This window comes from Globicephala melas, chromosome 11 (genome assembly GCF_963455315.2).
Source record: "Globicephala melas chromosome 11, mGloMel1.2, whole genome shotgun sequence".
NCBI classification, from domain to species: domain Eukaryota; kingdom Metazoa; phylum Chordata; class Mammalia; order Artiodactyla; family Delphinidae; genus Globicephala; species Globicephala melas.
The window spans coordinates 17,793,575-17,915,728 of NC_083324.2; the positions used below are offsets into that span (position 1 = coordinate 17,793,575).

The following is a 122,154-nucleotide window of genomic DNA, read 5'->3' on the forward strand; positions in this document are numbered from 1 at the left end:
TTGAGAGCTGAATTCTGAGAGGAAGGAAGCCAAGTGAAGTGGAGAGGAGACGCTTTCAAAGAGAAGAACTAAGTGCACGGGCGCTGAAATGAGACAGAAGAGCCAGGTAGGTTCAGTCTGGCTTAAGCTGAGAGTGCAAGGGCAGAAGAAGCAAGGGATGACGCTGAAGAAATATTTTCTTTGGTTCATTTCTTCCTTCTTCCTTGGAATTCTTCTCTAGCCAGCATGCTTCCCAATGTCTGCAATTTCTAGAGCCTCCTATTGGTACTAACTCCCTTAGAGCAAAACAGAATAAAATGTGACGTCCAGCCTCCACGAATGACCCTGAAGATCCTAGCCTCCTGGGGTTCATGCCCCAGTGTAGTCTTCTCCCAGGTGAATCAGGGAGAGCGGGTCCCTGTGAACAATAGCGTGGCAGAAGGGATGGTACTTGACTTCTGAGGCTAGGTCATAAAACGTGCTGAGGCTTCTGCTCTGGGCACTTGGATTGCTCTTTCTAGAGGAAGCCAGCTGCCATGTCACAAGAACATCAGAGCAGCCCTGTGAAAACGCCCAAATGGAAAGGATTGATGGCTTTAACGTGGGTCCTCCAGTCCCAGGAAATCCTTCCGATGACTGCAGCCCCAGCTGGCATCTGGACTGCAACCTTATAAGGGATCCCAAGTCAGAACCACCCATCTAAGCTGTACCTCAAGTCCTGACCCACAGAAACTACGAAAGATGACAAATGTTTATAATTGTTCTCAGCTTCTAAATTCTGAGGTAATTTGTTACACAGCACTAGATAAACAATGCACAAAGGAGAATATTAATAGTAACAGCTAATATTAAGTATTCTCTATGTGTCTAGCATTCTTCTAAGCACTGTATAAAAGTATTTAATTTAATCCTTGCAAAAATCCTATAAGTGATATATTTTTTAAAATATTTATTTATTTATTTTTGGCTACATTGGATCTTCCTTGCTGCACGCAGGCTTTCTCCTTTCTCTAGTTGCGGCGAGAGCGGGGGCTACTCTTCGTTGTGAAGCACGGGCTTCTCAGGGCGGTGGCTTCTCTTCTTGCGGAGCACGGGCTCTAGGCATGTGGGCTTCAGTAGTTGTGGCACCAGGGCTCAAACCCATGTCCCCTGCATTGGCAGGCGGATTCTTAACCACTGCGCCACCAGGGAAGTCCCCCTATACGTGATATTATTATCGCCACTTAACATAAGAGCAAACTAAGGTATAAAGAAGTGAACTAACGTGTCCAAGGTCACACAACTACACAGGCAAGGGACTGACCCATGATTCAAAGCCAGACTGGTTTCAGAGGCCCAGACTCTTTCTGGTCCTCAAGAAGTTTACAAATGACCAGGAAAGAAAAAAACATAATTATAGACTCTGATGCAAAGTAGAAGGCAAGTATGCAAATCAGGTGGTCAGAGGCCTGCGACATCTCTTTCAGGCAGAGATAGAAGTTTTACTATTTGGAAGGGCCTCACTTAAAGACTGGAAAGGATTTGCACCAAAAGAGAAGAGGCTTCCAAGGCAGAGGGAACGGTATTAACCAGGCAAGCTGTCCGTGAGGGCCTCCTAGGTACTGCAGAGAACGCGTGCTTGGAATCTGTTCCCCCGCAGAGTCAGGGTGTAATAGAAGAGATGTCCCTTAAATGCAAACATGCAAGAAGACTGGCCCGTTCCTCTGAGGGTACACAAGAGGGGAAAAGCCTGATGACACAGAGGAGAAGGTAGAAGGTAGAGACAGGAGAACGGGAAAGAGAAAACAGCTGGGACTGTGTCCGAAAAAAATGTGCAAGGATCTTCAAATAACCCCAGGGAGAAAGACTGGAGTTGGGCCATCCCTCTGAGATGAGCCTGTGGGGAGGGACAAGAATGGGAGATTGAGGAAAAGTCTAGAAAAATCCACACACCGTCTACAAGGGCTGAAGGGCACAGAACAGGCTGTGTTAAAATACGAATAGAAAGACTTGGAGGCTCTTTGATTCTCATGGCCTTTTATCCATGCTTTCTAGTCCTTATTTGTATATCGCAACAAGTGCCAGGATGAAGCTGAGGTTGGAAGGTGGACAAATTAGAGTGAATCCAGGTTTCTAAACAAATAAGAGAATAGCTTCACCTATCCGCAAGGTTCACTTTTTCCCAGAGACTTTCAAAAGCTAACTGTTTCTTTATTGGAAATAAGGGCAACAAAGGGTGTGCTCCGAAAGACCCAGCGTTGTGTTCTGCGGTACCACGACAGTGTGGTGGCCACTGGCAGCCACTCTGGGCTGAAGACCAGTGTTAAGAGAGGAGGCTGGCAGACAGTAGTTAGTACTGCCTGGGTGGATGCCTGCATGAAGTCTGACTGCAGTAATGGGGGTGCACTTCAAACTGTGTGAACGAAATGGGAATTTATGAGGAGGGAAGGGCAGGCCATAGGATCAGGGACTCTCCGTTCTGGAGGCCAGGAGTCTGAGATCAGGATGTAAGGCAGCCCACATCCCCTCTGGAGGGTCTAGGGAAGAGTCTGTTCTTTCCCTCTCCCAGCTCCTGCTGACTGCCGGCATTCCTTGACGTGTGGCTGCATGCATCCCTCCCATCTCTGCCCCTGTGATCACGTTGCCTCTTCTGTCTATCACTTCTCCCTTGACCTTACTCTTAAAAGGACACTAGTTATTGGATTAAGAGCCCGTCTGGTTATCCAGGCTGATCTCCTCAGCTCAAGATTCTTAAATTACATGTACAAACACCCTTTTTCCCAGGAAGATAACGGTCACAGGTTCCAGAGATTAGAATGCAGACATAATCATTTTGGGGCTACCATTCAGCCCACTATAGTAATTAAACGATTTTTGTGGGAAGGTCCTTTGAAACTTTGTAAATATCCCATTTCTCATCAAATGTTCACTCCTGAGTTCTCGCCTCCATTGACGTTTCTTGGCTGAATTAATTATGATTATGATGGTTGCCAAATGGTGGTTTTCTAATTCCATCGTTCCTTTTACATTTATTAGTTGGCATCCTACCAAAAGGAAAGTGTCATCTCCTGTCATTGATTCATGTTTTATTTATAATAATTTAGACTCACTGATTCCTATTTTATTCAATGGGTTATGATTCATTGCTATCATTATTTATTTTGATACCTAAATTGTCCTATACTTGGCCAGTGGGACCTTCTTCAAGCTGGCTTCTGCATCCTTTTGACATGTCCCCATCAGTCTTGGAACACTTCTTTATTGTCGGGTACAAAAAGGTATTCCAGGCTCATCTTGCATCTTCCTTCCCCGGCCCTGGAGTTAGCCATTTCTCCAAGAAGCCCCAATTCCTTTTCGTGGAGAATGCTATTTAGAAACCTAGATGAGGCTGCTAGGGTGTCCATGACCATTGGGATGTCATTGCTTCTAGGCCCTCCACATATATATTTATTTCTATATCTAGCTATATCCATCTATCTATCTATCTGTCTGTCTATCTATACACAGATAGATAGTGAAAACTATGAGTTCTCAGCTTCCAATTCCAATCCAACACAGGAGGATTCATTCTAGTTTTCTCCCTTTCCATATACATAACTCTCCAACATTGAACCTTGTGTGTGTTGCCATTCTCCTCAACATATTCTTTTATTCTATCAATCTCCCTGTTATGCAAGCGACCTATCACCAATTCCTTTAACAGTGGCCTTTCTCACCTGTCTTGGGCTCTGACACCCTGCACCAGGCTACTTCCCCCCACCCCCTTGCAAATTCCTACTTTTCTTGGCCACACTTAACTGGTTTGAGACTGAATTATTCCAGAAGGAAGGGTAAATATTATTAGTATTTATAATGATAATAATAGTAATTTTAAACTTTTCAAATAACTGATAAAGAATGTTTTATAAAGCAATTCAAAGACTACAGAGCAAGCAAACATCTCTTAAGATGGTCTCCCTCACCCAATACCCACCACAGCTAGACGGAGCTTTATGAGTTTGTAGTAAATCTTTCCAGATGTTTCTTAGGTGTTTACGTGTCTCATCTGTAGTATTACAACAGCCTCCAAATGTTCTCCTGCCTTCTGTCCTCGCCTTCCTACAATTTATTTTCAACACAGCAGCCAGGGTTTTTAATAAGAGGATCCGATCATGTGCCAATCCCCTCATTCCACTCAGAGGAAAAGCCACAGTCCTTGCCCTGGGGCCTCTATGCACAGTTTGCCCCTCCCTCCCCCAACCTCGTCCCCTGCCCCCAGCCCTTCTTCAAGCACTCGGGCCTCTGTGACCTCCATGATGTACTTTTAACCTGCGAGTACACTCCCCACTTAGGATGGTGCCCTAGCTCTTCCTTCTGCCTGGATCCCTCTTCCCTGGGATATCCACGTGACCCTCTCATCCCCTTGAGTACCACCTTCTCAACAGAGGCCTACTCAGGCCACACTAAGTGCCATGGCGCCCTCCATCTTCCCCTGCACCCTTCAACCAGCTCCTCTCTCCCCAGCCCCTATTTCTTTTGCTCCTAGCCCTTCTCATCTCATATTATGTAATTTCCTTTTAAAATTTTGTTTATTGCATGTCTCTGCATCACTAGAACATAAACACCCTGAGGACAGAAAACTCTTTTGTTCCCTGGTTTGTCCCAAGTGTCTCGAAGCTTTGTGCAGTGTCTGTAACACCACAGGGGCTCAGTAAATATTTGGTGCAGAGCTTCCCTGGTGGCGCAGTGGTTGAGAGTCCGCCTGCCAATGCAGGGGACACGGGTTCGTGCCCCGGTCCGGCAAGATCCCACATGCCGCGGAGCGGCTGGGCCCGTGAGCCATGGCCGCTGAGCCTGTGTGTCCGGAGCCTGTGCTCCGCAACAGGAGAGGCCACAACAGTGAGAGGCCCGCGTACCGCAAAAAAAAATAAAATAATAAATAAATAAATAAATAAATATTTGGTGCATAAACATTTATTGAAGTAGTTCTTCTTGGCTTAAATTTATCTCAAAAGGTAACGCATTCTTCTGCAGTTTGAGTTTTGGTTTTTTACTTAACAATATGTCTTGGGATCTTTCTGTTTTATTTTAGATATACTAATTAAAATCTTATTTTGTGTAGTACTTTGAAGTATAGATGGAGTATTGTTATTCAACCAGTCGTCTATGAATCACACATACAACTACTCCAGTTTTTCTCTATTAAAAACCAGGCCTTGTATAATTCAAATCTCAGTGTCCTCCTTTATAAAATAGACAGTATTCACCTCATAAAAGACTGAGGATTAAAAGAGATCCTGGGGTAGGACTTGGCAAATTTTTTTTTTTTTTTTGACTGCGTTGGGTCTTCATTGCTGCGCGCCAGTTTTTCTCTAGTTCCAGCGAGCGGGGGCTACTCTGTTGTGGTGCACAAGCTTCTCGTGGCAGTGGCTTCTCTTGTTGCGGAGCACGGGCTCTAGGCACGTGGGCTTCAGTAGTTGTGGCATGCAGGCTCAGTAGTTCTGGCTCACGGGCTCTAGAGCGCAGCCTCTGTAGTTGTGGCACACGAGCTTAGTTGCTCCGCGGCAGGTGGGATCTTCCTGGACCAGGGCTCGAACCTGTGTCCCCCGCATTGGCAGGCGGATTCTTCACCACTGCACCACCAGGGAAGCACAGGACTTGGCAAATCTTTTATTGCATTTTTATGCTGTTATTATTACCTGTGCTACTGCAAGCCTCCTCATGGCCATTTCTCCAGGACACTAATTGTTGGAGAGGCACGTTTTTAATCAGCAGTGCCTATGAACTTCCTCAAACAGAGCTGTCATCTTCCGAAAGTATGTCACTGTACACCCACTTGTGGACTCAGTAATTTTTGTCAATCTGATGAGTACGAAAAATAATACCTCTGTGTTGTTTTTTGTTTCCAAGATGTACCTGTTAGTTGGAATATTTTTTCCTTTTTTTTTTTTTTTTCCTGCCAAGAGTGTAATTTCATCTTTTATTCCACCTCAGTCCCTAAAGACTTTCCAGACAACCACAAATCACATTGATGGGATCTATCTTCTGGGTTGTCACAAGCTATGCCACTTCTGCAATGGCCTAACTATATGTAGATTTTGTTAGTGTCACCACCCAGAAGTGTGGAGTAGGAAAGCGGGGAAGGAGTCAGCCTCGATCAGCAAAGTCGCAGACTTAGAACATAAAGCTGAGCCCAGGAAATTCTGAGAGTGTGTATTTTATGCCAGACGCTGGTCTGTGGAGACTGTGGTGAGTAAGGCACAGTCTCCTGGATCTTACAGTCTAGTGGGACAGAGTAACGTAAAGGAAGTAGACAACTAAGTAATGGCCCAGGATTTATAGATTGTAGCAAGTTCTAAGAAGGAAATAGGGCTTCCCTGGTGGCGCAGTGGTTGGGAGTCCGCCTGCCGATGCGGGGGACGCGGGTTCGTGCCCCGGTCCGGGAGGATCCCGCATGCCGCGGAGCGGCTGGGCCCGTGAGCCATGGCCGCTGAGCCTGTGTGTCCGGAGCCTGTGCTCCGCAACGGGAGAGGCCACAACAGTGAGAGGCCCACGTACCGCAAAAAAAAAAAAAAAAAAAAGAAGAAGGAAATATACAGGATAATATGGTATGAAAGCCATGTGGGGGAAGCCGTTTCGGGTGGGGTGGTCAGAGGAGATCTCTCTGAAAAGGTGATGTTTGGGTTGAGACTTGAAAATGATTCATGTTGGGAAAGAGCTGAGGAAATTAAAGATGCAGAGGCTTCAGACAGCAGGGGGAAAGATGTGTTCAGGGAAACTGGAGGAGGGTGGGAGGATGGTGGGTGAGGGAGAGCAGAGCAAGGATAAGGAAGCCGGAAGCTGGAAACTGTGATTCCTTCTAAGCCATGTTAACGAGACTGGTTCTCATCTTTAGGGTGATAAAAAGTAGGATGTTTTAAGCAAGGAAATGGCATGCTCCAATGTGTGTTTGTCAAAATCACCATAGTTTCTTGTCTCATCTTCCTTTCTAGGAGTGCCCAGTGCCTTCTCTTCTTTCAGGAATTTCCAGTTCCTGTCATCTCCTCTAGCATCCTAAAATCTATTACTGATGACACACCACCTAGACTGTCATTCTCATGGTTTGGAGTGAGTTAGCATTACTCGGGGAGCTTGATAAAAATGGGCATTCTAGGCCCTTACCCCAGAGATCCTGACTTAGTAGGCTGGAGGTAGGAGCCAGAAATATCCATTTCATCAAACTCCCAGGTCAGTGGTTCTCAAATCAGTCTGCATCAAAACTACCTGGAGGGCTTATGAAAACACAGATTACTGGGCCCCACTTCTAAAGTTTCTGATTCAGTAGGCCTGGGGTGGAGCCCCAGAATCTTTGACACTTCTTTGTTTAATTTTTTTTAATATAAATTTATTTATTTATTTTGGGCTGTGTGGGGTCTTCGTTACTGTGTGAGGGCTTTCTCTAGTTGTAAGCAGGGGCCACTCTTCATCGTGGTGCACAGGCCTCTCCCATTGCGGAGCACAGGCTCCAGACACGCAGGCTTAGTAGTTGTGGCTCACGGGCCCAGTTGCTCCGCGGCATGTGGGATCTTCTCAGACCAGGGCTCGAACCCGTCTCCCCTGCACTGGCAGGCAGATTCTCAACCACTGCACCACCAGGGAAGCCCTGTTTGTTTAATTTTTATTTTTGTCTGCATTGGGTCTTCGGTGCTGCGTGTGGGCTTTCTCTAGCTGCGGCGAGCGCGGGCTACTCTTCATTGCGGTGCGCGGGCTTCTCATTGCGATGGCTTCTCTTGTTGCAGAGCATGGGCTCTAGGCACGCAGGCTTCAGTAGTTGCAGCATGTGGGCTCAGTAGTTGCAGCATGTGGGCCCTAGAGCGCAGGCTCAGTAGTTGTGGCACGTGGGCTTCGTTGCACCGTGGCACGCGGGCTCTTCCTGGACCAGGGATCAAACCCATGTCCCCTGCATTGGCAGGTGAATTCTTAACCACTGCGCACCAAGGAAGCACCCCCCCCAGAATCTTCATTTCTAACAAGTTCCCAAGTAATATTGATGCTACTGGTCCAGGGACCATGTTTTAAGAACCACGGTCCAGGGTGATTCTAATAAAGGTGATCCCTGGGACCACCCTTTGAGAAACACAGGCCCAGGGACTAAAGCTAATCTTGCTAGTATTCCATAAGTGTTCTTCCTAATATCTCCCAGACTCTCTGGCCTCATCTTGGCCCACCCACTCTCTGCACTAGGCCAACCCCTAGCATTCTTTGCTCTTGGCACAGAAAAGTTCTCATCATTGCTAGAACTCGTCATGACTCTGCACTTGCTGGCCTTTGCACATGCTGTTCCTTCTCCTTGTAATGCCCTTCCCCCAAGCATTCCCTTTAGACCCTGCTCAAATGTTATCCCTTCTGTGTGGAGTGTTCCTCATCTCTCTGCTAGACATTTGTTGCTCCTTTCATTGGATTGCCTGACACTTTGCACATATCTCTAACATAAGAGCATGAAAACTTTTTTGACCAAAACCAGTAGAAAAAATTCATTTTATATTGCAACCCAATAAACATATACTGATATATTACATAAAATTAACATACGATTTTATAAAATAATACTTACCTTAACATGCACGCTTCTATTCTACTTTTTTTTAAAGCTGGCTGTAACTTTTTAAATTGATTGTGGTATGAAACACACAGCTTTGGGGGCTTCCCTGGCTCAGTGGTTAAGAATCCGCCTGCCAATGCAGGGGACACGGGTTCGATCCTTGGTCCGGGAAGATCCCACATGCCACAGAGCAACTAAGCCCGTGTGCCACAACTACTGAAGCCCACGTGCCTAGAGCCCGTGCTCCACAACAAGAGAAGCCACTGCAATGAGAAGCCCGCGCACCGCAACAGAGTAGCCCCTGCTCAAGGCAACTGGAGAAAGCCCACGCACAGCAACAAAGACCCAACGCAGCCATACATAAAAAAATAAATAATAAAAATGTAAAATGGACAAAAGGTTTGAACAGACTTTTTACCAGTGAAAACATATGAGTGTCAAATAAACACATGAAAGGATGCTAAACATCATTAGTCACTAGGAAAATGAAACTGAAAACCACAATGAGATACCACTTCATACTCACTAGACTGGTGAAAATTAAAAAGATTGTCCACATAATCTTGGCAAGCACGTGGAGAAACAGGAACGGCTAGTGAAAATGTAAGTGGTACAACTAACTTGGAAAACAGTTTAGCAGTTTCTTGAAAAGTTAAACATACATTTACCATAGAGCTCAGACATTTCAATCCTATATTTTACCCAACAGAAATGGAAAAATATGTCGAAAGACATGTTCAAGAATGTCCATAACAGCTTTACTTGTAATAGCCAAAAACTGGAGACAAGAAAATCCATCAATAGGAGGATGAAATAAAAAGGAATGAACTATGGATACATGCAATAATATGGATGAATCTCAATGATGTTGAGTGAAAAAAGCCAAGCAAAAAGAGTACATGATGCATGATTCCTTTTATGTAAAATCCTAGAACATGCAAACTCATGTATAGTAACAAGAATTAGATCAACAGTTAGCTGGGAACAGGGGTGGAGGAACGGATGGATTGAAAGGGGTATGAAAAGACTATTAGGGGTGATGGAACTATTTGTTATCTTGATTGTGAAGATGGTTTCAAGGGAGCATACATAAGTTACAATCAATCAAGTTGTACCTTTTAAATATAAGTATTTTATTGCATTTCAATTATACCCTAACAAAGTTGTAGAAAAATATTAATGACTAGCTAAACACAAGTCATAAATGCAAAAACAAAACAAAAATCCTAGTCTAAAATACGATGCATTTAAAATGCATATCTTAAAAAGGAAAATAATGGATAATAGAATTCAAAGCATTTGGGGATCTAAGCTGGGGGAGAGGGAGGAGGACAAGGAAGAAGAAGAATTCTCATAATAAGTAAAATAAGATCATAAGTATTGAAATTCAGTTACTTTACTCATATAAAATAATTATCAGTTGCAGATGATGAAACACAGATTTCAGTACAGTGGGGCCCAAATCCAAGGAAAGGCTGGTAGAAGAGTGGGGAAGTGAGACAGAGAAGAGAAGGAAGCCAGTGAAGACTATATTATCAAGGAAGTTACTAGTGCAGGCAGTCTGAGCTTGCTCCCAGTGTAGAATTCTGGGATGGAACTCCAGAACAGACAGCTAAGAGTTGAGAGGCAAAGGAGCTGGGGTATTTATCCACCAATTCCCGCCAGTCAAGGGTTGAGAGCTACTTCCAGATGTGTTAATTTCCCAACACTTCCAGCCTGCCCAAAGGCAAGTAGAGCAGGCTGCAGTGGAAAAGGAGAGTCTTCAGGCAGAGAGTCACAGGGGCTGGAAATGAGATTCTAAGCTGGCATGCATGGAAATAATGCGTGTTAAGGAAATAAGGCAGGGCATGCTGTGCTGGTCAACCATTACACGCCACATACTGTGGTATTTAAATAGACAGCAACCTTAAGAAGCTTACATTTCAACATGTAATACACCAACTATTTTCCTAATTAGTTCTTGACTTTATCTAAATTTCATCTCAACTGAACACAACCTCTTAATTTTATGTTGACTTTCTCCTAAATCACCATGCACATGCAAAGAACAGCAGAATATCAGGGGAACCATGATAAATAGCTATCAAGTTTTAAACTTGATTTTTAAAAATATTTATTTATGTATTTATTTTATTTATTTTGGCTGCACCGGGTCTTAGTTGCAGCACTCAAGATCTTCGTTGCAGCATGCGGGATCTTTTTAGATGTGGCATGCGGGTGACATGCAGACTTCTTAGCTGCAACATGCAAACTCTTAGTTGAAGCACGCATGCGGGATTTAGTTCCCCGACCGGGTGTATAACCTGGGGCTCTGCACTGGGACTGGAGTCTTACCCACTGGACCACCAGGAAAGTCCCCTTGATGTTTTGACCCAAGTTGACGATGCCATTTTTTGGCTGCACTCAGAGACAATGTATTTTTCCAAAGATGGAATGATTCTATTGAAATGACATGAAAATTTTATGGCTGGAATCCTAGAAGGATGTGTGGTTTTCAGTAAAATATTAATGAAAAAAAGCATTGTTAGAGTAACACATTTCCCTTGACATCAATTAAGCTTCTGAATCCAGAGCTATTTCTGAATTTTTCACTTACATGAGCCAATACATTCTCTCTCCCTCTCTCCCTCTATATCAATTTGAGTTGTATTTGCTGTCACTTGCAATTTAAAAAATTTTTAACTAATACAGAAATTGGCACCAGGTGTGGGGTTGTTTCCAGGCAGCCAAAATCCCACAAATGTCCACAACAGAGACATAAAAGACAGATTACGTGAACACAGAGCATTCAGGTAGAAAGGAACTTGAGCACTGTCTGATCCAACCGTCATTTTATGGGCAAGTAAATAAATCTCCAAGAAATTAAATAAATCAATACACTTTTAGTTAATGATACTTTAGAGAATGGGTTATCATAACCCAGCACCCTGAACATTTGTAGGAGAAATAGGTTTTGGAAACAACACGCAAAGTAAGTATAGCGTGTTACGAAGCTTCACTGACAGGAACTGGTCCCAGTTCATGGTGCAGCAGAATCACTTTACTTCTTTTCAGTAAATACTTCTGGAGCACCAGAAATGTATTAGCCATTGAGTTAGGTGATGCACATTGAGCAGGGGAAAAGAACAGGAACTGTACCCTCAAAGAACTTTGTATCTAGGGGGAAAGGCAGTCAATTAACTCAGAGTTTCACGCAAATAAGTATTGTTGCTGTGATAATACATACCGCAAAGAAAAAGTCCAGGATTATATGAGGGAATATAAGAGGCAGAACTGCCTTTATGTAGGGGATCCAAGGAGCCTTCCACAAGGAAAGGATATTTAAATCGATACCTGAAGGATAGTAGAATTTGCCAGGTGAATTTCTAGGGTAACTGATTCCAAGCATGTGCAAAGCCCCTGATGGGAAAGAGCTCGGCTTCCTAAAGGAACAGAAAAACAAACTAGCATAAGTGAACATTAGCGGAGTGAGGAAGAAGAACTCAAATGAAGCCAGGGAGATGGGTAGCAGGTAGATACGCAGGGACTTCCTGAGAACTTTGGACGCTATTCTAGGAGCAAAGGGGAAACACTGAGGAGCTTTACACAGGGTGGGGATGGGTTAGGGTTTGGAGGGGACCAGACTGAATGCAGAGAAATAAGAAAGGCATTAGAACAACAATCCAGGTCAGAGAGGAGAGGAATCCAGGGAGTAATGGTTTGAGTGGAGACAACAGTGAAAATAGAGGAATTTCTGACTGACTCAGTGAATATTCTGGAGGTAGAAGCAATACACTTTTTTCTTTTTTTTTGGTACTAGTTTGAGTTGTTTGTGCTGTCACTTGCAACTTGAAGAGATGTACAGAAATCGGTATCAGGAGTGGGGTGCGTCAATGGGGATGTGATGATTTAGTGATGAGGGTGATGTGAAATGTGACAGAGGGCGAAACAAGTAATGAGCAGGTTTCTAGGATAAGGCAGGGGGTGGACTGGTGACACTGACTGACTTAGGGAACCACGAAGGAGGAGAAGAAGGGGGAACATTATGAGATCATGATCAAGGACAGGAGGGCTACTTATAAGCTATGAAGAGCTAAAGGGTGTGATAGGAACCAAACAGAAACAGGATAGCTTTGGGAATCGTAAAACTACTGAAGCCAGAGATTTTCAAACTTTTCCACCTATGTTCCTCTAAAAAGACAAGGAAGGCAGAACTTCAGCATGTGGACCCTCTGGTAAGTAAACATCTGACCCCATGGCAGACTAATAAATAAAAATGCCAATTTTTCAATATGATACTCTTTAAGAAATCCATCAGCCATTTATTTACTGGAGGTAAGGGGGCCACAAACAAGGAATTTTTAGAATCTTGGAATTCCATGTTTTTGTGTTTATTCCTCACAACAATCTATGAGGAATCCTTGTCCTGTTCTAGTAAGTGGGAAGTCTGAAGCACAAAGATGGTCAAAACAGTTGCCTAGGTCACATGTAGGCAGAAAATGGTGGAACTAGGATTTAAAGTTAATGTTGTCTAAATATAGTACCTGACTCATATCTCACAAAATAATTTGATGTGGGTTCCCAGTTATTCCAGAAAACCATATCCAAATACCTTAGCATTTTAAAAAGTTTTAAAATATGAGGAGGAAACTCAGTAGATGAACAGAATACCTTGTGCTGATTTTTAAGAGTCTAGGTATTGGGGGGAAAAAACCTTTACGTAGACTCAAAACCCTTGGTATGTTATTTTTGATTATGTTAGTAGCTAACAAGTCAGGTTCAATTTTGCTAAATAAAATATAAGAACGCAAGAACTAATTTCACATTTTCCAAATTTTCTTCACTGTATGTCAAACACCAGACACCTTTACAACCAAATAACATAATGTATAGTGTGGTATTTTATAAACAAAGAAGATTTTTAATGATTTTTTTAAAACAGGCTAAACTACTTGCTAAACCAAATATCTCTTTTAATAGCTGGAAGGACTTAAATATTACTATTTCATATTATAAAATCTTAAACTTGAAATCTTCCAAAAGAAAAGGAACACACTTCCAAAATAACACCAAAAGACAAGATTTTTTAAAAGCTTTTAATTAAAAAAAAGTAAAACAGGAGATGGCATTTATAAAGACAAGATAGTAATTAAATCATAATACTTATGTTCCTTTTAATTTGCTGTAATAATTCCTTTTCTTTGGAGTGTTCTTTCATACGCTCATTTCGTCCCAAAGAAAAATCACTAAAAAATAAGTTTTCCAACATAAAAAATGCATTCAGCTTCTCCTTGGGAGCTATAACAATGGGTGCACTTTGCAGTGACAACACAAACATGTAAAACTGATGAAGCAGAAATTGCACCTGATTCTTATATGTTCATGCATATGGTGATACAAACAAAGTGCTTTATCTTGAAGACACAAGAGAATATTTCCAGTTCTGACCTGTGAAAAGTTCTCTGTTTGCCAGAGAAATCTCATCAGCTTTTTAAACGCCAGCATGGCAATTGTGAAATGATATCACCTAAGGTGTCACCATCTATGATTCTTCAGTTCACAGGGCACAATAGATGCTGGGTCTTTCTTTAAAAACATATGAGGGTGTGTGTGTGTGTGTGTGTGTGTCTGTCTGTCTGTCTGTACGTATTGTGTACATTTTTTTTTTAATTTTTGGAAAATTCTCATCATAAAGATCTGATTTCAGGATTAGAAGTTAGTTCTGCCTGCACAGGGATCCCCAAGTGCTCTGGCTCTGCCACTAATGCAAAGCATCTTGGTACCACTGAGAAGCTAACATCAAAGACAGGAAGGGAAAGGAAAAAATGAAAAAGAGGAAGACGAAAAAGTAGGAGAGAAACAGAAAGACATAAAAAAGCTTGCTTACCATACTAATAAATGAGGATATAATGATTTGTACTCTCATGGCATTCAACATATTTCTGAATTCAGTCATGAAATCATATTCATTTTGGTTTATCCAATACATGCGATTTATCTTTTTTGTATAAGTATCAGGCAATATTTATACATAACCCTAAATCTGTACGTATGTTGCGGCATATTCAGGGTGGGTTGGAGTGATTATTCCATTATTGGATCACTATTTTGTGACTGTGAGTAAGGTTTTGTACAGTTTGCTTGTTTTATAAACACCATAACTGCAATGAAATAAATACTCACAAACTTCTATAAGTCTGTATAAATATCCATTTCAATAATAAATTCAGTAAAAGTCACAACAATTTGCAGTGGAAACACTTAATATGGAATAAACGTTTCAAATAAATAGTTAAGCTTGGAGCAATATATCCTAAATGCTAAATTGTCTTGGAAGTTGAAAGAAAACTTAGATTTTCTAGCCAGTTAATATTTCAAATACTGGAATTTCTGATGTAAGTCACAATTTCAGAGATTTATATTGGGAAAAGAAAAACTCAGCAAGAAAAACATGGTCAGCATTTCTAGTGACCCTGCTATTGAAAGTTCTAATATCCATGCACACAAAAATACTACACTTTGGGCTTCCCTGGTGGTGCAGTGGTTGGGAGTCCGCCTGCCGATGCAGGGGACACGGGTTCGTGCCCCGGTCCGGGAAGATCCCACATGCCGCGGAGTGGCTGGGCCCGTGAGCCATGGCCGCTGAGCCTGCGCTTCCGGAGCCTGTGCTCCGCAGCGGGAGAGGCCACAACAGTGAGAGGCTCGCGTACCGCAAAAAAAAAAACAAAAAAAAACCCCCCAAAAAACTACACTTTGCTATTAGAAAGTGTTCTTTCATTCTCCAGTGGAACTCTGTAGTCATGCCTTAAACAGAATTTTAAAGGAAACAAGGAGAGGACAGGAGAAGATAGGAGGACAGAAGAGACCCCGTCTCATGGTCATCCCACAGATTCGATGTGCCAAAGGGGGCAATGTAACCTTTGGCAAACTTCAGACCACGGACTGCATGTTTCAGGAGTCCACTGAATTCAAATTGTGGTTATCATATTTCAAAGGCGCTAATGTCGTAGCTTTCTGGAAATTATCACAGGCAGAGAAAATACTGCCTCATGGCAACGTCCTAACTATAAGAAATAATTAGCACTTTGTGGCATGGGGATTAGAAGATCAGAGTTTTTCTAAATTCTCCACCGAACTCACCTAACATTTCAGGATACAGCAAAGGAATTCCCAGGCAGAAAACCACACCAAATTCTAAGGCTTCACAGTCTCATAATGCATCATTCTAGAATGTTCTAGAGTTCTATCACTGACCTTTGCTGGAAATCCTATTTGCATCTTCAGACTAGAACCCACAATTGAGAGTTGTGGGTAAACCTGACTCTCATAAAAGAAAAGGAATTGCTGTATGCCATGTCTTTATCTGCAGATTTTTTGTGGGACTTGCCAAAGGAGGAAAGGAACTTCTTTAGGTCTGTGAGCCGCCAGCAAATCTGAGTGACATCTGTGGGGTTTGCTGGCTGTGCTGAACAAGGAGAAAGAAAACTGGAATGGAAGTCAGGGAATCATCTCCACATCCTGGCTCTTTCACCAAAATCCTATTTTTGGGATACAGAATGCATTTTCCCCGTCCAAAACACAATCCCGAAATTCCCCCCACATGCTTTAGAAATCAAATAATGAATGATGTCACCTTCAGTGGTAAAATGAGGAAACATAAAATACAACAGCAAAGATAAGAGTTTCACATCATAATGGTAATTTCCCTTAACAAAAATAACAAACCACAGGTCACCCAACTTATCAAAAGGAAAGTATGGGTTATTACTCAACCATTTTAGATTTAAATTTGTTACTACCATAATGGTGCTGCATACTAATATTGACTGATACCTATATATTCTTCGGTAGTGCTGAGACTTGCATATATTTTTTTCAGGGTAAGACCTTTTCTGCTATTATAGAACCTATGATATCCTACGGGATTCCAATATATCGGATACCATATTTGCATTACCAAAACAAAAATTTTCATTTTATACTTTCAGATCATTGTCTATATGTGATGAAAAATATTTAATATTTTTGTTTTCAAAAATTTCTCTGTGAAACGGGATGTATCCTATACACATCTGTGTGCCTTACAGAACAGTAATTATATGGAATATATTTGTTTCTTTGTATTACAATTTCCTTATTTGCCCAGTGGAGATGATACAGGCCCCTACTAAGTTCACTAAGTTGTTGCAAACATCAAGGAGATCATTTAAGCACACGTTTTTTGAGATAAATAAAGCATTATGCAAAATGCCCTTATGCTAATAGCAGCTACAGGAGCAACTAGGGATTAACTTTGATTCCTTTGGGGAAAGAATACCGAACTTCCTCTACTGTAGCTAGGTGATAAGACACACCTTGGCTAACAGCTAGAATACCCTCGAGAAGAAAAAAAAAATTTGAGAGACCTTTCTAAGGCTGGTGGGAAGATGAATTTTCTGGTCAGTGGAATCCACTGAACTATGTATATGTACACATTACATTCCAAGTCGGCCTTTAATTTCCACCTATTTTCCAAGAGTTTAAAGAGAGAAGGCCACACCTACCAAAGTAAGAGATAAAATGCTTTTGTCTCTGGGTCAGCACAAAATCACATCTCTGCTAAATAGACCGTTTAGGTTTAACACAATTACTGAATTTCCTTTCAGAAGCTGTGGCTGCATAGACATGTCTTACGATTTGGAAAAATCTGAACAATTTTTCTTAAAAAACAGCCCCAGATATGCTTCATCCTTTATCACTGCCCAATTAGCTAAAATCCGAATGCTTCTCCCCGATGTATTTTTTTGAAGTAGAAAAGGATAGCTTTATTGCTTTGCCAGGCAAAGGGGGGATACAGCAGACTCCTGCCTTGAAAAACTATGTGTCCCCACCCCAGAGGATTTGATGAGGGGTTTTATAACAATGGTGAGGTGGGACCTCTGACAAGATTAGGGTGTGAGCAGGGCTTGTGCTCCCTTAATCTCGTCTCAGGTGGTCGGTCTCCTAACCCTGATCTCTGTCCCAGACGTGTTTTAAATAAAGGGTTGCAGGCATCATCCTTTTGTCTAAATTTTTAGTCTCCTACATAAAAATCTCAGCATAGGGTCCCACTTTCACTTAGACTACCTGTTTTAGATACATGTTTATACGATGGAAAAGACAACCGCAAGTAAATATAAAAGTAGGGAAAAAAAGTCTAGAAGGGACTACACTAAAATAAAAATCTTTTTCCCTGGTTAATAGGATTATGGCTAATCTCATCTTGATTTTGGTCCAATGACCTATATATTCTCTATAAGTTTTAAAAATTTGTTTTACAACAAGCATGTATTACTTTTATAACAAGGGGTGGGGCGAACCCATTGCATAGAGAGAGTCTCAAGAGAAGTGGATAAAATGTGCCACATTAGATGCCACTGACATTGCCTCAGACACTTGGGAATCAGAAGGCTCACAAGAGTTCCTTTTCACAGCTAGCTCGACCTACTTCAACAGTGTTAAGTGAGCAAAAATACCATTTTTTCAAAAAAACAGAGAGATAAATAGCACTTTAGAAAAAAATTAAAGCATATTTCCATTTAGGGGCAACTGATTTAGCAACATTTAACAAGTCTTTTTAAACTTAGTTGTCATAGAGCACCATGAAATATTCACATAAAAGAGATCCAGGCAGCTTGCAGATGAGTATTTCCTCGTTCATGAGATGCCTAATTGACTCGAGACAATGGGAAATACTCAGCGCCTCTGGTTCGGGCCAACATGGATGATGACATGTTTCTCATAAGCCCTTTTCATGGTTTTCTCAATTTGCTTCAGAAAAACTTGTGGGATTCGTCCACATAAAGTGTGCACAGTCTCCAAAAACTTCAGCTGAAGAGGGTAATACATGGATTGAAAGAGATTGTCTTGAAAGGGAAACTGAAAGATGAGTTAAAAATAAAAAAAAAAGAAAAGTGTATTTTAGTTACTGAAATGCCATTTAACACGCAAATAACTTACTGAGAAATGACACAGGGAATTAATATAAACATGCAGGCACAGCTTGGTACGTTTTTAGATACAGAGGAAGGGACCTCCGAGGACCGAGGTTCAAATCCTGATTCAGTCCTGTGCAACCCCAGGCAATCACTTACCCTTTTGGGGCCTGTTTCTTTACCTCTTAAAAAAAAAAAAAAAAAAAAAAAAAAAGATGATTTATTTGGGTTTTAAAAGCTCTTAAAATCTGAGTGAAGTATATTTCCCAGGACAGGATATTCTATAGCATGCTCTTGCTGAGTAGAAGCAAGACTCAGGTATAAACAAAAAGGTCCTACTGTATAGCGCGGGAAACTATGTTCAATATCCTGTGACAAACCCCATAATGGAAAAGAATATGAAAAAGAATACATATATGTATAACTGAGTTACTTTGGTGTACAGAAGAAATTAACACAACATTATAAATCAACTATACTTCAATAAAATTTTTAAAAAAGACTCAAGTAGATACTTGAAATCTACTACAATAAAACACTGAATTGGGGCTTCCCTGGTGGCGCAGTGGTTGAGAGTCCGCCTGCCGATGCAGAGGACACGGGTTCGTGCCCCGGTCCGGGAAGATCCCACATGCCGCAGAGCGGCTGGGCCCGTGAGCCATGGCCGCTGAGCCTGCGCGTCCGGAGCCTGTGCTCCACAACGGGAGAGGCCACAGCGGTGACAGGGCCGCGTACCGCAAAAAAAAAAAAACCAACCAACACTGAATTGTTCATATATCTTGCCTTTGTAGCAATCTTAACGGAGGAACTATGGTAATCTCACGAAGTTCAGAGTTTAACAACTACTAGTGAAATGTATCATCAGTGAACTTTATTTTAGTAATTCAGGTACCAAATATTGGTTGTCGGTTTTTTCCCACTTAATATTGGACTTTAAAAAGAAATTATCTTGTTTTCCTATGGAATGTGTCTGTATTTCCCAAAATAAATCTTTCAGACCACCTAATTATGAACAAGAGTCAAAGTTTTACTACAGTCTTGTCGAAAGGGAAAAGGCCTCTAGTAGGTCAAGTCAAAGATTCATTGTTGGCAAGGACATTCTAAACAAAAAGACTAGAGAAGAAAGCAAAAGGGAAATAAGAATGATGAAAAGTCAGATACTATTGCCTGACAGCAGAGTGGGTGGGTGTCTAGCTTCCTAGAACAAGTCTTAATCCCTTAAAGTTCATCAGAAATATTGCTTAAGCATGTTTATCAGAAATGTGAATTTCTTCCCAGAAGGAGATTACACATTATGTAATGCAAAAAAAGGGTTCTGTCCGAGACCATGCTTGGAACGCTTTTTCTTTCACAGCACAATTTAGACCACTGATAAACTCCTTTTCATCACTGTATCCCCAGTGACAGGAACAGAATAGGTCAAAACTGTGGAGCCCTGCTTGATTCCTCTCTTTCCCCCACATCCTTCACCTGGTGCAACAGCAAGTACCGTAAACTCTACCTCTACAGCACATCCCGAGTCTGGCCTCTCATCTTCCCGACACCACCCAAGTGCACGCCAGCCCATCTCTCACCTGGAAGGCTGCAGTAAGTCTCATAGATAGCCTTTTTGTTTTCACTCTTGCACCCCCTGCACCAAGTTACCACGGAGATATTTTTAAAGCATAAATCAGAGCACGTTTTCCTGCAGGGGCTTCCCGCTGCAATTAGAGTAAGATTCCAACCCCTCTCCTGTCCCCAAAGGTTCAATGTGACCCGGAACTCTCCCTGCTCATCTCCTCCTCGCTTCCCTTTTCTGTTCATTCTGGTTACTGTGGCCTCTTCCCTGTCGGTGGGCACACAAACTTACTCCTGACTCAGGGACTTTTCCCAGGTTATTTCTTCTACTTGGCAGGATCTCTCCCCAGATTGTCCCAGGGATCAAGGCTCAGGCTGGCAGAAGCCTCCCTGAGGACCCGAGCTTGTGAACCTTCCTCTCCATCCTGGCTGCCCATCCTGGATGCCCAGCACCTGCTTTAACCTTCCACTATCTGGTAAGAGTTTTATTGATTTCTTCGTTTATGTGAGTACTGTCTGGCTTCCTCACCCAAAATATACGTTTCATGAGGAGCGGGCTTTGTCAGTCTTGTTGACTTCTGAGTTCCCAGAACCTAGAATTGTTCCTGCATAAAATAGGCTCTTCAGAGATGATTGTTGAAAGAATTACTGGCAGAATGTCTGCCTCGTATATAATTTTCCTTGGGTCATGATGGGGGGAGATCACACTTACCATTCACACAAACATACACACAGAGTTAGGGTATGTGAGTATGTGTGTTTGTGTGTGTGTGTGAGAGGGAGAGAGAGAGAGAGAGAGAAGGGGAGGGAAGAGAAGGAAGAGGGAGGGACAGGAGGAATATTTTCAGAGAGAGATGAAGGAAGAAAGAGACATACAGCGAAAGAGAGAGAGAGGAAAATTATTTATAGAGGGGAAGGGAGAGAGCAAGTGAGAAAATGTGGACAAGATAAGAAAAGAAAAGAGTGTGAAACTTCTAATTATTGAGAACAACTCTATGTCGGGTGCTGTACTAAAAGTGTAAAAACAATCATTTTGTTGAATTCTCACAACACGTTTTATGAGGTAGATAATATTATTATCCCCATTTCACAGATGAGGAAACTGAGGCTCAGTAAGTCAAGAGCACAGAGTTAATGACTAATCACCAGAAAGGGACAAAATTGGGACCTGAACCCAGGTGTGTCGATGCCTAAAGCCAAGCCCTGACTCCACTGCACTGGGGTGCACAGTGGCAAGTGGAGAAATAGGTCTTTTATGATGAAGTCTGTCTATATTTACTTGAATTTCAGGATGGGGTTAGTGACTGTCCTGATTGAAATGCGTGAACGAAAATTGTCTTTTTAGTCCCAACTGAGGAAAATCAGTGAGTGTATTATGCAGAATCATTTATGAAACAGTTATTTGGCCCTCTTTCTGATCCACCCAGAAAACAAACAAGACCGATTGTAACTCTAGAACCATAGTTGCTCAATCCCAGGCCAGGGCTGACAGAGTACAGAACAACCTGGGGCATGGCTCTGATGTCCATGTCTGCTGCATTCTTATTTGCCTTCCATTTGTACTCCTGAATGGATTTGCACCTGGAGTCAGTGTTTGAATATCTAAATGTGATATCACTAAGTACAGAACAAATTTTCTATGTAATTAAATCACCTGGCTTTGGAGAAACAACAGCAGGAATCCCAGGAGAAAAAAGAGGTGTTAGTTTATTGGCACGTGAAATTCTTTCCCTCCACAGAAGACAATTCTGGGGATTCCAGAATTGGAATTCTCTGGGATTCTCCTTAGCAAAATGCATACTTTCATACGTGCAAAAATGCATTACTGTGTTGCAGGATTCACCCTCACCTCAGTCCTGCCCAATCCTTTTCATGAATCATGAGGGTTCCCAGATCCCCAAGGAAAAAACCCTCTAATAAAATCTACATGCCTTCTGTCAGGGGTTGGCAAATTTTTTCGGTAAAGGGCTAGATAGTAAATATTTCAGACTCTGTGGGCCGTACAGTCTGTCACAGCTACTCATCTTTGCCTTTGTAGCATATCGGTGACCACAGACAATACGTAACATGAACAGTTGTTGCTGTGTCCCGATAAGACTATATGAACAGAGAAATTTGAATTTCATAAAACTTTGTTACACAGTTCATAAAACTGTGTTACGAAATATTCTTCTGTTCATTTTTTTCCCAACTATTTAAGAAACCATTCTTACTCCACATGTCTTACAAAAACGGGCCAGATTTGGCCCAATATTTGGCCCAAGTTGGCCAACCCCTACACTCTACGTTTTGGAATGGCCCCACCAACTTCAAGGTGAAAGGCAATGTGGAAAGCAGTGTTTCCCAAAGTGAGGGATGCAGGTACCAGCAGGCAGTACTTGACGTGATATTAGGTGGTGAACCACAAAGCAAGGTCCTTTCGACCTTCCCAGTTACTGCAAGAAGATAGTTCACATAGGTCTTAACTGCTCCTGCTAAAATCAACCTCTTCAAGGGAGTAAGAGGGGGCCTCAGCTCCAGGCCAGAATAGTTGGTGTGATCTTCACACTCAGCCAGAGGCAATTACAAGGCTGTCTGGCATGTCTCGGGGGAAAGCTGTCCTCCCAGACTTGGTGCATGGCAGCGAGCTGCAGTTTTCTTTGTGTGTATGAGCCACCCTGGCTTATACGCACGTTTGCATCCCTGCCCCAAGCACCTCCATGTGGAGGCCTCCTTTGGGAGGTGTGTGGGGGGGTACCTTTCTCCTCCTCCCCTCTTCCTTCCCTCTCCTCTTCCCCAAGATTCCTGGGCCCGTAAAGATGCAAAAGCCTTTTATTCAGGAGATATTCCTGCCTCCGTGCTGCAGCCACTTGACCCTCAGCCAGCATCCTTTGGTGGATAAAAATGGACCACCGAGAGCTGGTGCCTCTTCTTGCCTCTTGCTCGCACTGTGGCAGTCCATAAATAAAGACTTGATTGTCACTTTGGTTTGGCTCCTGGTCCTAACTCAGGAGTCCCCAACTCCTGGTCCTTGGACTGGTACCGGTCCGCGGCCTGTTAGGAGCCGGGCTGCACAGCAGGAGGTGAGCGGTGGGCAAGCAAGCGAAGCTTCGTGTGCCGCTCCCCGTCGCTGGCATTACCGCCTGAACCATCCCCCACGCCCTCCCAGCCTCCCACCCAATCCGTGGAAAAATCATCTTCCTTGTAATGCGTCCCTGGTGCCAAAAAGGTTGGGGACCGCTGTCCTAAATGACCACCTCGACACCTGCTTGGTCAATAGGGTGGAGCTGGCAACCAGGCAACACTTAGCTTGAGCTGCATAATATTTTATTTTTATTGTATTACCTATATCCTAACCTCTGACCCTTTATTACGGCAAATAGCACAGAGTTTCTCTTTCTTTTTTTTTTTTTTTTTTTGCTTACTGTTCTCTTCTTTTTTGGGGGGGATTTTTTTTTAATTCAAACAGAAAGTCACAAAAATTATAATCATCCTCATCAGTTCACTCAGTCCCATGTAATTAATTTTTGTTTTCATCTTGATCTTTTGTTAGCACTTTTATGAATTCATGAGTTTTCCATTAGAGTTCTGAAAATGCTTATTCGTTCAGTTCAGCAGTATAGTCAGTTACCAAGGGTTTCTCTGTCTGATAGGACACTTCTTCCTTCAGCGAATTTATTTCAGAGAAAAAGAAATGAGTGACTTTCTTGGAAATATTAAGTCAAGAGTGGACAAAGTATAGTACCAGGTGGCAAGTGGATGGAGTGACGTAGCATGAGTGAGGTTGGGGAAAAGCGGTAGAACTCAATGCTTCTGGGAATTATTTGGCCTTCAAAGGGACGGGTGACCACAGCACCTGCACTGCTTCATGCTGATAAGTACATGTCTGCTGAATGGGGGGTGAGAACACACTTACATCTCGGATTGCTTCATAGAGCGCTTTGAAAGTTGGCTGCTTCTCATCATGGTAGACGCCTCGGTTCCCATGCAGGACAGACACGCCTTCCCGCTCGGCCGCTCTGCAATTGCTTCCGTACATGCAGTGATCAGGACGGTAGTTCCACTGGCAGGGGAACACGTACAGACACTCTGGTGGTGACAAGAGAAAGATATGTGTGTACAATCAGTGTCAGCGACGAAACCAACGTTTCCATAAACTGCACACCACACAGGATTTCAAAGTGCGTGACTGTGATTGTGACTTGTAGGTCAGATTTTACCACGTTTGTCGATATTCTGAGATCAGGAACTGAAGGAGCACACATTAGTGATGTTGGAGGTTTCACCCCAAAGGGGAGGGCAATATAGCATCTTAGACAAGAAGGCAAATGAGGGCAGCAGACGGCCTGGATCAGAATCCGAACTCTGTCACTCAAAATCAGTGCAACCTGGGTCCAGTGACTTAACCGGCCTGTGTTTCAATTTCCTCATCCGCAAGATGGATGTAACAGGATTGCCCTGTTATTTTGATGATTCAATTTTTAAAAAGCTCATGTAAAATGCATAGCAGACTGACAAGCACACGGCGGTGGTCCATAGCATTAGCAGTTACAATCAACTCTTTGAAAAGGTTTTGTGAAATGGACCAACTTGAAAAATTAGAGTCAAGATTGAAGCAAAGGTTCTTCTTCAGATTAAAAAGCAACCAACCAGGGCTTCCCTGGTGGCGCAGTGGTTGGGAGTCTGCCTGCTGATGCAGGGGACACAGGTTCGTGACCCGGTCCGGGAGGATCCCACATGCCGCGGAGCTGCTGGGCCCGTGAGCCGTGGCCGCTGGGCCTGTGCGTCCGGAGCCTGTGCTCTGCAACGGGAGAGGGCACAACGGTGAGAGGCCCGCGTACCGCAAAAAAAAAAAAAAAAAAAAAAAGCAACCAACCAACAGAAACAAAGTGAAGGAAAAAAACAACAAACAAAATATTACAATAGGAAAACAACAACAAAAAGCAACACAAAAAGAAGTCCCCCTGTCAAGGTGACTATATACACTGTGGGTGAGCACGTGCACATGTGTCCTTGTGTGTGTTTGCATCTCTAAGCCTGTGGTTCTTAGCCAGGGGTGATGCTACCCTGCAGTCTCCCGGGACCACCTGGCAGTGTTTGGAGGGAGACATTGTTCGTCATACATGACGAGGCTGCTACTGGCATCTAGTGGGTAGAGGCCAGGATGCTATAAATACCCTCAGTGAACAGCAAGCCCCACCACTGTAGTCGTGCCAAGGTCGAGAAACTCTGCTCTAATCCTGATGGACTCAGTAAATTTCTTCTTGGTGACGAGGGATTATAAAATCAGCAGTAAGCTCATAACCCCTGAGCTTCCTGGCTTCTCCTTCCTGGTGCCTTTAAGGGCCGGGGCTAGAGGAGGATGGATCAAAGTTCTCTGCAAACGTGTGCCACTGACCATAAGAAAGGCCCCGAGTGACAGCAGAGAAGGCTTAGAGCAAATCAATTACCAGTGTCAGAAGAGCGTCATAAAGATGTGCTTGTTGGTTGGGTTGATGTCATTCCCTTCTCATGGAAAGGACCCCTGCTTAGAGGTTATTTACAGAAACCTTCGAGATGGAAAGCAACGAATGAAGACGTCATTGCACATCCCCTCTGGCAGATGGCGTGTAATATTTCTACCATTCAGAAATCACATGCCACTGGGGAATTCCCCGGCAGTCCAGGGGTTAGGACTTGGAGCTTTCACTGCCGAGGGCGCAGGTTCAATCCCTGGTTGTGGAACTAAGATCCCGCAAGCCGCGTGGCGCGGCCACAAAACAAAACAAAACATAAAACTCACAGACTGCTGTGACATCCAAGCACCCTCTAATTCCTAACTGTTCACAACACACTATGAGATTTTCCTTTTCTTGGGAGAACTCCATTCCACCAGGATGTTTCCCTTACCTGCATTCACCTCCACGCTTGCGCATACATAATCCACAGCTGGGACAGAGCGGTGCTCATCATGAAGTTATACTATCAAGGTCTGAATCCCAACTCCTCTATTAGTTGTGTGACTTTGCTGCACTTCCGTGAAGAGGGTGGATGTGAGGATAGTGGGAGTGAAAATATCTAAACATGCTTTTGTGCTTCTGAACTGTGACCTGACCCCAGCCCAATAGCTGCCTTTTTTTTAATCCCATGAGTCACCTCACTCCTTTCTGATACCTGCCCGGCCATTTGGATTTGCAGTCCCTGCTTAAGCACCTGCCAGTATTCTCTCCTGAATGAATTGCCCTAGACACTACCTCTGTTTTTGTAAACGCACGGATTGATGGAATGAACAAATATTTATCAAATGCCTGCTATGTGTATAGGTCCTGCCTTCATGGAGTTTAAGATTGGTGATGAAGGTTTTTTGCCTCTTCCTAAGTAGTTTAAGGACTCTAATACAAAAAGAAAACTTTTCCTCTCTTTGCAGCCTCCTTAGAGGACCGAGCCCAATGAGGGCATCACTCAAAGGCAAAGCACAAAGACATAGAGTCTAAACAATATGTTACTAAATAACTGATGGATCCCTGAAGAAATCAAATAGGAAATCAAAAAATACCTAGAGACAAATAACAACGAAAATATGACAATCCAAAACCTATGGGATGCAGCAAAAGCAGTTCTAAGAGGGAAGTTTATAGCAATACAATTTTACCTCAAGAAACAAGAAAAATCTCAAATAAACGATATAACCTTACACCTAAAGGAACTAGAGAAAGAAGAACAAACAAAACCCAAAGGTAGTAGAAGGAAAGAAGCCATAAAGATCAGAGCAGAAATAAATGAAATAGAGATGAAGAAAACAAGAGCAAAGATCACTGAAACTAAAAGCTGGTTCTTTGAGAAAATAAACAAAATCGATAAACCCTGAGCCAGACTCATCAAGAAAAAAAGGGAGAGGACTCAAATCAATAAAATTAGAAATGAAAAAGGAGAAGGTACAATGGACACCACAGAAATACAAAGGATCATAAGAGACTACTGCAAGCAACTACATGCCAATTAATGGATAACCTGGAAGAAATGGACAAATTCTTAGAAAGGACAAATTCTTCCAAGACTGAACCAGGAAGAAACAGAGACTATGAACAGACCAATCACAAGTACTGAAATTGAAACTGTGATTAAAAAATCTTCCAACAAACAGAAGTCCAGGACCGGATGGCTTCATAGGCGAATTCTGTCCAACATTTAGTGAAGAGTTAACACCTACTTTACTGAAATTCTTCCGAAAGGCTTTGTAATAAGACAGGTAGGTTCAAAGTTGGCTTCTACCACCTCCTAGTTCTAAAAACTTGGGTGAGTTGCTGAAACCCTTGGCCTCAGTTTAGAAGCACTGAAGAGAAGTTAAATGATGCAGATTTGAATCCCAGCTCTACTACGTGTTAGCTGTGACCTAACAGCAGAGTGGCTAAGAAGGAAGCTTTCGAGTCAAGCTGTTGGGTTTCAGTACAAAACTCTGCCATTAGTTGCATGAACTCAAGCAAATGGCATGATTTTTCTGGGCCTCAGTTTCATTATCTGTAAAAGGGGAAGAATTGTAAATATCACTCGTAGGATTTGGGGAAGTATTAAATGAGTTCATATATAGAAGTACTTGGAACAGTGCTCACTGCACACAGAAGATACACCTCGTAAATGTAAGCTGTGATCATTACTATTATCATTGCTATTGCCATAACAAGAACTATTGCATTAGGCTACTAGAAGGATAAAACAAGGTAACTTAAATGGAATGAGCCTGGCATCCTTCTAGACACATAGCACATTGGTGGTAAATGTTTTACACCAATTGCCTCTAGACATGCAGGCGGCCAGACTTTCTTAACCTTTTATGAGTCACAGATCTCTCTGAGAATCTAATGAAAGCTTTAGACTCTGTCTTTGGAAAAATATATGAAGAATATCTGCTTACAAATTTAGGGGTTTGTAGATTTCCCGAAGATCAGCTAGGAACCACAGCTACTGAACATCACATGTGAAATTCGGTCCCAGACAGAATTCAATTCACGTGTTTACCTTCCCTTCAGAATTTTCCAGAGGAAGAAACGTGAAATACCGTGAGAATAGAACTGAAACAAGTATTTGTTCACCACAATGCAAGGCATTGGTGTCACTGGGTGATAAGGCACTGCCCCTGCCCTTCGGGAATTTATATCTTCTAAGGGAGATAGTATAGAAATGAACATTTTTTATCAGAGTTTATAAAAGGAAGGCATTTTGGTAAAGCTTTACTTAAACTTAGACTTATATAGTAAGGATAGGATTCTGACAGTTAGAAATAGAAGCCTGGAAGAGCATTTGAGGAGGAGAAAATGGCCTGATCATGGCGAAGAGTTTGGAAATCAGAGTGTGTTTTAGAAAAGATAAAGCATTTAATTTTGGGGGGGGCAAACTCAATTTCTTCAAAGAGGTAAGATAATGGTAGGAAAGTTGTTATATAAATAGACTGCTTTGCCCTAAAATATTCAAGATATATAAATCTTTATTAGGTTGCAAGTAATCAACTTTGATTCTAGCATGTGAGGCAAAAAATATTTTTTTTCCTTTGGAAAGAGAGGAGGTAGCTCAAAAAATCAGAGGGAAAGCTGAATTGGGGCAGGAAGTGGGGTGGCTCCTGGGATCTGGGTGTGGGGACTAATTAATGTCAGCTTCTCGGCATTGCTGCCAGGATGGACCAGCCTTGCCTACTTTCTGCTCTTGGATTCCCAGACTCAGGTTCCCAGGAGATGGTCTGACTAGTTAAGTGCGAGTCAGGGGCGGGCAGGGCTCTAAGACTGCATGCAATGGGGGAAGAGTAATTCCCCTGAGAGAACTGCGTGCTGTTACTAAAAGAAAGGGCAATCAAGAGTGCACAGGTGGACATTTACATGAACCTATTTGCAGGGCAGGAATAGAGCCACAGACGTAGACAATGGACGTGTAGACACAGAGGGGAAGGGTTAGGGTGGGATGAAGTGGGAGATAAAGTTTGACATAAATACACTACCATGTGTAAAACAGATAGCTAGTGGGAACCTGCTGTGTAGCACAGGGAGCTCAGCTCCGTGCTCTGTAATGACCTAGATGGGTGGGATGGGCGGGGGAGGGAGGCCCAAGGCTGGGGGATGTCTGTATACATATAGCCGATTCACTTCACTGTACAGCAGAAACTAACACGACATTGTAAAGCAATTATACTCCAATTAAAAAAAAAAAGAGTGCATAGGTAAAAATAACAGATGTGCCTTTTTATTCACAGATACATTTGGCGTGGGTTACACTGCGAAATCTCCTTCTCCATGGGGGCAAGGAGGAGGAGAGGGGCTACACCAGCACCCTGGGCTGGGCTGAAGATGGAAAACCTCTGTAGAGCAGCTGATGAACACGGAGCGTGGATTAATGATGGTTATTTGGCACACGATGAATAACTATACCGAAACGAATCGAGTTTAAGCAAGATTATCATGGCTGTCAAAATCTAATGTTTAAAAATGACAGCATGGTGAAATGTGCGGGTTATTTTTTTCTGCTGCTGAGGAAATAATACAGTGAACGGTTTTTAAATTCCAAAGCCTCAAAACACTGCAATTTATTAAAAACATTTTTTTCAAGCCAACCTCTCTTCAAACCCTGGGTCTTTGCTATTTTTCCTCTCCATTTTATGTAGATAAAGGAGCTCAGTAATTGATTATTTATGAGTCTGAAATCCCTTAGCGATCCTTTTCCGGAGTCTACGTTTATGTCCAGAGCCTCCTAACTACTTGCAAAGTACTGTGTGAATTGATTGCTCCTTACATTTCTGATCATTTCCTACTCTTGGGGTCTCTAAGATTATGGAATAGTTTATGTCTGATCATTTTAACTTCCTGGTGGAATAGGCTTGCTACTTACTTACTACACTATATCAACAGAACGGAGGCTGTTTGCACGACCCACAGCGTGTTGTTTGTTCTGCTTTGTGTTTTAATGTCTCATTCTGCAACTGAGCTTTCCCAGCCTCCTCTTCTTCCTTCTTCCAGAATGTACCTTGTTCCAGAAAAGGGCAATTCATTCCTCCAAGAAGATGTCTCTGATCACACAATTTAAAGATGGAACCCTCTCTCCCCAGCCTTGACAGTGGCTCTCTCAACCTCTCGTTTGTTTCCTTCATAGCACTGATCACAGTTTGTGATTTTGAATGACTCATTGTTACTCTTTGGAAGCTGACCTCTCCCAAAACAAGGTAGGTTTTGTAAAAGTAGAGACGCTGTCTCCTCTGCGTGCCGCCGCATCCCCTCTGCCTAGCCCTGTGGCTGGCACCTAGTAGGTAGGTGCTCAAAAGATATCCACTGAATGAATGGGAGAATCAAAGCATATACGTTCCTTTACCCTCTGTATCTTTCCGCTTTCTCTGCTTTCTCCCTCTCCTTTCTCTCCCCAACATCCCTTCCTCTCACTTTCCTGGCTGTGCTCTTTCTCTTCCATTTCCTTCCTTCTTCCATTCCAGTCTCTTAATCCCATTCCTCCAACCAGCCAACACCTCTGAAGATCAACTCCAGTTAAGGCACTAACCCTCCCACTGGAATCACTCAATGAAGACAAAGTAGACGTAACCCCTTCTCACAAGGACCCTACGATCTTCATTCTTGAGCTTCGTATCAGAGCTTGAACTTCTCAGACTCCCAAAACAACGATCTGTTTCCAGTTTTCCAGGACAGTCCTAAAACCAAATAATTGGGCCTGTCCACCCCAAAACACATTCACAACTACCAGCTGCTGGAAGCTTTTGGTGAGGTGGGTATATAGTGTGGTTGCACACCCAGGCAGGATGAGAGCAAGGCCTGACAGGGCCTCTGAAGAGGCCTGTTCCATGTGACTGTGTGTCCTGCTCTCTGTGGCCCCAGCAAACCCTCCCGACTCTCTAGTATCACATTCAACTCATGGACGATCTATGTACATTCCATGCGCGTTTCAGCTCTTCTCTCTTTTCGTGGACAGAGCCCTAGCGCTTCTCATCTGGCTGGATGCCCTGCCTTGTCATCTATACTGGGCTGGTTTCATTTCTTCCCCTGGCCACCCCCACTTTTCTAGAAATTGCTTTGAAAGAAGGGACAGACCTCGGTGTTCATGTTTGAGAGAGGAAAATGCCATGTGATCTTGCTCTCCTGGTCCCTGATGACCGGATCAAGGGTGGTCTCCCCATCGAAAGAGAACCAGTTCATAGCTGGGCTGGGAATCAGTTAATAGGCTGGGACAGGCCAACCCCCCAACCCCTCTCTCTCTTACCTTCAAGAATCCGAATTAAGAAACCTAGACAACCCATCATCACTGGCATGGGCTTGTAAGGTTGTGCTGGCTTGGGGTTGGGCCATGTACAAGCAGACATTATTGCCGGACAGATGGAATGGAATCAGATGGGCATGAAGACAAGCGACACAACATACACCGTGAGGACTCTGAGGGATGAAGAAATGAGCTTTGATCCTGAGCAGCCGCCCAGAGATGGTTCTCATGAGGCCTGGCACGATCTGACCCATGTGTTCATGGGACTGGCACCTGGACCTTTACTTAGCTGGTCTGAGTTAAGTTGTATTCCCTGCAACCTAAGCGCATGAATCCAAGCATATCTTTCTACATAGGCTTCTCTTTTAGCCCTTGTCAAATCTACCCTTTCTACAGAAGTCTGCTCTTGACTCAAATTCACCTGTAAATATGTGAGTTCAGTCTTTCACCCCTTGAAGAAGCTGCCTTGGCTCACCTGCCAGGAAATGTCCCGTGGGATGAGCTACCTGCATGTCCCCCATGGGCTTCAGCTGTCTTCTTGTGAGTCAGTCTAGTACCCAGCACGGCAATTACACACCCACAGGCATTTACTATCTAATTATATAGCAAGAGTTTTAAAACATTTTTAAGCGAATGGCTTTTAAACACATTTTAAAAGCGATGGGATTGGCTACGAGAGGCTCTAATAGTAAAAACATTCTAGATACGGGCTTGGGTTTTGTGTGTACTGCTTCGCCAATGGCAACCCAAAGAATCATAACAATAAGCATGTTTATCTCCTGAGTCATGGCCAATTCTCTCTCTCTCCTTTCCAGGGATAAAAGTGACACACTTTTTTTTTTTTTTCAAATATAGTTAGTTCTGGTTTATAGAAAATGATCCCAATGAATATAAACAAAGAAAAACCTTTCAATGTGATGGATATCACTGGATTTCAGGTCAAAGAGCTCATGTTTGATAAAGTACCTGGATAAAGTATGCAAGATCAAAGGCAGACCATACAAAGAACAATCCAGGAGTTCCCTAATACTCACTGATCCAAAGTTAGGAAGCTCCGTTATTTACTTGCTACTGCTCAGACCCAAGATTCAGAACAACTTCCTAATTATTTTATAATATCCTTGTACTCAGTGGACCTGAGACGGGCAATGTGACGCCATTAAACTCAGCTGGTTTTCAGCTCTGATTAAAGACAAGGGGCTCGCATCTAAGGGCAGAGCTGCTTGCGACCGTCTTTGAGTGTTATTTACTCACTGATCACGTCCTCAAATAATCTGCAACAGGCTAAGAGGATTTCTGCGGAGGCAACTATGCAAATGTTTTGAATTCCTCAGTTTGGGAATATGGACAGATAGGCTCATGGAAGAGAGTTTAAGCCACACAACACAGAGGAAAAAATGCCATATTTAAAGGGCAGAAATAATGCGGGAGAGAGAGACGCATTTGGGGAAACCTGCCCAGCTCTCTAGAATCCACCCTCCTCTGGGACCTTCCCCTCACCCCCAAATACACGGGGCCGGAGTTGGAGTGGCCTGGGTTTGTGCTCCTGCTCTGGCACTCATTAGCTACACCACAAATTATTTAACTCTCTTTCCCTTGGTACCTTTGTCTATAATACGGGGATTCTATTCTCAGGGTTGTTGCAAGGATTAAATAAGAAAATGCTCAGAAGAGCACCTGACACTCAGTAAATAATCAATGTCAGCCATGATTCCTTAGCTCCACGCTCCTGGCCTAGGGGACCTACACTGCCAACATGTGATTTCTCCCCCAGGAATTTGGAACTGGGATGAAGTTAGTCTTTCCATAAGGCTGGACGTGGAGCATGAAACCTTGGTACTTTGCTTTGAGCACAGAATGAGAACCTTCAAAGAGAGGAATACACAGTCTCACCAGGAGAAGGAAAGTCCAACCTGGGTTCCTCTTCCTTTTGCCTCTCCTGCTTTAGGTCCTGGGCCCAGCCTGCTGGCCTTTCTGCCCTAGGTTTCTACAGGACACCAGTTTGCTTATTAAAAAAAAAGTATCCTTTGTGCTTAGACTAGCTCCAGGGACCTTTTATTTGTAGCCAAGAGTCCTACTCAGTATAACTACACCTAGAAAAAAAGATGAAATCCACTTTAGAAGAAAAAGGAGGGGCAGACTTTCAAATCCCCGTTGATCCCTGTTGCTATCAAAGTGAAATGGATTAAAACATGCCACAAACGAACAGCCAACACATCCCCTTCATCAAATGAATTAGTATTGGGACTCTTTGCCAGAAATGCACCCCATTCCACATCAATCTGCTCGCTTTCTTTTCCAGGATTTGCTACTTTTTGATCCAAGGGCATGTGAGATTAGGTTCCATTTCAGAATTTTGTTAAAAAACAAAAAAAAGGTACATACACAGAAGTCTTTATAAACAGGAGTCTCTAGTTCAGGATTTTTAAAGACACAGGAGAGGCCTGAGGAGGTTGGGGTGAAGAGTGCTTTTTTCCCCTAGAGATCTTTCTCAAAGAGAAAACATGCTTTTGGTTTTAATACCATTAAATAAGGTTGTAGCAAAGATGAAAGAAAAGAAGGAAAAGTTTTAGCTTTAGGTGTCCATACAAAAACACAGACCAGAAATTTACATCTCCTTTCCTTCCCCAACTACCCAAACACTGACTTAACAATATAAGAGGAATTTCTTTAGCCCTAGGTGAAAAGAAAGAGGGATGTGGGAATCCAAGTCCTTCTTCTAGACCCTTTTAACCCTGAACAAGTCACTGTATGGTAAGGACCCCAAGAATCAATTCCCTTCAATCTAGCAATTGTTCAGGCCACGGCGGGCCTTGTGCCTAGATTATAATGTTTTCATTTAGTTCTGTGCCACCCACTGATTTTGCCTGTACTTCTTGCAAGAATGGCGTGGCAAAACCTAAAAGATATTCTTGAAGAACGGAGCCCAGTGTTGGGGGTTTCAACATTTGGCCTTTTGTGTCAGCAGCGCAAGGACCGCCCGCGTGAGACCCCGGGGAGGGGGTGGGGTGGGCGATGAAAAGGCACCCTTTGCAGGGGACACAGGCACAATTCAGGCTTCGCCAATACAGCCCAGGCTGGAATGTGCTCTGTGGGGCGAGGTGGGCGGAATCCTCCGAGAACTGCATTCTTGAAAGAGAACCTACCTGGGTTGAAATAAAAAATAATATTTAATAAGTCCTGGTCTCCCCACGTGATGGCGTTCTTGTACTTCTGGTACAGAGGGTATAGCATGTCCTCCCAAGCCAAGCCTGTTGGAATCATGCTGTTCTGGAAAAGAGAAAACCATCAGAGTGGCTAAAGCACGGCAAATATATCTCACCCGCTGAGAATCAGTGTACAGGGACGGGTTCTCCCCTTCACCGCCCCGCTCCCTAGAATGAAAATGAAATCAGCAGAGGAGGGGACCTGTTGGCCTCAAGGCATAGGACAAAGCAGAACTAGGGCTGACGATTACAGGTGTACACATGGATGGTAGATGGACCAGAAACTGGCAGTTGGGCCTATGGCTTCTGCTCAGAAAATCACGCCCCATGTGGTGGAGGCATAAATCAGGAGCTTGGGATGAACATACACACACTAGTGTATATAAGATAGATAACCAACAAAGACCTACTGCAGACCACAGGGAACTCTACTCAGTATTCTGTTAATGGCCTATATGGGAAAAGAATCTGAAAAAGAGTGAATATACATATATGTATAACTGATTCACTTTGCTGTACATCTGAAACTAACACAACAGAGTAAATCAGCTACACTCCAATAGAAATTTTTTAAAAAAATTATTTACTTTTAAGACAAAAGCAACATATTCAGACTAAATATTCAACCAGCACACAAAGATGTAAAAAGTAAAAATATTTTTCCTCCTGCCTCCTGCAATTCCCATTCCCACTTTCCCTAGATGTATCCACAATTAATGAACAGTCTCTTAGATATTCTTTTGGAAGTTTCTAAGGCATAAAAGGGATCACCTCTATGGCATCATGCTCTGTTGCATTTTAATTTTTTCACTTAATATTTTTTACAGCTCTTATCTCACTTATAGATTTGATCTAATTCTTTTCAATAGGAGGATGATTTTTTTGACTTGTTCTCTACTGATGTTCACTTAGGTTCTTCCAGTTTTTTGCTAGGATAAAAGACAAGGCCATGAACAGCCTTGTATGTTTATCTCTGTACATTTACATAAATATATCCCTAGGGTAACTCCAAAAAGTTTTCCAGGGTTTTTGAAGCCTGGGATACACAGAGTGTTTAAACATGGAATTCAGAAATGCAACGTAATATTCCCCAATAGTAAGTCTGCTGAACAGTTTAAATTCCATAATCACCTGGAATTCTCCTAAGCCAACAAATATTCCATAACTCTCCAAATACTTTTCTCTTCCCTGGCTTCTTCCATTCTCACCTGCAAGCCAGCTACTTCCAAAATCAATACACTGACACTCCTGGAACGCCACCGTTGAGGAGACAAAATCCCGATATTTAAACAAGGATATATAACATACTTCCTTACCTTGAACTGGGCACTTCTTATTCGAGTTAAGTTCATCAGCATGACTCCTGAGTTAACTCCCGCAGAGCCATAGAAAGGGTGCCGAGCAAAGCGGCTGTACCAGCCGATCTTGGGGATTTCATGCTCGGGGGCCATGGCCGCAAGCTGCGTGGAATTAAATTGCCTCAGAAGCTTCCAGATGTCATCAACAGGTCTCAGAAAGAGAACATCGGTGTCCACGTAGAGAAGGGAGTCCACATCCTTTAAAATCACCTTTGTGTGTATTGGGTGAGGAGGGAGAAAACAAGAAACAAAGGAAGCGGCCTGATAAGTCAACACTGCCAATGATTTTGTTGATTAATGTTAATGCTAGAAAGGGTCCCACTCTTAGCTTCCATTCCTCCCTTCTCCTTGGACTTCAGGGATAAGGGTCAGTCAAAGGGTAGAGACTCAAAGGAAGATCCATCTTGATCCAGATTGGTCCAGTTCCAGGATCCTGGATTACATCTGGTAAGGGTTGAACGTCACAAGGAATGAAAACATTAGCAAATGACTGTGGCTTTCTTCTCCTCCATCCTCCAATAAGGCCATCTGTCTTTCTCAGTTTTTTCCTGGAAAAGCTAGGGCTAGCATTAGACTACTTGAAGTGGACAATCCGTAGATTAGCTCATGCCAAGCTTTAGGGTAAATACTCTGTTTCTGGATCCATTTCTTTTAGTGTTGATGGACATGGCTCTGCATCTTTTTGAAATAGTATTTTCAGCTAAGATTTAGACTTGGAAACAGGCAAAACAAGTCATTGGCCAGCTTTGTCTGCAAGGATTGGCCGAACGTCTTTTTCTAAAGGGCCAGAGAGTAAATATTTTAGGCTCTGTTGTAGCTACTAAACTGCTGTTAGCATAAAAGCAGCCAAGGACAATATATAAACAAATAAGCATGGGTGTTTCCAATAGAACTATTTAGAGACAATAAAATTGGAATTTCGTTTAATCTTCAGATGTCACAAAGCCTTCTTCTTTTGATTTTTTTCAACCATCTGAAATGTAAAAGCCATTCTTGACTCAAAGGCTGTGGTCTGTCAACCTCTGTTGTAGATCGTTCAAGTCAGCCACCTTAAGTAAATAAGTTTTGCTATGCTAGATGCTTAGTTTACCAGAATTTTGCCCTGGGGTTTGAGACTTTAAAGTCATAGTTAGTAATAGAGTTCTTTGCCTTGTTTTGCCATTGTTTCCCCAATTGAGAGGTAGCTTAACCAAAGAAGGATCATCATCCTAAAACTACAACAACACTTGTTATGGACTGAATGTGTCTTTACAAAATGCGTATGTTGAAGCCCTAACTCCCCAATGTGAGGGTATTTGGAGATGGGGTCTTTGGGAAGTAATTAGGGTTAGATGAGGTCCTGACGGTGGAACCCTCAAGATGGGATTCATGTCCTCATTAAAAGAGACACCAGACAGCTTGCTCTCTTTCTCTCTCTCTCTCTGCTACATTAGAACATAGTGAGAAGGCAGCAGTCTGCATGCCAGGAAGAGTGTCCTCACCAGAACCCAACCATGTCAGCACCAATCTCAGACTTCTAGCCTCCAGAACTATAAGAAAATAAATTTCTGTGGTTTAAGCCATCCAGTTACGGTATTTCGTTATGGCAAGTTAAGACACCACTCCACTGAGATCCTAATATTTGAAACTGATGAACACGGGCACTGTATGGTACAGGCATCATGGAGATTTCAGTCTTGAATAATTTCAAAACTTACATGATTAACTGCAGGATTTATCTTTCCTTCCTCATCTACTAGAGGAATAGAATTTACAAATCAATAAAATGAAATAAAAAAAATAATGATCATCTACCATGTCATAAAAGAAGACATCCGTCTTAACAGTTTAAAGATCCTAATTCCAGAATTAGGATGAATTCTTTAAAATGAATACACAAACTTAAACAAACATCTACCACACTATACTTATTTTTTCTTATTTAACCATGGACAGGTAAAAACTTTGCCACAGATTAGCACGAGCCTGCTGAGTTTTTTTTTTTTTTTTTAAATCACAACTCCAGAGTACTGTGGAAGAAGGGCAAACTCTCTACAAAAGTAATAATATGGGCTTCCCTGGTGGCGCAGTGGTTGAGAGTCCGCCTGCCGATGCAGGGGACACGGGTTCGTGCCCCGGTTCGGGAAGATCCCACATGCTGCGGAGTGGCTGGGCCCGTGAGCCATGGCCGCTGAGCCTGAGCGTCCGGAGCCTGTGCTCCACAACGGGAGAGGCCACAACAGTGAGAGGCCCGCGTACCGCAAAAAAAAAAAAAGTAATAATAAATTATACAATCATGATACAAGTTACTTATCACATGTAAATACAATTTTGATGTTCAAGACCACCCAAAGAACTCAACATCCTGCCAATCCTATTTTACTGGGAAGGAAAACTAATGCACAGAAAAGTGTTCTGTCCAAGTTAATGTGTCAAATAATGCTAACAATTGCTGGATTTGGAGCTAATAGAGTTGCAACACGGTAAAGTCACTTTCTAGAATGTGTTTAAGGAAATGAGAGACTGCACAGTGTTTCACTAAAAAGCTAATTTAGAATTAGAGAATCAGAGGACGAGAAAGCTATTTCAACCCATGTGAAAGAGAACAGATTTCTCTTTATGGCTGATTATCTAATAAGGCCTAAATAAAACTGTATTAATATTAATGTTTTAATCAATTAAGGGTTATGCAGACATCTAGTCCCTAAATTCAAGCTCACTGACTTGATTAGTTTTTTTCTCAGTCTTAAATCAATACTATTGTTAAAGTTATCATCACTTTCTTCAATAAAATAAAAGTGTTACCATCTTTCATCAAAACAAAAAAGAAAACAAAAAGACTTGAAAAAAGGTTTGGAAAAGGAAAACTAAAAAACCCTTCAGGATGGAGGCATTCCATCGTGAAATAATAAGCAAGATAAATATATTGATTATACAGTATAGAAGCTGGTTAAAAATAAAGCAGGGAGAGGGGCGGGGGTCCCAGGTAGGAAGGGGCTTGCAATTTTAATTAGGGACATTGGGAAGGACTCACTGAGAAGAAAGAGGGCAAGTACAAATAGCGGAGGCTGGACCACTCTTAGAACAGCAGGGAGCCAGGGCGGCTGGACCACAGTGGGCAACGAAGAGCCAGGGATGAGGATGGAGCAGAGCGGGGGCTGAGCGGGGGCCGGTCACTTCACTTAGGGCTTTGTTTGCCTTTGAAAGAACTTGTTCTTTCACTGTCAGTGAGATGGAAGCCATTGAAGGGCTTTTACCAGAAGAGTGCCATGGTCTGACTTAGATTAAGGATCACTTTGGATGCTACACGGAGAAAAGACAATTAGGGCACACAGGGGAAGCGGGGAGACCAGTTAGGATGCTATTTTAATAATTCAAGTGAGATGCGATGGCGGCTTGGCTCAGGTGGTAACAACTCAGGGAGTGAGAAGTGGCTGAATCCATAACACAGTTTGAAATGGAGCCAACAGGATTTCCGCAACAGATTGGATGTGGAATGTGAGACTAAGAGAAAAGTCAAGGGCAACTCCATGGATTTTAACCTGAGCAACAGGTATGATGGAATCGTCTTTAACTGAGATTGCACCTGATGTGTGTCACTCCCGAAGTACCTGCCTGGCCCTGGCACATATGTACTGGAGTTGGCAGATGCTAAAGCCTCGCTCCCTCCCTCCTCCTCTGCATTTACCCTTCCTGAAATATAAAGAAAATTGTAGTGGTCCTAGGAAGGGATGCATTGATGGCGGATTTCTGGGGTGATGGTCGTTTCTCTAGTTCTTGACCACAGTAGTGGTTACAGAGGTGTGAGTGTGGTAAACTAAGGATAAAGTGTTTTGGTGGGCTCTTTGTGGTAGGTAGATCATATTTCAAAACTGACACACAAAAGTAGCCCTAATGGTACATCTCAGAGACGGAACGGAAGATAGTCCTTAGGAATACTGAGTCTGACATTCCTGAGTTCAAATCCTGGCATCATGTGCCCTGTGACTCTGGACAAGTTCCTCAGTTCCCCATGCATAAAAAGTGGAAAGCAAGACCTCCACCACGTGCCCTGTCTTTGGGTTGTCACTAACATCCAGTGAAATAAAACACACACAGGGAACTCGGTACAGTGGCTGGTACGTAGTAAGTACTCAGTAAATAGCGGTGTTGCTACTATAAGAAGTCTCCGTGTTTTTTCTTTTAAAACTCACGTGTAATTAGTTACCATGCACATCAATGTTCACAGCACTTCAAAGCATGTGTCGACCACAAAGTGTCTTTTATATAAACAAAGTTAAGCTGAGAAAAGTTGAAGTTTTCGAACATCTCTAATATCATAATCCACATATTACCTCGACTGAAAACAAGAGCACCAGGGCTTTTTACTCTTTATCTGAAAAAATAAAAGACCAGGAGAAAAACTCCACTCTTCTTATAACATTGCGTCTCTGGAGGCTAATTCTGCAGCAATTATTGGTGGTATTAATTTGAAGAGGATCACTGTGGCCACTTTATAATGGGCAGAGGAATATTTACCGAAAGGATATAAAATTAGCCATTCTAATTCCCTTATGGAAATTAGCACTAGAAATGAGGCCTCTGTTTTCTTAGAGAAGAGCAAATAGAGAACAGACAATAGCTATTTGTATACAATGCTGCTCTGGCTCCACTCACCACCCCAACCTGGGCAGCTGCCTCTGGCCACCGGCAACAAGATTATCAGGGGCCACCGGCACTCCTTCAAGTTCATTTTGCTGCAACCTTGTTCTGACTTTGACAGTACAACTTTGTGGCTGAAAGTTCGGGGTTTGAAATCTAACCATTTGTGTTTGGATTCTGTTTCTACTACAAACTGCGGTCTTGGGCAAGCTGCTTTAAGCCTTCTAAGCCTTAGTTTCCTGATCTTTTTTTTGGCCGTGCTGTGCGGCATGCAGAATCTTAGTTCCCCGACCAGGGATCGAACGCGTGCCACCTGCAGTGGAAGCACGGAGTCTTAACCACTGGACCACCAGGGAACTCCCTGTTTCCTCATCTTGTAGATGGGATTGGTCACTCACTTCAGAGTGCTTCCGGGATGATTAAAAGAGGTAATGCATGTGAAGCCCCTGACATACACACAGTAAGGACTCAATAAATGCTATGTGACATTCTTATGGGCTCACTCTCAGGACGGCTAGTTCCTTCATCCATAGCCCGGTAACTGGCTGCAGTAGTGGTGGTAGTAAAAGAATGAGGCATGTGCTCTGTTCTCAAAGAGCTTTAGTGGGGGAGACAGATAAGAGGCAAAGCAAAACAAGATGTGGCTAATGGTAGGAGTAGCACAGAAGCACTTGGCAGGGCTACTAAACCATTCTGGATTGAAAAAAAGGACAGAAGTGACAACTAAGCTGAGAGATAGGCAAGTGAAGAGCAGGGCAAAGAGTACTGAAGATAGGGCTTCCCTGGTGGCGCAGTGGTTGAGAGTCCACCTGCCGATGCGGGGGACGCAGGTTCGTGCCCCGGTCCGGGAAGATCCCGCATGCTGCGGAGCGGCTGGGCCCGTGAGCCATGGCCGCTGAGCCTGCGCGTCCGGAGCCTGTGCTCCGCAACGGGAGAGGCCACAACAGTGAGAGGCCCGCGTACCGCTAAAAAAAACAAACAAACAAAAAAAACAAAACACAGTACTGAAGATAAATAGAACAGCATGTGAAAAGGCCCAGAGACCAGGAGGGAGCAACACACCAGGGAGGATAGCAAATTGGTTGGTGGGGCTGGAGCTTACAGTGTGAGAGCCAGGAGCCAGGGGTGGGGAGAGATTAGGCTAAGTGGGTGGGGGCCCAATCAGGAGCTATGCTGACAAATTTGGACGTGATCCTAAGAGCCATGGGGAGATGTGAAATGACATGAACCAGAAACCTTGAGGTCTGATGTTTCCTCTCCTATCCCCATTGCCCACATCCAATCCTCAGCAAGTCCCGTATGCTCTTCCTCCAAAATACATCTGAATCTGCCCATTTCTCTCCCTTTCCACTTACCCTGAGTTCAAGGCACCATTACAGCTCCCCTAGAATTCTGGAAGGGTCCATTCACTGGCCTCCCTGTGTATACACTTTCCCCTTCAATCTATTCCTCACAGAGCGGCCAGAGGGATTTTTAATCTCCAGTGGCATTTCTTCTTTGACCCATGGGTTATTTACAAGGGTGGTTGTTTAATTTCCAAATATTTGGGATTTTCCAGATATCTTTTTATTATTCATTTCTAATCTAATTTCCTTGTAGTCAGGGAGCACACTCTGCATGATTTCAATCCTCTCAAATTCACTGAGACTTGTTTTATGGCCCACATATGGTGTATCTTGGTGAATGCTATAGGTTTATTATTCTGCAATTGTTGGGTGGAGCATTCTGTAAATTCTGTAGCTGCCAATTAGGTCAGTTGGTTGATAGTGTTGTCAAGGATTTCTAGGTGCTAACTGATTTTCTGTTTGCTTATTATAACCCCAGGAGCTCTATGGAGTTTTATCTTCAGACACAAAGAAAGAGGGGAGAAATATGAAGTTACTGCAAATTCATTAACATCAACAGATATGATTTGGGAGAGTTCCCTGGTGGCCTAGTGTTTAGGATTCCGGGCTTTCACTGCCATGGCCTGGGTTCAATCCCTGGGTGGGGAACTGAGATCCCACAAGCCATGTGGCACAGCCAAAAACAAACACACAAAAAACAGATATGATTTGCGAGCCATCATTTATTTTCACACTAACAGACAATTATCAAAAAAGGAGTGTTGAAGTCTCTCGCTCTGATTGTGGATTTGTCTATTTCTCTAAGCATGGTTTTGCTTTGTAGATCTGGAAGCTCTGTTGTTAGGTGCATACTCGTTTAGGGTAGATACACCTTCCTGATGGACTGAGCCTGATTGTTATGAAAGATCCAGAGGGCTTTTTTAAAAACCTTACATTAGAGGATGCCACTTTCATCTTTAAACCCCTTCAAGACTTTTCACTGTGCTTTCATTACACATGAACCATGGTCCCTAAAAGGCTCTGCAGGATGGACACACTCTGTCCCTACAGGGGACCGAGTTCCTATCAGTGGTGATCTTTCACCTCCTAGCACAACTTTTCATTATGGCTCAGTTACTGTCAAAATCAACAGAGGGTGAGGAGGAAAATGGACTTAATGGGAAGTTAACGAGCTCCTACTTCTCTTCTTGCCTACAGCCAGGGTTTCCTCTGTGGGAGATGCTCTTAAGTCTTTCTTTAGATAGAAAGTAACACAGTTAGTTTCCCCCTTTCGGAAAGAAAACATAAAGTAGAAACTATCTCATTTAACAATGGAATCATCTTTTGGAATGTTCCTTCTCACTTCATTCCGGAAATTCAATGCACCCAAGGTAAAGAAGATACTGTACTCAAATTTGCTGAAAAACACTATCAATTATGAAATACTTGTGCAGCCCTGATGCTTTATTCAGTTTCATTGTTTGTGAGTTCTCCTCTTAGATAATTGCCTAAAGTATCAAAACTGTGATTAGGGTGAAAATTAATGATGTCCCCAAATTGTATCTGTTGATGTAAATCAATTAGCAGTAACTTCACATTTCTCCCCCTTTCCTTGGGTCTGAGATTAAGCTCTAGGGAGCTCCTGTGATCTAGGATAAGCATCTTCCCCAGCCTCTGCCTCCCGGATGTGAGGCAGAGCTTTCCAGTTACCATTCTCGAATGGCCAGCTCTAACTCACGCTGTAGGTCTGAGCTCAGGTGTGACCTCCTCAGAAAGGCTTACCCAAGAGCCTCCTTCCTCTCTGCCTCCAGGCTCCCCATCACACCACTCTACGTACCTCTGTCTGCAACCAGTGGCCTTTTGTTAAATTATTTTCTCGTCTGTTGCTTGCCTCCTCCAATAACAATAGAAGTTCCATGAAGACAGGGACCTTCTGGGTCTAGTTAACTCCTAAAAGTTTATGTGCCTAACGCAATGCCTAATAGATATATTAGGCATCCAATAAATATTTACACAAAGTAAGGAATTCAACTGCTGAACTGTCTCAGAAACATTGTAACTTTAAGTATGTTTCAAGGCTGATTGCAGAAGGAAGGACAGGTCCTGAGAAATAAGAAGGTCTGTGAATAGTTGAAGAATAGAAGACCTAAGTTCCTGAAGAGAAAACTAACGTAACACCTACCATGCTGAATATCATTCTTTTGCGGGTGTGGTCCAGTGCGTCACCCTTCAGGCCCCTGTTGATGGTACAGCTAAGTCACTTCGTATGTATATCATCCCATTTCCTTACCTCGCTAGCATTTTTTTTTTAACATCTTTATTGGAGTATAATTCCTTTACAATGGTGTGTTAATTTCTGCTTTATAACAAAGTGAATCAGTTATACCTATGTTCCCATATCTCTTCCCTCTTGCGTCTCATTCCACCCCTTTAGGTGGTCACAAACCACCGAGCTGATCTCCCTGTGCTATGCGGCTGCTTCCCACTAGCCATCTCTTTTACGTTTGGTAGTGTATATATGTTCACGCCACTCTCTCACTTTGTCACGGCTTTACCCTTCCCCCTCCCTGTATCCTCAAGTCCATGCTTTAGTAGGTCTGTGTCTTTATTCCCATCTTACCCCTAGATTCTTCATGACCTTTTTTTTTTTTCTTAGATTCCATATATATGTGTTAGCATACGGTATTTGTTTTTCTCTTTCTGACTTACTTCACTCTGTATGACAGTCTCTAGGTCCATCCACCTCACTACAAATAACTCAATAACGTTTCTTTTTATGGTTGAGTAATATTCCATTGTGTATATGTGCCACATCTTCTTTATCCCTTCATCTGCCGATGAACACTCAGGTTCCTCACTAGCATTTTTAAAAGACCCTAAAAGCTAAAGGAATGGAAAGGGAGCTGCAGGAGGCAAAGGACAGAACAGAAGCAAAGACAAAAACGCCATTTAGATTCAAGTAGGACTGAATTCCAGAGGAGGGAATCTTTGTTAAATGATGTTAGTGATAATTAGGAGAAGGAAAAAATATTCAAAGAGGGTTAAAGCAGGAAGTGGAAACAGAGAGGAGGAAAGGACAAGTTTCAAGAGGAAGTAACAAAGAAACACGTATTTTTTTGTTTGTTTTCTTACCAAGGGGAAACATCTCCTACATTTATGACAAATAGAGAGTTGAATATAACTAAAATAGCAACAATTTATCCGTACGGTCTGAAAGCCACAGTCTCCATATACACTAAGTCAGGTCATGACTAAAGAAACGAAGGTCTCCATGGAAAGGCCCAAGAAATGCAGCCACTGTTTCAGTCTGGGAAGACGAAGAAGCTCTGGAGATGGATGGCGGTAGTGGTTTGCCCAACAATGTACTGAATGCCACTGACCTGTACACTTAAAAATGATTAATTAAAAAATTTTATGTTATGCATATCTTACCACAATAAAAATGGGAAAAAACGAAATACAGATACCACTCTTAACCTTTTTTCAATTCAAATAAAGTTGGCTTTAAACAATGTACTCAATGGTGTTTACTCACCTATTTCTACCTTTGTGAATTCTAATTTCCCTAAACAAAATGTATTCTAGGAGTTATTCTTTTTAGGAGTTATTCTTTTTTTTTTTTTTTTTTTACGGTACGTGGGCCTCTCACTGTTGCGGCCTCTCCCGTTGCGGAGCACAGGCTCCGGACGCGCAGGCTCAGTGGCCATGGCTCACGGGCCCAGCCGCTCCACGGCATGTGGGATCCTCCCGGACCGGGGCACGAACCCGTATCCCCTGCATCGGCAGGCGGACTCTCAACCACTGCGCCACCAGGGAAGCCCTCCAGGAGTTATTCTAAGATGATCTTTAATTTCCACAATTCTATCAGGTTCCTGTCCTTTATATTTTCTTCTTTTCCTGTTTTGAAGAGTAATTCGTTCCTAGAGCACACACCTCTCCAGGTGAGATGTCCTTCAAAGCTGACCGAGAGCCCACCTTTGCCAATGAAGGAGCCTGGGCAACGTCCCCTGCCACCTGCCTCCTCTCTCTAACAGAGAACTTTCCCCTAAGGGGGTAGATTCCGGGGAAAATTTTTGGGGTCCCGTACCCCTTCTCATTCTACAGAAAGATAAATTGAATGGGATAGAATTTCTCAAGCTTCTTAGACTTTCTCCTCTGGGACCAAAATTCCCAAGTCTCCAAATCAAAATCAGAACAAAAAGGAAATTCTACGTTTCAATACATATTTGCAAATTGATCAAAATAAATTCCCTTTTCCTCTACCATCATGTCACATTCCTTTTCAAAAAACGCACACTGGACCTATCTTGAAGCTATTACAGAGAAAATAATTATTGAGGAAAGGGAGAAGGTCAGGTAATGACAGACATGTCCACTGATGGCTGGGTAACCTCTCAGAGATCCTCTAGTAAACAGAGTGGAAATCTGAAAGATGCAAAAATCATGGTAATTTAATCCTCATTTCATCCTCACGACAACCTAATGGGGTAGTACTATTATGACCCCCATTTTATAGATGAGGAGACTGAGACAGAGAGAGGTTAAGTTCCTTTCCCAAGGTCACACAGCTATAGAAAATATTCAACCGGTAGATATTTTTGTCAATAAAGTAACTTACAAACATAAAGGAATAATGATCCCTCTGTTTTTTTTAGCACGTGTTATGTGCTAAGCATCATTCCAGCCATTTCCTATACATAGTACATTGTTTCCAGTGCCTCAACAACCCTGCCAGTGTGGTATTATTACTCTCATTTAATAGATGAGCTTAAATAACTTACCTAAGGTTAGCACTAGTAAATGGCAGCACCTGGATGAATCCAGGGCTCTCTGACACCAAAGCTCACACTCCTTGTGCTCCACCATGTTGTTTTTCATCCACCACAAAGCAGTAATTGTGCTTGTTCACAACGGGAATGATGGATGTGACTAGTGCTAGAGCAATTGTTCTTAAACCTCAGCGTACATGAGATTCATTTAAGAAGCTGGGTTGAAATGCAGATTCCTAGGCCCTACCTCCAGATTCTGAATTATTAGGTCTGACCTGGACCCCTAGAATGTGCCTGTATGTATGTATGTGTGTGTTTTTTTAAATTTTGAGATCATTTCAGACTTACGGAAGAGTTGCAAAAACTCCAGAGAGCTCCCATGTACTCTTCACTGAGCTTCTCCTGTGTTAATATCTCACATAAGCGCCCAACATTTGTTAAGACTAAGAAATTAACCTTGGTACAATTCTATTAACCACAGAGTTACTATGATTTTACCAGTTTTTCCACTAATGTCTTCTTTCTGTTCCAAAATCCAATTGGTATCTCACAGTGCCTTGAGCTGTTCGGAGTACTTTCTCTTCTCCAGTCTGTGACAGTTCTTCAGTCTTTCCTTGTCTATTCGTGAGCTTGACAGCTTTGAAGAATACTGGTCAGCTATTTTGTACAAAGTCTCTCAATTTGGGTGTTTTCTCAGGATTAGACTGAGGGTATGCACTGTCAGGAAAAATACTACAGAGGTGAAGTGTCCTTTCTCTGTGTGTGCCCGTCTCTGGGTGTACATGATGTTGATATATCAATATGTTACTGGTGACGTGAGCCTTGATCCCTTGGCTGGCTAAGGTTCTGTCTATCAGTATTCTTCACAGTAAACTTACTATTTCTCCTTGGTAATTACTAAATATTGTAAAGGAGACACTTTGAAACCATGAAAATATCCTGTTTCTGGTTAAACTTACACCCCCTAATTTTAGTATTCACTGGCAGATCTTACCTGCAGTAATTAGTACTGTAGTATTCTAATGGTGATTTTCTATTTCCCTCATTTCTTTCTACATTAATTGAATTCTTCTGTAAGAAAGAGTTGTCATTTCTCCCCATCCAGTTATTTGTTCAGTTATTTATTTGTATTAGTATGGACTTATGAAAATTATTTTATTGGGGGGTTAAAATTTGATATATATTCTTTTTTTTTTTTTTGCGGTACGCGGGCCTCTCACTGTTGTGGCCTCTCCCGTTGCGGAGTTGGATCTTGGCTCACGGGCCCAGCCGCTCCGCGGCATGTGGGATCTTCCCGGACCAGGGCACGAACCCGTGTCCCCTGCATCGGCAGGCGGACCCTCAACCACTGCGCCACCAGAGAAGCCCAGATATATATTCTTAAATAAATAATTATTTATTTTGTTGCTCAAGCTGTTTCAACTTTGGTCATTTGGAGCTCTTTCAGATTGGCTCCTGTGCGCTTTCAATATGCACGCCCTTCCTTTTTTTCCACATCCTTACCTTCTAGCACCACAAGACACTCCAGGCTCGTCTTGCACTTTCCCTGCCCTCTGTTCTAGAATCAACAAGTTCTACAAGCAGCCCTGGTTCCTATTATTGGAGGACGGAATTTAGAAACCAAGATTTGGGTGCAAGGTGTGCTCATTGCTACTGGGGTGTCACTGCTTCTAGCCTCTCTTAGTGGATCTCTAGGAAGTACATGTATGTATACTACCCAAGGTATACATACATATCTCTATCTATCTAGTTAACTACCTATCTATCTATTAAAAAAAACATGAATTCACATTGATACCTGATCTCACGAGCCTGTATGTGCCTTTGAAAAATAATCTGTTAAAGAAACAGAAAATTTTGAGCTTAGATTATCAGGGTATTGGGCTGAGTTTTGAATTACTGGGCATGATTTTAATAAGTGAGGCTGGAGGTGGAAGAGTGGAGAGGCGTGGTCCCCAAGCAACAGTATGGAGGGGGGTAATACACACAGCGTCTCGGAAAGACAATGGCAGAGCAGCCTGGCTGGAATGGGAATTCATGATTTGGAATAATGCTGAAAAGTTAATAGGTGCACTCGGTCAGAATTCAAAGGGCCCTGAACACCGGGCTGAGGGGGTGCGAATTGATCCTACAGAGACTCTGGGAAGGCTCTGGGCTGAGAATCCACATGAGAATATCATTCAGAAACCAAAAATCCAGGAGTGGCATGCAGGAGGGAAGGGACTCGGATGGCAGGGAGACAAATATATCAGTACCATCATCATTTTCTCTGTTATCATTGCCACATTTACTGTTTGTATTAATGTAAATATACCCAGAACCAGAACACCTGGCCAGAAAGAGGCCAGCACCTTCTGTAATTCTGGCATGCCTGTATGTATTTGCAAACGTGAACAAAAAGTTTCTATACATTACGAAAAGCTTTGATGCTCTTTTTTTTTTTTCTGACTGGTTTGCCATTTTAAAAAATTGTCTAAATTATACAATATACAAATTCATGCTTGTGTGTTATAAAAGTATGGACAATTTAGCAATCCACAGAATAAGAAATTCAAATTTTTCTTTTTCTGCCTATCCCCACCACACCATCACTCCATGCCCCTGCAACCCTCTCTCCTCTTTCTGCATTAACTAACCATAACGGTTCAGTGAATATCACCCCAGACAGTTTCTGCACATTTATCTATATATGTGACCTTTGCAAGGCCAGGAATTCAGATCTCAACTCAACTGTTACCTCCTCAGAGAGCCCCACTCCCCATCACTCTCTAAACACTTTAATTTTCCCCCATTATTCTTATTACTACCTGAAATGAACTTTAATTGTTTTTGTCATTCTTCCCTGACTAGGATGTAAGCTCCGTGAAAGCAGGACACTTGGATAACTTGCTCACAGTCATATTTCTAGGGCCAGTCACATAGTTGGGGCTGAATAAGTATTACTGAATGAATGTTTGTGTATATGAATGTTTGTGTGTATATATACACACACACAAATGCACATACTTTTGGATTTTTTTAACTTGAGGTACAGTTGATTTACAATGTTGTGTTTTATTGGTGTACAGCACAGTGATTCAAATATATACATATATATTCTTTTTCATATTCTTTACAAAATATTGAATATAGTTTCCAGTGCTATATATAGTAGGATGTTGTTGTTTACCTATTTTACATATAGTAGTTTGTATCCGCTAATTCCAAACTCCTAATTTATCCCTCCCCACCCTTTTCTCCTTTGGTAACCATAAGTTTGTTTTCTATGTCTGTGAGTCTGTCTCTGTTTTGTAAATAAGTTCATCTGTATCATTTTTTAGATTCCACATATAAGTGCTATCATATATTTGTCTTTCTCTGACTTACTTCATTTAGTATGATAATCTCTAGGTCTATCCATGTTGCTGCAAATGGCATTATTTCATTCTTTTTTTATGGCTGAGTAATATTCCATTGTATACATGTATCACATTTTCTTTATCCATTCATCTGGCAATGGACACTGAGGTTGCTTCCACGTCTTGGCTATTATAAATAGTGCTGCTATGAACATTGGGGTGCATGTATCTTTTTGAATTAGACTTTTCTCCAGTATATGCCCAGGACTGGGATTCCTGGATCATATGGTAACTGAATTTTTAGTTTTTAAGGAACCTCCCTACTGTTTTCCATAGTGGCTGCACCAATTTATGTTCCCACCAACACATACTTTTGGATTTTTAAAAATATCAATGGATTCACTCTATACATACTTTCTAATTTTCTCTTTTCAGATATTTCCCTTTTGTTTTGGATGTGCAGAGAACAAAGAACTTTCTGTTTGATTCTACATATTCTCAAACATCCTTTATAATGTGCAAATAGTTTAAGGTAGGGGAGAGAATTATGAACACTTGAAATGTATCATTCCCATATAGTGTTTTCTTCCCTGTTCCATTGGGAACTTGTACAAAAATAAATATCCACTCTTGATTAAATAGTGACGCACCACTTAAACTGTTTTGAGATTTTTCAGGGTCACTAAATGGCTAGCTTAAAATGCAGTGGGGGCTTCCCTGGTGGTGCAGTGGTTGAGAATCCGCCTGCCAATGCAGGGGACATGAGTTCAATCCCTGGTCCGGGAAGATCCCACATGCTGCGGAGCAACTAAGCCCGTGCGCCACAACTACTGAAGCCCGCGCGCCTAGAGCCTGTGCTCTGCAACAAGGGAAGCCACCGCAATGAGAAGTCCACACACTGCAACGAAGAGCAGCCCCCCACTCACTGCAGCTAGAGAAAGCCCGTGCGCAGCAATGAAGACCCAACACGGCCAAAAATAAATTAATTAAATAAATAATTTTAAAAAAAATGCAGTGGCCCAGGAGAAAAATTACATCCATTTTTATTTTTGCCTCTATTGTGCCCTCTTGTGGAATGATATATAACTTACATACTCATTTTTGTGAAGTTTTAACAAAGAGCAGATTGTACCCATGTCCTGGCTACTACATTCACACATGTTCCCATCAACGCAGTAGACTCTTCTGATCAGTTTAATCTCTGATCTCCATGCAAACAAGATTCAGATTGCCTCTGAGTTGGGCAAATCAATGATGGCTTTGTTCAGGACGCTTCTCCTAAAAGTCTGGCTCGTCAAGCTTGTGTTTGGTCTTTGATTTCATCATCTCAGCTGTTGGGTCAGCTGTTTTAACTGCATGCAGGACGTTTTCCACAGGCCTTGCGTTACTGAAGGTGTCTGGTTTCTCTGGCATGCTCTGAGATAATGGCTCTCTCAGATCTTCCATCTGCTTCCATCCCTTTGGCTTGCTTCCTCCTCTTATCAGGTGTTGCAATCCCGGCCAGCAAGTACACACTATCTTCTCCTGCAGGCTGTAGACATCCTGTTAGCCCTGGCAACTGTCATTTAAAGCAGAGACCAGTTTCTTAGTCAGATGATGCTGTCCCAGAGAATATGCTGTCTGCTAGGGAGTTGCTGGAAACAGGATCACTGGGTCACAAGGAACTGTAGCTCTTCCCTCGAATTGGACTGGTTTTCGACAAATGTTTTCATTTTCCTTGTATTTGAAATCAAATCCAACTAACGTGTACTGAATATATACTGGGTTCAAGTCTAGCAAGTTATAAGTGTTAAATCTTCAAATCCTCTCTACGACCCTTTGATGAACTTGGTAAAGCCCTTATTGTAAGTCCATTCATTCATGCATCCGATGTCCATCCTCCCTCCCTCTTTCCCACCCTTCCATCCTTCCTTCCCTTCCTTCTTTCTCATCCAAACATCCCAATAGTTTTACTGAGTGCCTTCTGCTAATATGTGCAGTGCACTACTCTACTTGTTGGAGACCAAAAACCTTTCCCATGATAGAGCTTACATGTTAGTGAGAGAAACCCAAAAATAAAACGAATAAGTAAAGTATGTAGTATTCTAACTTTAAAGATAGTAGCATAGAGGAAAAAATAAAGTGAGGGAGGGGAGCAATTTTAAATACAATAGCTTCACTGAACAAGTGAGTGTGAACAAAGACGTGTACTATTTTTATACCCATTTAACAGATAAGGATGGAAGGTTCCAGGGAATCTTCCAAAGGAGGTATTTTGGAAATTTTTGGGAATCTTTTCTACAAATACAGGAGAAAATTCTGGCATTTAGAAACTACAAGAAGCAGGGCAGAAAGACTATACTATGGGAGAAACTTGGGCTCCAATCCAGGCTCTAAGATTTACTCCAGGAAAATGATTAACTTCCCTCAACTTCAGTTTCCTTGTTAGAAAAAAATGGTACCAATCAGTACATTCCTCAAAAAGTGAAGAGTTGATGAAATCATGAACCTGAGGATCCCAGAATGTACTAGTGTGACAGTCACTGCCTGGCCATTGACCACCAACCATTCAGATCTCCCCTTTCAGTTGTATGTCTTGAAGTCCTGTCTTAAAGCCTCATTTCTCATGCTGTTTTCAACTGCACCCCACAGTAAGACATGCATTTATATCATGATACTAGTAGTACATGCACACATAAATATATAAAACAGAAACATTTTCAAATATATATTTGTCCTTACTATAGTAACGCATATCCCTTATTTGATACTACTTTAGTTATTTAATTTTTTAAAGAACTGATCATTAGCCACTAAACTGATTTCAAGAGTGACCAGTGAGTAATTTTCTAGTATTTGAGAAACACAAGGGTCGAACCGTTAACAAAGGCTTGGTAAATAATTTAATGTAGATAGACAGACAAACAGACATATGAACAAATACATAAAAAATGTCCTCAACATCTCCCACCACATTTCCCTCTCTCACCAAAAACAACCAATTCCAATCCTTTAAAACTGATTCTTTGGGTAGGTACCTCCACGTCTCTAAATAACACGCTAAAAGAAAAACAATTCTCTGAACTCACAACTTCTGGCACCAAATGTGTGGGGCTTTCCCCCACACCAACCAATTCGCCAACACTCCAGACACCAACTGGCTGTCCTACAATTCAGTTATGACACTGACTACGTAGGGTGAGGTCCAGAAGGGTCCTGAGCCCAGGAGCTTCTGTCTCCATAACGTTTGCACCACCCTCCCAGCACATGGATGCGTTCACCAATCCAAAATCTCTCTGGACCTCATCGTTTACAGATTTTAATGGAGGCTTCATCACGTAGGCATGATCAGTCATTAACTCAATCTCCAATCTCCCTCTCCCCTCCTAGAGGATGGGGAGTAGGGCTGAAAGTTCCAATCATGGCTTGGTCTTTCTAGTGACCGGCCCCCATCCAGAAGCCCACCAAGAGTCACCTCATTAGAAAAAAAAGACATACCTATTAACCAGGAAATCCCAAGGGACTAAGAAGCTCTATGTAAGATGCCTCTATCACACCCATTATTCAAGAAATTACAAGGGTTTTAGGAACTCTGTGTCAGGAACCGGGACCAGAGACCAAATGTATATTTCTCATTATGTCACATATGCCTCATCTACTGACTTCTTACCCTGGAAGAGAATTTAGCTGCAGTACTCGGGATCTTCATCGCAGCCTGCAGGCTTCTTAGTTGTGGCATGCATGCAGGATCTAGTTCCCTGACTAGGGATCGAACCCAGGTGTCCTGCACTGGAAGTGTGGCATCTTACCCACTGGACCACCAGGGAAGTCCCGAAATTTTCTTGAATTAGTTTCACTGTTGATTTCCTATCCTTTGTGTTCTATGTTCTCTTTCCAGGGCTCCTGTCCTTTAGATGTTTGATCTATCCTCTAATTTTCTAAACATTGTATTGCTATCCTCCATATCATTGGTTTTTATTGTTTTTTTATTCTACTTTCTGAATAAAAACCTTTTTCTCCCAATTCTTCTATTGATTTGTTCATTTCTACTACCACAGTTTGAATTTATGAGGTTTTTAAAATCCTCTAAATGTTTTTTTTTAATAAATTTATTTATTTTATTTATATTTGGCTGTGTTGGGTCTTTGTTACTGTGTGCAGGCTTTCTCTACTTGTGGCTCGCGGGCTCTAGAGCACAGGCTCAGCAGTTGTGGCGCACGGGCTCAGCTGCTCCGTGGCATGTGGGATCCTCCCGGACCAGGGCTCGAACCCATGCCCCCTGCATTGGCAGGCGGATTCTTAACCACTGCGCCACCAGGGAAGTCCCTAAATGTTTCATTTTTAAAATAGAATCCTATGCTTCTTCATGTAATACCTTCTTTTATTTCTCTGAGAATACTGATGATAATTTTTTTAGAAGTTTCATTCATCCTTCGTATTGATGTTTTCCTCTATATTGATGTTTTTCTCTTTATTTGTCTTGACCTCTGTCTTTCCTAGTAGAGGGTTTCTCCAAATATCTAGTGATTTCTGGATTTCCATTGAGATTTAAGAGGAGTTTGGAAGTATGTGGAGGGAACTTGTCAGCTGTATGCTTCAGTGTAGGAAGCTCTGGTTGGGCCACCTTAATGGGGAAACTCCTGATGTCAGTGTCCTTAAATCCCCAAAGATATTTCTTTCAAATCCCTGTTTGGAAGACATAATTTTCCTTGCAAGGTTCTGAGAGCTATATGGGAGGAAAGGTCTGTGGTCTCAGCATTCATATTTAAATTTTAGACTGAACCTCATGTTTCAACATGATGCCCACTACTGTGCCTGGATTCCTATAGTCCAGAAATAATCTATTTTATCTTCTCTAGAAATGGAACCGCCAATCTTTTGCCCAGGGAAAGAGAGAGGCGGAATCCCAGTTACATGATGTAAAATTGGCAATCTGGGGGTCTAAGTGTTTCTCAAAGAATCTTGCAATGAAACCACTGATTTTAGGCATATTTTCACTGCCAATTCCGGCTGATGCCACCAGTTCACTGGCCTTTTGGGATTGTGTCATGTGAGTTATTTGCTCCTGGGCTTTCTCCATTGCTGGTTAATGATACAGATGTCTCAAGCAGACTAAGTTGGTTACCACCAACTTAGTGGTAAAATCTACTTCAAGCTTTAATTGCCTCCTCTTCTGTACTTTCTATCCTAGAATAGAAGGTTTATGCTACTTAAAAAATTAATTATCCATTTTAGTATAGTTTGGGGAAAGAACGAATATAAATCAGATGTTTTGCTTGCAGTCTCTAATCAGACACAAGCCTAGTGTGCTAAACTTCTTTTCCATTCTGAGAGTCCCTAACATCCTTCCAATCAAGTCCTCTTCTGATTAACTCAGGCTAAGTCAATTATAATTGCTTGCAATCAAAGAATTATGTAACAGTAAGTAATCAACAAATATTAGTCACGATTCTTGTACTATGCTTCATAACAAACATGGTAATTCCAGAATTACTAAGATGGTAATCATGTTGGTCAAAAAGACTACGATGTGTCTGATATCAAAATAGGAGCATCCTCTGCTGGGGCATGTTGTAATTGTTCTGTGCTGGTTATGGCTTGGACAACTAGACGGAAAAAACTTTTGCTGCTGTTAAGCAAGATAAGGTCCTTTGGGGAAAACAGTTAATGATCTCAGTAGTTTGATGCTACTTATCAGTACTCATAATAACAGCAATAATAATAAGAATTACAGATAACACTTATTATGTACTGTGCATTATTCCTAAGGGTGTTACATTTATTAACTAATTTAAGTGTTCACCACACTATGAGTTAGTAAAATTCTTATTCCCATTTTACAGATAAGTAAATTGAGGCAAAGAAAAGTTACTTCTCTCTCTCTCTCTCTCTATATATATATATATAAAAACATTATATCTACCCTCTCTCCTGTGGAAAAACTGAATCCATATGGTTCCGATGCAATTGGTCCCTGTCGTCCAAAGGAGAGAATGTGACTTAAGTTGGGCTAATCAGAGTATCCTATTTTCCTGGCCACAGTAATTGTTCAGGGACAAGAACATGAACCATGAGGGGCCAGTCAAAATATACACCACGATTTTTATGATAGAGTTATTAGAGACCATGCTTTTATCCTCTCTTAATAGCTTTATTGAAACATAATTTACACATCAGAGAATTCACCCATTCATAGTAAACAATTCAGTGGTTTTTAGTATATTCACAGAGGTGTGCAACCACCATCAGAATCTAAATTTAGAGCATCTTCAGCACCTCAAACAGAAATTCTGTACCCACTAGCAGTCACTCCCCATTTCGCCCAACCTGTAGCCCTAGGCAAGTACTAATCTACTTTCTTTTTTTCTTTTCTTTTTTTTAACATCTTTATTGGAGTATAATTGCTTTACAATGGTGTGTTAGTTTCTGCTTTATAACAAAGTGAATCAGCTATAGTATTCATATATCCCCATAGCTCCTCCCTCTTGTGTCTCCCTCCCACTCTCCCTATCCCACCCCTCTAGGTGGTCACAAAGCACGAAGCTGATCTCCCTGTGCTATGCAGCTGTTTCCCACTAGCTATCTATTTTACATTTGGTAGTGTATATATGTCCATGCCACTCTCTCACTTCGTCCCAGCTTACGCTTCCCCCTCCCTGTGTCCTCAGGTCCGTTCTCTACATCTGCGTCTTTATTCCTGTCCTGCTCCTAGGTTCTTCAGAATGTTTTTTTTTTTTTTTTAGATTCCATATATATGTGTTAGCACACGGTATTTATTTTTCTCTTTCTGACTTACTTCACTCTATGACAGTCTCTAGGTCCATCCACCTCACTACAAATAACTCAGTTTCATTTCTTTTTATGGCTGGGTAATATTCCACTGTATATATGTGCCACATCTTCTTTATCCATTCATCTGTCGATGGACACTTAGGTTGCTTCCATGTCCTGGCTATTGTAAATAGAACTGCAATGAACATTGTGGTACATGACTCTTTTTGAGTTATGGTTTTCTCAGGGTATACGCCCAGTAGTGGGATTGCTGGGCCGTATGATAGTTTTTTTTTTTAGTTTTTTAAGGAACCTCCATACTGTTTTCCATAGTGGCTGTACCAATTTACATTCCCACCAACAGTGCAAGAGAGTTCCCCTTTCTCTACACCCTCTTCAGCATTTATTGTTTGTAGATTTTTTGATGATAGCCATTCTGACCGTTGTGAGGTGATACCTCATTGTATATTTGATTTGCATTTCTCTAATGATTAGTGATGTTGAGCATCCTTTCTTGTGTTTGTTGGCTATCTGTACATCTTCTTTGGAGAAATGTCTGTTTAGGTCTTCCACCCATTTTTGGATTGAGTTGTTTGTTTTTTTTGATACTGAGCTGCATGAGCTGCTTGTAAATTTTGGAGATTAATCCTTTGTCAGTTGCTTTGTTTGCAAATATTTTCTCCCATTCTGAGGGTTGTCTTTTCGTCTTGTTTATGGTTTCCTTTGCTACGCAAAAGCTTTTAAGTTTCATTAGGTCCCATTTGTTTATTTCTGTTTTTATTTCCATGTCTCTAGGAGGTGGGTCAAAAAGGATCTTGCTGTGATGTATGTCATACAGTGTTCTCCCTATGTTTTCCTCTAAGAGTTTGATAGTGTCTGGCCTTACATTTAGGTCATTAATCCATTTTGAGTTTATTTTTGTGTATGGTGTTGGGGAGTGTTCAAATTTCATTCTTTTACATGTAGCTGTCCAGTTTTCCCAGCACCACTTATTGAAGAGGCTGTCTTTTCTCCGTTGTTAATCTACTTTCTATCTCTATAAATAGATTTGCCTACTTAGGAGATTTCATATAAATAAGATCATAGAATATATGTCCTTTTTTGAATGGCTCCTTTCACTTTGCGTAGTGTTTTCAAAGCACACCCAGTGTTGTAGCTTGTATCAGTACTTCATTCCTATTTACAGCAACATATTACTCCATTGTATGAATATACTACATTTTATTCATCCAGTCAACAGTTGATGGATGTTTGGGTTGCTTCCATCTTTTATCTTTTGGCTCTTATGAATCATGTTGCTATGAATATTTGTGTACATGTGTTTTCATTTCTCTCCATTATCTAGGAGTAGACTTGCTGGGTCATATGGTAACTCTATGTTTAATCTTTTGGGGAAGTGGCAGACTGTTTTCCAAAGCAGCCACACCATTTTACATTCCTACGAGTAGTGCATGAGGGTTCCAATTTTTCTACATCCTTGCTAACACTTGTTACTATGTCTTTTTGTTTAAAGCCATCCTAGTAGTGTGAAGTGGCATCTCAATGCATTTTTTAAAAATTAATTAACTTATTTTTTAATTTATTTTTGGCTGCGTTGGGTCTTCGTTGCTGCGCATGGGTTTTCTCTAGTTGCGGCGAGCAGGGCTACTCTTTGTTGCGGTGCGCGGGCTTCTCACTGCGGTGGCTTCTCTTGTCGCGGAGCACGGGTTCTAGGCGTGTGGGCTTCAGTAGTTGTGGCACGCGGGCTCAGTAGTTTTGGCTCATGGGCTTTAGAGAGCAGGCTCAGTAGTTGTGGCTCGCGGGCTTAGTTGCTCCGTGGCATGTGGGGTCTTCCCGGACCAGGGCTTGAACCCGTGTCCCCTGCATTGGCAGGCAGACTCTCAACCACTGCGCCACCAGGGAAGCCCCTCAATGTGGTTTTGATTGCATTTCCCTGATGACTAATGATATTGAGCATCTTTTCACACGTGTATTGCCCATTTTTGAATCTTCTTTGGAGACCTGTCTATTCAGATCCGTTGCCCATTTCTAGTTGGGTCATTTGTCTTTGATTACTGAGTTGTAAGAGTTCTTTGTATATTCTAGAGAAAAGTACTTTATCAGATATATGATATGCGAATATTTTCTCCTATTTTGTAGATATCTTTTTGCTTTCTTGATGGTGCTCTCTGAAGCACAAAAGTTTTCAATTTTGATGTAGTCCAAGTTATCTAGTTTTTCTTTTGTTGCTTGTGCTTTTGGTATCACATCTAAGAAACCACTGTCTAATCCAAGGTCTTGAAGATTTACTCCTATATTTTCTTCTAAGACTTTTATAGTTTCAGCTCTTACATTAGGTCTTTGATCCATTTGAATTAAATTTTACGTATAGTATAAGGTACAGAATATAACTTCATTCTTTTGAATGTGGATATCCAGTTCTTCCAACACCATCTGTTGAAAAGATTACTCTTTCCCCAACTGAATTGCCTGGGAACCTTCGTCTAAAATAAATGGACTGTGAATATGAGGGTTTATTTCTGGACTCTCAAATCTCTTCCACTGATCTATACCTCTACCTTTATGCCAGTACTACACTGGCATAGTTACTGTACTTTTGTTGTAAATTTTGAAATCAGGAAGTGAGAGTCTTCCAAGGTTGTTCTTCTTTTTCAAGATTGTTTTGGATATTTTGGGTGTCTTGAATTTTTAAAAAAACTTTATATATATATATATTTAGCAGTTTTAGGTTCACAACAAAATTGAGAGGAAGGTACAGAGATTTCCCATACATGCCCTGCCTCCACACAAGCATAGGCTCCCCTATTATCAACGTCACTCACCAGAGTGGTATATTTGTTACTAGGGATGAACCTATAGTGACTCATCATAATCACCCAAAGTCCATAGTTTACATTAGGGTTCACTCTTGGTGTTATACGTTTTATGGGTTTGGACAAAGGTATAATGACATATATTCATCATTATAATATCATACAGCATATTATCACTGCCTTAAAAATCTTCTGGGCACCACATATTCATCCATTCCCCCTCTCCAAACCCCAGGCAAACACTGTTTACTGTCTCCATAGGTTTGCCTTTTCCACAATGTCATATAGTTGGAATCATATAGTATTTGGCCTTTTCAAATTGGCTTCTTTCACTTAGTAACATGCATTTAAGATTCCTCCGTGACTTTTTATGGTTTGCCGGCTCATTTCATTTTAGCACTGAATAATATTCCACTGTCTGCATGCACCACAGTTTATTTATCCATTTACCTCATGAGGGATATCTTGGTTGCTTCCAAGTTTTTACAATTATAAATAAAGCTGCTATAAAGATCCAAGTGCAGGTAGACATAAGTTTTCAGCTCCTTTGGGTAAATACCAGTGAGCACTACTGCTGGCTCATATGGTAAGCATAGATTTAGTTTTGTTAGAAACTGCCACGCTGTCTTCCAAAGAGGCTGTACCATTTTGCATTGCCACCAGCAATGTATGACAATGCCTGTTGGTCCACATCCTTGATAGCATTTGGTGTTGTCAGTATTCCAGATTTGGGTCATTCTGATAAGTATGCAGTGGTATCTCACTGTTGTTTTACTTTGCATTTCTCTGATGACATATGATGCAGAGCACATTTTCATATACTTATCTGCCACCTGTATATCTTCTTTGATGAGGCGTCTGTTAAGGTCTTCCACCCATTTTAAAATCAGGTTATTTATACTCTTGTTGTTGAGTTTTAAGACTTCTTTGTGTACTTTAGGTAACAGTCCTTTATCAGGTGTGTCTTTTGCAAATATTTTGACCCAGTCTGTAGCTTGTCTTCTCATTCTCTTGATATTGTCTTTCACACAGAGCAGAAGTTTTGAATTGTAATGAAGTCTAGTTTATCAATTTTTTCCTTCATGGATTGTGTCCTTACTGTTGTCAAAAAGACATCACCATACCCAAGGTCATTTAGGTTTTCTCCTATGCTATCTTGTAAGAGTTTTATAGTTTTGCATTTTACATTTACATGATCCATTTTGAATTAATTTTTGTAGTGTGTAAGGTGTGTGTCTATATTCATTATTTTGTATGTGGTCGTCCAGTTGTTCCAGCACCATTTGTTGAAGAGACTATCTTTGCTCTATTGTATTGCCTTTGCACCTTTGTCAAAGATCAATTGACTGTATTTATGGGGGTCTATTTCTGGACTCTCTATCCTGTTCCATTGATCTATTTAAGGTTCTATTTCTATGAACTGGTATAACATCTTTCTTAAATGTTTGGTAGAATTCACCAGCAAACCCATCTGGGCATGGTGCTTTCTATTCGGAAGGTTATTAATTATGGATTCAATTTCTTTAATAGATATAGGCCTATTAAGAACATCTGTTTCCTCTTGGGTGAGTTTTGACAGATTGCGTCTTTCAAGGAATTGGTCCATTTCATTTAGGTTATTAAATTTGTGGTCATAAGAGTTGTTCATAGTATTTTTTTAATTGTACTTTTAATGTCCATTAGAAAGAATCTGTAGTAATGCCCCTTTTTCATTTCTGATATGAGTAATTTGTGTCATTTCTTTTATTTATAACTTCGCTAGAGGCTTATTGACTTCAAAGATCCTTGAATTTCCATATAAATTTTAGGATTAGCTTGTCAGTTTCTGCAAGTTTACTGAGGCTTTTATATGGCCTAACATATGGTCTATCTTGGAGAACGCTCCATATGCACTCAGATGGATGTGTGTTCTGCTGGTGTTGGGTGGACTGTTCTAGAGATGTCTGTTGGTCCAGCTGGTTTATAATGTTGTTCAAGTCTTCTATTCTCTTGTCAATGTTCTGACTACTGCTTAATCCATTATTGAACGTGAGGCACTGAAATCTCCTACTCTTACTGGTGGATTACCTATTTCTCCCTCTAATTCTGTCAGCTTTTGCTTCAAGTATTTTGGGGGCTCTGTTGTTAGGTGCATGAATGTTTACAACCGTTATATTTTCTTTGTGGACTAACACATTCATCATTATAAAATGTTTCTGGTTTTCTCTAATAATGTTACATATTATATTCGATTTTATCTGATACTAGTATAGCCACTACAGCTTTCTTGTGGTTGCTGTTTGATTGACATATCTTTTTCCATCCTTTTGCTTCCAACCTATTTGTATTTTGAATCTAAGGTGTGTCTCCTGTAAACAGCGCACAGTTGGATTGTATTCTTTACCATCTATCTCTGGCAATTTCTTTCTTTTGATTGGAATTTTACCCATTCTTATTTAATGTTATTATAGATACAGTTGAGCTTATGTCTGCTATTTTAATTTTTGTTTTCAATATCGCATGTCTTTTTTATTCCTGTAGTCTTCTTTTAACTGCTTTCTTCTGCACTGAGTATTTTCTAACATAGCATTTTAATACATTTTTTCACCATATTTTTTGAGATATTTCCTTGGCGGTTGCCCTAGAGATTAACATATATATCTTATCAGAATACACTTCAGATTTATACTAACTTCATTCCAGTGAGATATACAAATGTTAGTCATATATAATTCTATTCTCTCTTCTCCATTTTATGACATTGCTGTACATATTACATCTATACTGATACAAACCCAACAGTATAATTGCTACTTCTTACAATTTTATGTGTTTAAAGAAGCTGAGAGAGGAAGAAGAGCAAGTATATATTTATGGAGTTTGTTATATTAACTTTTTCATATGCCATTTTTAATTTTCTTCATTTGTTCCTGTGGATTCAAGTTACTATCTGGTGTCATTTTCTTATTCCATACAATTTTTCCTCCATTCCAACCTCCTTTGTGCTATTTTATATATATATATATATATATATATATATTTATATTTATATTACATTTCTATGGTACAGGCTCAACACATGATTATTATATACATAATGTTTTATACAATTGTTTTTAAAATCAATCCAGAGAATAAAGGGTAAAAAATACTCACTTATATTGTCTTTTGCATTAATGCCTTTATTGGTGCTCTTTTTTTTTTTTTTTTTATTGTGAGTTTTGAATCACTGCCTGGAGTCACTTGCTTTCAGCCTGAAGAACTTCCTTTATTCTTGTGGTTCTGCTGTAAATGAATTATCTCAGATTTTGTTTATCTGGGAGCGACTTTATTTCACCTTCATTTTAAAAATCATTTTGCTGGATATAAGGTTTTTGGTTGACAGTTCCCCCTACTTTTTGGCACTTCAGATAATGTTATCTCATTGCCTTATGGCATCCATAGTTTCTAATGAGAAGTCAGCATATAATCTCATTGGAGTTCCCTTACATGTGACAAGTTATTTTTCTCTTGCTGCTTATAAGATTTTGTCTTTGCCTTTCAGGACGTTTACTATGATTTATCTGTGTGTGGATCTCTTTGAGTTTATCTTACTTGAAGTTAATTGATTTCTGATGTGTAGATTGTTTTTCATCAAATTTGCAAGTTTTCAACCATTATTTCTTCAAAAAAAATTTTTTTCTCTATTCCTTTCTCTCTCTCCTCCTTCTGGTGCTCTCATCATACATGTCCTGGTGGATCTGATGGTGTTTCACATCTCTGAGTCTCTGTTCAATTTTATTTGTTATTTTTCTCTGTTCTTCAGATTGTATAATGTTTACTGGTTATCTTCAAGTTTACTGATTCTTTCTCCTTTAAGTTCAAATCAATAGTGAGCCCCTCTAATGATTTTTTTCACTTCAGTTATTTCACCTTTCAACTCCACAACTTCCATGTGGCTCTTTTTTTAAAAAAATAATTTAAATTTCTTTATTGATAGTCTCAATTTTATGAAACATTGTCATCACATCTTACTTTACTTCTTTAAGCACAGGTTCCTTTTGGTGCCTGAATATATTTACAATGGCTGTTTTGAAGTCTTTTCCTACTAAATCTGACAGCTGGGTCCTCTCACCAGGCAGCTTCTGCTGCCTGCATTTTTCCCTGTGAATGAATCACACTTTCCTGTTTATTTGCCTGCCTCATATTTTTTTGCTGAAAAAAAGTTAGAGCATATTTTTAGCATGTTAATATATTTTAGCATGATAATGCATTTTAGGATGTTTTAGCAATTCTGGATAACTCTCCCCTGCCCACCGCACGCCCCAACTCAACATACAGGGCTTGTTCATGTTGTTTGCTTGTTTATTTGTCTAGTATCTTGACTGGGCTATTTCAGTGAAGCCCACTTTATCCACTGTGTGAAACCTATGATGATTTTCCTCAGTGGGTGCAGCCTTGTGCATGTCCACAGTCACCCAGGATGACAGTGGTTTTATCAGGGCTCTCTCTGATGGACACTTCTTCTAATCATCCTCTTAGGCTGTGCATCCCTGCTGGTATTACACCCAGCTATCAGCCTTCACTAACTGCCAGCCGATTGCTCTACTGTTTTTTTTGTTTTTTTGCGGTACGCGGGCCTCTCACTGCCGCGGCCTCTCCTGTTGCGGAGCACAGCCTCCGGACACGCAGGCCCAGAAGCCATGGCTCACGGGCCCAGCCGCTCCGCGGCATGTGGGATCCTCCCGGACCGGGGCACGAACCCGTGTCCCCTGCATCGGCAGGCGGACTCTCAACCACTGTGCCACCAGGGAGGGAAGCCCTGCTCCACTGTTTTTGACAACGGCCTGAGCACAAGTTGATCCTGCAGTATGATCCATTAAATTCTGGCCCATTTGCAGGGATAGTTTTTGAAGTTGGTATTTAAACTTTGTTCTGACACCAGGAGTGCAGTTTTTATTTGTCTCTTTCCCTGGGTCTCCCTTGTAAACTAACTAGCCTATCGTTTAGCTTGTTGCTCTCATGAAGCTTTCTCTTAATGAACAGAGCCTCTGAACCCTTGGACATACTTACCTGAAATTTAAGTTCTGTAAGATATAGCTGGTAGAGAGGAGAAATGCTGATGACCTGCCCCTCCCAAGGAAATACCATAGCCCTCAACTGGGAGCTGGGAGGATCCCTGTGTTCTTGACTGAATTGTCTAGAGTTGGGTTTCCACCACGCAGAGCTAGAAGGGGAGAGGGAGGGAGTGGGTCATGATTCAAGTGTCACAGACTCTTGCTCTTCCTTATTAAGTTTTAGTAGATTTTCTTGAGTAAGAAATCTGTTTCTTACTGTGCTTAGGTCCTTAGGACAATTTCCAAAGACTCTAGATAGTTGTTTTAAAAACAATGTTCACAGTTATGCTTGTTTCACTGGGGAACAGTTTCCAGAGCTCTCATGCCACCATTTCAGATGTCACCACCCTGCCAGGCTCTTGTTCTGCTGCAGTAGCTAAGCGTTAGAATTTGTCTCTCAGGCTGCTTCAAGCAGTCATCATTCTCACAGAGCGAGCCCTGCAAGGGACGGGGAGAGAGACAGACACAGACCTGGTGACATTATAGGAGCCTTTGGATCTAGCTGTGCTTGAGATGAGCCCTCTGATCTGGACTCCACAGTCAGATAAGTGAATAAATTGCCTTCTTTGCTTAGCTAGTTGCAATGGAGTTCCTCTCACATGTAACCAAGAGTTGTAACTAATACCCTGAATGTCAAACTTTTAATAATGTGTGAGTAAACGATAAGTACTGTGGAAAGCTTGTTCAACAAAATTAGTATCTAGGGTCATTTTCATGTGATATTTAGGTAGTTAATCTCATCCTGATAATTTATGGCCTCTGAGTACTTGAAGAAATAGATAGACATCATTTATGATGATTCTAACTGATGTTCCTCTTAATAAGCATTTTTAATACGTTCCTATTCGCCTGTCAATATTTGTTGCTACCCAAAGGGTTGTTTCCAAGGAAGTCTCAATGTTAATTGCTAATTCTGAGGCATAATATTAATAATAATACAGAAGCCTAACTTTAATTATAGAAAGGTCTAATAAGTCAGGTAAACCTCTCTTTTCCATCGGTCTATGGCAAACTTATTAGAACATTTCTGGTAAGCATACAGTTTTCCAAATATTTGAACCAGATAAAGACCTCTTTAACAAATTAGAAGTAGAAAGAGGGAAGACTTATGTTGTTGCCCTTGATGTGATATAGAAAATCTAGGTAATTAAGATTTTTGTTGATTTGGGATATTACTACTTTGACATATTAAAGCATGGGACAAGTTTGTTGGAAACATAAGAGTTAGAAATTCTCAGGATGTATTTATAGTTCAAGACTGTGAGCAATTTTATCCAATCTCTCTTGATAATATTCTTCCCTAACTCCTTCCTTGAATGTGGATACTTATGACAAGTTTTATGAGCAACGGCATCAGACATTATTATAATCCTGGAACTTACAAAACTTGGTCAAAAAAGTCTTCCTCTGGAGGATGACTGGAAAGTGCCTTAACCTACCTCATATTACCATGTTTGGTACCGCTTGCCAATAAAGTCTCTGTAGATTCTGCAATCCAGTGATTTCTTGTCATATTTTAAATATCTCTAGGATCTCCAGAGGAGCACATTATTGAGAAGACAGGTCTTTATAATCAAACAGGCACAGTGTGTAACAAAATGTAGAGATCCATTATGCAATCTCACCAATTCCTATTAAATGAGGAAAAGGTGATGTGAATTCACAAAACTCAGTTATTCTTATAGAATAAAGGCTTCTGGCCTTCACTAAGGAAAAAGGGAAAAGTCCTCCAAGGTCAGTTTTAATTGACAGGTTTGATTTATTTGTGATTGGCATATTGTTTTAAATACTTTGAGCTTCTGAATTACCTGAAAGCAGAATGCAGTCTAGGGAGCTTAATCAAGTCATCTGCTGTTTACTTTGCACTAATAATGGTCCTTAGATCCACCATTCACGGAAATAGAAAAGTAAGCATCCACTGATTTAGGACTTCATAAATCTTGAATTGGTGGGATCTGAATTCCACTAATTGTACTTGAGAATCTAACAGTCTTGAGTTGCAAAGACACATGCTCTGATTAGTAAAATCTTACCTGAGAAAGGGTTTCATCTACAGGTTTGTGGTAGATGACACTCCCTCAGAAAAGAGGTAAGGGTTTCCCTGGTGCTGCAGTGGTTAAGAATCCGCCTGCCGATGCAGGGGACGTGGGTTTGAGCCCTAGTCCGGGAAGATCCCACATGCCGTGGAGCAACTAAGCCCGTGCGCCACAACTACTGAGCCTGCGCTCTAAAGTCCACGAGCCACAACTACTGAAGCCCGTGCACCTAGAGCCCCTGATCCGCAGCAAGAAAAGCCACCACAATGAGAAGCCTGCATACTGCAACGAAGAGTAGCCCCTGCTCCCTGCAACTAGAGAAAGCCCGTGCAGCAGCAGACTCAATGCAGCCAAAACCAAAAATAAATAAAAATTAAAAATAAAAAAAATTTAAAAATTTTAAAAAAGAAAGAAAAGAGGTAAGACTGTGATTCTCAGTCAACCGACTGACCAGGGCTAGAATGTTTGCATTTTATTTTATTTTATTTATTTGGTTGCACTGGGTCTTAGTTGCAGCTCGCGGACTCCTTAGTTGTGGCATGTGAACTCTTAGTTGCGGCATGCATATGGGATCTAGTTCCCTGACCAGGGATCAGATCTGGGCCCCCTGCGTTGGGAGCATGGAGTCTTCACCACTGTGCCCCCAGGGAAGTCCCTGCATTTTAGAATCTCCATCTCCTCTGCAGTGCCTCAGCAGCACACGGGTCTGGTTTTACAGAGACGAATTTCAAGGAGAACATCACCTAGACTTTATTTCAAATTACCCTGAGGATCAATATATCTCACTGATGTCCAGAAACTCTATGTTTATAATCTTCTGTTATGATATACAACTCAGGGAAGGTAAATGTCCTGTCAACTGCAATCTGTCTTTATTATTTTTAAGGAGGGCTAATTTCCATTATCAAAAGCAGATAAGGAATGTCAGCACTCATTTGTCATTCAGAATAGAATAGACTTGTTTAGCTGGGAATGAATGAAAACCATCATGTGGTGGGTCTGTTTTTTTAGTAGTGGCAATCAAGTCACAATTCAAGGTCAGGGAAGATTCAAATGTGTTCTACTGGGTTGCTACTATTTTTTTGCATACGTTGGGGAGACAATTTTCCAAAAATAACTTGGGATTTCTAATATTTTTTCCCCTAAGACAGAGATAAGAAGCAGAAGCCTGAGATTTTCTCTCGTCTTCTCAAATAGTAGTTACTTTTCATTTCACCAATCTGGAGATGTTGGTTCTGATTTGGGGCAGTCTTTTCTTACTCCCATTTTAATGCAATGAATCCCACCTCACAACCTGTATAAAAGGCTGTGGCATGTGAAAAATAAGTCATTTAGTAGTGAGTGGGCTTGTGCAGCAAATCAGCCCCAAGAGTACAGCCAGGCCTTGTTTTTTTCACAGGTTCTGCTCAGGAAATGCTAAAACTGCCATTTGCCATTTGGGATTTCAGACCAACAGATGGTAAGACCTCCCTGTGTGGGTGTTTCCCAGGCACCTCGAAATCAAAATATGACCCAAATTAAACTCATCTTCTGCCTTACAAATAATGGTCTTTCTTTAGCCTTTTCCATCCCTAAATAGCACTGCCACCCATTTTGTAGGCTGAACTATAAGAAATTGCCTGTTTTGAAGGTCATAAGTAGCTGAATACTGGCAATGTCAAACAGATCAACCTCCATAGCTGTTCAGGTCAGAAACCTGGGTGAGATCTTTATCACCTCCTCTCCCCTTCAACTCCCACAGCCAGCCAGTCACGGGGACTGGTAATTCTATTCCTCAGGCACGGTCTGCATCCATCTCTAAGGCAACTGTCATAGCCGAAGTCAGTATTAATTGGCCTCAGCAATTCCACTGTCCACACTGCAACGAACCGGTGAGTCCTCTGTATTACCCAAGTCAGATCATCTCACTTTCGTGCTAAGAATTGTTCAATGGCGTCTCACTGCCCTTAACGCAAAGACCAGACACTCCAACATGGCTTACAGAGCCTGTAAGCTCCAGCCCCTGCCGACCTCTTCTATCGTACCGTGCTCTATCTTCTGGTTACTGGACCCTCTATCTTCTCAAACGTGTTCCTGTCCACTTTTGCAGTAGGGCCCCTTTGTACCTACTATTCCATTTGCCTGGAACTCTTTTCTCTCATTACCCACCCTAGTCTCTCAGTGACCCCCTACTACTCCTTCTTTCACGTCTCAGCATAAAAGCCATTCCTCGAGAGAACCTTCTAGACATCCCCGAGACCAGAGTGGAACCCCATGTTACATACATCCATGAGACTCTGTTCTCCACCTCAGCATGGATCACATTTCTAATTACCTGTTCAATGCCTTGCTAGACTCAAACTCCAAGGAGGCAAGACCAATAGATAACTAATAAGGACCTACTGTGTAGCACAGGGAACTCTACTCAATATTCTATAATGACCTACATGGGAAAAGAAACTAAAAAAAAAGTGGATATATGTATATGTATAACTGACTCACTTTGCTGTACAGCGGAAAGTAACACAACATTGTAAATCAACTCTACTCCAATAAAAAAAAAAAAAGACCACAACTGTCTTGCTCGCCACCATATCGCCATCACTAAGCCAGGGCTTCGCACCTAATGGGCGCTCAATAAGTGTTTACTGAAGGCATGACCTTCACAAATGTCAAGGTTACAGTTCACAATTCAAAGCTGCCATCTTTGTTCAGTGATATTCTCAGTTTTGGAATATCTTCGGTGATTTTTCTATTTAGAATTTTAAAGGAGGAAACAAAAACATTCAATGTGAAAATTCAAAATGGAAAAGGTGAACCAGAACTCTGGACCTTCTCTGAATTATCCCCTAGCATAGCTACATCTAGAAATAGTTATTATTATAAGAAAAATAATAATAATCTAGAATAACACTTATTGAGCACCAACTAGGTGCCAAGCTTATGGAGGAAAGTGAGGCTTAGAGAAGTTAAGAGGTTTAGTGAGGTCCACACAGTTAGTAACTGGTGCCTCCATAGTCACAAAGACCCATAATCCAAGACATGCTTGGGATGCTCTCAGTCCCTCAATCTTTGGGAAAGACAATTTCTCAACCACAGGGACCCTCTCTCTACACCCGGAAGACTCAGAGCATCAACTACAGAAACCAAGAGGAACATATTTTCCACTGTAATTAAAATGTCTCTAAACACACCCTAGTTAATTCCATGATGTTTCCAAGAGCAATTCTCTCCCAAGCAGCATCTTATTAAAAGCAGGTGTTCCTACCGGAAGAAAGAGTCTCTGGGCAGCACACGGTTTGAATAATTTCTTCCATTCCTGAGGGTTTCCAACCGAAAATGTGATGGGGTAGATTCTGTACTCAAACTTCTTTGTATATGAGTCTGGCCACTGTCGTAGCTGAAAAACATGGAAGGTCAGGGGAGGGTGATTAGACCCCAGAAATATGAAAAACACCTAAGTCTTCTGCATGGCCAGGTGGAAATTATTCAGGTAGCATACGAAGAAAGTCTAATTTTATCACCACAATTTATGCTCACTGAATAAAAAGACCATTGCTAAGATTTTAAAAAATAACACCCAGAGTTGGCAAGGATGATGGGAAACTGGCACCTAAACTGCAAGTGTAAATTTAAACAAACTTCCAGGATGGCAATTTAGAGACTAGTAACAGCAAATCCCAAGACAGACGCACAAGGACTTTCACCGAAACATAGTTTGTAATAAAAACAAACAAACAAGCAAAAAAACCTTGTTCAATACTCAATGCTCAACAATAAGGAATCGGGAAGACGCATTACGATGGAACTATGCGGTGGACTAATGTACAGTTAAAGCAGATCTATATGTGCTGTCATGAGAAAATGGTTACAATATATAGTTAGGTTTTAGTAAAAGCAAAGTACAATACGAAATATATAATATGGTTCTATCTTACAGGGAAAAATATATGCATACGCTTACACGTAGAGAAAAATCTGAACAGATATGCGCCTAATTGTTAAACGTGGGTACCTGTGGAGGAGGTGGTGGTGGTTTCATTTTCTAAGTTTATATTTCTGTGTTCTTTAAGACTTTTAAGGACAGTGTATATTACTTTGTCTGCATAAATTAATTTTATAATAAAATTATTTTAATTTATAGACTTTATTTTTCAGAGCAGTTTTATGGTTACAGAATTGAGCAGGAAGTATAGAGACAGTTCCCATATACCCTCTCTCCTTCCCCTCCCACCCCCCAGTTTCCCCATCATTGACATCTTGCATTAATGTGGTACGTTTGTTACAACCGATGAACCAATATCAATACATTGTTAAGAACCAATATCAATACATAGTTTACATTAGGGTTCATTCTCTGTGTTGTGTAATTTTACAGGTTTTGACAAATGCATGATGTTCTGTGTCTACCATTATAGTATCATACAGCATAGTTCTACTGCCCTAAAAATCCCCTCTGTTCCATCTACTCATCCCTCCTCCCTCCTTTTCATCTCTGAACTACTGGCAACCACTGATCTTTTTACTGTCTCTCAGTTTTGTCTTTTCTAGAATGTGATATGGTTGGAATCACACAGCATACAGTCTTTTCAGATTGGCTTTTCTCCTTGGCAATATGCATTTAAAGTTTCTCCATGTCTTTCTGTAGCCTCACAGCTTATTTTTTTTATCACTGACCACTATTCCATTGTATAAACATATCACAGTTTGCTTGCCTATTCATCTATTGAAGGACATCTTGGCTGCTTCCAGTTTGGGGTGACTAGGAATAAAGCTGCTCTAAACATTCATGTGCAGGTTTCTGTGTGGACAGTTTATCAGTTCATTTGGGTAAATACCAAGGAGTGCGATTACCAGATTGTATGGTCAGCCTACATTTAACTTTCTAAGAAGCTGCCAAACCATCTTCCCAAGTGGCTGTACCATTTTGCATTCCCACCAGCAATGAGTGAGAGTTCCTGTCGTTCCACATCCGCTTCAGCATCTGGTGTTATCAGTGTTATGGATTTTAGCAATTCTAATGGTATGTAGCTGTATCTCATCATTTTAATTTGCAATTCCTTAATGACATGTGATCTTAAGCATCCTTTTCATATGCTTATTTGCATATGTATCTGTGTATCTTCTTAATTCTTTTTAGTTAATGCCTTCCCAGTGCCACAGTAACTCCACTTCTGAGAATTTATCCTATGGAAAAATTCCAAAAGTACATACACACTTATTACAAGGTTGTTTACTGTAGCATTGTTTGTAACAGTGAAAAATAGGAAACAAGGTAAATAAGAAATTGGTGAAATAAGCTCTGGGATAGGCTTACACAACAGAATACTATGCAGCTACTAGTGACAATGTTGCAGAAAAAGGTCAGCAAAACATGGTAGTGGAAGAGCCAAACCCAGCCTGCTACAAATAGCACACAAGCCAAGAATGGGTTAAACATTTTAAAATAGTTGAAAAAAATAAAAACAAGAGGACTTGCCTGGTGGCGCAGTGGTTGAGAGTCAGCCTGCCGATGCAGGGGACACGGGTTCGTGCCCCGGTCTGGGAAGATCCCACATGCCGCGGAGCGGCTGGGCCCATGAGCCATGGCCGCTGGGCCTACGTGTCCGGAGCCTGTGCTCCGCAACGGGAGAGGCCGCGACAGTGAGAGGCCCGCGTACCGCAAAAAAAATAAAAATAAAAACAAGAGTAACACTTTGTGACATGTGAAAATCACATGAAATTTGAATTTCACTGTCCATAAATACAAGTTTTGTTGGAACACAGCCATACCCATTTGTTTAGGTATATCTATGGCTGCTTTTATAAGAAGGAATAGAGGTGAGTAGCTGTGAGACCAGACAGCCTGCAAAGCCTAAAATAGTTACTACCTGGTCTTTCACAGAAAAAGTTGGTCAACCCCTATTTTAGAAGAAATTCAGTAATATAAGTTAACAGTGATAGAAAATATAGAATATAATTCCATTTCTAATGTTGATATGACAAGAAATGTAAATAAATACACAAAAATTGTTCTCCTCAGCATTAATATGATGGTTGATTTTTTTCATTTCTGATTTTATAACTTTTTTTTGATAGTTTACATTTTTACTCTCTGTCCACTAATATAACTTTTTTTTTACAGTGTACATGTATTGCTTATATAGTCGCATAAAATTTTTTGAAAAACCACACCATTGGGAACACTTTAAATTTGCAATTTTGAGATGGATATTTGGGAGAGATATCTTCAGGCATAAACACCCAACACAAGTGCACGAACACATCAGAACTGACACTGGGCATGAACATTCAGTGCAACAGTACCAACCAATCAGAACAGACACTGGGCACAAATACTCAGGACAACTGTGCCACTGCACAACAGCCCAAAATCATCCCTGGAAGGAGAACAGGAAGGTCCCATAGTCTACTGATTTCCTTGACTCTTTGATCTTTAGCATCCTATCTTCTAGAAGGGTTTATCCACCTTTGCCGATCCATGTCTTTTAAGTGGAATATTCAGTCCATTTATATTTGTTCCTATGTCTATATTTGAATAGTATACTGACTCCAGCCACTAGAAATTCCTGTTGACACCTCTTCCTATGTCAGAGCTACACACACACACACACACACACACACGATGTCAATGCCCCATGGGGCCCCACCTATCACCAGAACGGATTGGTGGCCATCCCTGCTTCTGTGTCGCACTATTTCCTGATTCTGAGTCTGGGGCAGGAGCACAAATTAACCAAACTTAAATCATATATTTGATCCTGAACTGTCTGGAGAAGCTACGAAATCAACCAGCTGGCATTTTCAGCTTTTATACTGGGAGATGACAAAAATAAATGAAACTTTCAAATATTAAATACCAACAACGTAGACAGTAAATACCACCAGACAGTGTACTTAAGCAGCTTTAAAAAAATTTCTACTTAAGTATAACAGAACTCATCCACAATGCCATTTCCAGAGGGATAATGATGGCAATTAGCGTTTTGTTTTGTTTTGTTTTGACCCTGAGGTATGTGGCCCTGAGCATCTCCGGAAGTTATCCCAAGACACTCTGGATATTCCCACAATGCCTCAGTGTTGAAACTGACAACCTTCAGAAGGATGGTATAACCTGCGCCTCCACACCAGCATCTCATGTGGCTGAGCAGAAACCAACTGCCGCTGATCTATAGCTTCAGGGCTAACACAGTGCCCAACCCAGGGAGACGTTCCAAGGAATCTTTGTGGAATGAGAGAATAAATAGGTTATCTGATTCAGCCTCACAATTACACTCTGCAATAAGAAGAGCAAGAATCGTGGGTCCCTTTTGTATGTCTATTATAGATTTTTGCTTGATACAGATGAAGAAATTGAGACTGAGAAAAGTTCTGTGACTTACGGAAGAGCCAATATTTAACATCTAAACTTGCACCATGATCCCAGCATGGAAAAGAAAGGGGTGACTCCCTATGCCCTGCGGTGATGTGAACACCCTATTATAATCTCCTTTGCCAATGGAGCTTCACTGGTCTAACAAAGAACTGAGGAAATAAGCCATCAGAGGGATAAAGTCAGCAGGGCAACGTAAAACGTGGCTCAACTTCACAAGTATCTGCAATATTTCCCCAAACTTTAGCTCCTAATTTATAATGTCCCCGGTACTTTGGCTCATAACAAATTACCCCAAAACTCAGCAGTATAAAACGACCATTTATTATGCTCAGATATCCAAGGATCAGGAATTCAGACAAGGCACAGAAGGGACGGCTTGAGTCCGCTCCACAATGTCTGGGGCCTCAGCTAGAAGGCTTGGAGGCTGGGGGCTTGAATCGTCTGAAGGCTCGTTCTCACATGTCCGGTGGTGGAGGTCAATTACCGACTGGGGACCTCAGCTCCTCTCTGTGTGGGCGAGTTTGGACTTCCTCACTGCATGGTGGCCAGGTTCCAGGGCCAGGCATCCCTAGACAGAGCCAGGCACAAGCTGTATGCTTTCAATGATCTAGCTCCAGGACATTTGGCATACTCTATTTTATATACACATACGTATTATGTATGTAGACGTATCTGTGTTAGCCCTCGCCTTATAACAAATTACCCCCAAAGCTAGTAGCTTAAAACCACAAATGTTCATTAACTCATATCATTTTTTAGGGTCAGGGATCTGTGAATTGGGTTGTTCCAGCTCAGGACCTCTCATGAGGGTGAGCCATGTGAAGGCTGGATGGGGCTAGAGGTCCTGTCTCCAAGCTCAAGCACACAAGTGTCGGCAAGAGGCCTTCATTCCTTAACACACGGGCCTCTGCAAGGGCGCTCTGACATAAAAGCTGACCTCCAAGAGAGAAAGAGTGCAACCAAGATGGAAGGTGCAGTGCCTTATTAAACCTAATCTCAAAAGTGACATAGCATCACTTCTTCCCTATGCTACTGGTCACACAGGCCAGGCCTGGGACAGTGCAGGAGGGAAATATACAAAGGTGTGAATAACAGGAGGCCCTTTGGAAAACACAATCTGTTACACATCTATAGTTACACATACACATCTTCCTTCTCTTGTCTTTTTTAAGTTCAAGCCTGTATTATGTTCTGCTCTGTCCTCATGCCCCAACTTCTAGCATGCAGTAGGTACTCAATAAATGCTTGTCCAATGGATATTGTACATGACCTGACTAGTGTTGACCCATAGCCACTTTTCCTCCATTCCTTCATGTAGGATACCTCTCAGCCCCCTTGGAGTTGGGTGGCCCTTGTGACCAACTGCTTCTGGACAGTTAAATAGGAGCAGAAATGTCGCTGTCAAGTTGAGGGAGTGAAAAGCACAGTGGGGATCCGATAGTCCCAATGTTTCCTTTAGTGGCATCTCAAGAACTGCAGAGGCCAAATGTTCCAGCAGGTGCAGCTACGTGCATGAATGGTCTCTGTCAACTGTGGTCCCAGGCTGAGGGGGCCGTGTGGACAGGGACCCTGCTGTGCCTGCATGACACATGCAGCAGGCATGTGGAAAGTCTCTGAGCTTTCTGGAAGCTGTCACTGCAGCCTGAGGTAGCCTATCAAGATTATCGATAAGCATCTCTTGTATCACTTCTGCTGGTCCCGAGCTACAAAGGGGGAAACCGAAGTCCAAAAAGCCCACAAGACTTGCCGGAGATCACACAGCAAGAGTGGAGCTAAATTTTGAATTCAAGACTTCCATCTACTAGTTTGGGAGGTAGTAGGATATAGTGGTTAAGTTCGTGGAGGTCTGAGTCAGTAACCTTGAACTGACACCTGATGAGCTACTCACTAAGACTCTCTGAGTCTCAATGATCTCAGCTAGTAAAATAGGGACATGGTTATTACCATCTTCAAAGGATTCTTGTGAGGATTAAGTAAAAGTAAATCGTAAGTCATAAGCCCTTGATAAAGGCTATTTTATTTTTAAAATTATTATTACTACTATTATTGTTATTATTATTAATTATAATTCCCCTTACACCACAGAGAAGCTACCTATGTGTGTTTCAATGTTTTTCTTTGCCCCTTTCACTGACTCAGACCTTCCTCAAGCCATTTTCCAATCAATTTCAAAGCCCCAAGACTGTTCTGCCCTGACTTCTCTTGGTGAGGATGTCGAGGTGATTTTTTTTCTGGAGAAAACATAACACGTTTTCTAGCTTTCTGTTATTAGTCTTTCTCTGCCCAACAGGCTGCTTTGGCCTTTCTCATCAGCATGGCTACCCCAGTAGCAGGATGCAGCCTGGTGACACAAGTCGGTAGATACAAAACAAAAGAGCTTCTCTCTCTGCCAGTGCACAAGAACTCACCGCAAGAGAAGCCTCTCCAGGAAAACAAAGCTCAGTGTGCTGACGCACACGTACCGAGCCCGGGGAGAAGAGGCATTTCCAAAGCTCTCCTGGACTGGGAGGAAACTGTTACTTATTCCTCAGTACAGGAAGAGTCAAATCAATGATGACCCAGCCACATAATAAAAGACTGTGTCGTCAGCAAAAAGGGATGAGGTGAGAATCTATGAGTCCTCACCTGGAACGATGTTGATGCTATGGCTTTAAGTGAGGAAACGCAAGTTCCAGAATAATACACAGAGAGGGATCTGGATTTTGTAAAAGAAATATGTTTTGATAAATAAATATAATAAGTATATTATATATTTATATATATAAAATAAAAGAATACGTGCATGTGCATGTGTTATACATATATGTGTTTATACTTATACAAATATACGTGTATACACACAAACATACACAATCACACAGATGTGTAAACACACACACACCTGCATATGAAAAAAATATGGGAGAATCACTCACAAGTGTTGACTCTGACAGTTTCTTGTGTGGGAAAGAACCGTAGCAAGGACTTCTGCCTTTTTAATTTATAACATCTATACTGTTGGAATTTATTTTGATGAGCGTATATTATTTGTCATTCAAAAAACACACATACATAGATAAAAATTAGCTACGTGACTCCCACTAAGAACAATGTCAATAACACCAAGAGGGATGGAGCCCTGGGTCAAGTGCTTTAAGTGCATCATCTCATTTAATCCTCACCATGTCTCTCTACAGGGGGTGTAATTATCCCTATATTATAGATGAGAACAGTAAGGCTCGGAGTCAAGGGTTCATGGGCGCACAGCTGAGTATGCAGCAGAATAATTAGGAAACAGGATATGCCTTTCCCGCAATGCAGTCTGTCTGCACTCAGTAAACAGCGTGCCACAATTCCTGCACATTCACCTGCTTGTCAAACTCGGACTTCAGAGATTCTTCGGTGAAGATGTGAAATCGCATCTTCCTGTGGCTGAAGAGCACGGCCGATTTGAGCATGACCAGCGTCTCCTCCAGCCGATTGCCACAGGCCACCACGGCCAGGTGGATCCAGAGCTCGGGGGGCAGCACAGCTTGGAAACTCCGGAGTTCTCCAGGCCTCCTAGAAAGAAGAAAAACAGGTGAACGCTGTTATTAAACTCATAAAAGAAAAACAAAACAGCTAGTGAAGGGTTGGAACGTTTCAAAACATGAACAGGCACAATCTGTTATATTTTATAAAATGATAAGCATTTTGACAATTCTTCCTGCTTAGGGAAAAATACCGTTTATTCCCATATTTATCCTGGCAATAGCAGGATGAGTCACTGTTTGGACTGCTATAGGTGTCTGAGGCTTTTTCCGCCAGCATTCAGCTGTCTAGTGCCTGCTGGCTGCCTACTGGCCCATGTTTGGAAATGGTATTGCTAAACTCTGACAGCTGACACAGGGCTGTGGAGCTCCCACTCACATGGGCCATGGAAATTAGATTTGAACGCAACTTGGACAAGAGGAAGGTGGGCGGTGGCTTTCCCATGTGAAACGAGCAACATGATACTCCCATGATCTGGATGGTTTTAGCTTGCAGTGGAATGCATGACCACCGGACCATAGGAAAATCATGCACACCCGGGAAGTGAGCAAAGAAAACAACGCATGGGCCTCCACTCCATCTTGGGAGAGTCTTAAAGAAACAGGTGTTAATCCTAAATGTCTCGCTCAAGACTGCGGAGCTGGTAGGTACGAAATTCAGCTTCCAGTGTGAAATGCATATTAACGAGAAGCAGACAGGAGAGGGGGCAGGTTAAGCTGAAAATTACCAAGGTATCAAATATCCAGTCAACAGCTGAGAGGGGAATAGGGTCCAAGAAGTCCAGAATCATCATCCAGCTATTTCCTCGTAATAAAACATTTGTTCCAGACAAGGAGACACAGCCAAGCCTCAAACACACCACTGAGAAACATTTGCAGGCAAGCTGGAAGAAGCTGGCCTGGAAAAGGTGCCCTGAGACAAATGAAACTAATTTACTTGCACAAAAGATCTGGAGACCAGGGGAACTTGGACGTGGAATGCTACCTTCCTTCCAAAAACTTCGAGTTCAATCAGCGTGCTGCTCCATTATTCACTGCTTGGTCGAATAAAGGCAGCCTTGCTCCAGATTTCTTTCACCAAGAGGAAAGTTGAAGATGTGGGTGGAGGACTTTTGATAGCTTTCCAGTTTGATTACTTAAGAGCACGCTGAATAGAAGCACAGCCTGCTGGCTTAGTTAAGCTCAGATTCGGGGAGTCACTGAGATTCTAGTTATTTCGGGGATCGGAGGAAAAGACAAGTAGAGCTGTCCTACATATCTCCTGAAATTGTCCACGTCTCTCCATGCCCCTGCTGCTACCTGAGGAGATCACCAACTTCCCTCACCTGATCGCTGTGACAGCCCCCTAGATGGTCCACCTGTCTCCAGTCTGATCCTTAACCCCTATCCTATGATTTCTTCTTGTGGGTGCCAGAGTGACGTTCTTCTAAAAATGCACAAAGGATCGTGTTACTCCCTTGATAAAAATCATGTAAGGCTCCCGACTGCCTTCAAGGTCAAGTCCAAACTGCTGACTGCGGCTCCTACTTATATCTCTTGTAACTGCCTCTAGCACCCTCCGCCTGCATGGGCAGCCATGCAAAATCACGGTCACACTTATATTGCAGCTCTCCAGCTCACTCCTAGTCATGAGACCATGCTGGGTTGCCTTCGGGCCTTGGCACATACACTGTCCCTCAGAAATGCTCTTCTCTGCTCTCTCTGCCTTGCTAACTGCAGCCCATTTATGAGTCCACAAATCTATACTGAGTGCCTACTATGTGCCAGACACCGTTCTAGGTGCCAGGAAGACAGTAGCGAACAAACCGGACCAAGATGCCTGCGCTTGCAGAAGTTACATTCTACAGGTGGTAGGAAAAAGACAAAGAAAGAATAATGGTCAAAGCAAACAATAACTGAGTAACATATAGAAAGTTATCCAGTGGTAAGTGCTAGGAGGAAATAGATAACAGAGCCAGGAGGGATACAGGAGTGGCTGATGGGCTGGAATATATTATACAGTGCAAAGTTAGGGGCGTCCTCACTGAGCAAGTGAGATCCGACGACAGCCTGACGGTGGGGAAGGCAGGAGGGAGTCACGTGCTTTTCTGGGTGAGGAAGATTCCAGGCAGAGGGGACAGTCAGAGCAAAGACACTAAATCAGGAGCATGCCTGGTGAACTCAAGAACCCTTGCCTTCAGGATTCAGACGTCTTCTCTCCCTCAGCTTCATGGATGGGTTTTCATACCTGCTATTAAAGCCAACTCCCAACCAATGTATGTAAAGGGATGGGAAGGATGCGTCACAGATAATGCTAAAATCACAGTCAATGAACAAAAAAGACAGTCAAAATACCAGCCAAAGTATGCTACAAAAGAGATTAAATGCAAACTCACTTGCTTAAAGTTATGTTCAATATTTAAAAACACAGGTATCCAAAGGTACTAAAATGATAAATACAATAGCTTAGATGTCTTAAATACGAACCATTACCCCACCCCCAAATAGAACCACTCGGCCTAGTTTAGCTTTACACCTTGGGCTTTTACATAAATTAAAAGTTTTAACCTCAGTAATCAGGGAAATACTAATTCAAACAATAAAGAGATTCCACGTTATTTTCGCACTGGCAAAACATAAAAAATAAAAGTTGGACCATACACGTCTCAGAGTGGATATGGAGGTGGGGGACAGCTCAGAGGCCGCTAGCGGCAGTGTAAGTTGACCCAAACACTTTGGAAAGCCTTTTGGCAACATCTATCAGGAGTGAAGATATATATATATATATATATATACGCCCTCACTCTTCTGGTTCTACCCTTACATATGTGACCTGAAGAAACTCTTGCACGTTTGCACAGGACCCACACAAGAATGCTCACAGCAGCCCTGTGTATAATAGTGAAAAGCTGGAAAAAACTCTTCTGTCTACGCACAGGAGAATCATGAATATATTTGACAAGTTTAAGTGGAATACTACACAGCAGAGAAAACGAACAACTCAGAAAGTCACGTGTCAACATAAGGATCAAGAGGAGAAACAGCAATTTGTAGCAGGATAGTGATAGAATGAGACCGTTTCGATGAAGCTTGAAAACCAGCAAAACAGCACTGCGTGCCGTTCACAGACATATGGAGCAAAAGTCATCATGCATGAGGATGACAAACATCAAAGGCAAGGCAGTGGTTATTTCCAGGGACTTAAGTTTTTATTTCTTAAGATGAGTGCAGGGTTCACAGAAATTCATGATGTAATTGTCTGTTTTATTCGTACACCCAAACTATTTGACATATACTTTGTTTTTCTTTTTGATTAAAAAAGCTTGCACCTCCCTGCAGCACAGCAGGCCACTTCTTTTCTTTGCAGGCTTCAGTGATACAGGACTGCACGGTACACAGAGCAGGGGCTGGGGCCTGCAATTTTTTGGTGTCTGGTGACAGGTACTAAAAAAGACAAATAAAAGCCTCTCCTGGTGGCAGTTCAAGTATCAGCGGCTGGGGTTTAACGAGACCTTTGCTGCCCCTACTGTGTTACCTCTCACGTTACATTAAAAATCCTGGGCTTCAGGTAATAAGCGTCTGTGCTGTGTGGTCACACGGAATAATCAAGTTTAAGGGTGCTGAAATGGTATGCCTTTCACGAGATCTTACCAACAGCACACTCAGCCCCTCTCAAATGTCACCTGAAGGCTCTGCAAGGATCCAGGGAAGTCCAGTCTGTGAACCTAGGACTTCTTAACCCCTTAAGTCACCAGGTGTTGGTGGCAAATGGGAGATGGGGAACTGTACTTCCCCTGCTCTGACTGGTGGTTAACTATGTTCTTATTTACACTTTATAAAAGAAGACTGGAGTGGACATTTGCTGTCCAGGATTTTTAAAGACCTGTTGCTGAGGCTGGAGCTGATGGCAGGCACCTTGGCCACCACACTGGTGGAGCCTGGAAGGCAGTCAGCAGAGTAGAATGCAGAGCTACAAGATGGTGGGTCAGATCTCGGGTGACATTACTTGAGCACCTGAATCCAGGTGCACTGACCCTAACCCTGGAAGTTCATTGATCAAGCCAATAAATTCTCCTCTACTTAAGTCAGTTTGAAACAAACTTACAACTTAGCAATCAAAAGTGTCTTAAGGGCTTCCCTGGTGGCGCAGTGGATGAGGGTCCGCCTGCCAATGCAGGGGACACGGGTTCGTGCCCCGGTCCGGGAAGATCCCACATGCCGCGGAGCGGCTGGGCCCGTGAGCCATGGCCGCTGAGCCTGCACGTCCGGAGCCTGTGCTCCGCAACGGGAGAGGCCACAACAGTGAGAGGCCCACGTAGCGCAAAAAAAAAAAAAAAAAGGTGTCTTAACGTAGGTCTTAAAAATAGGTTTCCAATCACCTTGGACTCACTCCGCCTCCCTCATATTCTCACCGGGAGTCATCCTTGAAATGCTCCATGAATCCACTCCCTCTCTGTAGCTCACTACTAGGACCTCGATCAAATCTCCATCACTCTACCAGTTTCATAGGTGGAGGAGACACCAGATACCATGTCGCACAGCGGATTCCCGACCCGGCTGCATATCATCATCACGGGAGGTGTTTGTTAGTATTGAAGCCCCATCTCACAGAGATTCTGATTCCGTGGGTCTGGGGTGAGGCCCCAGAGTTCGCACATAAACACACTTGAACTACAACCACTTGCAGTTCATCTCCAGCCAGCAACTCATCATCTGAGCTGACCTCTCACCTCTCCTCTGTCTCCCAAACGCTTCCCCGAGCCCTCAGGAACGCCCATTCTATCCTCTGCCTTTTCTCACGGTCTCCTCTTCACCTCTTGCCTTAATGAAAACATGCTGCCTTGTGAGGACGCCACCTCCCCGGCAGACCCCTCGAGTGGCAGCTGTTCTTCCTGCCCTGTCCTAGGGGCCTCAGGGCAGGAGGAGGGGCTGTTTCCCTCCTTGCTTCTCACTGCCGAGCCCAGACGCGGGCCATGTCTCCATGGCGAAGTCCGTGGATGCGGCTATTTCCACCTTCCGTGTTGCCGTCATCTCTCAGCTGCCGGTTTACTTCTCTTCATTCACTGAGTTGAGCTTCTTGCCCACAATGTTTCTCCTCACCCCCGTTCCTCAATATTCTTCGGGGCTTCATCTGCTCTTTAGAAGATGGTTCCCGATCCTTCAGTTTTGTGAGCTGAACACCCTGCACCTTTTCCTTCTTACTACCTGAAGCACCTAGTGCTGGGCTCATATCCTGGACCTTCACACAAACTGTTCCACCTGGAATGTTCTTCCCTAGCTCTTTGCAAAGCTGCCTCCTTCTCTTTTGGACAGCAGAATGGCCTCCCCTGACACCTCATTGAAGGAGCACCGTCCCTTTTATTTTCCATCATGGTCTTTGTTTATTTCATTCCAAAAATGAACCTCAGCTGGTGATTATATATTCTTTCATTGTAATTTATAGCAAGTACACAATATTATTTACGGTCAATATAAGACAGTGTATCAATAAATTAAAAATATCTTTAGAAAAAAGACTGGAATAAAACACAATGCACATTTTCAATTTAAAAAATGTAAAACGTGTTGAAATAGTAAAGTTGGTACATGAAAAAACTTCTTGCCCCATAAAAAATTTTTGCATGTTACATTCTGGTCTTTACTCTATTGAATACATATTTTTACAGCTGCAGTAATGCTGTACATACAATTTTATATCCTACTTTTTTCATCTGCTTCTTTTATTTTTCTTGTTACTTTTTAAGTCTTCATGACCATCATTTTATTCTATCCGGCTAAAACACCATATGGCTTATCATCATTTCCTTTGTGTTGTTGTTTCCAATTGTTCTCAGTTATATATATTAAAAAATCTTGCACTAAGCATGGGTGGGCCAATAGATTTCTTTCTTTCTTTGCATTATTTCCTTTTACTACATTCCCTGGAATGGATTTACTGGGTTAATAGCTATTATCCTAGCAAGAATGTAGTAATTTTGACAGTTTCTCGCATTTACCCAAGAGTTCTTGGAAAACACCAGACCGTAAGAAGCAAAAACAAAAAAAATGTAATAAACATTAGCCCAGCCACCTCTGAACTCCTTGTATGAGGTAACCGTGTAGCTGACTGCTGAAACAAGATGAAACACACTTGCGTATGGCATCAGTGCCTCCAAATTCCTTGTGTTCTGAAGCGGTGATGCTTAGGTTGCAGTTATCATTTAGACACTGCATCAAATAACATTGAGTCACACAGTGAGAACTTATTCCATTTTCAGTTCTTTTTCAACAATGGCAATAAGAAAGTCTCAGTTGGTGCAAATATGTCTTGAACACCTTTCTTTTTCTCTTTTTTAATATTTATTTATTTTGGGCTGTGCTGGCTCTTAGTTGCAGCACGCGGGATCTTTAGTTGTGGTGTGCAGACTCTTAGCTGTGGCATGTGGACTTCTTAGTTGTAGCATGCAGACTTCCTAGTTGCAGCATTCATGTGGTATCTAGTTCCCCAACCAGGGATCAAACCCAGGCCCCCTGCATTGGGAGCATGGAGTCTTAACCACTGGACCACCAGGGAAGTCCCCTGAACACCTTTCTAATGTTGCCTAATCCTCCCTTTCAACTGAAAAGACAGCAGACTTTAGATACAGAACCTTCAGCAGGAGTATCAAGTTAGAAATGAACAACATTGTTTGGTTTTCTTAGTGTTTGATTTGACAATTACCTTCTGTTTATGTTTTTGCTGACAATTCATGGTGATGTTATAAAATTTCCTTTAAAAACAAATATACTTAGAATGTGGAGAAATTAGCACCCTCAAACATTGCTGGTGGGATTGCAAAATGGTGCCGCCACTTCAGAAAGCAGTTCTACAGTTCCTCAAAATTTTAAATATAGAACTACCACATGACCCAGCAATCCTATTTCTCGGTATCTACCCAAGAGAAATGAAAGCATATGTCCTCACAAAAACGTGTACATTCATAAATGTTCATAGGAGCATTACTCACAATAGCCAAAAATTCCAACCCAAATGTCCATCAACTGATGAATGGATAAACAAAATGTGGTATATCCATACAATGGAATATTATTTGGCAATAAAAAGGAATGAAGTACTGATGCCTGTGACAACATGTATGAACCTTTAAAACTGTGAACTGTGAACCTCGTGAAAATATAAAAGACCGCATGTTTTATGACTCCATATGTATGAAAAGTCCAGGATAGAAAAATCCATAGAGACATAAGGCAGGTTAGTGGTTACCAGGGACTCACAGAAGGGGCAAATGGGGAGTGACTGTTTTTATGGGTATAGGGTTTCTTTTTTGGGTGATGAAACTGTTCTGAAATTGGATAGCAGGGATGGCTGCACAACTCTGTGAGTAAACTAAAAACCTCCACAGTGTACACCTTTTAAGGGTATTTGAATTATATTGCAATAAAGCTGTTTATTAAATACATAAAAGGCACACATTTATAACAAGGATAGATTTAAACTTTTTCCTTTTAAAGTTAGCATATCATAGGGTAGTCATGTTAAAAGAATCATGACACTGACGTGGGAACAACTGAGGCTTGTAAAACGCCGCCCCCATTGTCCTGGCTTAAGCCAGCCCTGTGATCCGATGAGAAATGATGCTCATAATAACACAGAAGGCTCAGAGCAGAAGCAGCCTCACCACCTCCGCGCTGCCCAAGACGAAGCGTCTCCTTAATTGCTTAAAAAGTCTCAAGCGTGTGACTTAATTAAACTTCAATTTCTGGAGTGTATAAATGATGAAATACGGCATTTGTGTGTCTGCTATTTACGTTGGAGCCTATTACCGCAAAACACACTGAATTATTAAAGCGAGTAATTGCTTCTACTCAGACCCTCTTTTCTGCCATCTGCTGCTACCTCTGTTTCCAGGGCTTCTCCTTAACTGACAGGCTAAATTAACTCAGGTAAAGCTGATGCTATGATACGGGCCGGCAGTGTGAGCTGGATGGAAAAAAAATCACAGTTCTTTCAAACACAGCCTGAAACATTTGGTGACTAGTTTTAACAGGGAAGGAAACACAGAAATATGAGGGTGGGGAAGGAAGCAGACACATTTTAAGAGGTTGAATATGCTCACCCTAGGGGAAGACTTGACTAGCAGAATGCCACTCCCCTCTCCCCTAGTGGAATCTCTTACAAGACGAAGCCACGGCTATCTGAATGTAGAAGTTTGCAAATGGGGTCAGAGTGGCAGTTGAAGACGTGGAAATACCTTGATTCAGCCCCTAGTAGGAGCGTCTGGTGATGGGTGGTTATATCTGCCTTAAGTGCTGGCAGCCAGAGGCACTAGTGAAGCTCCTCACAAACCACAGGTCTGGGAACACGGGAGACCCTTGACAAAAAATTTCCGCGCCGAAGCTGTAAGTAGAGCCTTCACTTAGCAACCCAGACGTGACGCTCAGGACTGTGCTAACAGTTAAATCACTTTTAACGACCCATGGTTTGGAGTTAAATCAAGTATCTTTAATCTTCCAAGACAGACAGAAAAGCCTGAAGTCCCAGCATTACATGAACAGTGTTGACACAGTGCCAAAAATATCTGCCATGAGGGGGAGGCTTGATAAAACCGTTCGATAAGGGCATCCAATTACTAATAGTTTGTATTTAGTCTGGATCATGATATTTGAAACATGGCTGTGCTCCTAAACAAAGTCTAGGTCTAACGCACATTAGGTGTTCAATGTCCAAAGCTGGTGGCTTTGTGCGTCTCTAGGTGTGTGTGTCTGCTTTTAGCCATCACTGTACACATATACATGCTTTATGATTAGGAAGTAGCAGAGCAACGATTCAAACTCAGGCAGCTGGACTTAAGAAGCCCTGCTTTTAGTTATGACGCTGTATTTGGGGTCACACACAAGCGAGTCAGAAAAGGAGCCCCTCCAGGCAGATGAAGCCTTTATCTCTACTCAGAGCTCCTGACTCAATGATCCGAAGGTGGACTGGATTTCAGTCCTCACCCACAGTCCCGCCAGGTGTGACTCGCACAGCACACCTGCACCATCTCTACCTCCATAATCCATCCTCTCGCTCTTAGCTGAGGTCACGCACAATTGGGTTTATAATTCTTCTCCTTCCAAAACTCTAGGATGCTGCCTGGACTGATTCTCATTTCATTCTTCCCCCCGTGATTGTTCCTGACACACAGGGGATTCTATTTCTCCATCTCCCTCTTCTTTTCAAATTAAGATGTTATTGAGATTTAAAAAATATGAACCAGCAGCGCTGGTTTGAAATAAATGTCTGGTGACATACGAGGGGGAAGCATGAGGATTACATATTCTGAGAATGGGCACCTCTATCTCATTTCCTGAAAAAGAGCATAAGGGACTTACCAATTTTTTTTTTTCAGTACGCGGGCCTCTCACTGTTGCGGCCTCTCACATTGCCGGAGCACAGGCTCCGGACGGGCAGGCTCAGCGGCCATGGCTCACGGGCCCAGCTGCTCCACGGCATGTGGGATCCTCCCGGACCAGGGCACGAACCCGCATCCCCTGCATCGGCAGGCGGACTCTCAACCACTGCGCCACCAGGGAAGCCCCGGGACTTACCAATTTAAGCAAAGGAAAAGTGGTCTCCCCAGCTAATTTCCATACTCTTATGCCTCAGGCCAATAGGGATTTTAAATTTTTATGATAATTAATATACTTTAAATTGTTTCATAAATATATAAGTAATGCATATACTTATCGCAGAAAAAAGTGTAAAATACAGACAAGCGAAGGCGGGCGAGGGGTAACCAAACCAACTTCATAACCTCTGTTAACGTTTTGGTATACCGTCTTCCAGAGTTATAACCACTATATGTAGGTGTGTGCACATAAATATGTAAATATGTAAAAACCTTTAAAGAATGGGATAATTTTTATAATCTGTTCTTTTCCCTTACAAATACGAACAATTTTCAAATTTAAAAAAAGAAAAGAGATTTTATCAAAGGGATCTTCTTCAAAGGGATTCTGGAAAGCCATCAAATACTTCACATTTCAAGATCTGTTCCCAAGTACAGTATAGTTGTAAGCAATATGGATCTAGATGCACACAGAGCTGGCTTCAAATTCTAGGTTTGCCACTTGGCTGTCCCATCTTGGGCACACACTTTAACTACTTCTCACCCTCAGTTTCCCCATCTGTAAAAAGGGCTTGTTGATTCTAGTGGCTCTTTGCTTTTGGTTTTGGTGTTTCTTACTAGCGTCCATTTCCAGGTGTTTCTGGTAAGAGCACCTCAGTTTTCTTCGGGGGAAACCACTGTTCTCAGTTCATGAGGTTTGGACGCACTGAAGCATCCTCCCCCAGATGCAGACATCAGGGGCTGGTGTGCATGTGATCCAAGCCAGGGCGGTTAGAGGCAGCCCTGGGACTCTTGCTGGATGAAGTCTTTCCCTTCAAGGTTACTAAAGAAGGAGGACTTAAGCCAGACCCGTTGGAACTATCACATGGAAAAATCTGGCCTGAGAGTGTGGCCCACACAGAAGGAAGCAGAGTTAAAAGATGGAGGCAAGATGGTCACACATCCTGGACACACCCATGACTGAAGCTTTATCTCCTTTGCACATCACAGTTTTATGAGCTAGTAAATCCCCTTTTATGATTAAGTGATACGAGCTGATGAGCTGGGATTCCATCACTCCAAATGAAAAAGAATTTGACCTATCCAGTAATAGTACCCACCCCTTAGGTTGTTACGAAGATTAAATGAAATAACGTGGTGAAGTGCTTCATACGGTACCTGACATGTTTTAAGTCATCATTAAATATTACTTGTTATCATCATTATTATTAAATATTAACTTAGATGCATCAGAAGCCTTCATTTTTCTCCAAATATTTTATGTCCATGCCCAAAATGGGCGAGGCAGAGCAGCAAAAAATTTATTTTAAGTGTCAATACCCTAAATTATTGCAAAACGAGGTTTGAAGTGTTTGTACATTTTTAAAAGTTCTCAGACATTAACACGGACATCCATTAACCCGTTCCTCCTGAGGGATGAAATTTGATACTTGAACACTAAGGCTTGTTACTTTGGAACCAGTGGTCAGACAACCCGGCTCCTTTTAATTCCCACAAAACTGGGATGAGGAAACAGCAGAGCAAGGGTTCAAGCCCAAGCAGAGACACAGGCCCCCGCAGAGCACTGTCTGTGAACAAAATTCTGCGTTTTGGTTTCTGAGGACACCTCCTAATTCCTGAAAACTCTTCACTTACCCTCTGCTTTTCTAAGCTCGGAAACAATAGTTCTCTGCCCTTGAGTGGAAATCAAAGCTACAGACAGCCTGACTTCCAGGTCTCAAAGTCTCCAGAACAATCGCCCAACCCAACCAGAGGCAGTGAAAAGGGTTCTGTCCCATCTAGTCCCCGAGCTTTCACTAAGGACCGGGACACTGGGGTTAGGGTAGCATTCGTTATATGTGGAAGCTGTCTTCATTTTCTCAAGACACAACCCAGGGAAAAGCCTGCCTAAATCCTTAGCTCTGGCTAACATTTGCTGAGACCTTCTCGTGTTGCAGGTACCGTGCCAGCCTTTGACTCACATCGTTTCATTTCCTCGTTGAACTTAGAAGAAAGCCTAGATTGGCCGAGGAGCACTGACTCATTCAAAGCCACACAGCCAGTCAGCTGGATCTAGTTAGGATTCAGTTTCTAAATAATAAAGCAACCATGGACACTAACGGTACTCAGAGCAGCACGTCACTTGCTGAGTGATCGCCATGAGCTGGCCCTGTGCTTGGTGTTTTATGTGCATTATTACAATTTCAGCTCTTTGGACCTCAGTTTCCTCTTGTATAAAAGGAAATCACGCTTCAGATTATGTGTTCTCTATTGCCTCCTATTTATGGAAAGCTTGGACTCTAAATTGTACCATGATGAATTTTTACCAGAAGATGACAGTCTTCCGTGTTGCTAAAAGAGGTCGGGGGGAGGGGCATCCAAACATCACCCTCAAATACACCACAGTCGCTCTTGGCTGCCAAAAAAATCACGGACTCCCAATAAAAGCATCAAGTTAAGAAACTCCTCTTACCAGGGGGCAGTTTTCGAAATTTCATCGTAGGAGATAAATCAAGCGCTGGGGAAGATCTGGAGGGGAACATACAATGAATTCCGTCTTCAACTGAAGCCTCTTCTTTTCTTTTTTTTTTTTTTAATATTTTAAATGGTGGCAAGATAGATCTAACATAAAACTTTACCTCTTGTTTTCTTACAGTAAATTATAACATGAAGAGAAGTATTTCCAAAGGAAACAAATCTGTTCTCAAATTTTCTTCCAAGAACTCTCACCTATGGAGTTTCTAGGGAGATGTGTCAATAGGGCCACTATTGACGGAATTTTCTAAAGGTGCTAAAAGCAGGTGCTACACATCCACGTCCGTCAGGACGTTATGGTGGTGAGTGACAGAAACTCAATGCATGGAAGCTGGGACGGGGACGGGACAGTGGCAAAGGGCAGAAGCTGGCCTTGGGAACAGCGTCAGAACCCGCCCCCACCCCGGCTGCTGGATGTTGCTTCTTACCCCTCCAGGCCACCTTGGGTCCACGAACTCTCCATGCAGACCAGCTTTCTCCACGTGGCAGGGACACAGCTGCAGCCACCAGAAACAGTTCTCCCTTATGCTGTCTCTGACCCCAATTTTTTAAATCCCTAAAAAAAAGGCTCTAATTTGGCTTAGGAACCTATCCCGGAATCACCTGCCACCTGGGACAAGGTCAGGTGCACAGAATGGCCACTCCAGGGTGTGACGGACCTTCATGTCCTGTGTGCCCCCTAGAGCCATTCCCCTCTCTCTCCATCAACAGCACTGAGGTTTTGATTTAAAGAACCATCTGGTTCTGTTAAGAGGATTCTGGATGCAAATAACAGAAACCTCAACTCCAGCGTGGAAGAGAAGGGCCCTAGATAGGGCAGGCCTCTGGATCTGTGGATCCCAGGGCTCAGTACTGTCCTCAGGGACCCACAGTCTCCTTCTTTCTCTACTCTACTGCCCAGAGTGATGACTTCAGCCAAAGCTGGTTTTCTAAGGATCGTGGTGACAACTGGGACTATTTATTTCCTTGTTCATATCTAGAAGATAAAGTCTTTTGTCCAATAATGTAAAATAAGTCCTTCTCTTCTTATTCTGTTCCCTTTTTTTTTTTTTTTCTTTTTTCTTTTTTGCTGTACGCGGGCCTCTCACTGTTGTGGCCTCTCCCGCTGCGGAGCACAGGCTCAGCAGCCATGGCTCACGGGCCCAGCCGCTCCGCGGCATGTGGGATCTTCCCAGACCGGGGCACGAACCTGTATCCCCTGCATCGGCAGGCGGACTCTCAACCACTGCGCCACCAGGGAAGCCCCCGTTCCCTTCTTAAGCAGGAGCTGATTGGGCCAGCTTGGGTCATGTAACACCTGTACACCAGTAACTATTGCCAGAGAAATGAAATTATGTCTTAGCCCCGGATACATAAAGTTTACACTACGACAGGGATGGGACTGTCATGGCAGGCTTAGACCATTGCCTGGAGGTACAGTTCACTGTCAAATTGGGGGTGGGGTGGGAGAATGGAGGTCAGGAGCCAAAGACAAGTCTATTACATCACCCTCCCCCCAGTGGTTTAGGTGGTCTTGGCTTCATCCCTAACTCTACGGGTGGCCCTTGCTTGGTTTACTTCAATTAGCTAATCCCATCCCACCCCTCTACTCCTTCCCATTTCCTCATCCACACTGTAGGCATTTAAACCAACCAAAGCCAATGAGATGGGAGAAAACTTTCACTGGTGCTTCTAGGAAATAAAAACACTCCCTCATCCAGAGAAGCAAGATGAGCCTGGAGCATCTTGTAGCGCCCGAGAGTAAGAAAGTGCTCAGAAAGGCAAAACTGAAAACAGAAAGCCGAAACACAGTGATGGGGGTCTACCAGAGGAGCAGAGCAGCCAAGTGAAAGAGCTACTAATCACCAGACGGAAACAATTTCAGCAACAAAATAAAGTCATACTGGACTGTAACTCAAAGCACAAAATCAGTATCTACCAGTCCATCCTGATTTATGACTGAATAATACAGGGGGGAGAACAAACACACCATCTCTCGCACAAAAGAATTTCAAATTATTTATATAGAGATACTCCGCCCTCAAGGAGGGGGAACACAACTCCGCACTCCTTAGGTGGGAGTTGTGCACAGTGACTTCCTTCTAAAGAGTAGAGTATAGTGAGGGGAGAAAGAGTAAGTCTAGAGTGGAGAAAGCTGACAAACACTAGCTCAGCCAGTGGCCAAGGTCAACGTTAAATCATGTCGATAGTATACGCACGTGATAGGACGTGATGAAAACGGCACTTTACCTCTACGGTCTTTCTCCAGATAACCCATAACCCCAGTTATCACCATGAGTAAAACACCAGACACATTCCAACAGCGGAGTATCTTATAAAATATCTGACCAGTGCTCTCCAAAACTCGCAAGGTCATCAAAAACAAGGAGGGCTTCCCTGGTGGCGCAGTGGTTGAGAGTCCGCCTGCCGATGCAGGGGACGCGGGTTCGTGCCCCGGTCCGGGAAGATCCCACATGCCGCGGAGCGGCTGGGCCCGTGAGCCATGGCCGCTGAGCCTGCACGTCCGGAGCCTGTGCTCCGCAACGGGAGAGGCCACAACAGTGAGAGGCCCGCGTACCGCAAAAAAAAAAACAAAAAACAAGGGAAGTCTGAGAAACTGTCACAGTCAAGGGGAGCTTAAAGAGACATGACAACTAAATGTACTGTGGTGTCATGGATAGAATCCTGGAACAGAAAAAGAGCACTAAGTAAAAACTAAAGAAATCTAAATACATTAAACATTAGTAATAATGTATCACTATTACTTGATAAATGATAACAAATGTATTGTACCAGTGTAAGATTTTAATCAGAGAGGAAATTGGATACAGGCTATATGGTAACGCTCTGTACTACATACTCCCCAATTTTCCCACAAATTTGTTCTAAAAAATAAAACCTCTTAAAAAGAAAAACATTCCCTCTCTTGGAAGGATGTTACTATTAGAGATCCTTACTATTTTCCTAAAGGGTGTAAGATTGTTTTGAATATTATTAGGTAACATGTAACTTAATAATATAAGTAAAGTCTTAGTATCAATATAGTGCTGGCACAAGGGGGGGTTGCTTCATGTACTCATTCATTAGTTCATTTGACAAATATTTATTGAGTACCTACTGTGAAATCATCTCTGTTCTAGGTGCCAGTGGTACATTGGTTAATAAGACATGAAGTGTGCATGAAGAGGGGAGGAGCAAACAAAGTAGGATTTTCATGCAATGATGAGTGCTATTTAAAAAAAATACGAAATAAGAGTAAGGAGGTCGAAGATGATGGGCAGGGTCCTTTTTCCTAGGGCAGCTGGGAAGATCCCGCTGAGGACAGAATCTGAAAGCAGAGCTGAAAGAAATGAGGGAGCTAGCCACACAAGGATGTGAGCAAAGAACATTCCACCACAGGAAAAAGTAAACAGTGCTGGGGTAGGAATGAGGGCATTTGAAGGCCAGTGTGGCTGAAGCAGAGTGAGTGAAGTGGAGAAGGGCAGGACATGAGATCAGAGAGCTAAATGGGCTGAAATCAAACAACGGTTCAAAGGCCACGCTAAGAAATTGAATTTTACTCTGTATGATGGGAAGTTAGGCACTGGAACCAGCAAAGTGACCCAGTTACATATTTAAGATTATTCCAGCAGCTGTATGGAAAATGGACTGTAGAGGGCGCTAGAGTGGAAACCCCAAGCCAGAGAGAAGCTACTGTAGTCCATGTGTCAAACTATGGTGTTTAGCTCAGTGGTAGCAGGGAAGTGGTAGATGTAGTGGGATTGGGGTTATATTTGGGGATAAAACCAAGAGGGCTTATTAACTGAATACACAGAGAGGGTGAAAGAGGGGTCTCACGGACCAATCAACAAAAATGAATTGGACAAGAATCAGGACTCACAGTGACAAAATATCACAGATGGTTCCCAAGATCTAGAGATCTGTAATGTGTTCTGGGGCGACCAGCTAATTATAGGATGGCCACAGACTTGGCATTCTGCTCTATAACATCATCCCTCTTTAGTGAGACATTTATTCAGGCTTGAACCCTCTAAGAAGACTTATCTTAGAGACCAAAGAGAACTGCAGGAAGTGCTGTCTCTTGATGAGCAAATACGCAGGCTTCCTCTCGGGGCAGCTCCAGAGGCTGCCAAGTGTGTAATGTGTTTCTGTATTGTCTCCCCTCCCCCCTCCCCCAAATTCTGGGAGGGAAGCAACTCCATTCACCATTGCACACTGAGTACCTGCCCCAGGATACATGTGCAATAAACATTTGCTGAATGACTGTGGAATAAAATGACAGAGGTAGCCTAAGTCTCCCTTAGAAGTTATATTTTAAGAGAAAACAGCAATAGCCAGGCTAACCCAGAGACAAAGAATAAAGTTCAGGAGGGGGTTGAGGCTGACGAATCCGTTGGAGCTCTAGGCTACAGCCAGTAAATGAGAAACAGTGATTTTGCAAGAGATGGCACAAAGGGCTAAGCAACAGTCATTGATGGGACTTTGCAGCTGAACTTGTTGATCTCGTCACAGGACCATCAAATGTCAGAGCTGGAAGAGATCTTAGAAAACTTGTAGATCGACCCACATGTTTACAGATAAGCAAATTAGGGTGAAATGGCTCAGGACTAGAACCCAATCCTCTGGACTCCAGATGCCAAATTCTTTTTCCTATCACACAGATGGGCAGTTATATTGAACTTCCTCTTCCGTATGTAGGCTCAAAGAGGAGTTTTCAGAGCAAGCTGGAGAGATAGTCTTCTGAAATCCGAAGTCTATACTAATATAAAATTCTCATTTTAGAATTCAGTTCCATGAAGAATAAATGATCCCTCTTGATAAACTTTTCCCCTTATCATTCAAAGAAAATAAGGCAGCCCATCATGGTTCCCTTTTTGACACGGCTGCCAGGAAGGTTAGAGCTAAATTTTTCTTTTTCTAATAAATTTATTTATTTATTTAATTTTTGGCTGCATTGGGTCTTCGCTGCTGCACGTGGGCTCTCTCTAGTTGCAGTGAGCGGGGGCTACTCTTTGTTGCGGGGCGCAGGCTTCTCATTGCGGTGGCTTCTCTTGTTGCAGAGCACAGGCTCTAGGCACGTGGGCTTCAGTAGTTGTGGCTCGCGAGCTCTAGAGCGCAGGCTCAGTAGTTGTGGCAGACGGGCTTAGTTGCTCCACGGCATGTGGGATCTTCCCGGGCCAGGGCTCGAACCCGTGTCCCCTGCATTGGCAGGCAGATTCTTAACAACTGCGCCACCAGGGAAGCCCCGTTATAGCTAAATTGAACACTTAGTCCTCATAACAACAGTGGCCTCAGTGGTTAAGAATATGCCTGCCAATGCAGGGGACACGGGTTCGAGCCCTGGGCCGGGAAGGTCCCACATGCCCCGGAGCAACTAAGCCCGTGCGCCACAACTACTGAGCCTGCGCTCTAGAGCCCGCGAGCCACAACTACTGAAGCCTGCGCGCCTAGAGCCCGTGCTCCGCAACTAGAGAAGCCACCGCAATAAGAAGCCCGCACACTTCAACAAAGAGCAGCCCCTGCTCACCGCAAGTAGAGAAAGCCCGCGTGCAGCAACGAAGACCCAACGCAGCAAAAATTAAAGATAAATAGAATTCAGATTTAGAAAAATTAGTAATTAAAAACAAAAACAGTGGCCTTAGTTTTTGTCAAAAAGTACTTCTTTCCTACTCCTCTTGATGACTTTTCATGTTTCATAAGTATTTCAATGGCCTTATTGTATATGTCTGTGTTACTGTTAGACGTCTCAAATTTGTTTTGGAAGTCAGCCAGGTCTAAATCACCAAAAAAAACAAAATAGAAGGAAGATTTCATTTCTCTTGTGCACTGGAACGGCTACTTATAGTGTGGTGTACGTTTTCAGATCCCACCCTTGACCTAAAACTCAGACATTACCTCCCGGCTTTATATTTATAGAAAGGAGAGCCCACCACACGACAGACTGCATACAAATGACTAGTTATAAAATTGTAGGGTCTGCCCGCTAACTAGGCAAGTCCCTGGAAACTTCTCCGAAATGAAAACAAGATGTGGAAGGAAAGTGCCATGCTTGCTGTGCTGACGTGGCAGGACTTCACTTACACCAGGACCTGGGGGGGAGCAGTGCAGCCTGGCCTAAGGATGGTCAGCAGGTGGTGGACTGGGTCCCACCCAGCTCCACGCTTGCTGCCGACTACTCCCCAGGCTCGAGATACAAGATCACCGTAGCCTTCCTCTCTTCTGGATTCTAGCCATGTAAAGAGATTAAAGCGCTCATTTTCTGAAAACATGAGGCTTTCTTTTCCCTCCCTAAAATGAAATTCCTCCTAAACCACAAAAATTTAACCCAGGCAGGATTAGGAAAGCAACAAAGGCGTCCATGCAGAGATCTTTCCTCCTGCTCCCTTAGTGCTCTGTCGCTGTTTCTGCCCAGGTAGCAAAAGAAACGTTAATAAGTCCCTGAAAATGTCAACATCGCCAGAGGACGCTAGACTTTCATGTTTATGCATTTGAGCCTGAGACTTCCTGTGGCTTTTTTTTTTGTTTTTTCCCCTTTCCTGAGTTTGAAAATTTTGTTCTTTATTCTTATGGTGTTGCCCATGATTTCCATGATAATCTAAGAGATACGTTTAGAAGAAAAATGGCTTCAGGAGACACTGTTGCTCATGGAAATAGTCCTTCCCGAAAACAACCATTTGGATTCTGTTCATGGTCTCTTCCAAGTCAGAGCCAATTTTTTCAGGCAGAGACAAGAAAATGCTGCCCCAATGTTCCCAACACCTTGAAGGATGAAGACAGTTCCAAAAATCTATGATGTTTCTTCAGAAAAATTTCAGGAAAATTATGAATGCAGGCAAGCCTACTGTATGACACCTGCATTAGTACGAAAGGGCTCAACCTGTACCAAGACTGCTGGGATCAGTATCCTCATCATGGAACCTTGGACAAATTGCTAAACCTTGTGTAATATTTTCCTCGTCTGTAAAATGGAGATAATATTAGTGCTTAATCAGTGCTTACTTCACAGAGCTGTCTCTCAAAGTTTGGTGTGCATCAGAAACAGGAGGAGTGCTTGTTAAAACACATACTACTGAACTCAACCTCTTGATTTTTGATTTTGTGAGCCTGGGTGGAGGAGGGAAGGGGTGAGACTCAGCATTTCCAACAAAGCCCCAGGTAACTCTGGTGCTGCTGGTTCAAAGAGAACTCCAAGAGAACCACTATCTAGGGTTATGGTGCTGATGGCGTAGTTAATGAACGTAACCTAAGTGTTAATAATGACTATTTTAATGTACTGTGGTTAACACTATGCCTTGTAAAAAGTTAGCTGTGATAAATGGTGTCCATTCTAATTATCTTCCAAGTTGTCCTATCAACTTACAAATCATAGCAACTTTGTAGCTAAACCGTAATAGAATCCATTACAAGAAACCTCAGTACATAAGAGGGAAAACCCTATTAACTTCCTAACAGAAATATCCTTATTTTAAAGAGTGAATACATTCATAAGAGATTGTAAATGGTTCTAAATAGACTTAAAAGCAATTCTATACATCACTGGGGTTTTTTCCCCTAAAACTTGTCCATACCCATCTGTACATTTCTTACCAGGCAGAAGAGAAACAAAAGCTGACACAGCTACTTACTAGGTTTCCTGACTTTTCTCTCACTTACAGTAAAAACGCCAAACCAAATTTAGTCATTACGGTGAAAAAGAAGTCTTCCACTCGTTTCAAGTAATTAAGGAGCCCAGCAAATGTGGACGTTGCAACTGGCAGTTATAACCATCAACAGTCTCCAAATGGTAGAGGAAACAGAGGGCTACAAGACAAGGGGATTTTTTAAAAGCTCTCCACAACAAAGGAAATGAACGCAAATCCCTAACCTGCGGGTGTTCCAGCAACCCTAAGGCCAAAGATGAAAAGCTGTGGCGGGTTAAGCTCTGTGCAGATAAAGAGGATATCAAACAGAATGTCGAAGGCTAACATGTTTTCCTTGCAGGGCTCTGACCACACATGAGTCTGAAAAAGAAGGAGGAACAGGGAAAGCCCCACGCTTCCAAGGAGAACACTTCTTAGTACACTCTGGTCGAGAGCCTCTTCTGTTCTAAGCACAGGGGGAGATTCGCGGTTCAATGAGAGGCAGCCAGTACTTAGTAAACATCTAACTTTTCCAACTCAGTCAGATCTAAGTTTTTGGTAGATATTCTCCAGTGAAACATGAGAGTTAGATAAAGCATTCTTAAATCGTGATGGCTATTGAGAAATTCTACAAAGGGCGCATGTTTGCAAGAACGCAAAAAAAAAAAAAAAAAAAAGCCTTTGCCCTGACAGTTAAAAATGTACCATGCAGACCACTTTCCCTGACACTTCTCTTTTCAAAAGGTACGTGATGACCAGCACTGCGCTGTTAACAGGACTCCATGAAGACGGTTTTTCATTTCTAGCGGGGAAAGAAAGAAAAGTGGGCAGCCCGTGGGTGAACTTGGAGTTTGTCCCTCCAGCCCACAGCCTCCCATGGACCGGACACGGGTGGAAGGAGGGAGACACGGGTCCGCGGATGGGATTCTGGGGCTGCCACGACTCACCTCGCCAACTTCTTCAGGCTCTCGGCGCCCCGACGGCTGGCTCGGGGGCGCGGACGCGGAGGCCGGCGCCGGCGAGCGCTCTGGACCGCCCCCGGGAGGGCACCCGGGCCCGGGAGGCGCGCGGGGGCCGGCGCTGGGCGGCGCGGCGGGGCGGACGCGGGGCGAGCGAGCGGCGCGCGGGGCGCGGCGCGGCGGGCGCGCAGGGACAGCCCCGCGAGCAGGAGCGCGGCCAGCGCGAGCAGGAGCAGCGCCGCCGCCTTGTTGCGGAGCTTCATGGTGCGGCGCGGCGGCGGCGGCGGCGGCGGCGGCGGCGGCCCCTGGGCGGCGCGGCCCCTCTGCGCATCGCGGCGCGCCGGGCGGCGGCGGCGGCGGCGGCGGCGGCGGCGGCGGGGCGAGGGCAGCGGCGCGCGACGGCCGCCTCCTCAGCCCGCCAGCCGGGGACTGGGGTCCGGGCGGCCGACGGGCGAGCGGGCGCGCGACGCAGGAGGAAGAAGGGGAGGGAGGGGGAGGCGTGAGCCGGCCCGAGGAGGGGCAGCCCGCGCTTACCGTACTGTGTGGAGTAGCCGCCCGTTCGTCCGCCCACCCGCCAGCCGCCAGGCGCTCCGTCTTCAGGTAGGGCAGCCTAAAAACCTCTCACCTCCTCATTCATCCACTCATTCATTCATTCGTTCATTCATTCATTGTCTTCCATTCTGTTCCATTCCCTCGTTTACTTCCTCAATTCCGTCACTCATTCACTTACTCTCCCATTCCATCTTCTCTTCATCGGATTCTCTCTTATTCCATGCATTTGCCCCATCATTTATTTTTACCCATCTATCCACGCACTCGTGCACCTACCCATACATCCAATCAGGCAGGGACATCTCTGTCCAGTTTTCCCAATGCAGGGCCTGGCACTTGGTGGGTACCTGTAAGATAACCACTCCAGATCCACGTTGTCTAAACAAGTTACAGAGTGAATTCTAGAGTCTGGGTTTGAAATCTGACTCTGCTGCTCGTGATCTAGGCTAGGTGATCATGAGCAAGTGGCACAACTTTCTTGAGCCTTAATTTCCTTACATGCAAACTGGGATTGTATTGCTGCTCTCCGCAGAGCCGTTGTGTGGACATTACATTAAACAAAGCATTCGAAGAAACTCGCACAGTGCCTGGCTCACAATTGGTGCCCAATAAAAGCTCTGTGATAATTAGTACAATAAAACAGAGCTCATCATATATACATAAATGCACATTTTTTTCTTTCTGACGTAGATTTGATATAGAGTAATATTCACAAGCCAGTGTAGAAATGAATGTTTCTGAGACTTTAACAGCCGCAATCACCAGATGAAGTTTCCAGAGTTTCCCAGCTCTTCTTCCAGGGCATCCCCAAGCATCAATGTGAAGCATGAGGACACCTCCTCTTATTATTCACCATGAACTGACAGCCAGCGTTCTATTAACTCTCTTTTCTGCTTGGCCACGTGACAAGGAACAGCAGTTATGACAACGTCTCTGAGATTCTACAAGATTCCATGTTGCCTTATAAATCGTCTAAAATTCAGTTATATTCCGAATGGTTCTCATATTAGCATTACATTTTAATTCTTTGAGATCCCATTGTATTTAAAGTTCTAGGAATGAGAATATTTAAACACCTGGAACCTCTGGCCAAGTAGGCACCTAAGAGATGGCAGGATGCAGGCTCAAGGTGTGCACAGCAGATGTTGCAGGTGAATGAGCACCAAAAAATCCATCGATTTCCACTGAGGGTGAGGTATCGTCCCGCTAGGATGCATTTGGAATTGGGGGAAGGATGTTTTGGGTTGTCACAATAACTGGCAAGTTCTACTGGCACATACTGGACCTCCCACAATGCTCAGGACACTCCAGCAGCACAAAGAATTGTCCTGGGCCAACTGCCAACACGGGGGGGGGGGCACTGTGGAGAAACACTGGGATAGGCTAAAGCCTGGTGTTCAGGCCTTCCAAGTTTAGAAATGGCCACTATTATGTTAGTATGTGGCCCAGTGAAGCAAGAATTCCCAAACTCTGTCTTGCCACTTCCTCTCTTCCTCAAGGAGACACATGCAATAAGAATAAAATAAGGCAAAGTAACACTTGGCTAACAGCTAAGGTTTTGGCCTCAAACACCAAAGTAGAACTTGGAACAACTAGGTTTGACCAAACAGAGGACTCTGTTTTCTTTTACCTTGCTGAAACAAAGGAAAGGCCTGATTTATCTCCTTCCCCTGCATCCAAATTCATGTTTGGGTTACCATTCTGATACCTAACATCATGGAAAAAAGATTCCAGATACCATATCTATGACTCATCCCATTTGTCACTTGGATGTCAAATATACCAAATGCTTGTGTATTTGTCCCCCTACCCCAGAAATCTGTTTCTCCCCTTGTCTAGATACTCAGTTGCTCAAGCCAGAAATTAGGTGGGAACCAACCTTGGTTTCTCTGTTTCCTCTCACCTCCTGTATTAGTTCTCTGTTGTTGCATAACAAACTACCCCAAGTGTGGTGGCTTAAGATAATACACGTACAACCTCATGTTTTCTGTGGGTCAAGAATCCAGCACGGTTTGGCTGGGTCCTCTGCTTCACAGGCTCTCAAAAGGCTGTAATCAAAGTGTTGGCCTGGGGGTGGTGGTCTCATCTGAAGGCTCAACTGGAGAAGGAGCTGCTCCCAAGCTCACTCACATGGTCGTCGGAAGGGTTTCAGTTCATTGGACTGAGGGTTTCTGGTCCTTGCTGGCTCTTGGTCAGAGGCTGCCCTCAGGACCTTGCCAGGTGGCTCTCTCTATCAGAATAAGTACATCAGAAGAGCCAGAGAGAGAATGCCATCAAGACAGAGGTAACAGTTTTTTATTATTTTTGGAAGTGATATCCCATCACTATGCCATCTTCTCCTTGTTGGAAGCAAGGCATTAAATTCATTCTGCACTCAGGTGGAGAGGATTACACAAGGGCCTGAATACCAGGATTACTGGGAGCTGTTTTAGAAGGCTGCTTCCCTCACCGCCCATACCCAAAGAGTCAGCAAGCTCTGTGGACTCTGCCTCCAAGACATAATCGGCATCTCTCCACTTCTCTCCTGAATTGTCAATAGTGTTTGCTTGACAAGATCAAATCTTGCCCAATTCCTAATGGCCTTGTTCCCATAGTATTTCACATAAGTTATTCCCACTCCATCCCCCACGACTCTGAATTATATGAAGTGGCTCTTCTATGGCCTAGAAACTTTCTAATTGATCTCCTTGCTTTTTCCCATGGCTTCTTCCAATCCTTAAACCAGAATAATCTTTTAAAAACATAAACTATTTCTCCTTTGCTTACAACTCTTCAGGGATGGTAACAAATTTTTAGATCTAATACCCAAGGCACAATCCATGAAAGAAATGATTGATAAGCTGGATTTTATTATAATTTAAAACTTCTGTTCTGTGAAAGACAAAAGTCAAGAGATTCAGAAGACAAGCTACAGACTGGAAGAAAATATTTGCAAAAGACACATCTGACAAAAGACTGTTATGCAAACCATGCAAAGAACTCTTAAAACTTAACAATAAGAAAACAAACAACCTGATTTAAAAATGGGCCAAAGACCTTAATAGATGCTTCACCACAGGTGATATACAGATGGCCAGTAAGTGAATGAAAAGATGCTCCACGTTCTGTCACCAGGGTGGTCCAGTGGCTAACGCTCTGCGCTTCCCGGGTTCGATCCCTGGTCAGGGAACTAGATCCCATATCCCACAACTAAGAGTTTGCATGCTGCAACTAAAAAAAGATCTTGCATGCCACAGCTAAAGACCCTGCAGGCCGCAGTGAAGATCCCATGTGGCACAACTAAGACCTGGCACAGCCAAATAAATAAATAAATATTAAAAAAAACAAAAAACAAACAGTGAGATACCACTACACACCTATCAGAATGGCCAAAATCTGGTACCCTGACACCACCAAATGCTGACGAGGATGGGGACCAACAGGGATTCTCGTGCATTGCTGGTGGGAATGCAAAATGGTACAGACAGTTTGGTGGTTTCTTACACAATGAAACACACCCTTAACCATACAACCAGCAGTCACACTCCTTGGTATTTATTCAAAGTAGCTGAAAACTTATATCTATACAATAGCCTGCACTTCAGTGCAGGTTATTACTAATTAGTTATTAGTAATTCGTAATAGCAGCTTTAATAGTAATTGTGAAAACTTGGAGGCAACCAAGGTGTCCCTCAGCAGGTGATGGATCAATAAACTGTAGTGCGTCCACACAGTTGGATGTGGACTTTGGGTGATAATGGTGTGTCAATGCATATTCTTCAGTTGAACGAATGTACCCCTCTGGTGCTGAGGTGTTGATGGTGGAGGAGGCTGTGTATAAGAGGAGACAGTATGTGTATTGGAATTCTCTGTAGTTTCCCTTCAATTTTGCAGTGAACCTAAAAAATTGCTCTTAAAGAAAAATCTATTCTTTTAAAAAAGCAGGTATGGGATTTTTCACTCAAGTACTCTGACTCTACTGTCCGTGTTGTTAACCATGCCCCCCAGAGTATAATGTATATATGTTGCTTGAGCAAAGAGAAGGCTGCGAAATGACCTCTACAAGATGGTAGCCAATAAATACCCCAGTGGGCAGGACAGGAGGTTTGGGGTTATGTCTGTATCAGTTAGAAGCAACGGAAGAGAATAGCTGACTAACTGTGGCTTAATCTATGGCTTTTCCAACTTAAATGGGTGGACAAATGGTCTGGAGGCCTCATTAAAATGTAGATATCAAGGTGGTGTATCTGAGCCATGGCCTGAGATTCTGCATTTCTAATAAGCTGTTAAGCATTGCTCCCTGGGGCTTCCCTGGTGGCGCAGTGGTTGAGAGTCCGCCTGCCGATGCAGGGGACACGGCTTCGTGCCCCGACCCGGGAGGATCCCATATGCCGCGGAGCGGCTGAGCCTGCGCGTCCGGAGCCTGTGCTCCGCAACGGGAGAGGCCACAGCAGTGAGAGGCCCGCGTACCGCAAAAAAAAATACAAACAAAACCATTGCTCCCGCTGCTAGTGGTGATCCAACATTTTAAGTAGCAAGGACTTGATATATTCATCTTACATAGTAAGAAATCCAGAACAGATGGAAGACAGGGGTGGAAGGAAATGTTTCCACTGGAGACCTACTGTGAACATTTGTGTATTTGTCTTTCGGTGAGCATAAGAATGCGTGTGTGTTGGATATATACTAGGATGGAAATTGCTGTGCTACAAAGTAGGCATAAGCTTACCTTTAGTGGCTGCTACCCAACAGTTTTCCCACATGATTTTATCAACTTACCCACCTACCAGTAATGCATGAGAGTCATGGTTGCTAAACATCTTTGCCAACATTTTGTTTGTTTGTTTCATTTTAGCCACTCTGGTGGGTGTGTAGTGGTATTGTGGTTTTAATTTGTATTTCCCTGATGACTAATGAAGTTAAGCATCTTTTCATGTATGTATTGGCCAACTAGACTCTTATTTTATGTCTTTTATGAAATATCTGCTCCAGTCTTTTGCTCATTTTTCTGTTGAGTTGCATTTGATTGATTTGTAGGATTCTCCAGAATCTGCATAAAGAACCCTTATCAATAAATATAGTTTCATTTTTAAATGTAAATCTTTGATTAACTTGGCATTTATCCTGGGTGAGTATGGGCCCAACCTTTTTTTTCTTTTTCAGATGGTTTTCTCAACACCAATACTGCACAGTCCATCTTTCCCCCATCAATTTGAGGTGTCGCCTTGGTCATGTGCTGCAGTCCCAGGTGTATTTTGAGATATTTCTGGGTTTTCTATTCCATTCTGCTTGTCTGTCTCCCGTGTGAGAGTGCAATTTTACGTACTTAGCATTAAAACATGCTTACATATCAATCAGGATGACTCCTATTGTTTTAGAGCTTCCCAGGCTATTTTTATTTGTTTTTCCATATGAACTCAGAACTAGTTTGTCTCATTCTAAAATTAAAAACACAACTTTATTGGCATTAAGACAAATTTTTAAATTAACTTACAACAAATTAACATCTGCACAATCTTGTTTTTCCAATTGAGAGTGATTTAGCATCCCTTATTGGTTCAAATCTTATTTGGTATCCTTCAAGGATGCATAAACTTTTGAGAAGCATAACTGAGTGGGTGGGAAAGTGAGGAAAATCTCTGAGGCCAAGAAACCACAAGAAAGTAAGAAACCTGAGAGATTGTTCAGCCCTGTAGTCAAATTTTTCTTTGGACAGGAAATAAAACCTAGAGCCCAACCAAGCAAGGTATGAGGTTGGAGTGGGAACACCTGAATAAACTGGGTCCCCCAAAGAGTGGCACTCTGACTATAACAGTCACAGACTGTATAAAGCATCACTCAGCTGATCAATAGCGCCTTATCAGGCCCATCCCTAGAATTCTCAGGGTCTGGGGCAAGAGTAAAAATGGAGACCCACCATTATAGCACAGAGAACTCTGGTCAATATTCTGTAATAACCTAAATGGGAAAAGAATTTGAAAAAGAATAGATACATGTATATGTATAACTGAATCACTTTGCTGTACACCTGAAGCTGAAGCTAACACAACATTGTTAATGGACTATACTCCAATATAAAATAAAAATTAAAAAAAATGGAGACCCACCTACCATATGCTTAACTATTTACAAGTTATAAGTCAAACTAACCACTGTCAAATGACATATGTTCTATGCTCCTGCATGGCAAATATGTTTTGATAACAGCCTTGAAGTCCAGGAGGAACTTTTTGATTTCTACATGATGCCTGGGGGTGATAGAGAGCAAGTACTCAGCCCCAGCATTGAGCTCCCCCTCTCCTCCCTCCACCCTGGCCCATGCGTGGGCACCCCTGTCCATATGTCTAAGCTTTGTCCACGCCCCTGCAAACAGCTGCCCTTTGGCCACGCTCAGGTCCAAGGGCGTGTACACTAGGGGCAGTTTGCCTTCAGAAGGACCACTCAGGAAAGAGGCCTGCACCAACCCTGGAGATGGGCTCAGGAGCATTTAGATAAGGAATCACAGAGTCTTGGCTATCCAGAGTGTGTTCTAGAAGGAGGAGGGTCCAGGGCTCTGGATGGGCACTGCCTGACAAGGGCCAGAGTGGGTGTCAATAAAACATGGGGCCCAGCAGGAGCCACTCTACCTGTGGTTTGAGGACAATAAAGGTCCTTGCGCTGATGAGGCGATTTCTCAGCAGAAAATAGAACGGACTGTACAGCTATGACATAGGACTTCGGATGTCTCCGTAGATGGTAGTATGGAGAGACGACCATGACTGAGGATCACACAGGACTGGACATTCCTGCACGTGTCTGTGTAACAGAAATGACTCCAAGCATCAGATGCCCTCTCAGACCCACCCCACTCTACTCAGTTCCATGATTTTTGGAAAACTTCCTAGACATAAAATGACACCTTGGGGTGAATTAGGGAGGAAGAGAAAAACTTAACCCCTTGAGTTTACCTCAGAGAGATTAAAGAAAAGCTCTGAAGTGACTGAGTTTACCATAAATTGACAGGCAAACTGCTGCTAGAGAGAGAAATGAAATTCAGATATGGAAAAATCAAAGTTACATTTTTTGGTACCTGAGTTGAAAGTTCATACCTAACACGGATTGTATTGGTGCTATGTAGGTACACTAGGGTTTTAAGATCCACCTACTTCTGAGAACAACCTGACTCACAGTTCATGGCCATCTCATCACAGGGACAGGAGAAGGAGTGCAGAACTCCCATCTGAACAGAACGTGGTAGTCATGTGGGGGAGTAGAAGATGATAGACAAAGACGGACAAGAGGGGACTATTGATATATGGATTCCAAATAAGTCACCCCAAGGTCTCTTCAACCAGGAGTTCTCTTGGTGAACTCAGAAAACAATTTTGCTATTAAAATGTGTGAATTTTATCTAAATTTCCAGGATACACATATTAGCTAAAATTAGACTTCTGAGGATTTTTTGTTGGGGAACTGCACAAAAAGAAACCAGATAACATTGAAGGAAGACTAATGCTGCCATGTATTATCATGCTCTAGTCAGCTCTGATTACAGCAGGATGTTATTGGCACTTAAGTCACTTGATGAAATAGAATAGAAACCTAAGAAATGATTCTGGACAATATCCATCTGTGCTGTGCATTAAAGAATGCTTTTTAAGTCAGTGTGGAAGGATGACTTTGGGGTAAACAAATGCCAAAATACCATCAGGAAGAAATAAAAAGTTGAATATAAACAATAAACCATAAAAGAGCTGAAAGAACACAGAAGTAAATAGTTTTATGAATTTAGTTTGGAGACAGCTTTAGTGAGCATAGCCAAAGTCATTGTTGTTTATAACGGCCAGCAAATTGGATGTAACTGAATTACCTAATCACTGAGATCAGATAAATTGTGGTACCTCAATTCAATACAATGTAATTCACATAGAAAGGTTATTCATGACAACATTAATTTAAAAATAAGCTATCAAGGGACTTCCCTGGCTGTCCAGTGGTTAGGACTTCACCTTCTAATGCAGGTTCGATCCCTGGTTGGGGAGCTAAGATCCCACATGCCTGGAGCCCAAAAAACCAAAACATAAAGCAATGTTGTAACAAATTCAATAAAAGACTTTAAAAATGGTCCACATCAAAAAAAATCTTAAAAAAAATAAGCTATCAAAAAAGTAAGTACAGTTTAGTCTTATTATAAGAAAAGTCTATATATTTAGCAAAAAAATGTAGAACATTGTCTGGTTGTCTCTGAATGGTTAATTTGTATTCTTCTTTATGTTTTTCTGTATTTTTTAATTTAAATAAACAATCTCCACAAAACTCCCAAAACTTCTGTGACACTTCTCTATACTAAGCAATCCTTACTACTTTTAAAAATTAGTGGAAGCAGCTTTATTCATGATAGCCGAAAAGTGGAACAAGACAAATGTCCACTAACGGGTTAATGGATAAACAAATATGGCACATCCATACAATGGAATACTATTCAGCAACAAAAGGGAATTAACTACTGATTCATGTTACAGCCTGGATGAACCTCAAAAACATTATGCTATATGAAGGAAGCCAGGCACAAAGGACCACCTATTGTATGGTCCAATTTACCTGAAATGTCCAGAAAGGCAAATCTATAGAGAAAAAATGTAAGTTATTTGTGACCTGCAACTCAAGGCAGGAAGAAAGATTAATTGTAACTGCAGAGAGATTTTGTTGGGGGGGGATGGGAATATTCTGGAACTAGATTAAGGTGATGATTGCACAGCTCAGTAGAAAAAATCGCTGACCAGTACACTTAAAAGAGAGTGAATTTTATGAAATGTAATTTATGCCTCAATAAAGTTTTTTTAAAAACTTAATGGAGAATTTGGTGAAAATTCAGAGCCTAAAAGGTTTAGAGGTTTTGTTTTGGTTTGGTTTTAACATGGAAAGAGAGGATGAGGAAAGAATGATTAGAGACTTTACAACTACAGAGGAAAGAATCTGGCATTAAACACTACAGGATCTGTCCAGATATTTACCAGATATTTAGGATGGATATATCATGGTGTTTTTATTTATTTATTTGTTTGTTTGTTTATTTATTTATTTATTTATGTCTGCATTGGGTCTTAGTTGCTGTGTGCGGGCTTTCTCTAGTCACGGTGAGCGGGGGCTACTCTTTGTTGCGGAGCATGGGCTCTAGGCACGCGGGCTGCAGTAGTTGTGGCGCACGGGCTTAGTTGCTCCGCGGCATGTGGGATCTTCCCAGACCAGGGCTCGAACCCATATCCCCTGCACTGGCAGGTGGATTCTTAACCACTGCACCACCATGGAAATCCACTGTGGTATTTTTTGATGCCAGGAGAGAAAGCTTATCTAGATTAGGCACAGAATTATGATTCTGTTTCCTAAGCCAACTGTGGGGTCCTGGAGAAAAGAAACTAAGTCTTAGCCTTGAGTATTAACTTTTGCTACCAACTTGCTATGTGACCTTCCCGCAATCACTTCATTTCTCTGAGTTTCAATTTCTTTATCTTAAAAAAAAAAGTGGATTGTACTAGATGGTTTTTTTTTTTTTTTTCCGGTACGCGGGCCTCTCAGTGTTGTGGCCTCTCCCGTTGCGGAGCACAGGCTCCGGACGCGCAGGCTCAGTGGCCATGGCTCACGGGCCCAGCCGCTCCGCGGCATGTGGGATCTTCCCGGACCGGGGCACGAACCCGTGTCCCCTGCATCAGCAGGCAGACTCTCAACCACTGCGCCACCAGGGAAGCCCTAGATGGTTTTTATAGTCCTGTTCAGCTGCAGACTTACCTTCCTTGGCGTTCACCACCCTTACCAATTTGCCCCAACCTCTTTTACAATCCTAATGCTTGTTGCTTCAGTTTTTGTATCCTCCACATAAGATAAGATAAGGTGACCTGGTTCCACCCCATTTATCTGTGATTTTTCTCCCGGGAGCCTTTGCTCAGGCCCCACACTTATCAGAAATGAGAGTTTTCTAATTGTTCCAACCCCCATGCATTTCTCTATCTCTGGATCTCTCTGACTGAATTTCTACACAGTATGTCTTTCATTGCTATTCCATGTATCCATTGCTGCATTGCAAACCTCCCCCAGACCTACCAATGTGAAACAACAATCATTTTCTTAGGCTGACAATTTTGCGAGTTAGAAAGTAGGGCAAGCACAGCGGGGATGGCTTGTCTCTCTTCTGATGTAACTGGGGCCTCAGCTGGAGTGGCTCAGATCCTAGAGGTGGGTGGGATGGAGCCATAATCCTAAAGCTGTGTTTCTGGCTGACAGTGAGATTCCTCTGTTCTTCTTCATGTGACATCTGCTGAGGCTTGAATGGCCAAGGTGACTTCTTCACTCTTGGGAATGGTGCCTGGGCTGGGATGGCGGAGGCAGCTAGGGCCAGCCACACAACCTCTCCACGTGGCAGGTTGGGCTTCCCCACAGCCTGGTGGTCTCAGGAGTAGCTGGATTTCTTGCACTGTGGCTGGCTTCCTTCAGAGCATGCATTTCAATAGTGCAATTGGAAGTGGCAAGGTTTTTTTATGACCTGGCTCTCAGAAGTCATGCAGTGTCACCTCTGCTGCATTCTGTTGGCTCCACAGGGCCAACCCAGATTCACTGTGCAAAGGGACCACACAAGGGTATGATTACCGGGAGGAGTGGCTCATTGTGGGAAGACACAGTTTTGGAAATTGGCTACCACAACTGCTAATCCTTCTGTGTTTTATTTTCATAGCTAAAGTCTAAATTATTTGAAGTTAGCGATGATTTCTTTCATCTTGTATTATCTCCTCTCTCTCCTCTTCCCAGATCATCAAGAACAGAAACATGAGTTTTATAGATGGTGGACTAGAGGTGGGATAAGCTCAGGGGTCCCAATCCTGGCTGTGCTACTTATAAGCCATGAGACCTGGGCAGTCATTCAACCTTGTTAAGTCCAAGTTTCCTCATCTATAAAATGAGGGTGCTGGTGATATAACGGCTGTTTCCTCCTAGAGCTGAAATAATGACATTGTTTGCAAATCACTTGGAAAAATGGCTCCTATGTAATAAGTGACCAATAAATACCAGCTATTATTGTTGATTAAATTTATACCATAAATTTATGATAACTTGGGGGCAGTATTGCCCAGAGGAAAAGGAAAGAACCCAAGTATTATTTTCCAGGGTGAAAAAAAATTCCATAAACTATGATAATGAAGGCAGCAGGCTCTGTCCCATTGGCTGGAGACGTCTGATGCCGTGAAGACGTAAGTTTAAATTTTCTTATTTCTTCATGTCTCATATAAAGAAAGAAGACATCTAATTGGCTACAAATTATGACCTAAAAAATCACAATAAAAAGATTGTTAAATGCTGAAATGACCAAGAAAAACAAGTGTAAATAAACAAAACCCACAAGGAAAAAATCTTGATTTGAAATGAAGGAAATGTCAAGGTAGGAGAAGAAGTGTAAATAAATTGACGGGTGAATGAACACTTAGAAACTATGCAAAAACCAGAGTGCAGAATGGAGCAAAGCCAAGGGAGAAGATTGGGAGAGGATTCAAGGCTAGGTCTTCATTATGTACTATTGACAATGACATAACTACTACCTGCATTTCAAATACTATGGCCTCTAGTTGAAAGGATTTATTCTTATTTAGGAAAAAAGTGACTAATGTGAACTCTTCTGGGAAAATAACGTAAAATCATCCAGTTACGCTGTTTCACTTTTACAGAGAAGTACTTACAGTGAGTTTACAATACACATAACCAACAGAAATTGTTTCAAATTGCAGGGGGACCTATTTTTCTCCTCCTTAGAGCTCATAGTTTTGCTTAGTATTTTCTCCAAAATACTGGTTTTCTTCTGCGTGGCTGCAATAATCAAAAGGCATTCAGGAAGAAAGAGAGTCCTGGCAACAGTTTTTTTTAAATATAGGCAAAATCATGGCTTCAAGACCCCTTGGTGAAGAAATGCCAGGAAATGACACTGCAGAAAGACCAAGAAGTAGGCTGTTGAGTTAATTTTAGGAATTTCGATATTGAAAGCAAGGTGGGCATTCCACTCTATTTGGAAGAGTAGACCTGTAGCACAGATGGCATCTTAGATCGGAGCTCCTGGAAACAGACTCTGAGGAGGACCATTGAGTGAAGGTGGTTTTAGGAGGGATGCCTTGGGAGATATACCTGTAAAGAGAAAAGTGACACTGGACAGAGGCCCACAGTGCCATTGCAACCAAGGCCTCTGCCAATCCTGCAGGGAGCTTTGGAGCCGGGATGGCTTTCAGAGTTGTCCCGTCTGAGGCAGCGAGCCAGACCTTTGAATCCTGCATTAGCCTTTTGGAGGTGGGTAACTTTGGACAAGGCAGTTTTCTGCAGCCAAGGGCAATGCCCTGTGAGGGACACGGCTGTGAGCCATCAGCAGCCTATATTCCCAGCATCCAGGGGTGAGTCAGCTCTTATTGTTTTGTAGTCATGCACAGAATTTCTTTTATTATATATTGATTAATTACATACAGTAAGGTGCCCAGTCTTAAATATGTGTGTGGCTCTATGACTTTTACATAGTATATATCCACATAATTCCCACCCAAATCAAGATATAGAGTAAATATTTCGCACCCAGCAGGCTTCCTCATGCCTTCTCCCGGTCAATAACCATCCCCACAAAAGTAACCATTATTCTCACATCTACAACCATAGATTGTTTTGCCTGTTTCTGAACTTCGTGTAAATGGAAACGTCTAGTATGAACTCTTTTGAATCTGGTCTTTTTTTCCCTGACATATAAACGTTCTTTAATAACTCTCTTATCTGAGTGATTTCATTACTTAGAAAGGCAGAGGGTATCTGTTTTTTGGATTTAAAATTTTTTTTTCACTATTTTTAAAAAATTGAAGTATTGTTGATTTACAATGTTGTGTTAGTTTCAGGTGTATAGCAAAGTGATTCAAATATATAATATATTTGAACATATAGATATATTTATATATATATATGCTTTTTTTCAGATTCTTTTCTATTATAGGTTATTGCAAGATACTGAATATAGTTCCCTGTGCTATACAGTAGGTCCTTGTTTTTTATCTATTTTATACATAATAGTGTGTATCTGTTAATTCCAAACTCCTAATTTATCCCCCCTCCACTTTCCTCTTTGGTAACCCTAAGTTTGTTTTCTATATGAGTCTATTTCTGTTTTGTCAATAAGTTCATTTGTATCAGTTTTTTGCATTCCATGTATAAGTGGTGTCTTGTATGTGTCTTTGTCTGACTTGCTTCACTTAGTAGGATAATCTCTAGGTCCATCCATGTTGCTGCACATGGCATTATTTCATTCTTTTTTATGGCTGAGTCATATTCCATTGTATATATACCGCATTGTCTTTTGGATCTGGTCTTTTTGACTTAACTTGCCTATGCGATTCATGCATGTTGTATATAGCTTTAGTCCATTCTTTCTTACTTCCGTTTAGCAATATTGAGTGAATATACCACAATTTGTCTATTCTACTCTTGATGGGCATTTGAATTGTATACAGTTTGGGCTGTTATGAATAATGCATCTATGAGCATTCCTATACATATCTCTTAATGCACGATTACCACTCATTTCTGTTATGTATCAAAAAGAGGAATTGTAGGATGCTAGGGCATACATACGTTTAGCTTTAGTAGATACTGGCAAATAATTTTTTAAGGTGGTTGTACCGATTTACAATCCCACCACAATCTTTTCTTTCTTTCTTTTTTTTTTTGGTGGTACGCAGGCCTCTCACTGTTGTGGCCTCTCCCGCTGCGGAGCACAGGCTCCGGATGCACAGGCTCAGCGGCCATGGCTCACGGGCCCAGGCGTTCCGCGGCATGTGGGATCTTCCCAGACCGGGGCACAAACCCGTGTCTCCTGCATCGGCAGGCGGACTCTCAACCACTGCACCACCAGGGAAGGCCCCACCACAATCTTTGGTGCCAAAAGAGCTGGGTAGAAATCATTTGTGCGTGATGGACTAAAATCATGTTCACTATGAATTAAGGAAAAGATTAGTTATGCTGAGGATAACAGGATTATAAGAGCTTTCAAAAAAATAACATAAAAATTTGTGTCATGTATTCTCCATAGATATTGTAGATACTTTTCTCCAGTAGTTTTGAGGGACTGTAAGGAATGTTAAGATGTTCCTCAAGATGTGCACATAGGTCAGGTACCTTCAACCTATTCCCTAGAAGCAGAACCTGAGACAAAGATTCGGATGCATGGGATTTATTGTGGGGTGTTACCCAGGGGAAACCTGTAAGGGAGGAAGTGAAGGACAGGGAAAGGGGAAGTGCTGAGCAAAGATACGGGCAGGGAAAATCTACCCTTGGCCTGATCCTGTAAGGAACTCTGGAGCGTAAGCCACACCGGACTCATCTGCCCTTTAAGGCAGTCTTCTGTACCCCGTACCAGTCCTCACGGTTGTGGTGGTAATTACTTCGGGAGCCTTCCATCAATCTAGGGCAGTCATTCTCAATTGTGGACAATTTTGCCTCCTAAGAGACGTTTGGCAAAGTCTGGAGGTATCTGTGGTTCTCACCATAGCAGAGCTGCTCTTGGCATTGAGAAGTAAGAGGCCAGGGATGCTGCTGAACATTTCACAATGCACAGGTGGGCCCCCCACGGCAAAGAATTATCTGGCTCCAGATACCTGAGGTGGAGAAACGCTGGACTAGAGAAAGTCTTTGGAGAAGAGGTCATCCCCAATGTTTGCAGCCAGTGACAGATGGGCTCCCCAGTTCCATAAAGAACATCTGGGCAGGGCATCAAAATGGTACCTTCTGTAGATGTCTTTTAGATATACAACATTAAACAATGAAGGAAGTTCATGGGACTTCCCGGGAGGTCCAGTGGTTGGGACTCCAGGCTTCCACTTCAGATGGTGCAGGTTCGATCACTGGTGGGGGAAGAAAAATCCCACAACGCTGCACAGGGCGGCCAAAAAAAAAAAAAAAAAAACAATGAAGGAAGTTCAAAATGCAGTTTGGTTAGCATTCCCCTGTGATCTGCATTTCATCTAATGGGATGGGACTAGCATCTTGAAATATATGTTGCTAAGCCCTTAGCTACACACTGCACAAAAATGTCCGAAACAAAACAAAACAAAAATACCCTGGGATCAGCTGTAACTGTTTTAGATTTTCTTCAGAACTTTACTGAGCTTGTATGTATACAATTGGAATCAGGCTAAATCCTACCAGAAATACCCATGACTGTGCTATATTATTGCCAACACTGTGCTCTTTTAACAACTGTAATTTGAATGGGCTGACGGATTGGTGCAAGGATCAAAAATAGTTGTGCTTATAAAGGGGTTTAAAAAACTTTGGAGACATCACCAGTGTTAGATTCATGGTCTGTATCCTGTTGGGACCATCTCTTAATCCTCTTTTACAATCCAGTATTTATCTGTAAGTTATCTATGAATTCATCCAAGCCCTCTTAGAATCAGTTTATAACTCAGAATTGCAAAACTTAGGATATCTAGTCCCATTGTATATAAAAGGATAATTGTTTTTCAAACTTCAAAATGTGTTATCTAGTTTGTATTCCAACTTTTGTATTTTTATTCTAGTTTTGTGATCTATGCTTATGATTTTACTACTGGTTTCATTTTTTTCCTCTCTCAAAATGAATCATCACCTTGTTAACTTCTTAAGAATTAACAATATTAACATTGATAAATAAAAAGGGTATAATTATGCTATAATATTCTTGACAAAAAAGTAGTCAAATTGAAATATTATAATGCTAAGTTAGGTGGAAAAAGTGAAAATAAGAGTATGATACCATTTTTGTTTAAAATTGTTCTGTACTTTTTATGAATAGAAGATATATTTTATGAATTTTATGAATAGACTGAGTCTGAAAAGATGTATTCTAAAATAATAACAGGAGGAGGAAAACAAGATGGCGGAGTAGAAGGATGTGCTCTCGCTCCCTCTTGTGAGAACACCAGAATCACAACAAGCTGCTGGACAGTCATCAACAGGAAGACACTGGAACTCAGCAAAAAGGACACCCCACATCCAAAGACAAAGGAGAAGCCACAATGAGATGGTAGGAGGGGGTGCAATCACAGTAAAATCAAATCCCATAACTGGTGAGTGGGTGACTCACAGACTGGCGAACAGTTATATCACAGAAGTCCACCCACTGGAGTGAAGGTTCTGAGCCCCACGTCAGGCTTCCCAACCTGAGGGTCCGGCAACAGGAGGAGGAATTCCTAGAGAATCAGACTTTGAACCTAGTGGGAATTGATTGACAGGACTGGGGGAAACAGAGACTCCACTCTTGGAGGGCACACACAAAGTAGCGTGCGAATCGGGACCCAGGGGAAGGAGCAGTGACCCCAGGGGAGACTGAACCAGACCTACCTGCTAGTGTTGGAGGGTCTCCTGCAGAGGCGGGGGTTGGCTCTGTTTCACCATGGGGAAAAGGACACTGGCAGCAGAAGTTCGGGGAAGTACTCCTTGGTGTAAGCCCTCCCAGAGTCTGTCATTAGCCCCACCAAAGAGCCCAGGTAGGCACCAGTGTTGGGTTGCCTCAGGCCAAACAACCAACAGGGAGGGAACCCAGCCCTACCCATCAACAGTCAAGTGGATTAAAGTTTTACTGAGCTCGGCCCACCAGAGCAACAGTCAGCTCTACACACCACCAGTCCCTCCCATCAAGCCTCTTAGATAGCCTCATCCACCAGAGGGCAGAGAGCAGAAGCAAGAATAACTACAATCCTACAGCCTGTGGAACAAAAACCACATTCACAGAAAGACAGACAAGATGAAAAGGCAGAGGGCTATGTACCAGATGAGGGAAAAAGATAAAACCCCAGAAAAACAACTAAGTGAAGTGGAGACAGCCAACCTTCCAGAAAAAGACTGCAGAATAGTGATAGTGAAGATGATCCAGGACCTCGGAAAAAGAATGGAGGCAAAGATCAAGAAGATGCAAGAACTGTTTAACAAAGACCTAGAAGAATTAAAGAACAAACAAACAGAGATGAACAATACGATAACTGAAATGAAAACTACACTAGAAGGAATCAATAACAGAATAACTGAGGCAGAAGAAAGGATAAGTGACCTGGAAGTCAGAATGGTGGAATTCACTGCTGCAGAACAGAATAAAGAAAAAAGAATAAAAAGAAATGAAGACAGCCTAAGAGACCTCTGGGACAACAGTAAACTCAACAACATCTGCATTATAGGGGTCCCAGAAGGAGAAGAGAGAGAGAAAGGACCAGAGAAAATATTTGAAGAGATTAAAGTTGAAAACTTCCCTAACATGGGAAAGGAAAGAGCCACCCAAGTCCAGGAAGCTCAGAGAGTCCCATACATGATAAATCCAAGGAGAAACATGCCGAGACACATAGTAATCAACTTGGCAAAAATTAAAGACAAAGAAAAATTATTGAAAGCAGCAAGGGAAAAACAACAAATAACATACAAGGGAACTCCCATAAAGTTAACAGCTGATTTCTCAGCAGAAACTCTACAAGCCAGAAGGGAGTGGCATGACATATTTAAAGTGATGAAAGGGAAGAACCTACAACCAAGATTACTCTACCCAGCAAGGATCTCATTCAGATTCCATGGAGAAATCAAAAGCTTTACAGACAAATAAAAGCTAAGAGAATTCAGCACCACCAAACCAGCTCTACAACAAATGCTAAAGGAACTTCTCTAAGTGGGAAACACAAGAGAAGAAAAGGAGCTACAGAAACAAACCCAAAACAATTAAGAAAATGGTCATAGGAACATACATATCGATAACTACCTTAAACGTGAATGGATGAAATGCTCCAACCAAAAGACACAGGCTTGCTGAATGGATACAAAAACAAGACCCATCTATATGCTGTCTACAAGAGACCCACTTCAGACCTAGTGACAGACTGAGAGTGAGGGGATGAAAAAAGATATTCCATGCAAATGGAAATCAAAAGAAAGCTGGAGTAGCTATACTCATATCAGATAAAATAGACTTTAAAATAAAGAATGTTACAAGAGACAAGGAAGGACACTACATAATGATCAAGGAATCAATCCAAGAAGAAGATAAAACAATTATAAATATATATGCCCCCAACATAGGAGCACCTCAATACATAAGGCAACTGCTAAGAGCTATAAAAGAGGAAATTGACAGTAACACAGTAATAGTGGGGGACTTTAACACCTCACTTACACCAATGGACAGATCATCCAGACAGAAAATTAATAAGGAAACCGAAGCTTTAAATGACACAATAGACCAGATAGATTTAATTGACATTTATAGGACATTCCATCCAAAAACAGCAGATTACACTTTCTTCTCAAGGGAGCACAGAACATTCTCCAGGAGAGATCACATATTGGGTCACAAATCAAGCCTCAGTAAATTTAAGAATACTGAAATCATATCAAGCATCTTTTCTGACCACAACACTATGAGATTAGAAATGAATTACACAGAAAAAAAGTAAAAAACACAAACACATGGAGGCTAAACAATACATCACTAAATAACCAAGAGATCCCTGAAGAAATCAAAGAGGAAATCAAAAAATACCTAGAGATAAATGACAATGAAAACACGATGATCCAAAACCTATGGGATGCAGCAAAAGTAGTGTTAAGAGGACGTTTATAGCTATACAAGCCTACCTCAAGAAACAAGAAAAATCTCAAGTAAACCATCTAACCTTACACCTAAAGGAACTAGAGAAAGAAGAACAAACAAAACCCAAAGTTAGCAGAAGGAAAGAAATCATAAAAATCAGAGCAGAAATAAATGAAACAGAAACAAAGAAAACAATAGCAAAGATCAATAAAACTAAAACCTGGTTCTTTGAGAAGATAAACAAAATTGATAAACCTTTAGCCAGACTCATCAAGAAAAAGAGGGAGAGGACTCAAATCAATAGAATTAGAAATGAAAAAGGAGAAGTTACAACAGACACCGCAGAAGTACAAAGCATCCTAAGAGACTACTACAAGCAACTCTATGCCAATAAAATGGACAACCTGGAAGAAATGGACAAATTCTTAGAAAGGTATAACCTTCCAAGACTGAACCAGGAAGAAACAGAAAATATGAACAGACCAATCACAAGCCCTGAAATTGAAACTGTGATTAAAAATCTTCCAACAAACAAAAGTCCAGGACCAGATGGCTTCACAGGTGAATTTTATCAAACATTTAGAGAAGACCTAACACCTATCCTTCTCAAACTCTTCCAAAAAATTGCAGAGGAAGGAACACTCCCAAACTCATTCTATGAGGCCACCATCACCCTGATACCAAAACCAGACAAAAATACTACAAAAAAAAAAGAAAATTACAGACTAATATCACTGATGAATATAGATGCAAAAATCCTCAACAAAATACTAGCAAACAGAATCCAACAACACATTAAAAGGATCATACACCATGATCAAGTGGGATTTATCCCAGGGATGCAAGGATTCTTCAACATACGCAAATCAATCAATGTGATACACCATATTAACAAATTGAAGAATAAAAACCATAAGATCATCTCAATAGATGCAGAAAAAGCTTTTGACAAAATTCAACACCCATTTATGATAAAAACTCTCCAGAAAGTGGGCATAGAGGGAACCTACCTCAACATAATAAAGGCCATATATGACAAACCCAGAGCAAACATCATTCTCAATGGTGAAAAACTGAAAGCATTTCCTCTAAGATCAGGAACGAGACAAGGATGTCCACTCTCACCACTATTATTCAACATAGTTTTGGAAGTCCTAGCCACGGCAATCAGAGAAGAAAAAGAAATAAAAGGAATACAAATTGGAAAAGAAGAAGTAAAACTGTCACTGTTTGCAGATGACATGTTACTATACATAGAATGTATAAAACTAAAAATGCCACCAGAAAACTACTAGAGCTAATCAATGAATTTGGTAAAATTGCAGGATACAAAATTAATACACAGAAATCTCTTGCATTCCTATACACTAATGATGAAAAATCTGAAACAGAAGTTATGGAAACACTCCCATTTACCACTGCAACAACAAGAATAAAATACCTAGGAATAAACCTACCTAGGGAGACAAAAGACCTGTATGCAGAAAACTATAAGACACTGATGAAAGAAATTAAAGATGATACCAACAGATGGAGAGATATACCATGTTCTTGGATTGGAAGAATCAATATTGTGAAAATGAGTATACTACCCAAAGCAATCTACAGATTAAATGTAATCCCTATCAAATTACCAATGGCATTTTTTACAGAACTAGAACAAATCATGTTAAAATTTGTATGGAGACACAAAAGACCCCGAATAGCCAAAGCAGTCTTGAGGGAAAAAAACAGAGCTGGAGGAATCAGACTCCCTGACTTCAGACTATACTACAAAGCTACAGTAATCAAGACAATATGGTACTGGCACAAAAACAGAAATATAGATCAATGGAACAGGATAGAAAGCCCAGAGATAAACCCATGCACCTATGCTCCACTAATCTATGACAAAGGAGGCAGAGATATACAATGGAGAAAAGACAGTCTCTTCAATAAGTGGTGCTGAGAAAACTGGACAGCTACATGTAAAAGAATGAAATTAGTACATTCCCTAACACCATACACAAAAATAAACTCAAAATGGATTACACACCTAAATGTAAGACCGGACACTATAAAACTTTTAGAGGAAAACATAGGAAGAACACTCTTTTTTTTTTTTTTTTTGGCGGTACGCAGGCCTCTCACTGTTGTGGCCTCTCCCGTTGCAGAGCACAGGCTCCGGACGCGCAGGCTCAGCGGCCATGGCTCATGGGCCCAGCTTCTCTGCGACATGTGGGATCTTCCTGGACCGGGGCACAAACCCGTGTCCCCTGCATCGGCAGGCGGACTCTCAACCACTGCGCCACCAGGGAAGCCCGGAAGAACACTCTTTGACATAAATCACAGCAAGATCTTTTTTGATCCACTTCCTAGAGTAATGGAAATAAAAACAAAAATAAACAAATGGGACCTTATGAAACTTCAAAGCTTTTGCACAGCAAAGGAAACCATAAACAAGACGAAAAGACAGCCCTCAGAATGGGAGAAACTATTTGCAAACGAATCAATGGACAAAGGATTAATCTACAAAATATATAAACAGCTCATACAGCTCAATATTAAAGAAACAAACAACCCAATCCAAAAATGGGCAGAAGACCTAAGTAGACATTTCTGCAAAGAAGACATACAGATGGCCAAGAAGCACATGAAAAGCTGCTCAACATCACTTATTATTAGAGAAATGCAAATCAAAACTACAATGAGGTATCACCTCACACCAGTTAGAATGGGCATCATCAGAAAATCTACAAACAACAAATGCTGCAGAGTGTGTGGAGAAAAGGGAACCCTCTCGCACTGTTGGTGGGAATGTAAATGGAAACAGCCACTATGGAGAACAGTATGGAGGTTCCTTAAAAAACTAAAAATAGAATTACCATACGACCCAGCAATCCCACTACTGGGCATATACCCAGAGAAAACCATAATTCAAAAAGACACATGCACCCCAATGTTCATTGCAGCACTATTTACAATAGCCAGGACATGGAAGCAACCTGAATGCCCATCGACTGATGAATGGATAAAGAAGTGGTGGTACATATATACGATGGAATATTACTCAGCCATGAAAAGGAACGAAATTGAGTCATTTGTTGAGACATGGATGGATCTAGAGACTGTCATACAGAGTGAAGTAAGTCAGAAAGAGAAAAACAAATGTTGTATATTAACGCATGTACGTGGAACCTAGAAAAATAGTACAGATGAACTGGTTTGCTGGGCAGAATTTGAGATACAGATGTAGAGAAGAAACGTATGGACACCAAGCGGGGAAAACCATGGTGGGGTGGGGATGGTGGTATGCTGAATTGGGCGATTGGGTTTGACATGTATACACTGATGTGTATAAAATTGATGACTAATAAGAACCTGCAGTATAAAAAAGCATACAAACAAACCAAAAAAACAACTCATACTAAATTTTTTGGGTTATTTGTATGGAAATATGTTAATATAAATTTTTCAGACATTACATGAAATTTCTAAAAATCTTGTATGATCTGGTATAATGTTAGAAGTCATGATTCTAGTTATTACTTTAAAATGTATGTCTCAGAAATAACTAAATTTCCTTGTCAATTGCATTATTATGAACTTTCATGAAATCGTTAACAGTGGTCATTTTTAAGTCTTTTGTCATTTTCAGACAGTTCTGGGTGTACTCTGATGCTTTTGCAAAAATGTTCCTATAAAAGGGTTTCATCTTCAAGGAATTCATGGAAAAGATTCTGACAAGTACAGGTTTCTGGTAACTGACTATACTGCTGAACTGAATGAATAAGCATTTTCAGAACTCTAATGGAAAACTGATGAATTCATAAAAGTGCTAACAAAAGACCAAGACGAAAAAAAATTAATTCGATGGGACTGAGTGAACTGATGAGGATGACTATAATTTTGGTGACTTTCTGTTTGAATAAAAAGAAAAATCTCACAAGGACTCAGAGGCAAAAAATATACAAATCAATTTTCACTGCAAAGTAAAGGAGCTGTTACAGTGGAGGATTACTGCACTGAATGTCACTATTATGACATCGTATGAGTGTGTTTCATGTTTGGTAATTGCAATCATTGTTGCTTTTGTTGTGGTCACCCATTTACAATGCTTGCTGTCAGTTTATTTATCTCTTGTGAAAATAAAATACAGTGTGTGTGTGTGAAAAAAATAAAAAATAATAAAAATGGGGGAAAAAGAAGGGAGGAATGATTTAGAAAATATTAGAACATAAGAAGTTTATAGAAATTTTTGTATCTGAAATGTACTGTCACCTTATTATCATAATCATTGATTAAAGGAATAAAGAGGAAAAATGTGAATTAAAAAGTAAATAAATAAAATAAAATAATAACAGTGGTTAAGGTGTAGTTTGCAGATTCTGTGTAAGATCCCACCATCTCCCCAAAATGGCTCAGAGAATGAACTAGAGTTATAAACAGCTTATTCAGGAAGCTATTTCCAACATAGGTTAAAAGTATGTTCTTTAAGATAAGGTTGTCTTACTTGCCTAAATGCCTGCCACCTTCTGGAAGCTAGGAGCACTTCATTAAAAGACTCCTAATAGTAGCACTTTGTAATAGGGTTGAAACTGGAATTGTTTATGGAAAAAAATTTTTTTAATTTGACATTTAATCTTGAGCCTTGTGAATCACAATTAAGTTTGTTAGACCAGAAGAGGGGCTAATTTAATATAATTGGAGGTGGCAGGTTATATGCTTGTCCTCAATAAATTGGCCACAGAAAAAACTATTTTTAAAGTAGTGAAAGGCCATCCAAAAGTAGGCCTTAAGAAAATGGAAAAAACAAACAAAAATAAATAAATACAGCAACTTCAAATGCTCAAAGATGATGAAAATTTTCATTCTTGTTTGCTTTCCCTCTAAAGCAGAGTTAAAATGAAACGTTGAAATGATGTGTTTATTTTCAAGCAACGTCTATATCTAGAAACACGAACTCGACTGGATCTTTGAATCGATATTGATATGCCTAAGAAAGTACCCAAGAAAAATAATAAAATAATGTTGCAGACTTACATTTATAGTGTGA

The 122,154-nt window shown here is 42.0% G+C and overlaps 1 protein-coding gene across 1 annotated transcript; it reads right to left on the reverse strand.

The window, feature by feature from the left end:
* Window positions 1–13,588: 13,588 nt before the first annotated feature.
* On the reverse strand, window positions 13,589–98,259 carry GXYLT2 (glucoside xylosyltransferase 2). The gene is made up of 7 exons (XM_030867731.2): window positions 97,985–98,259; window positions 77,198–77,390; window positions 69,744–69,875; window positions 35,729–35,980; window positions 34,353–34,476; window positions 23,903–24,075; window positions 13,589–18,394 (listed from the first exon to the last, which is right to left on the reverse strand). The coding sequence occupies exons 1-7, from the start codon at window positions 98,257–98,259 to the stop codon at window positions 18,212–18,214; spliced, it is 1,332 nt and encodes a 443-aa protein (XP_030723591.2). The 3' UTR covers window positions 13,589–18,211.
* Between the last annotated feature and the right edge of the window lie 23,895 nt (window positions 98,260–122,154).

Excerpts from the sequence above, each read along its gene's own strand:
- GXYLT2 (XM_030867731.2), bottom strand. The coding sequence starts at position 98,259 with ATGAAGCTCCGCAACAAGGCGGCGGCGCTGCTCCTGCTCGCGCTGGCC. Across the intron at positions 35,981-69,743 it reads CCCAGAGACTCTTTCTTCCG|GTGATTTTAAAGGATGTGGA; the intron begins GTAGGAACACCT and ends ATACACACAAAG. Across the intron at positions 18,395-23,902 it reads TCTATGAAGCAATCCGAGAT|TTTCCCTTTCAAGACAATCT; the intron begins GTAAGTGTGTTC and ends CTCATCTTTCAG.